The 127,160-nt window shown below is 43.2% G+C and overlaps 1 long non-coding RNA gene across 1 annotated transcript; it reads right to left on the bottom strand.

Moving 5' to 3' along the window:
- Window positions 1–27,122: 27,122 nt before the first annotated feature.
- On the bottom strand, window positions 27,123–125,265 carry LOC113928723. Its single transcript, XR_003521943.1, has 4 exons — window positions 125,128–125,265; window positions 28,542–28,710; window positions 27,352–27,544; window positions 27,123–27,255 (listed from the first exon to the last, which is right to left on the bottom strand). It is a non-coding gene; the product is annotated as an uncharacterized LOC113928723 (long non-coding RNA).
- Between the last annotated feature and the right edge of the window lie 1,895 nt (window positions 125,266–127,160).

The raw sequence follows: 127,160 nt of genomic DNA, 5'->3' as shown, positions 1-127,160 counted from the left end.
AGTAAGGGCCTTGTCCCCCAGTAGACTAACATTTAGTTAACTCCCTAGATCTTAAGACTTGTCATCTTCAAGAATCATGTGAAATTTCTTATGCTTCTGAGAGGTTAAGTACCTCAAGCTGTTAAGGCTAACTCCCAGAGTCAGAGCCTATGGTTGAAGAGGGGCGAGTCCCAGGAATGGAGAGAGCCCTTGCCAGGAGAAGGGGGCACCACTGGCCAAACCTTCTTTTCTGAAATAAACCCTACCTGCCCCCTCCACTCTGTGCCCTTCTCCATACCTCCCATTTGACCCCAAAGAACTGCTGATTGATTAGAATCCTCTTTTCTAATCTTCGTACTTCCTCTCAGCAAGCTCATCCCCCTTCCTGCCTCTCTGATCTTCCCTTTCCGTGTCTACATTCACGCCTCACATCTTATCTTACGGTCCTCCATCCCTTCACCTTTTCTCTCTTCTTTCTGCCTTACCAAACCCTCTCCTCTGGCCCTGTTTTTCTCTTTCCTCTCTGTATTCTTTATCTGTTGTCTCGAGTCATTGTGGGGCAAAGCAAGACATTAAAATTGATGCTACCTTATTCCATATAGTCCATCATCGTCCCAGAATCCTGTGCTAATAATTCTCAGTTGAGCTAATGGATCCCACAAAAGAGCAATTTACTCCATTCTCAGTGGTGATATTAAGCCCATTATTTAATTTCTTCCTACAGCTACTGCACTCAGTGTGTTGCCAGAGGCCTCTAGCACAGATGGAGAAAGAAGCCAAAAGATTAAGGAATTGAGCTGAGGTCAAGCCCGAGGTAGCGGAGTGGTTCGAAATTGGACCCAAATTCCTTAAATCCTTGAATATATTATTCTAACTAATGCACTTAATCCACAGACTTCAATGGTCTGTGCAAGACCAAAAATGTAAAACCAACAGAAAGTTTTTGTTTCCAGTTTCTGACTATGAAGAATTTTCAATGGTTACACATTTGCCAACAGACTTAATTCAGGGTCTCTAACACATTGGAAAATAATGAGTCAGTTAAATAATTAATTTCAGCAACATCCCTGGGGTTTCCTTCAGACACCTAATCCGGTCCACTGCCTGGGTCTCATATCAGAAAACAAAAATGGCCATCACTATGGCAGTTCTGGTCAACAGGGACATTTCTGTTGATGATTTGCCTACTCGAATTTGAGGTAAATGAGGACACCACTCTCAAAGGAAAAGTCAGCAACTCTGAGATTCTTTTCCGTGGCATGCCCAGGAAATCTGGGGTTTCTGGCTAGTCTGTTTGATCACATGGAATCTTATGCTCAAAGAGCAGACAAACTTTACCACCACCCAAATCCAGCTCAAAGTCATGTGCTCATGGAATTTCATCCTACCCACCTAGGTAGGCCAATCCTGGACTACACCAATTAGTCTAAGCTTGCTAGATGTTTTTCTTAACTCTAGGAAGGAGAAACAGTTGTACGTATGACCCTCAGATTGAGAGATTATTATTAATTGGTTATTAACCAGTTAATAACTATAAACAGTCTCAGTGTCGGGCACTTTCTCTGTGTTCTAAGTATTAGTCCCCCTTTACAGATGAACAAAGTTCAAAGAAGTAAAATAACAAAGATTTGAACATACCCATCTAATTCTGAAGTTATTTTAATGATTTTGAAGATATTGACTAAAAGGAGGGTTCAGAATATTTAGTTGGTAGATAATGGCAATGAACGTTTATTGAGCACTTACAGTGTGCCAGGCACTGTGTACCAAGTCATACATCCTTTGCAATCCTGTGAGTTGCAACCCTTTTACAAAGGAGGCCACACAGATATTGGCACCAGTGCACTTCAAACCACTGAGGACCGGCTCTAAAATCCATACTCCTAATTCCCGGACTCCGTTCCACCATCATCGCTGCCCAGTAAACCTTTGCCACTTCTAGCTTCAAGGGCTACACTGGGATCTCACCTCCCTGGTCAGGATATAACAGTGAAGAACAGAAAGTTCTTGCCTAATTCTAGAGAGAAAAAAACAGACAATGAACACAACAAATAGGTGAGTAATATAATGTCAGTATCAACTTGAAATACATACTTTGGAAAAAAATAAAGTAGGTTTAAGCGATAGAAAATGACAGGGGTTGCTTTTCTTTTTTTGGAGGGGTGGGGAGGAGAGGCAAAGGAATAAGGAGAGAGGGAATACCAAGCAGGCTCCATGCCCCGCGCAGAGCCTGATACGATGCTTCATGTGGGGCTCGAAGAGGGGCTCAATCTCACGACCCTGAAATTATGACCTGAATCCAGGTCATATGGACCCCAAAATCAAGAGTTGGATGCTTAACTGACCGAGCCACCCAGGCACCCCCAGGGGCTGCTCTTCTAAATGGAGGTAACTGGGAAGGCATCCCTGAGAAGGAGTTCTTGAGCAGAGAGACCTAAATGAAATGAGAGATGGAGCCTTGTTAATATCTGGAGAGCAACAGGTGCATGACTAACATGGCCCAGAACTGCAAGGAGGCCAGGGTGGCTTGAGCATAGAGCATCGAGAGACCAGAGAAGTATGATCAGGACTTTTGATTTTTTTTTCCTATGTGATCCCTCTAGCCTATAGGTGAAGAGCAGATTTTAGCGGTCAGGAAGAGAAACAGGGCTATTCTCAAGGGGCCTATGACAGTTGTCCTGGGGAGAGACCACGCCAGCTTAGACCATCATCCTTCTAGCTATTTAGGTCAGCCACCTCTTTGACTGGTCCCTCGCTTTCATTTGCTACATTCCTGCACAGATGCCCAACTGTGGGTTTTGTTTCTACAATGCACTCTGCAGCCACTGGAGGCCGGTTGAGGTTCCCAAGGTACAGACCTTAAGAGATGAGCATGGAGAAGGTTTATTGGGAAGTGCTCTTAGGGTAACAGCCTGTTGAAGAGAAGGGAAGGAAGCCAGTGGACTGGGCAGAGAAAGAAGTTCAACTGCAGTGCGGGGGCTTCTGAAGCCAGGATGACCGTTCAGAGCTGTCTGAGCTGTGGTGAGAGGTGCTGCCTTTACGCTCCTGCAGGAATCAGTCACTGGACACCAACCTTCCTGGGAAGAGGGTATGACTGTGAGTAATGGGGCTTGACAGCTGAGGGCTCTCTGTTGGCAGCGTTCTCAGTGACTTGGGTAATAAGGTCTTTATTCTTTCAGAGGGTCTGAGAACCGCTTCCCAACACCCACCACACCATCCTTCTTTACATTTGTCACTGAAACAGCCCTGATTTAATTCGTCATTCCTCCTGCTTAGACTACTTCGACTATCTCCAGAATTCCAGTAAAAGCCAAATTGCTCCTGTTGCCTATAGAATTACATTTAGACTCCTTAGCACAGCACGGAAACTTCTAAGAGCCAAACATCCTCTCCCCACCATATGTCTCACAATCTGTGCAGACAAGTCTCTTTGGCACACCCTAAAATCCATGCTGTTGCTTGGATCAGAAATGCCCTTCACTTTATCCATCAAAATCCTATTCCTCAAGGCTAGCTGAGTTCTACCTTCCTCTTTCCCCAGAACCTCTATTCTAAAACTCCTTTCATTCTGCCTGGAGTGAGTTGCTTCTTTGTTAGCTGAGTAGAGGCAGGAATGAGGCCGTCCCCATTTCACCCCCACTGAGTCCCTACCGACATTTAGCATCGTGGGCTCCCAATAATGGTGGGGGACTTGGTCTATGTCAGCTTCCACCGGTGGCCAGACCATATGCAGGATGGTTAAGGGCTTCTGGGTCCATACTACCAGGGTCCAAATTTGGCCCGACCACTTACTAGGTCCTTAGTCCCCGGCAAATTTCATGTTTTATGCTTCAGTTTGTCCATCTCTAAAACGAGGATGATAATAATGCCTACTTTATGAGGTCGTTTTCAAGATTAAATGAATTAGTGCTCGCTTCGGCAGCACATATACTAAGATTAAATGAATTAGTGTAAGTAGAGCCTTTAGAACAGTGGCTGCCCCTTCATGAGCACATGTAAATGTTGGCTCATAATCGCGCCTAGAGGTTATTGGGTACCTGCCTGAGTCACCAGTCCCCATGCTGACCCGTGCTCACTCGCGCCCATCAAGACTGCCCCCGGGGGAACTGCTTCTTACTAAGATTCATCCACTCAAATGAAGGGGCCTTCGTACAGCTCTTCTGTAGGGATATCTGTTAATAGAGCTCTTGTTTTCCTCTTAATAGCATTCCTTTACTGAGTGAGGATATTCTTGCAAAACATTCTGGAATTCTGTGCTTTCCTGGGGCTCTTTCAATCTGGATGCAGACCTGGTTTTATAATCAAGATTATGCACTTTTCCAATGTTGCAGGAAAAAAACAAGCACAAAACATCGCATTTATGAGTGAGTAGACTCACAGACACTTTTGAACTGAAAAGGGACCTTAGAGATTACCTAGTCCAGAAGACAAAAAAACAAAAAACAAAAAACAAAATAAAAACAAGGAGATTATGTGACTTGTCTAATTCACACAAACTTATTCAAGTTATTAAAAGACAAAGTTATTCAATAGCATTATCCAGTTTTTGCCCAAAGACATTATTTTCTTCAGTATGTACAATTCAACAAAGGTAGATCTAACTGGCTAAATCTCCAGAGAACAAGAAAAAGAAATCTTGTTTATTTCTTAGGCTTATTGTGTTGTTATTTAAAATTTCTCCTAGATTTGGCACAATACCTACTGGTCTCATAATTACCTTTTCTTGTGAGGACAAGAAGTGACCATGATTATTCATTCAGTTATGTATTCATTCATCGACTCAAAAGATATTTGTGACGTTTCTTTTATGTACCAAACACTGAGCTAAAAGTTGGAAACTTTTTAAAATGAATGAGCCCTAGTGTTCTGTGACTGACCCACTTCTGGGGAATCTGTGTTCTGTGGGGTAGTCCAAACTCAAACAACTTCAGAACGTGGGCTCTGGCTACCAGTTGATCTTCATCAGACAAAGGTTAAATGCTGTCAGTCACAAAGTCAGGGATTAGAGTTGCAGCAAACTTGCCATATATAAAACCAATTACCATTAAGTGAGAATGATTCTCTGAGAACAAACAAGTACTGTGTACTGGTGTCCTTTGCCCTCCCTCCCACTGACTGAGCTCTATAAAAGCCAGGACCAAAAGAGAGGGTGTTACAAATTTTGGAGCACAGCATCATGTTATGATAACAATCTTAATGCAGATATTATCATGTTTCTATGAGATGCTAATAAGTGTTAAGTGAAAAAATAAATTCCACAGTCAAATCAATTTAGAAAATTCTGGGTGCAACACCATAAAAGAGATTTCTTTTTGTGTGCTTCCTTTTCTGAACCTTTAACATGTTGACATGCATCAGGGATCTCCACAGAGGGGCTAAATTATTTGACCTAAGTCAAACTACCTTGCCTGCGGAAATCTTGGTTTGCTGTGCATTGTCCATGAATATTTCCAAATGCAAGGTCAACCCAGTCAGTTTCTGTAATGCACCATCCATCAGGTATCGCTTTTATCTAATTCAAAATCCTTTTATAGTTTAAGCCTAACTTTTTGTATCATACAAGATTTCATATTATATTTAATAGTATTTTTATATTGAGAAAAATGACTAAAAATCATCTGTATAAGAATCTTGTCTCTACTTGCAAATCATTATTAAAGCAACTGTCAGCATGCATGCTACCAGCTGCTTACCCAGAACTCATGGCAGACACTGCTAATCTACTGCGGCCCTCCTTCCATGTAGGTCTGAAAGACATTCAGTACCTTTCTCACCGCCATGCTTTAGGCAGCAGATTCCAAGCCATGAAATTTGCCCTGCGAGGTTGAAATGAACATGCGTTCACTGTTGACAGTAGCTACTTGACAGTTGTTGCTACTTTTTGACAGTTGCCAAGCATTTTGCAAGGCCTTTTACTTAGATTCTCTCATTTCACCTCCATTTTAACTGCCATCACACTTGTCTAAACCACAGGCAACCCTCACCCAGACTATTGTGATCACCTCCTAACCATTCATATCCCTTCCCTCTGCACTAAGAGAACGATCCGAAACACTTCCATGGGCCACAGGCCTGAAGGATTTGGACCCTGCCTCCCTCCCACATCTCTACACTTATCACTGTCCTGAGGTCCAGTCATTGATCAACAGCTGGATTTGCAGGTTTGGAAACTCAGCCTTCTGAGTTCGCTATTAAGGGATGGAGCCCTTGAGAATTGAATCATGCTAATCAACTCACAAGAGATTCATGTGTAATGCACACTGCTAATGTGTTGATTTAAAATGAGAAATGGAGCAATCAAACCAACCAGATGTTGGTGTTGGCTTGTTTGTGACCTCTTTCTGGAGGCTATAAAGAGTAGTCACTGAGAGCTTGGGGGCTGGGATCAGACTGCCTGAGAGGGTTCTGATTCTGTGTTTATTAACTGGGTGATCTTGGGCAAGTGGATCAGTGCACTTTTCAGTGACTACTTCCCCATCAGTAAAACAAGAATAATAATAAAATGTACCTCCCTGAGTTGTTGTGATGAGGATTAAAAGAGAGAATACACCTCTTAGGCACTGCTTAGAATGGAAGTCGGTGCATAGTAACACAATAAATCTGAGCTACTATCTCAGAATTGAAATCTACTACAGAACTAAGTTAATATCAGAGCAAGGGGAATGAAATTATCTTAAACACATTTTTGTAGATTATGTTAATTGCATAAACTATTATTTATATATTCATCCAGTCACTAGTTATTGATACCCAGATAGTTTCACCCATGACCAGATTCACTTGGTGGTTCCTCATCCCACAAAGGGTGGATGAATACTGAGCTGCAAATTCATGAATGAACCTATATCTTTGCATTTATGTGATTCTGCCACCACTCCTGCGCCTTCCCCCAGCCCATTCCTTACTTTCAGTTTTAAGTGCTTAACAATTCATGTAAAGCTCATCCCTTAAAGGCTCTGCCTGCCCTTCCCATCAAATCTGCCCCTGATCTTCCAATTGCATTCTGTTTGCACACTCACTGTCTCTTCTCCTCACACATCCTATGCTCCTTCCCTCCTTAGATTTCCCTCATACTGCTGGGAATGTCTCACCCCCAACCCTTGGCCAGACTCATGTCTATTTGGCCCCCGAGAAGCCTCCCTGAGGCCTAGATTTAGGTTAGATTCCTTCATCGTACTTACCATAATTGTAATTAAATAATCATTGTTTACTGTGTTCCTTCCCGGTAAAATCAACAAGGTCAAGGACTCTTTTTTGTTGTTGTTCACCACTGAATCCCCAGGACCCTGCACACAAGTAGATTATCATTCAATAGTTGTGGAATGAATGGATTTCATCTTTCCACAACCTCTGTTTCCTGCAATGGAAAAGCCAAAGCTTTGAGTTGTCAAGTGACACACAGCCACATCTGGAAGAATGAGGTTCTAACTCAGTCCTGTTTGCCTCCTACCCAAGCCCTACAAACTGCCCCACATGGCTGCCACTGGATTTCCACAAGCTACCTGCTGCTCCGCACACACCATCAGCTTAAACCACACCCTATCTCACATCACTGACTTTTCTTTCCTGAGCTCTGGATTTCTTCTTTCATTCTTGAACCTAGCCATATCTCCCCCATCATATCTGTATCTCTGTTTTTATTGCCCTCCCTACAATATGCTACATTTCATCTCCTTAAGACTTCTTTTCTCTCCGTTAACCCTGCAATTCCACTCTTACATGTTCACCCAACAGAAATGTGTACATGTTTACCAAAAGCACACACTAGAATTTTCACAGCAGCACAACTCATAATAACCCCCAACCGGAAACTATCCAAATGCCCATCCAAGTAGAATAGATCAACTATTTTCTTTCACACAGTGGCATATTATAGAGCAATAAGAATGAATGGTCTAGAAGATAACATGACAACATGGATGAATCTCACAAAATCTTGTTAAGGGAAAGAAGTCAAGTATATGCTCTATGGTTCCATTTATTAAAAGTTCCAAAACTAGCAAACACACTTATGGTATTAAAAGTCAGAAGAGTGGCTACTCTTGGAAGAGTGGTGAATTGGAGGGTTAAGGTGGGTGGGGGGAGGGATTTTCAGGGCACGGATCATTTTCCATTTCTTGATCTGGATTCTAGTTATGTATTGGTGTTTTGCTTGTGAAAATTAATCCATATGTACATTTGTGATATGTATACTGTTCTTTTTGCATATTATGCATCAGTAATAGTTTTTACAAAGGAACTTCCTATCTGTTTCCGATGACTTCAATTTACAGAGATCGGTTTGAAATCGAATGCCACTGTCCAATGTACTGGCCACCCACTGTTTGGCCAGATGGGAGCTTCCTATGCGTGTAAAGATGCCACTTTGGATTGTTTAAAGTCTTAATCAGGACAAGCAGCCTCCAGTTGTGACAAGGAAAAATGTCTCCAGATGTTGCCCAATGTCCCCTCAAAAACAAACTGATACCAGTTGGGAACCACTGCCCCAAAAGTGCTTAGAAATTTTCCTCACCTCCATTCCCCACTGCTTGCTCCCTCATCTCCTTCTGTTGTGCCTCTTCCTTGCACAAATCCAGCTGTCTGGCCTCCTTGCTGTTCTTTGAATACACCGGGCACCTCACTTCTGCACCTGCTCTTTCTTCTGCCTGTAAAGTTCTTTCTCAGATATCTACATGGCTCACACCCTCTCCTCCAAGGATTCACCCAAAGGTCACCTTCTCTGCAAGGCTTTCCCTGGCCTCCTTACTGAAAATTTTAATCCCCCTTACTTCCTATCTCTATCTTGCTTTATTTTTCTTCAGAGCATTCATTACCCTCTAATGTAGTATTGAGTTTTTATATTTTGTTTGTTGTCTGTCTTCCCTGTGAAAAGGTAAGATCCAAGGAAGCAAGGATTTTGTTTTCTTCCCTGCTCTATCCGCTGTGCAGAGAACAGTGTCTGGCACATAGTCGATGCTCAATTACCACTTGTTGAATAAATGAATGACTAAAATCTATAGCCCTGTTCAACGTCTGATACTCAATGAATATCTGTTCACTTTTCCTCACTCTTTTGTGACCAAGCCACTGTTATAACAGGATTTTTCAGGATTTACTCATTGTGCTTTTTCTGTCTTACTGCTTTCCTTGTAACCTCTGCCCCTCCCCCGCCCCCAAGATCAGGGTCTATCCTTTAACCCCAGATGGTGCCATGATTTTGGTTGACTAGTGCTCTTGATCCTGACTACCTCATTCCCACCGCTCCTAGGCAGGCTTAGCCCACCTGCCAGGATGTTCACCTGCTTATACCTCACCTAACCTTTCTAGTGCAGATTACCTATCTGGATTGCCACCTTTCTGTCCCTAGATTCTGCAGGTTCTGGGACCCTCTGCTATCTCTCCTTCCTCCACCCTGGGCCTGCATACTGACCTTATCCCTCTGCTCCTACCCTACCAGCAACATTCTCACACACAACCTTCTCAGAGACGGAGGTAGGTCTGATCTCCAGTTGTAACGTGACCTACCCACATCCTCAACCCCACAACTTCCTTCTGTCAAAATCTGGGAAAAGTCAAGAGGGATTGCATCTCCCTTTTCTCTGTTCATTTACCAAGAAACCTGACATTCTGGCAGGCCTATCTTTCCATGAAAGGCTTGTCTGAATTTTCCTCCTTCCACTTGACTTCAATGCGAGCCAGCACTCGGAGCCATAGAAACCTGACACTGTTCAATAAGCAAACAACTGTAAATGCCAAGAGTCAACAAGCTGCTAGAGCCTCCAGTGAAGGAGGACCTGCAGTTGGGTTGGTTGTCATTTTCACTGCATCAACATGACATTAGACAGTTTCTTTGGCAGACATCACAATCATGTTAGCAGGGACTTCTCTGGATACAGTAGTTAGTTGCCTGTGATAAGAGAGAATCGAGTAACCAAACACATGACATTTCTACCTCACCTGTTTTCCCATGCCTGTTGTGGGGAGGCATTTCAGGCAAAATCCAGGTCCATCCAAAGCAAAAACTTGTGAAAATTGGTAAAGCAGCATTCTGAAACTTAATTTTTAACTGGAAACAGATCTATGGACATAATCCCGAAGTGCTCACCTAAGCAGAATAATTGATTGAACCAGAATGTATTTGTCCATGATAAAATTGAAGATTGTCTACCAAACTGTTTGTGGAGTCCATGACTTGAACTGACAGTGATGATATAAACAGATATTTGAGGTTATAAGAATTTCATGAATAGCTCAAGGAATTCAAGGACACCAGTTGAAAAGACTATTATGATTTGGTTTCTGGACATCTGGCCATGGTATGCAGCCAACTCTCTCTCCTCCCTCCTCTCTTTTCCCACTCTGACTTCTAACAGCTTTCCTACAAGCTATGAAAGGAAGGGGCTGACACAGATAAGCCCTCCATGCCCTTGAACTTTTCAGTTCCTGCATGCCATGTGGGATAGCAGCCATTTTTCATCTTCATGATGGCCCGTGGGCTACAGGGGCAGGACAGGAGTCTGACTTCTTGGCTGGTTCTACGTTTTTTACAATGGTCTGAAAATGGTAAATACACCTGTTACTGTATCAGCTCTGCAGAGGAGGAACTGTGAAGTGAGAAATGGCAGAAATTGCTTGATCTGCATGACTGCGCAAGTTATATATGGATTATATGCCTCAGAGATATTTCTCTGCAGTCAGATGTTGAATTCTCTACTGCCAAAGCTGTCAACAACTAGATAGAATTTAATAGTTTTCCCAAATAAACCTCACTTTATCAATGTGCTTCACTTTATATTTTTTTATTCTACATATGTAGAACTATACATAGACATATAATACTGTTTATTTTTTCTTTTTTAAATTTTATTTTATTATGTTATGTTAATTACCATACATTATAACATTAGTTTTTGATATAGTGTTCCATGATTCATTGCTTGCATATAACACCCAGTGCTCCATGCAGTACATGCCCTCTTTAATACCCATCACCAGGCTAACCCATCCCCCCACCCCCCTCCCCTCTAGAACCCTCAGTTTGTTTCTCAGAGTCCATAGTCTCTCACAGTTCGTCTCCCCCTCCGATTTCCCCCCTTCATTTTTCCTTTCCTGCTATCTTCACTTTATATTTCGAGCATTAACAAATAAAAGTAGCTATTGTGTTTTGATTTTTTTTAAAAAGAAGCCACACTTTAAAAAAAAAAAGCCTCATTTTGGAATTTTCCAAGTCTCTGGTAAAATGTCCAAATATCTAGATCTTGGCAGAGCTCTGAGTTGTCTCAGAAAATGACTCCACAGTGCTCCAGTGAATGGTGGCATAATGCAAAACATGTTGATCTTGGGCTGAGTCATTAATTAGTGACATTTATTGAACACCCGTTATATAAAAGGCATCATACTAACCGACTATACAAACAAAAATACAAGAATGGGAATCTAATTATACCAGGGAGACAAGCAGAGGAAGTTTTCTTTAGGTAAAAGAATAGGTCGATAGAGAAATAACTTCACTTATAAACTTCCTTACACTAAAGTTGTTCCATAATACTAAACAAGTGAAAATACAAGCTATAAAGACAAAGGCACAGCAGAGTCTAAAACCTTTTTCTGGAAAGAAACTTGATACAGATCATCTTGGTTAAAAATCATGAGTGAGTTAATAGAAGTCATAATGAAGACCGAACTGCTCTTCTCCATGGTACTTTAGAAAATGGCTCTGATTCCCGCCTGTAGTAATTGACTTAATAGGACCAAGAGGTTGTCAGCATTTTCCCCCTTAAACTTGATGTATGTGTAGAAAATCTGGCTTCCATGAAAACTACACAATTGTGAATTTAAAGCAAGGACAATAAACATGCAGGTTCAACACATCTATTTTAAAAATTTTATTAACAGGCAATGTTGGAGTAGAAAACACAGGTTCTTATGACTACAATTAGACCTAACAGTGGTATATGACACTGAGTTCTTCTCTGATATTTTCCCAGAAAGGAATAGATATGGTTTGCTTACTTCAAACATTTTGCTTGCTTGCTTGCTTTGAAATTGCTTGCTTTATTCACTCATTCCCCTTTGAGGGAAAAAAAATCCAGTGTGTGAATTCCCTTCCCTGTCAGATTGCAAATCCAGAGGAGGAAAAGTATCAATAAGTCTACAGTGGGCAGACTGAATTTTCCCTGCACAGTCTTCATTATCCCCTTGCTGCTGGGAATAGTGGCCCAATATCCTTTTGGGAAACCTTGGTGATTTAGATAACTGTAACTTCATCCCTGTCTGCAGAGATGGGCACATGGCCCAGTCCTGGCCAAACAGGGCATCTATGACCACAATGATTGAGCCAAAGATTGGCCTTGACCCAAGCCAGACCAATGAGACCCAGCCTGGGGATTACTAAATTGATGGTCCCCATTTTGCTCCTCATGGGAGAGTCTGCCTGAGAGTGAAGTAACAGGGAGGAAAGCAGAACAGAGAGATGGAAAAAACCAGATACTTGAAGCCATCTTTTGAGCATCCAGATCCAAATATAAGTAAAGCCTTGATTCCTACTGATTGGCACTCTTTATTCTGTCTACCTCCCTAGTTTCTTAACCAGCTGCCAAGACTTCTGCCTGGTCACACCTTGCCAAACTTCCCTGGGTGCAAATCACCTACACGGACTGTCTCTTCACCTGTCCCCACACTCTCTAGGTGGTGCCTTGCTTGCCAGGTCTTCCTCCCACCAGAATCTGCGCACCATCCTCACGTGGCCCTCTTATTAATGACATCTTCCACTCCCAACACCTTCCCAAAGGCAGGTCTGGTCTCCAGTTCTAATGTCTCCTGCCTGCTTAACCAACAACAAACTTTATTCTCTCAAAACCATGGACATTTTAGTTCTGTAACCAATATATTTGTTTTGCTTAAGGTCGTTTGAATTAGGTTTCAGTCACTTGCTCTTCATCGATAATAAAACTTAATCTTTTTAGAGCAGATTGATTTTTTTGAAAGAGCCAAGGGTCACCTAGAGTCAGGCTTTCTGAATAAGAAGGTATTCAAACATGAGTTTGTGCGTAAAATATTTTCCAGTAAAATACAATGAAATATAATGAATATAAACTAAAATGTGATGTAACTAATATCATACATGCCCCTAGTCATTCAGATGAGGAGTCACTATGGTGCCTCAAATGGAAATGGCATTTATTTAAATGCATGGTACCTATAACTGATAATCAGATGAGTGGCTTTAAAGCAATACACTCCCCAAAGTGTGGCTGGTAGACCGTTTGTATTGGGATGCTGGTATAAAATTCAGATTTCTTGGATCTACTCCAAGCCCCTGAATCAGTTTCTGAGAATTGGGCCTGGGAATGTCCACTGTGGTAATTCCAGGTAATTTTCTAGGCATACAAGAGTTTGAGCACTATATATATTTTAGTTCACCTTCAAGTGTTACTGGCTGAACCTAGAGAGAAATTCTAAGAATATCTCATCATCTATAAAACCGAAACTATAAAAAGCAGTAAGGTCCATGTAATCTAGCAATGCTTAAAGGAAGGATGGAGTCAGTTTAGGCTAAGTTAGCTATGGTAACAAATGACCTAAAATATTAATGGTCCCATAACTGCTCCTGTATTCAGTGGAGTAGGGAAGGATGGTCTTATGGAAAAAAGATACCATAAGAAGGAGCAGCAAACATTCTGAACAGAAATATAATCTACCAATAGGACATTCAATAAGATAGGTCATGTGTTCTTGGGAAAAAATGGGGACTTTATGGTCAGCTAAGTTTGGGGGCTGCTGTATACTACATCCATCTCTAGAACTACACAGCATAAACCAACACATTCAAGGCTCTCGGAGCCTTCCAATGGGAAAAAAATTAAGGCCGTTTAACCCCGTGTCTCTAAGCTTTGTTTCCATGGAACCCTTTTCAAACACCATCTCAATAGACCTTAACAATTTTGGGTGCCCTGGACATCATTTATGTTGTAGACGAAATAATATTCTCTTCTTCCCCTACTACAAAGCATGCATGTGTGCCATTCCTAGTAGACTATTGCATAACAAATTCTGTGTGGCTTCAAGCTATTCTTAAGGTAAAAAATTATGATATTGTACTAAGTCATCCAAAAACCTGGAGAATTCTATGCAAATATCTTTCATATTATTCTATTAGAAGCTGCTGAAATTTAATAATACTTGGGATCACAAAAGATGTGAATCTAATAAGCCAGTTCTTCCAGGTTTGAGAGTGTTCCAGAAAAAGATTTTACTTTTAAATCTTTCTCATTACCATGTTTGGAGTTAGGCAATTCCTGTAAATTGAAGCAATGTACTGTTTCTTTCCTCTTATGGGAACCTGGTATTTCAAAAGTTCATTAGCAGCTCTGAAGTTAGAATATGTATAAATGTAGTCAAGTCTATGAGAGTCATGACTGGGAAGCTATTTTCTACTTCTCTGCCTCCACCCAATGCATCCTTGTACCTGCACTGGGATATGCCAGTGATAACACGATGTCTGTGCCGCTGTGTAAGCGGACACTCTTGTTTCTCAAAGTTGCTATGTGGCCAGAGCATGATACCACAGAAGTGGCCATAGTTGTCTCCCAATTTTTCCAGTTTTAAGTCATTTTAATCCTCTGTTCTCTGATACTTTTCTCTCCCTTATCACTGCCTCTCAATCTCTCCTTGGCTCTTCCTCCTTGATCTACTCCTTAAATAATGGGATTCTTCCTATTCTGCCCTTGGTCCTCTTCTCAACTCACTCTCTGCATCTGCCCTCTGGCCTTCTGCCCAGCCTGGATCTGTCTCCACCCCACACCTTCCTGAGCTTCGGGATCATATTTAATGCTAACGGGTCATCTCTACCTGCTGCTGCATATTGATCAAAATTAGTGTATCTCAAGCAAAACTCTTCATTTTCCTCCCCAAACATGTTCTTATATTCTGTTTCTGTTCATTGTTTCACCACCTATTTGGTCTCCTAGATAAATAAAAAATAAAAAATAAAAAATGGGGCATTAGCTCTGGCCCCTTCATGTCTCTCACCCTTGAGCTCCAACTCATTCCCACATTCTGGACAATCTCAGAAATGTGAGACTTGATACCTTTCTCTCTATCTGCACGCACTGCCTTAGTTCAGATGCTGATGATTATTTGCCTGGGTTCTGAGAGTATGGTGTGGTGGAAGAGTGTGGATTCTGGCACCCAGATGGCTTGGGATGGAATTCCAATTCTACCGCTTCTTACGGAGTGACCAAGCCAAGTTAGTTAACCTCTCTGTGCCTCAGTTTCCTCATTTATACATAAAAAAAAGAATCATTATAATACCTACCAAATAGGGTTATTGTGAGGATTACTTTGGTAAGTATCTACAAAACGCCTGGCACATAGGAAATGCACCATAAGTGTCAGTTATTCGTATCACCACAACTTTTTTGCTGATTCTGCCGGGACTAGTTAGTCCCTTTTCACTCCCATTAGAATCATCTTCCCAAAAAACAAATCTTATCATGTCTCTCCTTAGCTTTACTGGCTTCCTACTCTTTAAAGATGCCAGTTCAGCTTTCTCAGAAGACCATTCAAAAATCTGTTCCCAACTCCCTTTCTGGGTTCTATTTTGGCCACACAGGCTCTAAACACTGAGTTTACACTCCGGGCTGTGCTAAGCTCACCATCATTCCTCAGACACTCCATACTCATTCTTAGTTCCACATCTTTGCATCTCATGCTTCTGTGTTGGTCAGCTTTCCTAAGCTACGCTCCTATAACTACCATCCCCAGGTCTCAGTGCTTTTCAACAACACAGCTTTCTTTCTTGCTTATATTACTCATTTGGAGGTCCATTCTACTCCAAGAGTGTTCTTTGCTCTGAGACCCACACTGAATGAGTAGCCCCTTTCTGGAAATGGTTTTCTCATGTGGTAGAGGGAAAAGAGTAACTGCAATGTCATGATGGCTCTTTAAGGTTTTGCTCAGAAGGGGTACAAAACATTTCTCTTCACATTTTCTTGGCCACGCCTGACCTTAACTGGGGCAGAGAAATAAAAACCTCTCCCAGGGACATGGAACAAATGATTAGAAACAGTAACATGGTTTTCCACGGTTCCCTGTATTTGAAAGGCCATCCCATGTCCCTCCTTTTCTCCATTCTTCAAAACTTTCAAAGCTTTATTGTCACCTCGTTTGTAAAGTTTCTCTGTTGGCACCAGGCTGTCAGGTCACGTCTCTTCATTCCCTCAGGACTCTGGCTCCACTTCTAATAAAGTGTTTGTCATACTTACTGAGAGTATCTGTCTACATCCCCCTTTCTCTCAGGGGCAATGACCACAACTTCTGGATTTCTCTATTCCAGGTTCCAAGCATCCTAGCGCTCAGAACGTGTCAACAGCATGGATGAATGGGGCAGTTTGTTGCCCGGCCATTTATAGGCCAGGTTGGGAAAACTTTTCCGCTAATATGCAGTGGTAGGTGACCACGTAACTCCTTCATGCAGGCAGAAAGGAGACCAGTGAGAAAGCCAGTTTGGTGTTTTCTCTGTGCCCACCAAATATTATGTCATTTTCTTATTTTGCCCTTAGTCCATTGCTATGTACCAGGAATAAATGCCTTGAAAAGATCCTATGGATGCATATAGCCTTGGGCATTTAGATACATGTAATATTCAAATGAGAACAGATTGTGCCCATGTAATGTTTGTCAAAACTTTGCTTTAAGTCAGGTCATCTATTGAAAAGACAATACCAGCAAAATCATCCTGATGAACCACCAAAAATTCTCACCTTTGGTAGCATTTTGGGAGGATACTAAACGAAACAAAAGGCTGAGGTGTTCAATTTTACCTCCAAAGTATTGCAAATGCATTCCCTGTCATCCCCTCATCGGCACTTAGTTCAGGCTCTCAAGATCACTCCTAACCTGCACTTCAACCACACATCTACACCCCTCCTTGCTTTCCCTCTGCCCAGAATGTTCTTCTGCCGCTCCCTCAGCCCCCCTCCAATCAAGGAAAGCTTTCCATCAGGTGTCGCTTTCCTTTTGAACTCTCTCCAATGCTTTCTCTTCACCATCCTCCAACAGAGTTAAATCCTATCCCTGTGTATCTTTTTATCATTGTGTTTTATCACATAGCATTGTAATTATTTGTTTACATGCCTGTTTCCTCTTAATGGAATAAGAGTCCTGTGAGAGCAGGTATTGGGTTGACCAATTTCTCTTAGAGCAGACGGCCTTTGCGCGTACCTAAGGAGCTCAACGAATGTTTGTTACGTTGAGCTGCTGTTGAACAGAAGGCAAAAATTGTGACTCACACATTTTGTGGTAAGCAATGTGGTACGATTGAAAATACTTTCCAAATCTGGTATTTTAATGTATCCTACTCTTTTCATGATTCATGAAGAATGTAGTATTTCTAGTATTAGCCAATATATTCTGAGTTAATTAATGTGAATTTTAACTTTCATATATAAGCTCCATGCAAAAACCTTTTGGAAATGAGCCAATTCTCATGAGAACCATTTAGCATACTAAGAAAAAGGCTTTAGAGGAAATATTCTTCACAGGGTATTATTTGGTTAAAGAAAATTTAAAAGATACCATAAGTCTTTTTATTGTCTTTGCCATGGAAAACAAAAATGAAAGTTTCACTGAGACATAGAAACTAAAGAATTAAAGAGAATTGAAGTTTCGTGTGCCTTAGGAAAACAGTACAACATGCTAATTTGGTCAGATCTTCTAAACGAAAAGAAGGCCAAGCGCACATTACATCCATTTAATTTGCCCAAGAATAAAATTTTCAGTTTTGCTAACTCTAACGCATGTTATATAAGAAATTATGAGTGTAAGAGGGAGAAAAAGAAGGCAAAAAAGGTTGTAATTAAAGTAAATCTTCCCAGAACCCTGGATTGCACCAGGAACATGGCCAGAATAAGCAAGGCTACTGAGTTTTGCCAGGGTCATGTTTGGAGGTTACTTTATCATAGCCCTCGCTTGAAAAACATAATTTGAGCATAGAAGGGCTCCCAACGTTCAATGATCTCCATGTGCTTCCCATTAGGGTCAGAAGAAGAAATGCTGTGGTGGCTTCTGCAAATGCAATGGAATGGGACTTTTCTAATCTCTTTCCGACTTGGCAAGAAGGATGGTGTGCCAGCCCGGACGTCGGGAAGGGCCAGCTATTTCCAGTAGGCAGGGACACACCATCATACAGAGTCACCTACGAACCATTGCAAATGGTTACTTAGTCACTCGTCTTGTGGAGGACAGCACCCAGCCCAGCTCAGAATGGCTAGATCCCTTATTCTAACTAATAACATCATAGTTGTTAAAGTATAAGTTAACAGCAAAATATTATTAATGAATTCCCTTGCTAGCTGAGCTATGATGGAATTGGAAACTGCCAGAAATGGTCTGTCAAAGCTTCACTTATTTACCTGCTTCCTACCAAGGGAGCGTGACCAATCACGTACAGCAGTTGATCCCTTTCCCCACTTCCCAATGGCAACCAGGATAGCATGAAGACTAAGCCAAGTGTAGCATCACTATTAGCTGCTTATCCAAGACCCATTTCCCTCTTTTTCATCACTAAACACTTGTCCAGCTAAACATTCACTTTCCCAAGCAATGAGACATAAGTAGATGTTTGCCTGGGAGTTTTGGTAAAGCCTTTGAATTTCCTGTTAAAAGGAGACAGATACACCACTCTCTTCCTCTTTTCAAAGCAGATGTGATGTCCAAACTACGGCAAATATCTTGGAACATCTTGGACCATGAGGCACTAGGGATAGCTGATCAGAAAGATAAAATGACCTGGGCCCCTCATGGCATTATGAGCTACAAACAATGTGAGCATCAGCATCGGGCTCTCTGCTTCTCCCTCTGCCCGCCGCTCCCCCTGCTTGTGCTCTCTCTCTCTCTCTGACAAGTAAATAAAATCTTAAAAGAGAGAGAGACCTCATCAGTTGAAAATAAGTCTCACGCTTATTTATAATCTTTTAATAAAAGAAGATGCAACTTTATCACACCAAATTTTACATAATCTTGTCTTGTCTCCGTCACGAAAATCCTACCTTAAAATTCCAGCTGTAGCTACAGTATTTACATTTTATTACTCAAGTATAAGACTTTCATGTGGATTCCATAATTATCTTTTGCAAATTTTATTTTTACAATATTTGCTGCAGTCATTTTGTAAGGGCTAACATGTAGGTTTCTATAGACATAGATCATATTTCTATTAAAAAAAAAACAACCTCCTCAAACTGGTAATATATGGTTGATGGACTGGGTTATAGATGTTTGCACCTGGAGCGTAGCCAGACCTGAAGCCCATGCAAACATAAAATCACCGCAGATCCATCACATCAGAGCCATTTCTGTCCTGGCTCCAATTTTGGGTTTGGCACGTTGTTTCATCGTGTTCTACCCTAAAACTCTCAAATAATAATCCGAAGAATGGGTGCAAAAGGGCAGCTTGCTTATCTTCCTTTAACTCTCCTAATGGAGAAGTGCCCACCAAAGAATTTAGAAATGAAACAAATTCATCACTTACACGTTCTTTTTAGTGATGATAGCTACCATTGACTGAGACATTTGCCAAACTCTATGCAGACATGCTCTCCTTTAGCACTCACAGCCTGTAGCAGATACTAGTGTCCTGAGGTCATCGTCTTTCATGCATCCAGGGGTCCTAACCTAAACATGGAAAAGGGAGGGAAAGGCTCACTGGGAAAATGATGTTTACGGCCAGACATTCAGGGTTATTTAGGTAATGGGAGAGGTGGTACTGGTGCTGGGGGTACAAGTCATTCCGGGCAGATGAAACAAGATGTTGTTGGAGAGCCCGGGGCCGCTATTGCCGGAGCTGAGTTAGCCGGGAGGGGACGACGAAAGAACCTGGTGGCCAGGACTTCATCCTGGATGCAGTGTGAAGCCATTCAGAGTGGTATTGTTGTCATTTCTGTGTGTGTGTGTGTGTCTACGTTGTGTGCCTGTGTGTGTGTGTGCACACGCACGTGCGCCTGGGAGCATGGAATAGGAAGAATGATCAGATTTAAACCCAGATTCAGGGCACCTGGGTGGCTCAGTCGGCTAAGCATCTGTCTTGGGCTCAGGTCATGATTCCAGGGTCCTGGGATCGAGTCCCACATCGGGCTCCCCGCTCAGCAAGGAGCCTGTTTCTCCCTCTCTCTCTGCTCCTGCTCTCTCTCTCTCAAATAAATAAATAAAATCTTAAAAACAACAACCCAGATTCAGAAAAATTAAGCACCTTTGTCCAAAGTCACTCCTAAGCTAGAATTTGAACCCCATGTGCTTGACTCCCATCCTTTGTTCTTAACCCATCATTCTCTACTATCTTCTAGTTTTACCAGCTTCATTCTAGTCCGGGTACCTTATCTCTATCAAATCCACTCAAAAACATTCAAAACACATGTGTCTAGTGCTTACTATGTACCAGGGCCCACATTAGGGGATTCAAAAGCTCTGGCCAGGAGCTATAACTTGTTCTCTGTTCCTTCTCAGAGGCTAGAATTTGGAATCTATTTTTGACCTCATCCATTAAAACATGTCCCAGAGGCCACTTGATTTTTGACCTATTGCAATATTATGTCAAAGTGAAAGTTCATGGCAACTGGGGGCCCTGGGGAAACCGCTGTCAGCTAGCAAAGTCCCCACTGTCTGATTTGGTTCTAACAACAATCTTGCGGAGTGAGTCCCCTGTTGCAGGTGGGTAGACCGAGGTTCAAACGGTTAAGCCACTAGCTGAAGGTCACATAGGTAAAAAGCTCCAGAAGTGGGAGACCAGCATCTGTCCTGGGAACCAGACTCTCGGGGCCACGCAGCCAAGCAGTTTCTCTCTGAGCGGGGAGATGCTCCTGGCAAAGGGAGAACGAGAAGCAGGGAAGGGGAAGGGGCTTGAGGGAAATGATTTGGAAACTAAGAATACGCTATATGACATGATATGAGACTGTCCAATCGTTCCCCACAGTTTTAACTATTTTTTAACCAGCCTCATTGTTGAAAAGCCCCACAGAAGTCATTGCTACTTAGAAAGGAAATGGATTTTCAATTCTAACTAAATCCCAAAGCATGTTTTTTCTTTCCTCCCCCCCCCCCCCTTTTGGCCCTTTAGGTCAAAAGTTGTATGTAGTTAGAGTTATCCGCAGGGCATCTGATTTCGCTCAGACAGATAAGTAAAAAAATAAAATATTTATAAAATTCAGAGGCTGTTTTTTTGAGTATCTTTTTAAAAAGCGCTTAAATCCCTACGAATGAATCAAGCACCTGCTAGACTGAGTCCTTTCAATGCTCAGGGAAGTCTTCGCATAGGTTAAAAGCTACATTAAGACTTGAACTTGGGGTTTGCCTGAAAATTTTTCTCTGGAAGTCACTTTGCTCTAGTAAGGTTTATGAAATGCTCTGGGCTTTGTATTTTTTTTTCTAAATCATCTACCCAATCATCTCTCTAAACCATGAATCTATAGCTTAGCAAAGTTTTTATACATCCTACCCATCAGAATAAAATGGATCAGATCATGCACCATTTTTTAGTATTAATTTTACTTTAGCACAGAGGAGCTCTAGGATACTGTTCTCATTTTTTATGATTATGTTCTTTGGGATACTGCCTTCATTAAGTGTCATACTAACCCCTTCCCCCCATTTATTTATTTATTTTACAAGTTAACTACTGATCTTGCTAGATCATGTTCAAATGAGAAATAGTAATGCATAGTTCAAAGAAATATGAATATTAAAGTGACTGTTCCTTAATTGTAAAAAAAATAAAAAAGGATCAAAGTGGATTTGCTTATTAAAGATAATCCAATTTTAATAACAGTTCTCAAATAAATGAAATTGAATCCCAAATTACATGGGCCAAACTTGCTCATTAAAATGCCATAGGGGCGCCTGGGTGGCTCAGTCTTTAAGCGTCTGCCTTTGGCTCAGGTCATGGTCCCAGGGTCCTGGGATCGAGCCCCGCATCTGGCTCCCTGCTCGGCGGGAAGCCTGCTTCTCCCTCTCCCACTCCCCCTGCTTGTGTTCCTGCTTTCGCTGTGTCTCTCTCTGTCAAATAAATAAAATCTTTAAAGTAAAATAAATAAAATGCCATAATATTCAAATCTAGTGTCATTAAATCCAGAAAATTGGATAGGGAGTAAGGATAAGATTTTGATGACCTTATTCCATTAAAGAATAGTATATGGGAAATATTGAAATGAAATTATAGCATTATTCAAATTTTATTTATAAATTAGAAAAGGAGTCAGAAGGCAAAGAAGAAAGTGTGTGTGTGTGTGTGTGTGTGTGTGTGTGTGTGTGCCCCTTGTTCTTTGTCCTCCAACAGGAAGTAGCCACACCCTTTAAAAAGGGAGTCAGGGGGAAAAAAAAAAAAAAAGGGAGTCAGGGAGAAAGGAAAAAGCCCTTAGCTAAATCTCCCAGATGAGTTTGGAAACTCAGAATAGCTAGAGTTGCAGGGTTGTAGGGCGGGGGGAGGAGGGGGTGGCAAATTTTCTATGTTTCACAATTTAGAAACTCTCTTATTTTAATTGGAACTAGGCCCTTTACATATTCATTTAATGTTCATAAGCCCAGGAGGTAGATCATATATTGATTATTCCCACCTGATACGATTCTTTTTTTTTTTTTAATTCTCTCATTCTTTATTTTGGAATATACTTCAAATTAATTTTTGAGGGATAGAGTTTGATGGGTTTAGAATTTTTGGTTGTCAACCCTCCACCCCCAGGACTTTGAATATATCTTTCCACTTCCTTAGGGCCACCACTGTTTTTTTTTCTTCCTCTTTAAATTTTTTATTGTTATGTTAATCACCATACATTACATCATTAGTTTTTGACGTAGTGTTCCATGATTCATTGTTTGTGCATAACACCCAGTGCTCCACGCAGAACGTGCCCTCTTCAATACCCATCACCAGGCTAACCCATCCCCCCAACCCCCTTCCCCTCCAGAACCCCCAGTCTGTTTCTCAGAGTCCATCATCTCTCATGGTTCATCTCCCCCTCCGATTACCCCCCCTCATTCTTCCCCTCCTGCTATCTTCTTCTTCTTTTTTTAAAACATATAATGTATATTTATTTCAGAGGTACAGATCTGTGATTCAACAGTCTTGCACTATCCACAGCGCTCACCATAGCACATACCCTCCCCAATGTCTATCACCCAGCCACCCCATCCCTCCCACCCCCCACCACTCCAGCAACCCTCAGTTTGTTTCCTGAGATCAAGAATTCCTCATATCAGTGAGGTCATACGATACATGTCTTTCTCTGATTGACTTATTTCACTCAGCATAACACCTTCCAGTTCCATCCACGTCGTTGCAAATGGCGAGATCTCATTCCTTTTGATGGCTGCATAATATTCCATTGTGTATATATACCACCTCTTCTCTATCCATTCATCTGTCGACGGACATCTTGGCTCTTTCCACAGTTTGGCTATGGTGGACATTGCTGCTGTAAACATCGGGGTGCATGTACCCCTTCGGATCCCTCCATTTGTATCTTTGGGGTCCCACCTGATACTATTCTGAGACACAGTTAATCTAGTAACTTACCAGAGGTGACTCAGTTAGTAAATGTAGGATCTAGAATTAGCCTCAAGCCTTTTCTCTTAACTTCCCTTCCTTTCCTGAATACAGGAATATAGGTTTCTATTGTTTACTTTCTGGCAATAAATTATTTCCACAAGAGAAGAGATTGCTGAAAAGCATCTTTTAACTGTGATGGGAAGCGAGATCCTGTAAGGGAGGCTGATTTGTAAGCTGGGGGCTTTCGGGGACAATTGGCCAAATCGAGATGAGTGGAGGGTGGAGGGGACAAGGTGGTAAGAGAAGGATGAATGTAGGGAAAACGTTCAGTAACTTCCCTTGGGCCCTAGACACCCATGTCCTGTTGTGGACATCAGGTTGGTATCTCCTTTGACACACTGTCTCTCCCCTCGGGCCTGGCATAGAGTTTAAAAGGAAAGCAGCGGTCCCGCTATCGTATATGTAACTGAGGGCCTCCAGATAACTGGTATTTCAATGAGCAAATACTCTTTCAAGAACAGTAGTAATAAGAAGAAGAAGGACTATCATTTATGAAGCGCTTGTTACACGTCAACTATCATCATCACCATCATCATTAAAAATCATGAACACTTACCACTATGTATCAGACACCGTTCTGAGCTCTTTGTAGGTACTATCTCACTTAATTCTCACAATTATTCAATCAAGTCGATGCCACTATTATGCTCCTTTACAGAAGAGGAATCTAAGGCATAGACAGGAAAGCTTCTTGTCCAAGAACACCAGATCCAGGCCCAGGATTTGCTTGCAGAGACTGCAAAGGGCTTACCTGCTTTATTCAAAAGATTTTTGTTGACTCCCTACTACATGCCAGGCTCTGAGCAGAAACGGACATGACCCCTGTCTTTCTGGAACGTGCAGTCTAGTCAAGAGAGACAGCAGACGAGCGAGGATATAAACAAATGTCTAATGGCAATGGTGGCAAAGACTCTGGAGGAAGGGTTAGCAGGGCTCTGTCCTCCTGTCACTGGTCACCACACTGTCCTACTGTACACATGGGGCAATGGACGTGTGGTGTTGCAACACAAAGGGAAGACAGTGAGGCATTAAGCTGAGGACAATCTACTCAAACCCTCCCAAGTTAAGAATCAATTATTTCACTCTGGGGCATGTCACATTTTAGTTGCCATTAGCAAAATAATTTCGCTTGGAAGCCTAAGTGGTAATTATGTGCACATTCAGAGTTCCAGAACACAGATTTCACTTCAGCACAACTCACCCTAGTTTTAAACGCAGAGATTTGCTGCTGCTTATGTAACAGAGACCAGGCATTTAACTGACCACTCACATGGGCACGTAGGTAAGAGCTACTCAGCCAGGGCATCCACGTTTCTACTTCCACTTTTCATCTGGGGAATGTAGAAATTGGATTAAAGACTGTGTTTATTTCTGTTCAAAGCACTGGAAATAAAAGGTTTGTGCAGATATTTTAAGGACACCATATAGACTATGCACAACTTTTGTGGTCAGTTTTGCTACTAGAGTCAGGACCAGTGACTCACTCTGACCTGGGTTTTGTTGGCTCTTGAAATATTGTTTTGGTCTTGTCCTTAGCAAAGTTGATGGGCTCATCCCAAACATTGCTAGTTGGGGAAGGGGGTGGTGGGGGTGGGATTGTGTGAAATATTCTGCGCGACAAAAGTGGTTTCAACTTTCCTAGTTATTCTCAGACGACTTTTGACCCGCGGAGCACTTTCGTCTGGGAGAGACCTTAAATTGGAGCATCTGGTGAAAAGCCTGCATGCCATGCAGGAGAAAGCTGAGTCCCTGAGAGATGAAGCGATGTGACTAACGTCGAGGGCCTGCTGGTGGCACAGATATCCTGAGAACTCCAGCCTCCCCAGAGCCGCGGCCCAGAGCTCCTTACTCACCTCATGCTGACTCCGGAACTGAAAGTCTTAGTGTCTTTTGTTGTTATTGTAACTTCTCTTCTTCTTTCGTGCCTTAAATATTGTGCCACAATCAACTAAAATGACATGGATCAACACTAACAATGGCTTGTAGTTATTGCCAACTAAAACAGGAGTTGTGTAATTCTACTCTGGCTCCTAGGAGTAGAGGGTTTTGAACAGAGAACATTTAACAGTGGGAGATGTAAAAATGTATGGACAAGGAATACGGAAGAGCCTAATAAATTAAAGAAATTTGGTAAGCTCTCTTAATATGATGTTTTAAGAGAAGAATATGAGCATATTTGATGGTGATGAACATGGGAGCTCTGTATTCCAGCAAGGGTTTAGGCAGGATTCTGTTTCTTTCCTAACTAGGGAAGATTCCAGGGGGTGGGGAGGACTTCAAGTATAAGGTAAGGGGAAAGTTTATGAATGCTATCACGGAGGGTGATCTGGCAGAGGCCAAAACTTAGACCTGGGCTGTCCGATACAATAGCCCATTGCCACACAGGGCTAGTTCTGTTGAAATTATTAAAATTAAATAGAATTTTAAAAACCCAGGTCCTCCATCACACTAGCCACATCTCAAGTACTCGATAGCCACATGAATCTACGGTTACTGTATTGATGTGTACAGATGTAGAACATTTTCATCACTGCAGAAAGTTACTTTGGACAGCACTGAAGGGGAGGGAGGAATGAATGGGGAAAAGGGTAGCACAAGGTAATGCTGATCAGAAAAAGGAGGCACTAGAGTAGGAGACACGAGGGAGATGAGATACACTGAAACGACCCAGGGAAAGATCTTGAAAGGGGTTTGATCTTAGATGCAAGGCTGTGGCTAAGTTTTAAATATGATGCAACTCTGGGCAGAAGCATCCCTGTGGTTTTGGCTGGTAGATAGATATTCCTCTGTACAAAGATAAAAGTGTACCTTATGCAAAACTATGAAAAAAAAAAAAAAAAGCTCAGTGGTTTCCCAGGACTGGGGAAGGGAAGTGAGCGAGGGAGGAGGGGTGTTTGGGGAATTTTTTTGGTGAAAAGATTCTATAGGATACAAAAATGGTGAATACATGTTACTTTACATTTCTCAAAACCAGGAGGATCTACAACACAGAATGAACACTAATATAAACAATGGACTTTAGTTCGTAATAATCTATCAGTATAGTTCATCAGTTATGACACAGGGGCCACGTGATTGCAAGATATTATAATAGGGGAAACTGGTTGGGACATGGGAGGGAGTGGGTAGGGGTACTTGGAAACTCTCTATACTTTCTGCTCAGTTTTTCTGTAAACCTAAAACTGCTCTAAGAAATAAAATTTTATGAGTTAACTAGTTCCCATAAAATATTTTCAAGCACTCAGAAAGTCTTCATTTTCACATAAACAATGAGATGACAGCAAAACACATTAATCTAGTCTCAGCTGGTAATTTTATGTAATTATGTATTTATATAAATATTTGTCATTAAAAAAACAACAACAGTACACTCACTGTCTTCCAGATGTCCACAGCACAGTGTCAGGCATTCATCTTGGTGAACAGAATGTCAGCTGGATTTTAGTCTATACTTGCCCCCTGTCTTTGTGCAGTGCACAAACTGCACAACTGTACACAGTGGCTCTACAGGAACCCCATCCATTAAGACGTGGGGCTCCAAATAGAGGCAAGTGAGGTTGTAGTGAGTGGGGACAAAGGATGACCATCTCCGTAGGGTGCCAAAGACTGACTGAAAAAAGAGTCTGTTGAGAACGGATCACATTAAGCCATATGAGAGATACCGTTTTTCATTAGTGGAGAGCCAAGAGTCCTGAGATACCCTGAGAAGTGGCAGAAAAGTGGGGTGGTAAGAAATCTAAAGGGACGTGGGAGACCAAAGCCGGGAAGGCAGGAGACAAATCACAGCAATACTTTACCTGGACGCTGATGTCTGAGACCCAGCAGCTGCCTCTCTGAGCTGGGATTCAGTTGAGAGTAGTCTTGGCAAATGCGGTTTTGCTGAGAGAAGAGCCGGGCACTGGTGGGAGGCCCAGCTTCTGGGAGAGAGGTTAGGATTCGAGGATGTTCATCCTAGGAGCCTGTATATGCACATATGGCGTAGTCCAGGGGCTGGAAGGAAAGAGGAGAAGGAAATGCATCCCAACAATGACTGGAATGCATCAGCTGTGCAAAATGAAACTCCTGGGAAAACCTAGCCATGTCTTGGATTGTGGTTCAAGGAACTAGTAATGGGATAAAAAGCTTTTGCTTCCAGGCCAGCGGTGTGAGCCCAACCCAGGTTAGGAGTTAGCCCAGTGCTTCAGATGTCAGCGTGAAAGGAACTGATGGGGCCAGTCTACCTTCTAGTATTGGAGTAATCCTGAAAAGGACCACCTGCTACAATAGGTAATCCTAGCAGACAGCTTCACAGAACGACTTGCGTGGGGGGGCGGGGCAGATGAATTGTGATATCTGCTCATTCTTAGCTCTGAAGGGAGTCCCTTCAGAATAGGACTGGAGCACTCTGGAAAATTTCTACTGCTCCTGAGTATATAGGTCAGTGCTTCCTTAAGCGTGGGCCTTGGACCCCTGTCTCCAAATCATGCTGGGGATGCTCATTAACAAGGCCCACTTCCAAGGCCCACCCTAGACCAAGGAAATCAGGGATGGGGTCTGGGAATTGGCATTTCAGTCAGTTTCCTGAGTCATTCTTACGCACCCTGCAGTTTGAGGGTAATTCAGGTAAATGGGTAGTTCTCAAGCTCAGCCATGCTTCGGAATTACCGGGAGGACTTAGCGCACACATTGCTGGCCCCGCCTCCAGAGCTGTCAGTCAATTCAGCATCGGGGGGTGGGGCCTCAGAATTGACATTTCTAAAAAGTTCCCCTGCGATGTTGCTGGATTTAGGGACCCCACTTTGAGAACCACTGGTGTAGATGGAGAATCTGTCTTCACCTGGCGGCTTCTTAAAAGCTAAGAAAGTTGTAAAATTCCACTTATTATTCATCTGCATAATTGAACTAGCTTCTACCATCCTGTTATTCAGGCGACTAACACCACCCATGACCTCTTTTTCACCTTGTTAGATAACTTAAATTTTAAATTAATAACACAAAGGGACCTCACCTGGTCAGCCCTAATCTTGTACGTTGTCCTAATTCCAAATGTTTACATTGTCATCAGTCCTGTCTCTCCTGTCCGGTGGTGACTTGCAGAAAACCATTCAGCTTTGTGTTGCCTTGGGCTCCAAAAACTAAAATCAGCCCCTTTCTTCACTTGCCATAAAGAGATAACCCTGGGGGAAAAAAAGAGAGAGAGAGAGAGAGAGAGAGAGAGAGACCTGGAAATATTCTGAAATTCAGAAAGTGTTATTTCGGGGCGTTTTCTGGGACAGGATGTCCCCACCATCAGCTAGAGGAAGCCCAGCTTCTGCAAAGCACTATGTTGCCTTACAGATCAAAGGGAGTCATTTACTGAAGGGAGGGGTGGGAGTATGTGCTCAGGCCCCCCTGCAACAACCCCCCCCCCCATAAACAGGATAAGCCCTATCAGTGAAAGCTTATACACAGCCAGGCCACAGTCCCCGGTAACAATGGAGCAGCAAGAACAGTGGGTGGCAAGGAAAGGTCCGGACAGGGCTGTTCTGCCAAAGAGTGGCCGTAAACAGGATTAGTTGTAATGGGATTATCAACTCAGGACCTGAAGGTCGGAGCTGGAAAGTTCAGTGCTGCCTGAAGGAAAGACACCGAGGTGGCTGGTAGGTGAGAGGGTTACCAAGCCAAGATGAGGGCTGTACCCCCCTGGCTCCCTCTGGCCCAGGGATGCCGTCTCTCCTGGGCTGAAAAATTGTTGTAATTGCAGACTGGCTTTGTAGGAGCAGAAGAACCAGGAGTGGTGGTTCTCAACCAGGGGACATCGGCCAGGTCTGGAGGCATTCCTGATTGTCACATCTGGGGAGAGAGATGCTCCTAGCATCTAGGGGCAAAGGCCAGGGGTACCGCTGGACATCCTGCTGTGCACAGGACAGCCCCCCCCCATGGTACCCCTTCTGGGTCCTCAACCTCCCCCAGGCCCATGGCCAGGAAAGACAGGATGAACAGGCTTCCCCCAGGAGCGGTGCTTCCAGCAAGAGCATAACTTAGAAACAGGTCACAGAAAAAACAAAGAGTGGAAACAGAAAGTGAATCAGGGGTATGGGTGTTATATATACAAGGCCTCTCCATGCTCTTCTCTAGAGCTAAGCCAGGGGTCATGTCTAGGTCTCCAGGAAGCACAGTTTATTTAAGCCACTGCCCTCAAGTCCGAAAGCTAAGGTGAGCGTTTTCAGTAGAGTGGTCCCAAATTTGACTTCAGATGTTCTGGCACCAATACTAAATGGGTCACAAGCCCAGCTCTAGAATCCGTGGGGTAAAATCATGGGTGTGGAGAGGGGAGAACGACAGATCTGGAGACTGGGGGGGGAGGCAGATCAGGAGTTAGGGCACATCTTGGAGTCATCATTAGTACACGGGGTTTATGTCACAGGTTCTCGGAAGCTGTGGGACTGGAGGAAATTAGAGATGGACGGAAGTGTGGCACGAGAACAGGACTTGGCGTCGCAAATGGCAAATAAATCGTGCAGTGTCTTGTTTTTTTTTTTTTTCAAGAATTTATTTATTTATTCATGAGAGACCGGGGGGGGCGGGGGGGGCAGAGGGAGAAGCAGGCTCCCCAAGGAGCAGGGAGCCCGATGTGGGACTCGATCCCTGGACCCCGGGATCATGACCTGAGCCGAAGGCAGACGCTTAACCATCTGAGCCACCCAGGTGCCCCGTGCAATGTCTTGTATTTTCAGTTCTTTGTAGCTCACCTTCTCGATTAGACTTGGTGTTGGGGCAGCTTTTGACACTTATTTTTTTAATTTTGATTATCTTAGTGCCTTGCTTGGACAGAGCAGATGCTTAAGGAGTCAATGAATTACATTGACTAGTTAAACTTGTTTCCTCTGGAAAGAGCTTTCTTTTTGCCTCCATTTCCTTTACCTGGCTGTGCCCTGCCCCCACCACATGATGGAAATGTCTCTTTAGCGGGTGGTCCGATTTCTGCGTTGCCAAGTCCACTGGCCTGTTCTCGAATCACCTTCTGTAATCTCCTAAGTATTCAGCCCCATGAACACCCCTCCTTCATTTACCAGTCACCAACTATGGTTTCCATATCACTGTGTTTGTTCGCTTGGTGCTTTTTCAATCTTCTTGAATATTACTTTATAGCCTCCCTTGTTGGCCCGGCCTCTCTCTTAGTCCCCTGAAAGCTGAGGATTGCTCAAATTTCTTTTTGTCCCTCTCCTCTCCTTTTTCAAATTCTACCGTGATAATCTCATCCATGGTCTCAGCTTCGGCTTCTGTGAAGATGACTTCTAGATCTCAGACTCAAGCCCTGATGTCTTTCCTGAGCATCCTGGGTCTGGTCCTCTGGAACTGCAGGGAGGAGCAGGTGTAGGCACCTTTAACAAAGAGACCAGCCGCTCTGTGTTGATACCGGAAGCCATGTTGGTGTGGTAGAGTAGACAAAGACACAGGCAGAGCAGGGAAGGCAGCAGGAAGGTTGACCTTAGCAGGAAGGTTGACCTTGGTGGGCCAGCCCACCAGCGCACAAACTTGAAGGACTGGAGCAAAGACGGGAAGAGGGAGAGATGCAAGGTGCAGGCAGATGGTCTGGGTGAGTTCATGATTTCTCTCATGGACCCTGAGTTCTGACCATAGCACGGCTCTGACATGGGTTTCTGTACTTCCTGTAGGAGCAGGAACAACACACAGGTACTGATTTGCAGGCCAAATTCCCATGAGGCTTTGCCGCATCCCTCCACTGGGACCTCCTGGCTCCCTCCTCCATGCCTACTTGGCATTTGTTCTCCAAGATTCTGCATTTGTCTGGCTCCTTTTCACTTTGCTGGGTGATTGCGCCCACTCCTGTGGCTCGAGATACTATTTTTAGGTTGACAGCTCCCAAATACACATTTCCAGTCTAAACTCCAGACCTGTAATTCTACCTAAAGATTCCATAAAAAACTAAAAATAAACATGCCCCAAACTGAATCTGTTCTCTCTCCCTCCACACAGGACTCTGTTCCCCTGCCCAGTTCTCTCTCCGGACAGTGATACAACCAGCCACCTGGTCACCCAAGCCAGAAAATGGGGAGTCATCTTTGACTCATCTGTCTTTCTCCACCTGTAAGTCAATTTTGCCTCTTCATTAGTTGTTCATTGGTTCATACTTTTCCTTCCCCATTGTCAATTTCTTGCTTATCCCTTAGCATCTCTCACCTGGACATTCCAGCAGTTTCCACCAGTCACTTGTATCCAGGTTTACAACTTCTCAGTCAGTCCTCCATGGCACTCTATAATTGTCCTTACACTGTGGGAAGCTGCTGTTGACCTTACTCCATGGTTCAATGACTTCTCATTACCTACCACCAGATAATATTTAAACACAATGTCTGACATGCAGCCCTCTTCCTGATTTGCCCTTTTTTCCTAGGCTCATTTCCAGCCATTTTCCTAGTAAAACCTCATGCTTCTCCTACAAATAGTGGCCACCTTCTAAAGAGTGGTGTTATTCCTAATCCTATGCCTTTATGCCCGAACGCCCTCTTCCTGGAGTGCGCTTTCCCTTTATCCCAGTGGAAGCCAACTCACCCTTGAAAACTCCGCTCTGTATCAGCGGCTCTTCGAAGCCTTCTCTGAGCCTTTTTCTCCCTGAGCCCTTCCGTTCCCACATCCCTGCACACACTCGCAATCTAGCGCTGAGCAGACTATACTGTAATTCCTTGTTTAGGCTTTTGTCTTCCCCACTAAAATCTGAGACCTCCAGGGTAGAGCCTTGTCCCGGGATTTCTCTCTCCTCTGCAGCTAGCCCGACACTTCTAAATGGTGCTTCCTGGACTTCTAGTTAACAGGTATTTCTCAAATGAGAATCTACAGCCAAATGCGTTTGAGGAAAGCTGCCTGCTGACAACACAGGAGCTCAAGGAAGTCTTCAGCCGAAACCTGTCCGATCTGGTTGAAGTAGATCCTTGTGACACTTGTGCAAGGGCCAAGCTGGGGACACACCCAGGGTGACCTGGGAGGACAGAGAAGGGGCTAACTCAGGTTCAAGGGGCTCTGGAAGCCTTTCTGGAGGAAGTGATCTCCATCATTCACAATAGGATAGCCACCAATTTAACCTCCAGGAGGCAAACTTTCGGGTATCCTAACACTTCCAGAGACTGAACTTCAGGACTGGATGTGGCCGTTGGACGAGTTTTATGATGCAAAGAAAGTCCAGGCTTTGGGATATCCTCTTCTCATAGCCATTCCCATGGGCACGCCCCACGTTAAACTGGCCTGCCCCAGGCTGAATCACATCCCGCACCTCTACTCACTCAACACCTTCCATCTGTTATCCTATTGTGGGTGATATTTTCCTGTGCATTTCTGAGAGCCCTCTCATCGCACTCCTTAGGCTTCCTGAGGGCAGGCGCTGGTCATTTAGCCTGCTTTCCCGTAGACTCTGAAAGTCCCACGCACATACCGGGCACCCAGTACATGCTCATTGAAGGCAGTAAGCACCGCGCAATTCAATAGTGTGTGTTTGCCTGGAGGCAGCAGAGACACAGGTATGATAACACAGAGCCCGAGCTTGGGTACAGGGAGGCCTAGGAGGCCTTTTTGGCAGCTGCTGAGGCTGAGGGGCGCACATAGTTTGTCTTCTGCTTCTACCTGGAAGCCAGTGAATCCACGAGTTCCTATTTAACTCTCAGACCTGAGGACGGGAAGAAGGGGCAGGGGGGCATCCCTGACTCGGATATCTAGCACATTCCCCTGAGAAGGCCACTTGTTTTGAAAGCATCAGGCTATCCCTTTCGGGTTTGCCCAGAGGCAGCGGCACATGGGGGTTTCGGGCAGGCCCTCAGCTCAGTGCATGGACTGGAATCCTGGCCTCACCCTTGCTGCCTCTGTGAAACTGGGCAAATTCCCTGACTTCGCTGTGCCTCCATTTTCTCACCTATGAGATGGGGGTGCTAATCACAGTACCCACCTCCTGGGGTTCCTCCAAGGACAAAGTGAGTTACAACCTATGTGGTATTGAGAGGAGCGCCTGGCTGGTAGCAAGCGCTATGCAAGTGTTCGCAAAATTAATCCGTCTGGATTAGATTCTATGTTGGGGCAGATCCAGGCTGAGACGATGAATAATGCTCAGATGGTGCGAATTACCTATAGTGCCTTCACCTACTGCTTCAAAATAGTAATAAAAGCTAGCACTTCCATTGTCTGATTCCATCCCACTCTACAAAGCAGGTGTTCTTTTCATGTTTTATAGAGGAAACAGGCTCAGAGGTAAGCAGGCTCAGAGCTGTCCAGCCCCACATCAGGTGATGGAACCAGGCTTCTGGCTCTGAAGCCCAAATTTTCTCATCAAGTGACATTCTCTTCTGGGGCATGTTTGGGCTCGAGGCAACCCAGGACTTCCCATGACTTGTGGCTTGGGAAGCGGCTCACAAACCTCCCACATCGCACAATTCATGTTGTACCTCACCTACACGTTTAGAATGAATTGGTACTTTTATTAGAAAATTTAAACTTGCATGTGACACTTTTTTTTCCCTCTAACATACTACAATAAAAAGCAAGCCTCTTTCCACCCTCACCTTCTCCATCCCAACCAGTTCCACGCCCTAAAGTCTTGGGCTAACATTTCCAAAACAATCTGTGCTTTTGTAAATATCTCCTTTATCATACGTAGAAATGAGGTCATACCTCATACACAGGTGTCTTCCTTTGGTTATTTAACATTTTATTTTATTTAAAGATTTTATTTATTTGAGCGCGAGAGAGACACATAGTGACAGAGATAGCGAGAGAGAGCACAAGCTGGGAGGAGAGGGAGAAGCAGGCTCCGGCTGAGCAGGGAGCCCGACATGGTGCTCGATCCCAGGACCCTGAGATGATGACCTGAGCCAAAGCCAGATGCTTAACGACTGAGCCACCCAGGAGCCCCGGTTATTCAACATTTTAAATCCAAATACTCTTATTTGTAGAATCTTCTTGCACTTGTTGGGATGTTTTTGCTGTGAATCTACTGATGGCTTAGGGTTCCAGCCGGGGACACAGATCCCACAGTCTCCCTGGGCCTCAGGGCACATCTAAGAACGGGCCTTCCAATGTTCTTTGCGCACCTCACCCCTCTGCAGATCACAGCAGGGGCCTGTGCTGGAACTGTGTCTTGTTTTCACCCAACAAGGCTTTCTCTCCAGCATGGGAACCTGAGCATTCAAGCTTCAGTGTTCAGTCTTTCCCAAGTCCTCCCGTCCCTCTTCTCTGTCACCTGGATACACCTCCCCCCCACACACACCACAGCTCAGAGCCTCTCCCTTCTCCCAATTGTATGGAAAATTCCTGTAAGTTCTTGCTTCTAGCTGGATAGAGACTCTTACAAGAGAGTGAGTGGAGCAGGCCATCAGCACACGACAGCCAACTCATCTTGAATGGGAGAGCTGGAGGCCCCAGAGATTAGCCTACTTCTCCTTCTCCATTTGACAGACAAGGAAAGCCATGCTCAGAGAGGGTAAGTAACTTCCCCTAAATCCCACAGCAAGCCAGTGACGGAACCAGGACTATCTGAAGATAGGTGAAGTCAGGTGCATGGGGTTACATGCAGTAGTATAGATAATAAACGTCATGAACTTGGAATTAATTTGGAGGTGATCATGATAATACCATACCACATCTTTCAATGCATCATTCAGAATATGGGACTGTGCATTAACTCTACCCCTATCTCTCAGGAGAATGTGTCTTTCACAAATGATCTATGCATTTTTAAACATTTTTTTTTCAAAATATACCAATGAGATCATACTTTCATAGTGATACAAGCTTCATTGCTTATGTCCCCAATGTACAGATGAGGCAGAGAGGCCCGGGGAATGACTCAGCAGCTCAGCACAAGAATCTCTTGGATGTCTGCCTGGACTTCTGTCAGATCTACTTGGTTGACTTTCTATTCAGTATTATTACTGAGGTCTTATTGTTACAAACATGTTCTTTGGGTTTCCTGCTTATCTCTGAGCTGAAGAAAATGTGTTTTTTTTCCTGTTTGCTTTTCAACCTTCAGCTTCCATGACCTTAAAAAAAAAAAAAAAATGTAAGCACAAGCTGAGCTGGTCTAAAAGCAGCCTGTTTGCAACGTGATATGGAACCTGGACCGCGACCAGCTAAACCTTGGTGTAGTGTTCTTCAAACACATTTCAACAATTTTTCCAAGTGGCAAGTAGTTTATTTCCAATGAAACACTTGAAGATGCTGAATTAACAGTACATTTCCTAAACTATTGAATAAGTGGCGGTAAAATGGCAATTTCTAAGTCCGAAGGGGAAATTGCAAATATATACATATATATATATATATATACATATATATATATTTTTTACTTTGAAGCTTAGACACTATTTAACATTCCTAGCATTCAGCTAAATGCATTTTCAAAGTTAGAATCAGTTCGTACAACATTTTCATAGTCCATAGTTTTTATTAAGATTGATATTTGATGAACTGTAACCTCTAACATCACTTTCTGCTTTAAAATTTATGATTCTCTATAAAAAGAAAGTCAAATGCTCCCTAAACCCAGAAATACCTGATGAATTATGTGAACTAACTCTGGAAAATGTTTCTGAATTGTCTTCTGTTTGTTTCAAGAATTTACTGTACATATATAAAATATATATATAGTGTACATACATATGATACATACATATAATATATATAACAGCATACATAAAATATATAGAGAGTGTTATCCATTGTTTTACCAAAAGCTACAACTGCCTTTGTCAGTGTAGACGTAAGGAGGGATCTTTTGTATGAGAATATCCTAGAAAAGCAATGATGAAATGATGTTCCCTTCTGAGCTTAAACGGTAGAACTACATGACTTAAATTACGGCGTCAGGACTAATTGCAGGCTTTGGATGTTGCTCCCTTTTGTCCTCTCTAACCTCCCTTTCCTCTTTTATCAAAGGAGGGAGAGCGAGTAGATAAATCTGACTGAATTTATGAGAGTAGAAGGAAATGTGGTATAACTTTTCAGGTCCTACTTCAATACCTATGACTAATGAAACATTAATTATAGTGTCAAATAAATCTTGAGAAGATTTCAAAGCCAAGTCTTCTCTTCTTTTCATTCCATTGACTTGCCATCTGGGAGGCTTGCCTTATCAAGAACAGCTGCTTCTCATTGGCGGTTCTCAAGAGTCCGACCCAAATATGACATGCTCGTCCTTCAAAGGTGGCATTCAAGTCCCCTCCCAACACTTCTATACACCTTTCATGTTTCCCTCCACCAGCCCCAAAGTTCAACCAACACTTTACCTCTTTTTGAAGAGTCTGCAACTGCTCCCCCACTTCCTGGCTCCCTTTGTCTGGAGCCTAGCTTGACCAGCCGAAGTCTCTCTTGCCACCCACTGCTGGCCTACAGTCATGGGCACTATGATCACCTTCAGGATTTTCCTTGCTGCCTTGGCCAAAATCACCATCTCCACCAGTGTCTTCATCAACAAGCCATACTTGCCTTCCTCTGCCAATAGTTACAAAAGCCATGCCTACACGGTCACCACCAAATTCTCCACCAGAGCTTCTGCTGCTAGGTAGGTCAAGGCTACATCACCAGGGGCAATTCCCCGCGCTCCCGGAGGGCATTTGGAGACATTTTTTTAGTTGTCACAGTGCAGGGCCGGGAGTGGTATTGACATCTGATGGGCGGAGGGCAGCGGTGCTGCTAAACATCCTATCATGCACAGGGCAGCCCTTCACAACAAAGAAGTTTCCAGCCCCAAATGCTAATAGAGCCGAGGGTAAAAAAAAAAAAAAAAAAAAAAAAAAAAAAAAACCTGCTCTCAGAGATAGTGGAAGCCTTTGTTTCTCTTTTTTTCTTCACCTTTGGCAGAAAGACTAAAATGAAACAAAACAAAATCTATCCTCCAGGCACACACCTGGAGATGCCATCCTCTTTCCCACTCCTCAGCTCGGGACTGCAAAACACAAGCGGGATCTGGTAGAACCAGCCTTGTCATTCCCCACGTGGGGCTGGGATAGAGCGGGTCCATCTGGGCAGAAGAACCCATTCAGACCCATGGTTTTCCACCTTGGCTACACATCAGGTTCATGTCATTCCAAATATTTTAAATATTTAGAATGCCTAGACTACAGATACTCAGAATTCAAACTGGATTGGTCTGGGATGAGGTCTGGGTGATAGGTTTTTGAAAGTCTCAGCTAATACCAATGTGCAGCAGGAGCTAATCACCCCCTGTACTAGCAGCCTGATTGGTGCCAGGAGGACAGATCTCGCCAAAGAGCTGTAGGATATCACTTTTGGAGACCCGTTAGCACTGTAAGACATGCAACTTTACAGTAGGAGAGAAGTCTTTTAACTGTGTGGCCAGTCTGGGTCATCTGGGAAAATTCAAATTATTTGAGGGTCTTTGTTCAATCTTTCTATACCTTAATCTGGGGCTCACACTAATTTTTAATATTTGTCAAAATCAAGCAAAAAGGGTAAATGAAAGGTTAAAAGCTATCCTTATAATTAAGCACTTTCTGCTAGCTATTTATTTGTCTTGGGGGAAAAATGCCTTTTTCCTATTGTAGAAAGATAAAATAATTGTAAATTAAAGCTTTGAGATGAATTATGTCTTATGAAAAATAATGGGACAGTATCATAAATCACAAGCATTGTCTCTATGAAATATTACCAGTCTAATTCTGTACATTTCCTCCCTGTTTCAATACAATAGAGTCTTTATGAGGCAAATTAATTTAGCATTAACCTTGGAACTGTCACTGTGCTTTCACTGATGAAAATGATAAAATAAAAATACTTCTCAATGCTCAAGAATCTCATTAAATAATCTGTAACTTAAGTAAATCATATCTAATTTCTATTTCTTTTTTTAAGATTTGATTTATTTATTTGAGAAAGAGAATGAAAGAGAGCACGAGATGGGGGAGGGTCAGAGGGAGAAGCAGACTCCCCGCTGAGCAGGGAGCCCGATGTGGGACTCGATCCCGGGACTCCAGGATCATGACCTGAGCCGAAGGCAGTCGCTTAACCAACTGAGCCACCCAGGTGTCCCTCTCTTTCTTTTCTTATCCTTCTGTAGCCACACCCTCAGCATCATACAGTAGAATAAATATGGGACCCCAAGTTGGGAAGCCCAGAGTCTAGTTCCTGCCCTGGTATCACTTTAGCAAGACACTTATCTTCTCTAGACTGCTTCCTTGCCTGGAAAGTGAAGGTGTCACCAGGTGATATGTAAGATCTCTTTCAGGTTTGGGAATTAGCAAGAAGGCAGATTACCACTTTGACACTCCTAAATAGCAGTGAGGTAACTGGTTTTGTGCCTTGGCATATAAGGTGGAAATATGGTACGTATCAGTCAACAAACATTTACTGAGCATTCTCTCTGCAAAAAATATGGGGCATTGTTATGGAAGACTCAAAGAAATAGCAATTATATCTTCAAGGTTTTACTTTCAATAAGATTATAATTTAGTTGGGGAGATAAACAGTTTCATCACATCGAAAAATTCAAAAGTGACAATTGATATTTCATTAAATACACAAATATTTTTTGGACAACTATTGGATGAGTTAGACCTTAATCTGATAATGACTATCACAGAAAATCATGCTGATATGCTCAGGGAAAAGTTGTCTCTTTTCTTCCTTTATATAAACTACAGTAATACAGCTACATTAACACTTCAGTTAGGGACATGGTGTTATCTACTATCTCAAGTATCTCTCACACTTACTACTATGAAATTAACATTTATTTATATGATTCCTGGGTAATTCTAAAAATTCTCTCCCCATGATCTGCTCCTCCAGCTGAGATGATCATCTCTCATGTCCCATTGAATGTTTTAAGTGGAGAGCTGGTGGTCATCAATAATTTGGTAGCTAATTTATCAAATATGCATTAATTGAGCACTTAGTAGGATATGTGCATCTTAAGCGCTGTGTTAAATGTCGGCAATACATACAGAAAGTAAATATTATTTATAGCCTTCCTATATAGTCCATAGTCAAGCAGGGAAAAATACACAGAAATAGTTACATTTACTGTGACAAATATAATAACGTCTGTTCCATGTTTGGAGGTAGCTCATTCATTCATTCATTTAACAGATGCATATTTAGTGCCAGTTTCTCTGGTCACTATCCAAGGCATGTCATAGACATCAGGAAAAAAAAAAAAAAAAACAAAGCAGACACAGTCCTTACCCTTCTATGAGCTTACAGCTTAATAGAAGAATAGACATTGAACAAGTGAACAAACAAACAACAAAACTGTATGTTATTTCCTAAAATACTAGGTTCTGACTGTAAAGGAAGCAAATTGAGCACAGTGATAATGGGAGGGGTGGACCTCCACTCCTGAAGTGGACTGGAAAGCTTTCTCAGTGTCTTAGTGGAGAGATGAACTGAAGGGCCCATCATGCAAAGAGCAGAGGTGAGAGTCCCCAGGTCAGGGGACACAGAATGGGCTAAGGCTTGGAGACAGGAGGGACTTGGAGGACTTGCAATGGGCATTGTTGTTAAAAGAGGAGAGTGGTGGAGATGAGGCTGGAGGCAGATTACGTTGGCCTGTGTGGACCACAATCAGGAATTTTATTTAAAACTCAATGAGAAGCCACTAAGGGATATGAAATTGGGGATGGCAGTAACCCAGGTTACAGGTGGTTTTTCTGTGTATCTGATTTAGGTTTTAGAACATTACTTTGGGTGCTGAACAGAGACTGTATTGGAGTGGAATATTTGTGGTTATGGGGAGACCATATAGAAGGCTGAGGTGACCTGGATTGGGCTGGTGGCCGTGAAATGCAAAAAAAAAAAGGAGCGGGGGCTGGATTTGAGGTTTACTTTGGAGAAAGAAGCAATAGGGCTACGACCGATGGGGGAGAGGGAAGGACGAGAAGCGCCACAGGACAGGGTCACTGCACACACAGGCCTGAAGCTCAGGGAAGATCTCAGGGCTGGGAACAGAAGTCAACAAGCCTCTGGCAACCGCACGGTGTCAAAGGACGGGAACAGATGAAGACACTCACAGAATTAAACAGAGAGGGGCCCCATCCTGAGTAAGTCCAACATTCAGAGGAGCAAAACAATGTTAAGCTCAAGGTCCCTTACACAGTTTCTTATCACTCATGTACAGAAAGCAACAGGTGCGAAGGAATGGGCCAGGGTATTGGAGGGATCATTTTCTGTTTTCATAAGCAGAGGAGTAGAAAACTGAAAGCTCCTTGCTCTACAGGGGGAAGAAGTGGCAGGTCTGCTGGGAAATTAAGAAAGCACAGGCTTCGGTCTCCTTCACTAGCAGGGGCCCCTGGCAAGGCCCTGAGTGTAATGATGTATTTCTAATTTTGTACTTCTCTTTCAAAACAGGGCCCCAAATGACATGAGCTCAGGCCTCATAAAATCTGGGTCTGCCCCTGGTGGGGAAAATTAAGGAACAGATCATGAAATAGAAAACCACCAATGACCTGGCACTTTGGATGCTGATGGGCCTATTTCGAGGACTTCTTTGCTGGGTCAACTAGAAGTTGTGGGCAGACACATTCTCATAAGGAAAGCTTTATCGTTCACAGCTATGTCCTGATCTATTTGCACACCCCTTAACCAGAAGCATGGTGGCAACACCCTGCAGGAGAAGGGTAAGGCCTAGGTCAAGACTGAGAAACTGGAGTTCAGTCATGGGCATCACTCTGGCCCCCAGAACACCTTGTGGGCAACCGATGGAATGAACCACTTGGGTGACCAAGAAAACATCTAGTTCTTCAAACCCAAAACGTTTGAGTAAGAGGCAAAAGAGTAAAAATGGATAGGCACATTGGCTGCATAATACAAGGGGCCCCATGCAAATTGGAAATGTGGATGGGTCCTTCATGCAAAAAGTATTAACAATTTCAAGATGGTGCCTGCAGAGCATGAGACCAGAAGTAGGGACTCTTCTAAGCATGGGGCCCTGTCTGGTTCCACCAGTTGCAGGCCCATAAAGTCAGCTCTGGGGATAGGAGAAAACTTAGGGCCAGGATTCTTGACATCCATTAGGCATACTATATTCCAGACACAGGGCATACTATATTCCAGACACAGGGCATACTATATTCCAGACACAGGGCAAGATACATTCACCATTCATTTTATCTTCAAAACAACTCTGTGAGAGAAATAGCATTATCGACATTTCACAGGTGCAAAAAAATCTCAAAAAGGTTAGTTTGTTTGCACAAAGATTCACAGGTAGTATGTTTGTGTGTGCTACAGAGGGGAAGAGAAGAGACCAAAGGTCATTGTGCAAGTATTGGTCAGAGGCAGGAACACTTGGGCTTCCATCATTAAGTTCATCTAATAAAGCCAAAACGTCAAAATGGCTTGATTACAGTTGCTGTGAAGCACAGCTGAGAAGTGAATAAGAAACTGAAAACACTTCTGTTCCTTACCATTTCCTTGAACTATTTAGCTTTGTGCTGCTGCAGGGAGGCTGTCATTCCAACCAAAGCAGACACCTCTGGAAGCTTCTAGACTTTCGGTTTTTGTATTTAGCTACTCTGGTTGACGCAGGGTTAAATGACTACTGCTTTATTTGCAATTTATTTATATTAAAAGTGAAATGTCAAGTTCACACAGGGTGAAATAAAGGACTCTTTATAAACATGCAAACAAACGCAAGTGTTCACTGCCAAAAATATCCAAACAAACCAAACCAGAGACAAGAAATATCTCCTCAGCTGAAAGAGTACAGTTCTTTCACATGGCATCTTCAACAGGAGAAAGGAAATCCTGTAATTTAAGACCAGACTCAGTCAAATACTAATTTCATGAAACATGAAAGGAAGTGTCTAACTTGGGAGACACCAAGTTAAGGGAGGTTTGCTACTTATCTGACTAATTGGAGCACTGTGGCCACCCATATCACAAACAAGGCCAAAAAAAAAAAAATCCAATAAGGGATAGGAATTTGCTGGTGTTTCGCCAATAGTCTTCAGAGTCCCTTTAACACTGTCTTATCATTCACGCTGGTCTATTTACACATTTTTATAATGCACAATTAAGAATCCTTTTATTAAAAGGCAAATTATTATTTGACTACAAGCATATACACACGAGCTGATACAGGAGTTTCAAACACAGAGGTGTTCTTAGCCTTTATGATGTTTAAGTAAGGACAGTAACCGTAGGACCGGCATACTCCCAAGTCCCAGAGATAACAGATGTATGACTTCTAAAGTACATGTGGATCTGGCATGATTATCACCAAGGAGACATGGCACCATATCAATACCAGGAACTGGAGTTGAGCCCTGTAATGCGCCTGTGCCAACTCCGTGGCCCTTGAAACTGGTGAAACGGGTTTGCTACTTACTTTGATCTACACACATGAAACTCAGGGCTTCCACTGACAGGAGAGTTTAGGGCATCATGGTTCTGGTACCTTTTTTGAGAAGGGAGGAGATGGAAACTGGCATCTTCTCTTTCACGCATCACCCTGTATCAAAGCAGCAAGCATGCCTACAAGGTCGGTCACTCGAGGTAAAGAAATGGTCTGCCGTCAGTAGAGAAAGAGTGGGCACGACACATTTGGTGAACACGAAGGCATTTAGGTTATTCTTCCAGCCTGGTGATGTGTTCTGGCCCACTCCATGAGTAAGACACAACTGAGATCTTGCTCCTAATTTCAGAGGTGAGGGAAACCCTGCATTTCTTAAGCAAATAGTAGTGCACGTAAACAAAGCTCAATATTTATTCCAGTGAATCTTAATTTCTTAGAGTATATATATATATATATATAGAGAGAGAGAGAGAGAGAGAGAGAGAGAGTGTGTGTGTGTATATATATATATATATATATATATATATATATATAGTATGAAGATCAGTTTGCGGATTTACCTACAGGAAGGAACTCACTGGAAGAAAGTCTTTATTGATCTTGCAAAAAAGCAGGCCAGACTAGCCTTCTCACATCTGTTTATGGGGAATGTCACTACCCATGATGTGATGCAGGGGCGCGACCCTCGGAGCAGGTGGCTTCTGCTCTGGCGAGAAAGTGCACAGGGGCTGGAGCCGGGCAACCGCTTCAGATCTCATCTCTCTTAGTTTCTAGTTTTGCTAAAGCCTCAGCATCAATCTCCTCATCTGTAAGCTATGGTTATTAATATTATCCTCGAAAAGGGCTGCTCGTTTCCTACTCAGTATGTCTGCTTCCTTTCTTCCTTTTCACACAACCATGACTTTCTTCCGTTTTGTGATATTTCCAGTTGGAAACACTCATTTCCCAGACATTGGTAGACCTGGGGTGGCCATGGGACCCGGTTCTGGTAAAGGAACGATAAGCAGATTTCATTGGGTGGGGCTTTCCCAGTGGAGATTGATTCTATAGGCACGTGACTTTGTTCTTCACATCCTCCCCTGTTCCCACCCAGAATGTGCTCCCGGACCCAGAGATGGAGCAGCTACTGCAGAATGAACCACACACCCAAGAGTGAAGGAGAGAGTAGGATTGAGAAGCATTCCTCCTTAGGGGCGCCTGGCTGGCTCAGTTGGTAGAGCATGTGACTCTTGATCTTGGGGTTGTAAATTCGAGTCCCACATTAGGTGTAGAGATTACTTAAAAAATAAAAATTTTTTTAAAGATTTTATTTATTTATTTGACAGAGAGAGACACAGCGAGAGAGGGAACACAGGCAGGGGGAGTGGGAGAGGGAGAAGCTGGCTTCCCGCCGAGCAGGGAGCCCGATGCGGGGCTCGATCCCAGGACCCCGGGATCATGACCTGAGCCGAAGGCAGATGCTTAACGACTGAGCCATCCAGGCGCCCCAAAAAGTAAAATCTTAAAAAAAAAAAGCATTCCTCCTTGAATGGTCACACATACCCCGACTGTCCGTCCCTGGATTCCGTGTGATAGGAGAACAGGTAAGAGGGACAGGAAGCAGAAGCCTGTGAAGTTAAGCCACATGAAGCCACATGCAACCCTAACTAAGCTATGACAAGGTTGGCGTGAAGAATATGATGTAGAGTGCCTAGTCCAGAGCCCGGCACAAAGCGTTCAGGAATAGTGATGGATATGTAGATATCTATAGGAAGGAAATATTAGCAGAGGCCCAGCACAGAGGAGTAATTCTCTGCTGAGGTGGGTGCCTTCTCCCACCCAACTGCTGTGAACCAGCTGACCCAGGTTTGGGCTGCATTTCTCCTCTCATGACGTTTTTCTACCTCAGGGAAACCTGTCATTTATCTCCCCCTCTTTCTGCCGTCAGGAGTGGTGCCACATCCGATGTCATTCCAAGACTGGTGGACCCAGTATGATTCTGTATCTCATTAAAATTCTTATCTGTTTCCTTAAATTGCCCCTCATAGGGAATGCTGAAGAAAGAAAAGAACCAGATGTGGTACCTAGCACAGGTTCATGGCCCAGGAATTGGCCTACAACTTGACTTTAATGACTAATATTCTCCCTAATAACGTCCACACCCAAAGAGTCAAGAAAGGTAGTGAAATGGAGAGATTCCAAAGAATAGAGAGATTCTTCTAACACTAGCAGTACTGGCACATGTGATAACAGTGCCTCAAGGACCCCACAAATGCAGCATCTGGGCTGAGCATAGTATGGCCTTGACCTTCCTGATGTTCCCCACAGTTTCAAGATGACAAAGAAAACAATTACAACTTGAAGTAAACTTGTATTGCTCTTCAGGTATAATGTCAGTTAGTCACCATACCATCTCACCTCTTTACAGATAGAAACCGGTTTGTCTACATCTGAGTTTGATCTCCTGTTCTTTTATTAACAGCTTCTTTGAAGTATAATTTTACAAAATTTGTTAATAGCTTCATTGAGACATAAGCTTTATTGAGGTGATATATATGATGAATGACATGGGTTTAAGGTGTACAGTTTGATAAGCTGTGGCATATATATATATACACCCAAGGAACCCTCACCACAATCAAGATAATGGACATAAAACCATCACACCCAAAAGTTTTCTTGTGTCCCTTTGTAACCCTTCCCTCCTGCCCCACTTGTCTACTTTCTATCACTATAGATTGGTTTGCATTTTCTATAATTTTAGATGAATGGAATCACAGACCGTGTACTCATTTTTTTGGGGGGGAGGTCTGGGTTCTTTCACTCAGCAAAACTATTTTGAAGTTCATTCATACTTTGCCAGTATAAACACTCCATTTCTTTTTATAGCTGAATAGTATTTCATTGTATGGATGTACCATAGTTTGTTTATCCATTCAACTGTTAATAGACATTTGAATTGTTTCTAGCTTTTGCCTATTACAGATAAAGCTGCTATGAACATTCGCATACAAGTTTTTATACGGACATATGCTTTCATTTCTCTTCAGTAAATACCTTTGTGCACTGTTGGTGGGAACGTAAACTGGTACAGCCACTATAGAAAACAGCATAGCGGCTACTCAAAAAATTAAAAATAGAACTACCATATGATCTAGCAATTCCTCTTCTGGGTGTATATCGAAAGGAAATGAAAAGAATCTCAAAGAGATATTTGCACTCCCTTGTTGACTGCAGCATTAGTCACACTAGCCTAGATAGGAAACAACCTCAGTGTCCACCGATGGATGAATGGATAAAGAAGATGTAGAATATGGAATGGAATATTATTCAACCATGAGAAAGAAGGAAATCCAGCCATTTGTGACAACATGGATGGGCCTTGAAGGCATTATGCTAGGCGAAGTAAGTCAGAGAAGGATAAATACTGTATAGTATCATTTATGGGTGGGATCTAAGAAAGCTAAACTCATGGATACGGAGGAATAGAATGGTAGTTACACCAGAGGCTGAGAGGTAAGGAAAATGGGGAGATGTTAGTCAAAAACAAACTTCCAGTTATAAGACAAATACATTCTGGGAATCTAATGTATAGCACAGTGATTTTAGTTAACAATAATATATTATATACTTGAAAGTTGTGAAAAGAGTAGATCGTACATGTTCCTACATCCAGATGGCCATCAGACACATGAAAAGATGCCCAACATCACTCATCATCAGGGAAATGCAAATCAAAACCACGATGAGATACCACCTCATAACAACACAGGAAACAAGAGATATTGGTGAGCATACCAAATCAACTTATTAAGTGCACCCAAATCAGTGCCTTAAACTTACACAACATTATATGTCAATTATATCTCCGTAAGTTGAAAAAAATACACATTAAAAAAAAAGAGAGATGGGCGTCTGTGGTTCAGTTGGTTAAGCGACTGCCTTCGGCTCAGGTCATGATCCCAGAGTCCCGGGATCGAGTCCTACATTGGGCTCCCTGCTCTTGTGCTCTCTCTCTCTCTCTCTCATTCTCGCTCTCTCAAATAAATAAATAAATAAATTTAAAAAAAAGAGAGAGAGAGAGAGGGAGAAACTGCCAGACCATTTTCCCAAGTGGCTGTATTGTTTTGCATCCCTAAGAGCAGCGCATGGGAGTTCCAAATTCTCCACATCCTGGTCAATGGTTGGTTTAGTCCGTCTTTTTCACCTCTGCCTTTTAAATCTGAGTGCTGGGGTAGCTCATCGTGGTTTTAATCTGCATTTCCCTGAAGACAAATGAAGTTGAGCATCATTTCATGTTCTTCCAAGCCACACATGTACTTCCTTTGGTGAGGTGTCACCAGAATCTTTTGCTCACTTTTTTTTTAATTGGGTCAATTGTGTTCTTTTTATTGAGTCCTAAGAGTTCTTTATGTATTCTGGATACAAGTCCGATGGATGCCTTGTAAATATTTCCTTCCAAAGCATGGATTTATCTTTTTATCCTCTTAACAGTGTCTCTCAAAGAGCAGAAGTTCTTAATTTTGATGAAGTCCAATTTATTAATCTTTTCTTTTATAGATAATGATTTTGGTGTTGTATCTAGGAAATTTTTGCCTAAGCCAAGGCTATGAAGATTTTTTCCTATGTTTTGTTCTAGAAGTGTTATCATTTAGGTCTCTGATCCATTTTGAGGTAATTTTGGTATGTGGTTTATGAGATATGGATCATACTAGTTTAATTTTTTTTGCTTTTGCATATGAATATCCTGTTGTTCCCGCACTATTTGTTGAAAAGATTAGCCTTTCTTCAGCGACTTGCCTTCGCATCTTTGTCAAAAGTCAGTTGTCCATATATGTAAGGATCTATTTTGTACTTTCTAGTCTAGTCCATTGACCTGTTTTGTCTATCTTTGAACCAACACCATACCATCTTAATTACTATAGCTCTAAGTCTTGAAATCAGTTGATAATTCTTCAACTTTGTTTTCAAACTTATTTGGATTTTGGTTTTAATTTTAGTTTGCTCTCCTGTTTTTCAGTTTCTCAAGGTAGAAGTAGAGATCATTGATTTGAGACCTCTCTTCTTTTCTAATACAGGTATTTTTGTGCTGTAAAAATATCCCTAAGTACTGCTTCAGATATGTCCCACATATTTTGATATGCTGTTTTTATATTTTGATTCATTTCAAAACATACTTCCTAATGCTTTTGATTTCTTCTTGTCCCATGTGTTACTTATATGTGTGTTATATAATTTCCAAATACTTAGGAGGATTTTCCAAAGGTGTTCTGTTACTACTGAACTAAAATTTAAATGAATTTAATTTAATTTAATTTAATTTAATTAATTCCACTATGGTCATAGAATATACAACTTGTGGATACTTGCTTTATGGCCCAGAATATAATCTGTCTTGGGTAAATGATCTGTATGCCCTTGAAAAAAAAATTGCATCTTCCATTGTCACGTGGAGTATTTTTCAAATGTCAGTTAGGTAAAGTTGGTTGATAGTGTTATTCATGTCTTGAAGTCTCCTGTCTACTTGTATCAATAATTGAGAGAGGGATACTAAGATATTTAGCTAATATTCTCCTTGGGCCTCAATCAGTTTTTGCTTCATAAATTTTGATGCATAAAAGTTTAGGATTGTTATGTCTTCTTGGTGAGTTGACTTATGTTTATGAAATAAGTCTCCTTGTCCCAGGAGTTATTCTTTGCTCCAAATCTACTTTGTCTGATATTAATATACCCCAGGCTTCTTTTGATTAGTGTTAGCATGGTATATCTTTTCCTATTCTTTTACTTTTAACCAATTTGTGTCTTTCTATTTAAAGTGGGTTTCTTGTAGGCAACATAGAGTTGAATCTTACTTTTTAATACAATCTCTGCCTTTTTATTGGGACACAATAGATCATTTATATTTTATAGAATTACTGAGATAGCTAGGTTTAAACCATTAGTCTTATTATTTCTTTTACATTTTGTCCTACCTGTTCTTTGAGCCCCTCACCCCCATTCTGCCTTCTTTTGGATTATTTTTTGTAATTACATTTTATCTTCTTGGTTGGCTGAATAACTAAAACTCTTTCTTTTGTTATTTTAGTGGTTGCTTCAGGGTTTATAGTATACATCTTTAACTTATCACAATCTATCTTAAAGATAGGACACAAATTCATGAATAGTATAAGAATCTTTATATTAGTCCATATATTAGTCCTTTTATATTAATATTAATTGATCTTTTCTCCCTTACCATCCCTCCTGGAATTGTGCTATTGTTGCCATACATTTTACCTTCACATATGCTATAAACCCCACACTACATTGTTAGTCTTTTTGTTTAGTCAATTATCTTTTTAAATGATTTAAATATTTTTTTAAAGTCTTAAAAATTTACCCAGGTAGTTACCATTTCCAGTTCTCTTTATTCCTTTGTGTAGATGCATAATTCCACCTGGTGTCACCTTCCTTCTGCCTGAAGGACTTCTGTTAGCACTTCTTGTAGTGAAGTTCTAGTCTGCTGGTGATGTATTCTTTCAACTTTTCTATGTCTGAAAAAGTCTTTATTTCACCTTTGTTTGGGAAAGACAATTTTGTTATTGACAGCTTTTGTTTTTCTAAACTTTAAGGTATTGTTCCACTGTCTTCTTGCTTACATTTTTTCCAAGAAGAAATTTGCTCTCATCCTTAGCTTTTGTTACTGTATTTTTTTTTTTTTTTACTGACTGCTTTTAAGATTTTCTCATTGTCACTGGTTTATAGTAACTTTATTATGTGTCTAAGTGTGATTTTCATTGTTCTTGTGCTTGGAATTCATTGAGTTTCTTGTGGGTTTATGGTTTTCATCAAAGTTGGAAACTTTCTGGCATTATTTCTACAAATATTTTTTCCAAATTAGTTATTTATTGCTGTGTAACAAATTACTCCAAAATTTAGCAGCTGAAGACAATATACACTTATTATCTCAGAAATCTAAGCAGAGCTTAGCTGGGGGCCTCTAGCTCTGAAGCTCTCATGAGGTTGCAGTGTAGGTGTTGTTCCATAGCTACTGGCAGATCTCAGAAGATCCAGTTCCAAGCTCATTCACGTGCTTGTTGGAAGCCTTGGTTCCTTGCCAGATAGACCTCTCTACAGGATTGCATCATGACATGGCATCTCTTCCCCAGAGAAAAGAGATCCAAGAGAGAGTGAGAGAGAAAGCACCCAAGATAGAAACCAGAATCTTTTTGTAATCTAATTTTGGAAGTTATATTTCGTCACTTCTGCCATACTATCCTCATTAGAAATGAGTCAATAAATTAATCCCACACTCCAGAGGCAGAGATTAAAGAAGATCATGAATACCAGCAGGCAAGGACCATTGGGAGACCATCTTCGAGGCTGCCTGCTATTTCCACCCCTCTTTTGGGAACAACAGTTACACATTTATTAGGCTGCTTGAAGTTGTCACAGCTCAGTCATGCTCTGGTTGTTGTTGTTGATGCTGTTTAAATTCAGTTTTCCCTCTGTACTTCATTGTGGATCATTTTTCTTGTGATGTCTTCAAGTTTATTAATCTTCTAAAAGGTCTCATCAGCTGTTAATCCAGTCTGGTGCATTTTTCATCTCAGACATCGTACTTTTTCATCTGTAAAACTTTAATTTGGGTCTTTATTGTCTCTTCCAAATCTCTGCTTAACTTTTCAAGCATATGGAATAGGTTATAACTGTTTTAGTGTTCTTTGCTGCTGATTCTAACACCTGTGTCAATTCTGGGTCAGTTACAATCGATTGTTTTTTCTCCCCATATTTTCCTGCTTTTTAGTGCTAAATTGGATGCTGCACACTGAGTTTTACCTTGTTGGATGATGGATATTTTTGTATTCTTATAAGCAGCCGCCACATCTGTTGTTTTGGAATACAGCTAAGTTACTTGGAAAGAGTTCAATCTTTTTGGGTATGCTTTAAGATTTGTCAGGTGGAAATGGAAAAATTGCTCAGTGTTCAATAATTAGGGCTAATTATTCCCCAGTACTGAGGCAAGAGCCAACTCTGTACCCTACCCAGTTCTCCATGAATCCTGATGGTATTCAGCCTATAATGTAAAAATAGGCATTATTTTTGGCCCTACAATGGGAGCTGAACATTGTCACTTCATATCCTTTCGGGTGCTTCTTATTCTGGCCTCCAGAGAGATCATTATTCTTTTTTGCTTGATATTCAGTGTCTTCAACACCACTGTTTCGTATACTTTTTAGGTTCCTGGTTGTTTCTTCTTGTCCTTGTTACTCCATCTTGGCTGGAAGCAAAAATCTGGTCTCCAGGTAAAACATTGGTTTACCAATGAGTGGACATCAGCAACCTTGCTGAAATAGCACGCCAATGTTTATTCTTTCTTTATAGTGGATAAGGATACAGGAGAAACCCTAGTGTGGCTGGAGAAAGGTTAGATGAGAAGGAAAGGATCCGGTTTTCTTTCCAAGTTTAGAAGCTGCTTCTCACAACCCCACCCACATATTATTTTTCTAAACTTTCCTATCTCACATTCTGTCACTGGATTTCTGTCATAGGCTATCCACCCATGGTTTTGAGGCCCACAGATGTTCAAATCTTTTGCTTAGAACCTGGCACTAAGTTCAGGCCACACTCTGGCTGCAAGTATCTTAGAAGATCATCCTTATAGGTTGATGTCTTTGAGTTAAATTAAGGAGCTGATTCATATCTAGCAGTTACACCAAACCATTTGGTGCTTCTCACCAATGACCACTAATATGTCAGTGGCACCTCTGTATAAATCCTTTCTTCTGCCTGTGAAAAGGACCCTGATCAGTTTGACTAGACCAGAATCCAATTAGCTTTCCTTCTTCTCATCTAATTTCTTAAATGTAATTTTGTTAATGTGAATTTTAATAGTGATTTATGGTAACAGCAACCCTTTACCTTCTCATAGAACTAGGTAACTTCTTGAGGTCAAAGAGCCATAAGAGCTGCCTTGCTCATAATTCTCATTCTTTTCCATTTCCTGTTGGAATATTTTTATAATATTTTTAATCTTCTGCTTTTAATCATATTTAACTGCACCCTGTTCTCAGGCTGTCTCAGTGCACTGTTAATGTCAGACTTCACAAAGCCCATGTTTCCTGGAAAGGCTGTTCTTCATTAGCCAGGAAGGACAGGAAATGTTCGTGTCAGTGCTCTAAGAACCATTGTCTCCTACGGCCAGAGGGAGAGAGTTCACACCAAGTTATGTAATCCACAGGGTTCATCGAATGCTTTAGTCAGGACAGGGGGACAGTATCAGCTGAAAAGCAGCTTGGACATTTCTGAAGGGGGGACAAGAGCTGATAAGCACATTTGATTAAATATTTTCTGCTTTGGAATATGTTATGAATGCTGACATTTGTCTTAGGGGTATCCTGACTGCCACAATCCCCACAGATAAGTACCAGAAAAATAATGCTGCAGGGTGGGAAATGGCCACTCCCAGACCCTCCCGGTCTGAGGGAGCCAGTGTGCATCCCCCTAGCCTCAACTGCAGAATCACTAAGAGCATGAGGGAAAAACAGATGTGACAGCCTTGAGGTGAGAGGAGGCTTCTTGGAGCTCCTGGAATTTGAGGCAGTCAAGATTGTTGGGGTTAAGAGCACAAGTTTTAGGGCATGACTCTCAGTTCATACTTCAGTTCTGCTCCTTTCAGCAAATAACTCAACTTCTCTGTGCTCCCATTTTGTCTTCTGTAAGATGGAGACATAATGGTATCTACTTCACAGGATTATTGTCTCGTGACAACTCAATTAAAATAAGTTAATATATGGAAACACTTAGAACAGTGCCTGAAATACACCAGTGTTGGCTACTATTATTCTTTCTTTATTAATTGAAATATATTTGACATACAACATTGTGTAAATTTAAGGTGTACAATATGTTGATATGATAGCTTTTTTATATTATAATAGGACTGCCATTGTAGCCATAGTTAACACCCCATCATGTTGCATAATTATCATTTATTTTTTGTGGTGGGATAATTAAGATGTAGTCTCCTAGCAAGTTTGATGACTATACAATATGGTGTCTATAATCACTATAGTGTGCCTTAGATCCCCAAGACCTATTTGTCTACTAGTTGCAGGTTTGTGCCCTTAAACAACCTTTCTCCTATTCCCCCACTCCCTAGCCCCTGGTAGCCCACATTTTGCTCTCTGTTTTTACAAGTTTGACTTTTTAAAATTCCACATATGAGTGAAATCATACAGTATTTGTCTTTCTCTGTCTGACTTATCTCACTGAACATAATATCCTCAAGGTCTTATTGAGAGACTGAACCAGAGGTTGGATCTGTGCCGTTCAGTATGGTAGCTACCAGGCACGTGCAGCCATAAAGTGCTTCAAGTGGGCTTAATGTGACAGAATAATTGGATTTTAAGTTTAAATTTTAAATGTTTAATTTTAATTAATTTAAATTTAAACCAACACTCGACCTAGTTATTGGAATAATTTTAAGTATGTTTGGAATATTTGGATATGTGAATTTACTCTTTAAAGGGTAAATTTTATGAAATCTGAATCCCGGTAAGTATTTCAGAAAAAAATTTGGTGTCTACTCTGGAAAAGAGTATGGCGATTCCTCAAAAAGTTGAAAATAGAGCTACCTACGACCCTGCAATTGCAATACTGGGTATTTACCTCAAAGATACAAATGTAGTGATCTGAAGGGGTACGTGCACCCCAATGTTTATAGCAGCAATGTCCACAATAGCCAAACTATGGAAAGAGCCAAGATGTCCATCGACAGATGAATGGATAAAGAAGCTGTGGTGTGTGTGTGTATGTATATATCTCTATCTACCTATATCTATCTATCTATATATATACATACATACAATGGACCATTATGCAGCCATCGAAAATGAAATCTTGCCATTTGCAACAACATGGACGGAACCAGAGGGTATTATGCTAAGCGAAATAAGTCAATCAGAGAAAGACAAGTATCATATGATCTCACTGATACGAGGAATTCTTAATCTCATGAAACAAACTGAGGGTTGCTGGAGTGGTGGGGGGTGGGAGGGATGGGGTGGCTGGGTGACAGACACTGGGGAGGGTATGTGCTATGGTGAGTGCTGTGAATTGTGTCAGACTGATGAATCACAGACCTGTACCTCTGAAACAAATAATACATTATACGTTAAAAAAAAAAAAAGAGGATAGTAGGAAGGGAAAAATGAAGGGGGGAAAATCAGAGGGGGAGATGAACCATGAGAGACTATGGACTCTGAGAAACAAACTGAGGGTTTTAGAGGGGTGGGCAGTGGGGGGATGGGTTAGCCCGGTGATGGCTATTAAGGAGGGCACTTAACGAATGGAGCACTGGGTGTTATACACGAACAATGAATCACGGAACACTACATCAAAAACTAATGATGTAATGTATGATGACTAACATAACATAATAAAATTAAATTAAAAAAAGAAAGGAAAAATTTGGTATCTAGATTTTGCAGATAAAGCATAAGAAAAAAGAGTGCAAAATAGTTCATCGAAATTTTTAAAATATTGACTGCATATCAAAATGATAAGATTTTGGACATATTACGTTAAATTAAATGTATTAAAATTGTTTTCCTTTATTTCTTTTTACTTTTTAAATATGGATACCAGAACACTTTAAATTTGGTATGTGGCTCATATCACAGTGAACAGTGCTGGGCTAGATTATGGGGGAGTTTATTCACCCTGCCAAAATGTTTGGACTTTATCCTAAGAGCAACGGGAAGAAACAGGATTAAATTTACATATTAGAGGTTTCCATGTCAGAAAAGTTACCCTGGCAGCTGTGTGGGAAATGGATTTGAGGGAAATAAGACCAGAGCTTGGGAGATCAGTCAGCTGAAGAAACGTAGGCAAGACAAAATTGTGACCTGGATGGTGAATGACAGTGTGGGTGGAGGAGGTGGGCATATTGAAGAGGTAGACTCCCTTAGTAAGACTGAGTCGGGGGAGGCCACATTGACTATAGTGGCTTGGAGACCTGGCTAGAATCTCTGAGGCAGAGCCTAGAGGAACGAGGAGTGGAATGAAATTTAAGTGTCAGTCCCTCTAAAAAAACCATCCCTGATTCCTTCCACTTAGTTAATTAGATTGCAGAAGCTCCCACAGCCAAAATACTGCTTTTAGGAGCTACTGGCTCTCATATTCTTTCCCTAATCTACTTCTAAATTAGGAAGCACAAAATTAGTCCCCAAACTGTCTTTGTCTACCTCTCCTTTTAAAAAACAACAACAAATAAAGCAGACATATTCCAATATCATCACTACCATTTGGTGAACATAGTTAATAGTCCTCACTTTGCACTCAAAGAGCTTCCAGAAAGCAAAGGGAATATTTTAAAAATGAATGTAAAAGAGAAGACCCTTTGGAGACATTCCTCCCTAAAGAGAAGCAGCACAGTTCCATGGACAGAACACAGGCTTGGAATCTAGATATATTCACCCGTGGGTCCAAGTTCTGCCACTTTTAGTTTCTAAGTCCTGGCACATGAAAGACTCACAATCAATATTTGTTGAACAGATGAAGTTTACTTAACTTCTTTGAGCCTCAGTTTCCTGATCTGTATAAATGAGGCGATTATTTTCACCATGAAGAGTTGTTTTACTGACGAGATCATCTTGTGCATGAAGTGTAGGGCATTTAATCCATACTCATTCAATGATAGCATTAATGATCACATCTTGGAATAAAATTAAAACAGAAGGCAAAACTATGATAGCACATTCCAAATACTGAACATGGCCCACTTTGCCTTGACACAAGGGCATATTTCCAGGGCAATAGGGACATGGCTGGCACATATCTCCAAAGTCTCGGGGTGATCCAAAACCTCAAACTTTTGTTTTGAGCATCAGCCTTCAGCCCTCTTTCCAGCCAGTCTCCAAGCAGGGTTTGTGTGACCACTAACAACATTGCCTTTGTTAATTGTCTTCCTTGTTCTTCTTCCCTATCCTCCATGCCCCTGGGGAAGAAATCTTAGAAACTCAAAATTTTAAAAAGAGGTCAGGAGGGATTGGAGCCAGAGCAAAGGTCTTGGATTACCCACATACTGATTAACTAAGGTTGGATATTCTTGACATGGCAACTGACGCTTGAGTATTGGCTGAAAAAGATCACCATCTGAACTGCCCTCCTTCCCAAGATGAGTGTGTAGTGGCAGTCCTCAAGTTCAGCTTTTTATCACAGCTTAAACAAATATTTCTGTATTAAGTACAAAAAGCAGGCAATTGCTCTTCTCTGTCTTTTAGGAACAATGCAACTCTTCTCGAACATTTTACAGGGAACCAGTGTGCTCCCACCCCTGGGCTGGAAAGGGAAACGGAAGAGCTATTAAGAAGTCTGAGGCAGGCTGTGTGTGTGGTGGTGCCGATGACATGGCCAAGAAATGGAAGACTTGTCCAGATGGGGACACTTGGCATGATAATGTTCCCAGAGAGACAAAGGTTCTGAGCCTTTCATCCATCAAACCATTGTTTGTGATGTGGTCCTACTGTTTCCTCCTATGTCTCATGCCACTGGGAGACATGACTCTGGCCCTCGAGGACTTTACCATTTATCAAATTAACCATTAACAAAACACACACTTGAAGGAAATAGAAACTGAGTAACTTGGGCGATACTAGCCAGTAAATGGAAGATGAGTTTCTAGAAAGGTTGGTGATGCTGAAAAGGTCTATGTAAAGAAGATAGAGGGTAAGCTAGCTTATGAAGGATGAGTAAGATTTCAGGAAAAGAAGGAACAAAGGAAGAACATTGGAAAGGTGTGTGTGTGTGCATATCTCGGGGGAGGGAGATTCAAGGGCAAGGAGGTGCTGATAAGTAAGGTACATGCTCTTCACTCAAAATCTTCAACTTCACACTCTATTTCTTTCAATCCTCTGCCTAACGTCCCTCCTCTCTCAAGCCTCACCTCACAGTTGTCTTTTGTTAACTTTAAATTCCCTCTCTATCTTGTATCCACCAACCTTACTAATATATGGACTTAGAGTCATGTCTAATGTTTCAAATATGGAAGTTTTAACTTCCAAACAAAAGCAGAAGGCCTTTGTGAGTTCCCAGCACCATGCTCAGTAAATGTTACCCAGTGGCTGAACTTGAATTTCTTTCCCTCCACAGCAAGTCTCTGAGAGGACCAAAGAATTTCATGACTGCCATCTTGGTATTCTGGAAAAAAGATGTGGGGGACCAAAATGTTGCTAAAAAACTGCAAAAGAATACTCAGGGGAGATTAAAGCTCTGAAATTGTAGGGTATCTTCAATAGCCAGCATTGAGAACACTCATTTTGTCTGTCTTTCCTTCTCTCCCCCTCCCTCTCCTCCTCCCTCCTCCCCTGCTGCTGCTTCTTTTTTCAGAATATTTCACAAATGGGTTCATTCACAAAGAGAAAGCCATGTTTTGGTTACAGCACCTTCACAAAATGGAGACCTTTGGAAAAACATTGCCCTGGGAGAAGGTGCCTTCCTCGCCCCCACCCCCCACCCCATCCCTAAATTACTCCCTATAATTTGTTTAGCTTGATTCTACCCTGAGTGTCTAGGCGGTTGGGACCCACAGTCCCTCTGGGCCATGAAGGGAAGGCGTCCTTCCTCTCCCTCAGAGGCTCTGAGGCGGCTGGCTCTCTGCCTGGCTATGCCAGAAAGTGGCATGACCACCAGGGCGACTGTGGTCAGCACAGGAAGAAAATCTCGGGTATTCACAGCTAAACTATGGTTTGAGAAATGCTGGTGACTGAGGGTTGGCTGGGTAAAGGAGCAAGAATAGCAGCAGAAATGCACTCTTTGACTTGCTTCTCCCCAAAACAGGCTCTAAAAGAACCACAGAAAGGATCTCAATGTTCAAGGCTGGGCTTAGCAGAGCCTAGCCCTACAGAGGGCCAGGGCAAGCCCAGCAGGAGTCTCCCTTGGGGCCTTTCTGAGGATAATATAGGGATTCTCAAGGACCCTCCCATCTCAGAGTAGCATTCCTTCGACCTTAAGAAAGACCCTGTATAGCCCAGGATTTTTCAATCCAGCTCAAAATTCCACATGCCTCTTCCATTGGAGACAGTGTGGAAACACTGTTCCTATGATTTCAGCGGCATCGCTTGTGCTGGTAAGACCCCAGGATCTGCGCTGCCACATCGAGTAAGGAATCTACCCACAGTGGTTGGGCTTTTTTCTTTCAATTGCTCCTCTCACAGTGAAATAGACGTGGGGCACGCTTCTGTCATGGTACATGTGTCTGGCCTCTGCATAACTAAACTCCTTCCATCCTAACTTACCACCTCATGGAGGCCCCCCACACTGAGGAAACAGAGACAGGACATACCCCCTTTCTGTTCCATTTTTTCCTTAGAACAAATGGGCCTGGACATGGGCAAGCATATTTGTAGCAAAAGATTGCACACTGGGGGCGCCTGGGTGGCTCAGTTGGTTAAGCAACTGCCTTCAGCTCAGGTCATGATCCTAGAGTCCCCAGATGGAGTCCCCATTGGGCTCCCTGCTCAGCGGGGAGTCTGCTTCTCCCTCTGACCCTCCCCCCCATGCGCCTGATGCTTGACTCGATCTCACCACCCTGAGATCATGACCTGAACCGAAATCGAGAGTTGGAAGCTTAACTGACCGCTCCACCCGGGCGCCCTGCTATTTAGTTATTTTATTCACTGAAGAGAATCAGAAAAAGCACAAGAGGCCCTCAGGACATGCAAATGAAATATGGCAGCATATTTCAGATTCAGATTTCAAATGAAACATTAGCATCTTTGGGAGTAGCTCAAGCAGGCTGGCATCCAGTAGGCAAAGCATCTAGAACGAGTTGAGACTGCTCTATCCCAAGTGAAGAACACCTGGGGAGGGCACAGGCATCCTCCCTACTCCGCAGTTTGGCTTTTCTGCACTTGCAGCTATACCCACAGTCGGCTGCGGTCGGGAAACAGATGATCCTCCTTCTGACCTACGGTCGGGTCAGTCGGAGCCTACTGCTGTATCACCACCCGTGCCTATGTCAGTCCCCTCACCGCACCTCCTCGCGTAGGCATTTTCTCATGCCACATCATCAGAGAAGAAGGGAGAACATGGTACAATAAGATATTTTAAGAGGAAGACCACATTCGCGTAACTTTTGTTACAGGATATTGCTATTACAATTACTAGGGTATAGTAACACTATACACACTAGTAATTGTTAATCTCTTAGTCTGCCTAGTTTAAAAATTAAATTTACCATAAGTATGTACGTATAGGAAAAAAACATGGAGGGTTCCGTACTGTCCGTGATTTCATGCATCTACTGGGGGGCCTTGGAATGTATCCCTGCAGACGACAAGCGGGGACCACTGCAGTTTAAAGGAAGCAAGTCGCCTTTGCTTAGGACCAAGCTCGCACGCTGTCTTCCAGCTAAAGAGATGGAGGGGGGTTTGCTTTTTAAAGGGGCATTCAATGTGGCTGACTAATTTTTCTTCCATAAGGACTGATGTTTAAAGAAAATCCTTTGGCAGGCTGATTGCAATCTTGTTTGTACCAGAGCAATAGAACTCCTGGTTATAAATATGCAAAGCATAATGAAAAGATTACAGCTCAGTGGCTGGGGTGCAAATTGGTCTGGGTTGTTTACTGCATGAGGAATGCCTTCCCTCCACCCTGCTCTCCCAGCGCAATCCCACACACAGAGGAGAATCCATGAACACAAATACTTTTCTATGTCTCATTTCCCTGCCTTCCCAGAGCTTGGACCTGGCCCTGTGGAAGTGAGGAGCCACACCTGAGCAGGAAGGGCGAGGTAGAAGGAAGAACAGTGAAGGAAATAGGCTCCCTGACCCAGGACCAACCACCCTGGGCCTCTTCTGGTTCTGCAGAACTTTTGGCTCCCACAGAGTGGATTGGTACCAGGTTCACCATGAATTTGAGTCTGCTTCAACGATCTCTAAGAGGTAAAAGGAGGTGTGCTGAACCTCCCCAGTCTCTACTCTGGCTTGATGTGCATCTTTAAACCCAGGCCAAATCTGTTCTAGAAGAGGGTGATTGAACAGGTGATTAAATTTTAGGGTTGGAATCCTGGCTCTCTCATGTGCAAGCCCGGGGTCCTTAGGCAAGTCTCTCAGCCTATTTTCCCACACCCGCTTTGTCCAGCCTGTGAAGTCCAAATGAGCCTAAAGCATCATGCCTGGAACACGGGAGGTGTTTCATGGGTGAGGCTGTCACTGGAGCGCTGGACACAGACATGGCATACAATGGTAGAAATGGCCGTTTGGGGCCCGTCTGCCATGGCTTCCCCGGAACCCGAGTTTACATACAAATGTTCTCCTGGCGTTGCTCTGCTGAAGCCTCTGGTTTCAATCTCCTCTCAGCCTGGGCCTGCTACTACCTGCTGCCATTCTGGTGCCAAGTGTTAGTGTTCACCACCCTCTCCTCATGGCAGCTTAGTATTTTTAATCCTTCTCTGCTCCAGTCCCTTGCCTTGCCACTTTCTTCAAGAAAATAACACCACTATACTGAAATGAGGTGGGAGTTTCCTCATTCCACTTAGAGTTATGTTGTGAATCTTTGAACGCCAGTTCCCAGGGATTTCCTAGCCTAGACTGATGAAGCATTTGGCACTTGGGTGCTTAGCTTGTTTCTGTGAGAACCAGATCGAGCTTTTGTCTCCTAACCAGGAAAGAAACAGAAGGAGAATCCTTCTATCAGGGGCTGGGCAGTGAGCGATGGCACGCTTGAAATGGATGTGAGGGCTTGAGGAGAGGACTATTGGCAAAGATGTGGGCAGGGTGTAGGGAAACCAGAGGGGATGATGCGGAAGACTGCAGCAAGGAGTGGTGGGGGAATGGCTCGCACCCCTTAGCCTACAGGGGCCAGGTGAGGGGGCTGTTCCTAGAACATGGATTCCTAGAACCTTGCAGAGGGGCTCTCTGACGGGAGCTAACAGTGCATCCATCCAGCTTGTGGCAACCTCGCAAGAAGATGCCCTAGCATCACTCTCCTCCCTCCCTCATATCTCCTGCCCAGGCTGTGCTCCCCAGGGGCTGAATCTACCCAGAAGCTGGAGGGCATGAGACCCCTGTGGTAATCCCTACTGCTCAGCCTTCCCTCCCAGGGCAGAGAGTAGGACAAAGAAGGGGGAAGAGAACTTCAGGCAAACGGAAGACAAGACATTTGGGGAGAAAAATCAGCAATACACAATAGGATTGCACTGATGTTGGCCAGTGTAAACTCTAGATACCCAGGTAGGTGAGCCCTCACCCTCACAACCTACAACCTACTAATTGTTATTACTAATTTCTCACCCACCCACCCCCACTCTCTCTCTCTCTGTCTAGAGCAAAACAGCAAATTTCCATAGAATTATTTCTTCTTTTAAAGAGGCTACCAGTTGTTTAGTAATACATTATGAAAATTACAAATAAATAATTAAACCAGAGCAATCACAACCAACAAAACACTGCATGGCAGTAATATCAAAGCTGCAGGAAGCAAAGATTGCTCATCCCCCTCAGAAAACTGAGATACATAAAATGTACCTACCTTCAACACCTTATTCCATTTAGTGTCCCATCCACAAAGAAGGTAGACACCATCTCCCAGCTTCTTAATGCTTTCCCCACACATTCAGTTTCTCTTTGTGGCCCCTAGCAAGTCAGTGAGACTCGCTGACACCAGGATTTTTCTTCTTTTTGCCTTCATCAAAACTTACTTGTCCTGTGTCCCATTGCCCAGAGATCATGTTCTTCTGGGAAACTACTAAACTATTTTGTAAACAAGATTTTAGAGCCAATAATACTTTCTGTAATATCTTTTTTACTCAAGGTTTTTTCTTAACTTCCTACCTCAAAGTTTATGATTTTTAGCTTTTCTATCAGTGGGGTTAACAATAAAGAGCATAGACTCCCCTCTGGCCTTTTTTTTTTTTTCTGTGTTGATTAAAGATTAAAATCCCTATATGGAACTTTTTGTTAGGTTAGCTTTCCTGGAGACAGACTTTGAGACAGAGAATTGCATGCAGAAGGTTATCGGGAGAGTGTCTTGGGAGATACAAGGACCTGAGGAAGGCAGGATTGGGGAAAAGCAGGAACCAATCCACAAAGCAGTTGCAACAGAGGCCTCAGCCATTCCTATGGGAAGCTCAGGAGCTGAGAAGTCCCTTCAGAGAGGTCCTAATTGAGGCAAATGTGCTTGCATCCTCGCATCAGCCAGTTACTGGCTGTCCCTGAAAGCGTAACCCTAGGTGAAGCAGTTCTCTGTAGCCAAGGGTAATTCCCAGTGAGCCATGTAGCTATGACCTGGCGTCGGCAGATAGTCCCAGCAGCTGAGGTATGAGTACGTTGGTCCTGAAGGCAGGACCTCCACAGAGCTCTGCAGCATCCACGATGAGCTGCTCACATCCACTTGCATCTAATGGTAATTTTGCCCTATCTGGAAATGGCTTCTCCAGGGCCCTGGCTAGTCTTGTTTCTTGTGAAAACCTGGAAGTGCTAGTGAGATGAATGGTAGCCCTACTGCTGCACTTGACCTTGCATTTATAATTGGTGCTCAGGATAGGGAGGTCCTTATCCTCTGCTACTCAACCTAGGTTTCTCTCAGCCTCAACCCGCAAATCTGTTGATCTAGGCAGGTAGCTTGGTGGGGTGAGCTAGACCCTCTTTCCTGAATTACCAAGTCCTTCTCGGGCTGGGCTTGCTGTGCCTGGGCACAAACCACTAAGCCCAGGGATAGGAGCACCAAAAGACGTCCAAGGCTCTGCAGGCAGGAAAGGCAAACCCATAGGCCTGGAATGTGTATTAATCCTAGTCAAGGTAAATTGCTCCTCCTTCTAGGACTGAAAAGATTCAAAACAATTGATTTGCTACCAAATTACTGGTAAGGATGCCATGTTGGAGACACAGCATTACTCTTTGTTACTGGCAGGGTGCATCATTAGCCTTTGTGTCATGTTGTTGACCAATCAGCCTTTGTGAGCCTGTTGTTGGCCAATACATAAGGCTTCATCTTTATCATCATGGCTGCTCTGTTTATGAATCCACTGTCCAAGCACTAGGGTTGAAGAGGACAGAGACTGGCTGACACCTACCAGCTGTCAGTTACTAAGTCTCCTGTAGTGTAGGCTATCTGGTCATGCCCACCCACAGAGGCCCATCCATGTGCCTCTTCCCCAGATATACTTGTCCCTAGTCTTTTAATTGTTCTCTTTGCAGGCCCCGGCAAACCAACTAGGCCACCTGCCATATGCTCTGCTTCCAAGGACTATCCCAGTTGCCAACTATTTCAGGTTTGGTGCCGTGGAAACCAGATTCTAAGATACAGAGGTGCATGTGGAAGATTTATTTTTGAGTGCATTCAGGAGATACATCCTTAAGGAATTGAAGGAAGCAAGACTGGGGAGAAAGACAGCCTGAAGCAAGAGGGCTAGTAGAACTTTTCACCCCCACATCGTTTAGTCATTGGCAACAACTATCCCAGGCAGGGGATCATAATCTTGGATGAGACATACTTTCAGTGGCAGGCAGTTTCTAGTGAGGGACATAACTCTGTGTTGTCAAGATACAGTGTTTCTAGGAGTTGGGATATAGTTACGTCAGGCCTGAGGAAGCAATCTCGGGAGTGTACCACAGTGTCCACTACAGTGTTAGGCCATCAGTTTGTTCTAATTCAGGTTCAAGTTTTATTTATTGCTATGTAAGAAATCCCCCAAAACTTAGTTTCTGTGGGTCAGGAATTTAGGAGCAGTTTAACTGGTTGGCCCTGGCACAAGGTGTCTCACAAAGTTGTAGTGAAGATGTTGGCTGAGCCCGCAGTCATCTGGAGGCTTAACTGGGGTGGGGCAATCCACTTTCAAGATGGCTCACTCATACTGCTAGCAAGTTGGTGGTGGCTGTTGCCAAGAAGCCTCAATTGCTGGCCACATGAACATTGCCATAAGGCTGTTATAAGAGTCCCCATAACAGAGCAGCTGGTTGATCCTTGAGCAAGTGATCCGAGAGAGAGCAAGGCAGAAGCTACAATGTTTTAATGACTCAACGTCAGAAGTTACACACTGTTCTTTCTATACATGCATGGCAGCCCTGTTCATTGTGGGAAGACACTACACAAGGGCATGAATACTAGAAGGCAAGACCATCGGGGTCATCTTAAAGACTAGCTACTATGAAGAGATTCCACAAATATAGATGTCTTGAACCCAAAGTTCTTCTATCAAATGCTCATGTCATTTTAATATTTAATTCAGTGTCTGGGGTGGGTTAAAGGGCTGTAAGCACCCAGAACTTGAAGCTGGTTGGAAGTCACCCTATTTGAGAATCATCACTTCTCTCTCTGCCACATTTTTTAATGAAGTACATAGAAATATTCTTTCAGAAAGCAATTCATCACTGCGATATTAGTCTACTGCAGCAGATTATGCCACAACTTAAAAACATATAACTTATTGCCCCAGAAATAGATTGAAAAGAATCATGTCATTGTGCTCTAAAAGCTTATGCCATGAGATTGCATCCATTCTGATTCAAGTCTTCTCATATTTTCCAGGATTCCATAGAGAAGTTTATATGTCATCATCTTGGAAATCTAAATGCGAAATGGTGGTTTTATGATTTTACACTTCTTTTCAAGACAAGGTATTTACCTTATGAGTGGTAATTATACTCATAAACAATTATTTTTTTTTAAAGATTTTATTTATTTGAGAGAGAGAATGAGATAGAGAGAGAGAGCATGAGAGGGGGGAGGGTCCGAGGGAGAAGCAGACTCACTGCTGAGCAGGGAGCCCGATGCGGGACTCGATCCCGGGACTCTGGGATCATGACCTGAGCTGAAGGCAGTCGCTTAACCAACTGAGCCACCCAGGCGCCCCTCTCATAAACAATTATTAAGGTCTGTTAGCCAACACTCAAAAGTAGACAGCTAAACTTGGTTTGAGACAATACAAAGAAAGAAAAACACATGGTTTGTACTCTTTTGTTTTTGTTTTTTTAAGTAGGTTCCATGTGTGGAGTCCAGCATGGGGCTTGAACTCGTGACCCTGAGAATCAAGACCTGAGCTGAGCTAAGAGGTGGACACTTAACTGACTGAGCTATCCAGATGCCCTGTATAGTTTCTACTCTTAAAGACATTGGTATCTTTTGAGGGTAACAGCAAAAACCCATAATGAGCCCAAAGAACTACAGAGATGCAGCAACCAAGCCAGAAACTTCCACGGGAATACAATCCTAGCAAAGACCTCACTGGCCTCCATCTCTCAGCAAATGCTTTTTTAACCTAGAAACAAACCTGGTTTGAAAATAGAAGAGCAAATCCCTTCTTCTGCTAGCTTCATGTCAAGGAGGGACTGTAAGAGAGGAGAGCAGAGGTCAGTCCTTACTGCCCATTACCTTAGTGGCCAGGAGGCGTCAACACCAGGTATAAATAGAATACTGCCTCTCACATGCACTCTCTACCCACCGGATCACACCACATCCCCTTGACTGAGGGATGCCCTTTTACCCAAGGCTTAATTCATTTCCATGACTACCAGAAAGGCCAAAACAAACACATTTCTCCCAACAGGAGCTACATTTATTTTGCAGATAGAACATCAATATCCTTTATTTTGTGGAGACATGTGCAATTGGTTTAGAAGCATTGTACTCAGGTCTGATAGGAAAAGTCCATGTGACCCGAACTTAATTTACACACTGGACTTGGAATCAAGAGGAATGAGCTTTTACTTACCCATTCATTCATTCAACAAATTCATTGCTCATGCAGGTATTGTGTTGGACAAGGAGAATACAGAGCTTAAGAGAATAGATAAATAAAATAGAGTCCTTCTCCTAAGACACTCAAACTCTAGTGGGAAAAACAGGTAAACACAATAGAAATTAATAAACCCTCTGAGAAAAATGTGTACTGAACTTTGGGAGAAAATCTTGGACATTTTTAGGTAAAGATGGGGGAAAAAACTGTGCTCTAAGCAAAGGAAACAGCATTTTCTAAACATGGAAACCAGAAAGAACAGGATTTGATCAGTTAACTGCTAAACATAGCTGAAGTTTAGAGAGTTTGTTGGAAAGAGTAAGAGACAACACTGGCACAATTCTGGTCAGGAGAGCTTTGGTGAGCCCTGCCCAGGAGAAGGGTATCGAAACCTTTGGAAGGACCTTATGGGGAGTGAAATGATTAGATTTGCCTAAAAAAAAAAAAAATCACTCTGGGAACAGCAAAGAAGAAGGATAAGAACGGATCAGAATGGATCCCCGGGGAACTCCCACATTTACAAGAGAAGCAGAGCCAAGGAGTAGCCAAACAATTAAGAGGAAATCCAACAGAGTGGTTTTGTGGACTAGAGGGAGAGCGTCTGGGGGGAGACAAGAGTGCCCAATGCCACAGACAGGTCAAGGAAGGCAAGGACTGAACCCCATCTATTAGATTAGCAACCCAGAAGGAACTGGAGGCCTTGGTGAGAGGAATGGCCGTCAAGAGGGAGAGGTAGATTGCAGCAGGTAAGGAGAAAATGGGAGTCAGGAAGAAGAGACAGTGAGTGCCACCTTCTCTAACATCCTGGCTCTGCTGGCATGAAGGTCCCTCATTAGAGGAGTCATGCAGTCGAAGGATTTTATTTTATTTTCTTAAGATGAGAGAGATTGGAGCACATTCCTCTATGAGCGGAAGGTACAGGAAAAAGCGTGGGCAATTAAAAGAGCAAATTCCTGAGGATGTGGGAAGGTATGGGATCTAGAGCATGGGTTGGAGGGCTTTGCCTGGGTCTGGAGGAAAGACTCCTCTTCTGGGGTCTAATGAGAACATGGAGAGATGGGTGGTATTGAAATGGAGGCTTTCCCTCTCCTGCCTCCTCCACTGTCTGGGAAGTACAGGGTAGAGTCTCTGCCGGGTGCAGAGGGGAAAGTGTTGGTGGGCTGAAGACATACAGACAGGCTAGGGAAGTCTGAAATACGCGCAGGGGAGAATGGGAGAGAGAGGCCATCCAGGTATATTTGGAAGAATTCCTGTGTCACCATGGGGCTCCTGTTCTCTGGTTTGGGAAGGAAAGAGAAAGTCAGGTGCTGCTAGATTCTGTGAGGCTGGCCAACACTGGTCCCTTCCCTGGGTTGCTTCCTCCTTGTGTGAATTCTCTCTGAGGTTTCTGCCATTTTAGCTGTCACTTCTGTTTCTTTCCTTGCTCCTTTAAAAAAAAGAAGTAACTATGCATCCACAGGCAGTGTGTCATAACTGAGGAGATATGGCACTTCCTCTCTATGTGCCTGAAAAAACAGAGTGATTCAGCTTCTGGTGTAGTAATGAGAGTGCAGCCTACTTCCATGAAAATAGAATCTATTGTATGATCTTTATATATTTAAACCTTTAGTGACAACAACTCTTGGAATGTGTCCAGAGCAAAGTGCCCAATCTACTACAATATTTGTTTTCAGAACACATTAGATAGTTCCATTCAGTTCAGTATTTATGAAGAACTATCTGTGCAACTATAACCATTTTTACAAAATCGACATAAAATGCCGCAATTTTGTTTGGGGGCACAGATAACAACTCTAGATCATTCTGTAGCTTATCTGTGGAAAATTTTACGACCACAGTCATGGTATAATTCTTAAAAGTTTATTTTTGATCATTCTTCCTTCCAAAATTCCTCCACAATCTCAAAACAAAACAAAATCAAAAACAAAACCCAAGCCCTCCTCCAGCTAACACTGCACACTCTGACTGGCCCCCCAAGGACCGAAATGGGTCAGAGGGGGGAGGCTTGAAGATGAAATCAGTGCATGAGAACAGAGACGATAATAAGCTCAAACCCCCAAACCTATTATTTCTCAGAAGCAAAGCTCGTGTCTCTTTGGCCTTGCTTTTATTTTGGGAAACATGGAATCCCTGGGCAGGAATGGGACTTTCCTTTGACTTGGAGCATGGGCCACTTCTACTGACAGCCCAAGGAACCACTACAGCCAGTCCTCTTGCATTTGGGGAGCTGGACTCCCTAGCATGGCAGGAAGTAGTGACAATCCTTTGGTTTGTGTAACCAGCACTTACTCGTCTTATTTATATTTAAGGGAAGAAGCATGCATCTTGCAACCCTTCAGGGCAGGCACGGTGCTGCCTTCAATCTAAGGGCAGGATTGAAGAATGGGCTCTTCTGCTCTTCTTTTTCTGGGGACCTTATTCAAGACCCACATTCTTTCACAATTTTTTAACAGTATGTTAGAAGCTACATCATTGATCTGTGCACTTGTAGGGTTTGCTGTCTGCCTCCCTGTGAAACTAATTACCGAGAAGATGGGGTTGGGGGGGGCGCCTGGGTGGCTCAGTTGGTTAAGCGACTGCCTTCGGCTCAGGTCATGATCCTGGAGTCCCGGGATCGAGTCCCACATCGGGCTCCCTGCTCAGCGGGGAGTCTGCTTCTCCCTCTGACACTCTTCCCTCTCGTGCTCTCTATCTCTCATTCTCTCTCTCTCAAATAAATAAATAAAATCTTAAAAAAAAAAAAAGAAGATGGGGTTAGGTCTCTTTCCTTCAGTCCTGTTTCCCCAGTACTTAGAACAGTGCCTGGCACAAGTAGGTGCTCAATAAGTATTAGCTGAATGGATGAAATGAACATTCAATTTAGAGATCTTATTCCTTCCCTATAATCAGACATTCCCAGATGTATAGGACAGAATATGAGGACGAGTGAGGACCTTGAATCCTGAGCCTCTGAAAACTGTGAAGTTTGATGGTGGAATGAGGTTTTCTCTCTCTTAAGACTCATAACTCAAAGTATGGGATTTGTTATAACTCCTGTCAGTTCCAAATGAGGCTGAAGAGACGTGTCCGTGCCACTCTCAGAGGATGAATAATTGGTGTTTGGGATAACGTCAGTTGAGTCACACAATTATACATTTTCAGGCAAAAAGATCACCAGCCTAGGCCAATTTTCCCCACAGCGGAGTCTTTTGAGCTACTTTTTAAGAGTTTATGGAACTGCATAAATAATTCCCAAATCAAACCATGCTGGCTCTTACTAGGACAACCATATACCTTACAATTCAAATGGAATACTTAGACATGGAATGGGGAAGCTATTAAGACTTATACTAAACAAAAAGCATAATTGGAGACTATCATAGAAAAACCAGGGTGCATATGTGATTATTCGGTAAGTGGAAGTGAGTCACAGGATTTTTAGAAACAGGAATTCTGTGAAGTGAAAAACAATATGAACTGGGGAGAAGAAGCCTTTCAAGGGTCTTTTTGCTGCGCTATCAGGCAAAATTTTTCGCAAACTACCCCAGGTCAGAAAGACCAATCCTCAGTCATGTTGGAAATTTCTCCCATTTCAACAACCTCCCTGACATTCACACGTTCTTTCCATCTGAACTGCACATTTCATGTGAAGACAGATACGCCAGCTACCATCAATTCAAGACAACTTCTGTCTTTCCCTGAGCAAAGTAATCCAAGGCCTTTATATCAGCTTCTTTCTTATTTTCCAATCTCTTAATCAGATTTGTTGGTCTCTTCCAACAAGTTCTTGTTAGAACCTCTTTTCCAAAGTTCTCTATGGGTCCCACTAACATTTGATACCCAGAGTCCAGCCTAGTGTCATGGGAAGGAGCAGGTTGACATTATTTCTCTTGCACTATAGCTGCGAGAATGATCTTGCAAAGAGAATGCAGCCCTTGATTCCAGCCTGTTACAGGTCAACATCTATCCATGAACATTCCTTTAAGAATTTAAAACACATCAGGGCCACCTACGAAGCCGCTACTATGCCACAGTTTTCCAGACAACAGCCTGGTCTTAATCTTTTAGAAATGAGCTACCACAGAGATCCCCAACTTATCTCATCTGAACATGAGATATGAAGGACTTTTCTAATTTTGTGATTGTAGAGTACTCCTTTCACAGATGTTTTGATGTTTGAGGGAGCAGGCAATGTTGAGAATGTGGGAGATGACATGTGCAGGGACAAGTCAGAGCTCAGGGGGCACACTTGGCAAGAAGGACACACCAGTTGAATGCAAGTATTGTGTCATCCTTCATTTTTGCCTCACCGACCCAAGCACACAGACTCCAAGACTGACAGGGCTTGAAGACCAACAAACATAAGCCCTCACCTCATGAACTCCAGTACTAGAGCTTCTTCCTGTCAAGACAGGTCTTGGAGAAGATGGAACACTGTGTCGCCAAATATCATTTTTTGGTTTTAGTAAAGTCTGTGCCTCTTTCATCTGATGTAATTCTTTCCAAAAAGCAAGAACTCTTCCTATCTTCCAGATCTCTTTCAACGCAGTAATTTGCACAAGACACTAAAGAAAACTGTGCTTAAGATCTCTTTAAGCTGAAGTCCTCTACTAGGGCAGATGAAGCAAGCACTCCACATTTTTATTCAAGCTTCAACAAGCACCTGAACCTTTGAATCTCACCTCTACCTCTGTTTACAAAGTAGATGGGTCCACAAAGGTTTGGGGAGAAGTGAACTACCTTACAAGGCCAAGGAGTGTTTGTTATTTAAATGACCCCTGCAGAAATCTTTCTGTAAGAGAGAAGATTGCTTATTCCACCCCCATTCCTTTCTTTCTTTGATGTTTGCTAAATTATATTTTTAGATATTAAGGTTGTGCAAAGTGAAGACTATTTGTACTGTTTCAAAGTCTGGAGTTCATACTCAGAAATTATTGTTGTTATGCCAGAGGATGTGGAGGCATTTCTTTCTTCCACACAGACTCTCCTGAACAGATTTATCTTCTTCCCTGCCTGCTACCCCCTCCCACCTGATTCAAAACAAAGATAGACTTTTTCAGATAGCAAGATGAGTTTTCCAAAATCAGCACAGTACTCAACATTTTCATTGTGTGCCTCCCTTCCCATTCTTAGCTTCTGGGGGAAGATGTCTGAAAACCAGTGTTTGCTTAATTGATCACACAAACTGAAAGTACACTTCGGTCCGGTCACCAATCAGTGGCTTCTTCCTGAGAGCAAGAGTAACCCCAGGTCTTGTCAGAACAGTAGAAACATAGGCGTTGAAATCATGTGATCTCTCTCTGTACAGTTTTTATAAAGGGCAGCCAAGAAGGAACAGGCTTCATACTGGAGGGGAGCATCACCTCTAGGAACCCAATCTCTCACTCACAAATACCTGGTATTCATCTGGCTCAACTAGCAATTGCAAGTCAGTGCAGTAAATGATGATGGTTCTTCATTTTACATTCTTATTCCTGTAGTGTGAATGACCTGGTATGGGAATCCCCCAGCTCGATGGAACCTGAGCCCCGGGGAGGGTTTCTGTGTTTGCCTATAAAGTGTGTTTTTCCTTTCCCTCCCTCTCATTTTCCTCCCCTCCCTTCCTTCTTCCTCTCTCTCTCTCTTCTTCCCTTCTTTCTTCTTTTCCCCCTTTCCCTTTTTTGGAGAGAAAAGTGTGGTGATGGGCAGTGAATAAAAGGGAACCACAGTCCCTGGAAAACCTTATTACTGATGAGTCAACCTAAGAATTTGTCAAATTCTATGGAGGCCAGATAATGACAAAGTTATTGATTGGCTCCTTTTATTTTCTCTAGAATAAAAATACCTGAAAGGCAGAGAACAGATCCCTTTTATGTGAGATGCGATATTAGCAGATTGTGGGAGGTTGATAAATAAAGTTGGTTGATGTTTTATAGCAATTGTTAGTTGCCTCCCAAGCTCCTATCTCCCAGTCTGACTTTCCCAGTTTGGGTTTGGGGATCTACATCGTCCCAGGGAAGCGAGGCTAAGCTAATCTGTATATCAATACTTATTTCTATGGGCATCCCTGGGAGTGAACATATGATTTAAGCTAGATGCTCTCTTTCTTCTGAAAGTGAACAAGATGCACATATTGTCCCAGGCGTTGTGAGCAGCCATCCTTCCATCAAAAGAATCATAAGATAAAGCCAACCACAAAAAAGCAGAGAGACAGCAAATCGGGTCCATTTTGACATTCTTGGGCCACTTGATTGAATCTCACTTGAAACCAGATCTACAACTAGGGTTTTTAGTTATACTGAGCCAATAAATTATTTTTATAATTTAAGCTGAGTGGAGTTGAAGTTTCTGGTATACACGACCCAAATATTACTAATTTTGATAAATCACATCTTTGACTAAAGGAATCGGGGGGGGGGGTCGAAATACACACACACACATACACACAAAAAGAACACTTGATGTCTGCATAATGAATTAACAACTTTCTTTGGAGGATACACAATGTGTAAGATGTAACTTAGGTTGCAAGTCTAACTGCCAAATAAAATCAGTGAGTATGTAACTTAAAAATAACACATAGATGGCATTCAGTGGTACAAAATGTAGTGTTTTCAGAGAGGAGGTGATCCAGTGAAAGAGGTTGGAGGGCTTTATGGAGGAGGTGAGATTTAGGCAAGAATATGTACAGTGGATGCAGAAGACATAAGCAAAGGGACCAATATGAGCCAAGAGGCCCCGGCTCTAAAGCATGTTGAGAGTACTGTGACTGTCAAAGGCACAACCCCCATCAGTTTTGTTTTATATAGTATTCCCCCTATTTTCTGGTGATGTGATAGTAATGAGCTGAAACTGGCCCCCTTTACTAAGAAAGCCAATACGAGTTCTCTCTGGGTGCACTCCATCACTTTCCCATATGCAAAAGTCTGGGTGACATTCAGCTGTCTAGTCTCTTCCCTGTGTTCCCTGCATAATTTCTGCCTCTGAGTTACAGGAAATTTCTTCTGAAAAGCCATTTGGAGACAGATTGTAATATAATGCTCTTGAACATTCCACTCTAGCAATCGATAAAGGCAGCACTCAGTGCAGAGATAATCAAACACAGGATGGAATCTAATATGCACAAAGCTGATATTTTAACTAGACCCAAGAAGCTCAGTGATTCTTTGCTCCAAGCTGTGGCCTGGTTCATTTTCCTGCCTTTGTCTTATATTTTTATATACTTTTAAGGTCAAGCTTTTTGAAGTAGCGTATAGTTATTTTATTCTATTTTAGTTGTTCAAGGTTACATCCAAGGTCAAATCTACATAAAAATAAGCATGTTGGCAACCAGCAAAGAATATGTTATTTTAGGAAGAAATAAAATGGCAATTGTGACCCTGGATCCCCTACCACACCCTCCTCACAGTCTCCTTTGACTCTTTAAGGAAGAAGGCTGAATGCTCACACCAGTATGTGCCAAGCAAATCAGAAATGCTTTCTTGAGAAAGATAAGCTTTTCTAGTAAAAAGACATCCTGTGCTCCCTGAATCACCATCAGGTGGGGGATGGGAGATAGTGTGGGGACATCATTTGCATTCTATAATCTGGACTGAGAGCAAGATGGAAAACAGTGTTTCTTCTCATTTCTTCTCTTCTCACCATGATTGTGTTCGCCTTCCCTTTCTGGAACTGTTCTCTGTGGACATGTCCCATGGTAATCAGATCAACATTCTGAACCTGTGCTTTAAAACCGCCCCGGGAAGATGCTAAACACATCTTCAATAATAATGAGTATAAGCAACAACAACATCCTCTGCCAAAGACTTAAAAAAAATCATTCTCGCCGTGATCATTGTTTTAATCCTTAGAAAAGATGAAGGGATTTATAGAACAGTAGCTAAAGAAATAGTATCCTTCAAATATTCCATAGCTCAAGATAGCATTCATAAGATTTGTGGATGAAGGGATTTTGGTGTTACCTTTTTCTTTTTTTTTTTTTATTATTATGTTATGATAACCACCATACAATACATCATTAATTTCTGATGTAGTGTTCCATGATTCATTGTTTGCGTATAACACCCAGTGCTCCACGCAGAACGTGCCCTCCTTAATACCCATCACCAGGCTAACCCATCCCCCCACCCCCTCCCCTCTAGAACCCTCAGTTTGTTTCTCGGAGTCCATAGTCTCTCATGGTTCATCTCTCCCTCCGATTCCCCCCCTTCATTTTTCCCTTCCTTCTCCTAATGTCCTCCGTGCTATTCCTCATGTTCCACAAAGAAGTGAAACCATATGATAATTGTCTTTCTCTGCTTGACTTATTTCACTTCGTATAATCTCCTCCAGTCCCATTCACGTTGATGTAAAAGTTGGGCATTCATCCTTCCTGATGGCTGAGTAATACTCCATTGTATATATGGACCACATCTTCTTTATCCATTCATCTGTTGAAGGGCATCTCTGCTCTTTCCACAGTTTGGCTATTGTGGACATTGCTGCTATGAACATTGGGGTGCATATGGCCCTTCTTTTACTACATCTGTGTCTTTGGGGTAAATACCCAGGAGTGTAATTACCGGGACATAGGGTAGCTCTATTTTTAATTTGTTGAGGCACCTCCACACTGTTTTCCAAAGTGGCTGTACCAACTTGCATTCCCACCAACAGTGTAAGAGGGTTCCCCTTTCTCCACAACCTTTCCAATATGTGTTGTTTCTTGCCCTGTCAATTTTTGCCATTCTAACTGGTGTAAGGTGGTATCTCAATGCAGTTTTAATTTGAATTTCTCTGATAGCTAATGATGATGGACATTTTTTACCTTTCAATGAACATTGGTGTCAGTATGACTTATTAAATCGGTGTTACTCTTCCCCCAACCCCACCCATACCAACCGCCACCACCTGCAGACTCATGTAACTGTAGAACTGGAAGAGAACAGGGACAGTTCAGATCCCTACACAACTGAACTGGGGGATCAGGGAAGTTCAAAAATGTAATGACAATGCAAGGATTTACTCTCTGGCCAGGCTTGAAAAGCCAGTGTGTCATTAGAAGTACTGAAGCCATTAAGGACTCAGGAGTGATCCAGTTAAGGGGACTCCTTCAAAATCCTTACCGTGGTTAATCAGGAATAACATACAATGGATTACTACTCAGCAATAAAACAGAATACTCTGGGCAGCATTGATGAATTGCAAAATAATTATGCTCAATGCAAAGAGCCAGACAAGAAAGAGTACATACCATATGGTAAGATTTATACACATTTCTGGAAAATGCAAACTAATCTATAGTGACAGAAAGCAGATCAGTGGTTGTCTGGGGCCGGATGTGTGAGTAGGGGCAGGAGGGAGGAATTACAATGGGGCACAGGGAAACTTAGAGTTGAATTATATGATCCTTATATTAACTGTGGTGATGGTTTCATGGGTATATTTATACTTCAAAAAGTATCAAATTGTATACCTTTAATATATGCAGTTTATCATGTATTGTATATTACCCCAATAAAGCTGGTTTTAAAACTCAGTGATACAAAAAAATAGGGGATGAAGGATTTCCCCGGGGAAGAGCAAAAGGCAACTATGGACTGTGTCTCCCAGCGCAGCCCAGACCCTTTTATTGGTGTTTACTCCCTTCCGGTTTCAACCTCGCGCCTCAAAAATGAGTTCTTGTCCTGCTATTTTACTTTGTATATCTAGAAAAGAATTATACCTAAACCACAGCAACTGGTTTATATGATAACTCTTCTTGCTAAGCTAAGATGACATCTAAGGAAATTCTTATTTGGGCGGTGGGGGGGGGGGGGTTATATCATCATCACCTACATATGATCTATCCATGAATAATATTTTCAACCCAGAAACTTAATGCTCTTTATTGGTTGCCATAAGAGTTTTGGTGGGAGAGGTTCCCTAACTCTCAGTCCTCAAGTAATCCATGTAATTGTGGGAAAATAATGAACCTCTAGACTATTGACTTGGTTCCTCCAAAAAGTTTGTGGTGGGGAAGTAAAAGATAAAGACAGACGGAAGATGTATAATGCAATGAGAGGCACTCGGTAGGACCTTTGTTCAGTCGAATCAGCTGTAAATAGACTCCTTTGGGACAACTGGGAACCGTGAGATGTATGTGTGTGGGGTATGATAGAAGGGACTTCATGAGAGGGACAATGGCATGGCTGCTCATGAAAACATCTGCAGTGCTTGGAGCTGTGTAAGAAGTATGAGAGGAGATACCACTGAATGCTGGGATTTACTCTAAAATACTTCAGTAGAGAAAGATAGGGGAGGTAAAACTCTTGATAATCACTGAATCTGGGTGGTGCCACATGAAGTTCAGTATATTATTCTTTTTACCTTTGTATATATTGGAATTTTTCATAGTAAAAAATGTTAAAAGACTTCATCAAAGTACTTAGCACATTTTAAAAACAGGAAGGGGTGTAAATCACAGTGATGACCTAAGAGAAAAGGATAGACTTGATCTGCCAATAAGAAGATGGGGTTAGGGGGTGGGTGGTAGGTATGGAGTTGCCTCAGATCCCTTTCTAGAATTGACTGAACCTCACTCACTAAGTGACCTTGGAGAAAGTCCCTTACTCAAGGAAAACTGGGGAAAGTGCCTGGCCAGCCAGGTGTGTGTGAGGCAGTTGCCTTTTCTGCAGCCCCAGTTGGATGGGTAAGAGTTATTCCAGGGCCTCATAGTCTCCTAAGAGTCTTTATGCGCTATGATGTTTCTGCCCTATCCAAACTGCTCCTGGATCAGATGACAGGTGGACAGCCCCCTCGTTCTGCCCCTGCCCCCAGTGAGGTTGACTTTCCAGGAGTCACTTAATCTCAGAAACCCTGCAGTTTTCTCTGATGTTTTTGAAGTTGGAAATCCATCTCTCTGTGTTGAGGTTCTGTATTACTTGTGGCCCCCTCCCTATAGCACCGCAGACAAGAACCAAAGTGAGATGACCCCAAACAAGCTCTCCCTCTACATTTACAGGGCAAACCATGACTTTTCTCAAGGCCCACAGATTATAGGGAGGCAAAGGGTGGAAAAATCCAGAAAACAAAACAAAACAAAACAAAACACAGCACAACCATACCACCCATAAAAACATGCCAGATGGAAGGGGAAGATGCCTATAATTCTACTGGTTTCAAATGTATTTATTTAGTTCAATCATTTATGAAACAAAACCCAGAAATTCCAGGCATCTCTCCTAAACAAAAGAACCACTAATGTTTGCTTCTGGTCAGCATGTGAAACTTGGTTAAAACCCAAATGTTAGACATAGGTTCCTAAGGAAGGTTCTCTGCAGGCCAGAGCTCAGATATGGAGTGCCTGCCACATGCATTCTTATCTAGCCGTCAAACTAAGAGTCCAACCCAGGGTTGCCAACAACTGGGAACATGTTCGGGAGACACTCGTCCTACTCATGTCAAGGGGAAAACTTCCTCCAGAGCAATCACCGAGAAAGAGGTAGAGATAATTATTCAAACCATGGCACTCCTAAGATTTTCTAACTGCCCTGAGCCCCCCAAAGAAGTCTTGATTGAGATGGTCTAGATTCCACAATGTTATCAGTCATCAACAGATTTCAACCTTCCTTGAAAGTGCTTCCAATTGTTCCAGTGGCTAAAGCGACTTGAATCAACACTGGATATAGCAAAGAAAACAAACCACTTATAAACTTTCCCATACCTGCCAAAACTGGAAAGCTATAAATAGGGGTAGCAAACACTGTTCAAAAATATTTCTCTGGGAGAAAACAGGCGGAAAAGAATGAATAATTTTCAAAGAAGTGAGGATTTTTTTTTTTTAAGTTAGTTCATTTTGCGACTTGGAATTTCTATGGCCGTGAGGAAGTGAGGAAAACACAACTCAGCCACGATGATAGGTTTCTTACATCCATGAGAAAGCAGAAGTGGTATCGGCTTGAAACAATTACATGGTATGCCATATTGATAGAGTTATCTCATTTTCTTTGTTATTCCTCCTACTGCTTTTGGGAGAAGGAAGTGCTTTTTCCATATCAGCGTCCTTTTGTACTTTTAAGAAGATAAGCTCTTTTCTCCCCAGCGAAAGCTGTTCGTCAAGGTCACTGGACAACTGGACTAGAACTCAGGTTAAAAACCCACAGTAATTTCTGGTATTGAATTATCCCAAGTATTTCTTTAATCATAGAGTTTGTTGTTGTTTCTAAAGCAGTAAACTCTGTTGTTAAGTGCTCACTATTATTGTTCCAAGGAACAGAAATCTTTGGAGTTTAACAATTTTCAGTCCGGAATCTTGCTTCCGCCATTACTAGCTGGGTAATGCAGGGCAACTTGTTAAACTCTACCTGCCTTGGTTATTCCAGAAATGTCCCATGTGTTTTGCTTCTTGGAGCCCTTGATTAGTTGATCTGGTTATTGAGTCAATGATTGAAAATAATCTAGTTAGAAAACAATCTGAGGGGATAAAGTTATGTCTTTAGTGTGCAGAACCCTGCCTCACCACTAAATTCCTCTTCTGTAAGTTGAAAATTAAATGACAGCGGATGTGAAGTCCTTAACGTAATGTGTGGCAATGTAAGGATTCAATAAATGCTGTAGTCACTTTTAATAATAAACACTTTCTGATTAGAATCACAGATCAATCGTTTCCCTGATTAAAGGAACTTCATTTATATGTACATGTATGAATATAAAATGACAGCAAATATCATACACATGTCAATGACACCATTCTTCCAATGGTTGGTGGAGCCGTTAACTTTACCCTCCTCATCCACAGCACACAGCCTTGGCAACTCCCCTTCAGAATAGATGCTTTGTTCACTCTCACTAGTTTCCTCCCCTCCATTTGTAATATGAAATATTCCCTTTTGGTGTCTGTCCTTATGAAGGAGAAGACCCACAAGACCAAGAGTATTCAGAACCTGGAATTAAATGCTGACGTGGCCCTGGACTCCATGTGCAAAACTTTGACCTTGCTGTGGTCACTGATGAGCTCATCACTATAGAAAATGTTTCTCAGGGATGCCTGGGTGGCTTAGTCGGTTAAGCGTCTGCCTTTGGCTCAGGTCATGATCCCAGGGTCTTGGGATCAAGGCCCTCGTCAGGCTCCCTGCTCAGTGGGGAGCCTGCTTCTCACTCTGCCTGCCGCTCCCCCTGCTTGTTCTCTCTTGCTCTCTCTCTCTCTGACAAATAAATAAATAAAATCTTTAAAATAAAATAAAATGCTTCTCAAAGTCAAGAAGAAAGTCAGTGGGACTAAAGACTGCTTATGGACCTCAGCACATTATGCTGTTTCATTCCTTTCCAAGAGAATTTTTAGAACCATGCCATTGTCTAGCTGACATAAAAAAAATACACTGTGTGGGGTCCACCTATATGTCTATGCACTATATATAAGTAGTTTTTAATATTTTTTCATCCTTTCTTATCTCAAGGTCTAAACAGCACAGAAAAATACGGTTGGAAGACTGTGGTAACTCAATGGGCTGCTCTTCCAGAGGAGACAGGTAGGAGGATGTGTTACTCTGGGTTCTCCAAGAAGCAGATACTAAAATGGGATGAAACATGCCAGGATGGAAAAAGGGAATGCCTGTGAGAGACCGCATGTAGGGAGCTGGTGTGGCTCGGAGAGGCAATGAAAGTCCGTCCCGGATAGAGCAAAGAGGGAAGGAAGGTTGGATGGACACATCCTCCATTGTCCTGCAGGCTATAAAGGTTCAGCCAGGTGGGCAGGGGGTCCTTGAGTGACACTCAGCGGTCAGAGGAGCCCTATGTCACCCAGGCACAGACCTGCCTTGGTATCCCTACTGTGTGCAGTTGTTGGCTGGGACAAGCCCGAAGAAAGGGTGACCTTGGTACAAACAGGGGATGCACCTCAGATCACAGCAGTGGGGGTCAATTTTGCTCCCTGAGGTTGGATGTCCACAAGGTACATTCTCATGGCCGCCCCAGGAAAGATGGTCCCTAACTAGCCCAGGATCTCTTTCAGAGACCTTGGACAGCTGGAGAAGTGAGAAAGGCTGCTTGTGGAAGACAGGCGCCGACCCCTCCTCAGGTCCCCAACACACACACGCGCGCGCGCACACACACACACACACACGCAAACACGTGCTATGAATACGCAAGCACTAGGGGAGACCTATGTACTCTGAAAGGCACAAAGATACTTTTCTACAAAATCGTGTGTGTCGGACCAAGTCCCCTCAGTTCTGTGGGGACCTCAGTTCAGTGAACCACCCCGTCGTGCTGACCTGGTTCCTCACAGCCAGCTCCTCAGCAGGAGCTTTGGTTTGTATGTCCCCTGACACGAAGAATGTCTTAACAGTGGGGTTGTTGAAGAGTTAAAAAAAGAAAGGAAGGAAGGAAGGAAGGAAGGAGAGAGAAAGAGAGAAGCGCAGAGATAGAGTGAGAGAAAGCCAAGAGTTTCTGAATCACATGGCAGGCCTCATTCTGCATTTGGCCTGGAGCAGAGAAAGAACCAGGAAAGCTCTAGTTAACTCCATCAAATTCCCCAAAAGGGAGGTGGCCTTGTCAGCTGGGGGGCAGGAAAGTTCTTAAAGTCATTAAAGTAGTTAAGTCAATGAAATGTTTGTGGGGAAGTCAGCGGGGTGTTAGTGGAGCAATTTCAGAGATAAGTCCTTTGGGCACTGGAGCCCTCCCTGGAGGCATCCCCCTTCAGTGGGAGACACAGCTGAGCAGAGTGGATGGACAGGGCTTGCACGGAAGGAGAAACTGGACAAGCCGGGCAGCCAGGCTGAGCTGGAGGAAGACAGCCCAGAGTGGGAGCCACAATGCGTGGACAATGCCCTGCTCCAGCGGATGTTGGAGGAGAACCTTGCCATTCACTCAACAGTTTTGGACAACCTCCTAATCTTTATGCCGGGCGCTGTGAATGCAATTCACTATCAGCGTAAAGAGAGGTGGTCCTTGCCCACACGAGGATACACTTTAGTTGAGGAGACAGGCATTAATAAAATAACCCACAAGTAAGGGTCAAAATGAGACTATGGCAACTGCTTTAAATGGGCCATGTGCATTCATGCTGAGAAAAGATGTAATGGGGAGATTCAGTTTATTCCAGAAAGTTGGAAAGAGTTCCCCGAGAAAGTGCCTGCTAGGTGAAGTCAGAAGAGCCAGACAGCCTCAGAGTTGCCCAGAGGAGCAGGGAGAGTGTGGCCGCAGAGAAAGCACACATAAAGAGGCCCTTTGGTGGGAAGAGAAATGGCACCTGGGAGACTGGGCCACAGAGGGAGGCCAAGGGCACTGCAGCCTCACAAGAGGCTGGAGATGCATCAAGGGCAAGATTAAAGTCCAGTGAGCCCTTCTAGAGTCTTCTTTCCTGTCCCAGGAAGCAGAGGAGACTATTGAAAGTTTAAAGAAGAGATGTGAAATGGGCTCAAGAGATCATTAGGGGACCAACGTTGACATGAGTCGGCAGTGACTCAGACGTAGGCTGAGATAGCAGGACTGACTCCTGGGGTTCTGGCTTGCACAGCTGGCTGAGCAGAGGTGCCTTCGCAGAGACGGGGAAGAGGCTTGGGATGGAGGTGGGACGTGTGCCTTTGAGATATCCAGGAAGAAATATCAAGCAGGCAATCGCATACAGGGCTCTAGTCTCTGACAATGGGGTGAGAAGGTAGCCTACATTGCATTTTGTTCCAGGGTCCTAGCATGGGGGAGGGAAGATACACTGGAGAAGAGAGACGGTGGGGGCAGGGCTCCTGGAGGCTCTTCGCAACTCCTTGATTCTCTCTCCAGAGCCAACCAGAGCAGCTCTCGACACTGAGCACTTGAGTTAGGATACTCAAGAACTTCTGCACTGAGTAAACAGGGCTTGAAAGTACCTGATTAGCAAAGGATCAGAGGGGACCTAAGAGGGGGCTCTTGAGCCCTTGATGGAAGGATGTCCTGGGGACTCATATTTGTTCTTCATACCCCAAATATGAGCTATCCACGGTCTAACAACAGTTTTGACCTTCCCTGTGATTCGGTTTCCTGGGAACCCAGAAAAGCACAGTGTGTTCCTGCTCATGGACACAATGTTATCTTTGGCTTGGCCTGAGGCTGCCCCAGGCGCAAAACAGTCCAGATGCTGCTCCTGCCACCTGGAGGACAGAGCGGGGATGGAGCCTGGTCCTCCTGCTTCTCTCCCCCAACAGTGCAGGGGTACAGAGGCTCTGGGGTGAGCAGGGAGACACAGACCTGGTTTCCACCAAGAAGTTGTGCAAATCAGTGTCAATAGCTCCAACAAGGGTTCCCAGAAGCTGGGTATGGGCACCAATATATTCCTTGGGAGACAACAGGACCCCTTTCTACCAGATCACCCATGGGTCCCTGCTATCCAAAAGGAGGTAACGGATGGATGAACCACAGGCAAGTCTGTTTTGTCTGTTTTTATATGTTTTAAATGTTGTTGGAAATCTTCCCAGCAGGGGGTTAAGGACAGATGTGCCCTCTGAATTGGGGAGAAGAAACTAAGGAAGGCACCTCAGCCCTCATCTCTTCTCATCTGGGGTCTGTCCGTTTGCATGAAGCGTGTATTTTCACCTGCTCAAGAGTTCAGCAGTAAAGACCCCACCTCTGTGGGCAAGACCTGCAGTTTTCCTGCTTTGCCTACAAGTGGGTGGGTGAATTGTATTCCGCAGCAGTCTTTGGAAACCCATTTGGCCTTCCTACTAAACTCTGTCTCCTACTTATCAGCCTTGACAATACTACAGGTGACTTAAATAATCTTTATCTGCCCAATTCCTATGTCTACACTGAGCAAGGAACAGGAGTGTCACTTACTGGGCCCCTTACAAATCCAGCATATACAGAAGACTATCGAATACATCAACCTTTAGGGATCTTGCTTTGGCTTAAAAGTGAAACATCCTCCCATTTGAGAGAATTCAGCTCTTTGGGAGAATTGAGCTTAACTTTCCAACTGCCGTATCGATTATGATCTGAGACAAGGATATAATAGATACTTTTTTCATCAATAGGGTGAATTAATCATAGAACTATTACAATGCAGGCAAGACAGAGAAAAAATGTTTTTATGTTTTTCCCTGCACTCACAGACTGGCTGTGCAGAGTTCTCTTCCATCGGCACCTCCAAATCCATTTCTACCTGTCTTCGCTCTCCCCTGCCCCTGCCCCCTGGGCTTGGCCTGTAAGGATCCCATCAGTGGGCTTCTGTTGGGTTCAGTCATGGCGGGGGAGGGGGGGGCACTGGCAGGAGATCAGAGGGTGGGGGAGAGTGAGGTCAGGGTATTTTTGATCCCCCTCTCTACTGGGCTGTTGTGGTCCTGTCCATTTACTGAGGGTCAAACTCCTATCAGAGGGTTCCTCTTCCACATTACAGCTCTTACTAGGTCCTGGTAACTCCGCCTTCTCTCCTTGCCCCTTCGAGCCTAGGGGTGGCAATGCCACTCACTGTTTCAGCCCCATGGTGCCTCACTGCCCCTTCTGACTCCCGGTCCATACCTCTGCAAAGAGCTCCCTTTTAAACACTCTCTAAATACTGCCTTGAATGTACTCTGTTTTCTGTTGAGACCCCAGTACTACATACACTGCACTACAAAAAGTGGATTAAAAGACATCTGCATTTCAGTCAAGATTTCTGGCTATGTTCACCCATTCCCTGCCATGTACAGCAACCAGTCACCTTCGAGAGAGATGTCTCTTTGGGACATTCTGCCCCTCAAAAGCTTATGTCCCCGCATAGACACTGTTTACAAGCTAAGCCCATCAGTGGGCAGGGAGAGCAGTGCAGCATATGAGCATCAGCGTTCTAAATGTCTCCTGTTCCACGTGACTTCGGACCTTTGATGCCCCAGAAATCTGCGACCTCCATTAAATTTAGAGATTAAAATATGTGATGAGATTAAACATTTCACAATGCCTTCTGCATGCCTCTCAATATCAATTGAAAAGACCAAATAACACTACTATCGTTAACCCATGTGTATTTGAAAAACAGAAATTCTTATTACCCCACCTTCCCTCCTCCCAGAGAAGGAATTGAGGAAAAATGACATGGTTTTAAATGTTCATGGCTGAACATTTCTTAGTGAGAAAAAGAAAGAATGTAATGTTCTTATGCCCTCCTGAACTTAGCACTATATGTGTGTGCTATGGAGCAAAACTCATGATTCTTTATTTAATTAGAAACCCTTATTCTTTGCTCTGTGCAATACTGAATGAATGGTTGCGATCAGATTTGGAGTTCATTAGTCTTGGTCCATTTGCTCTCAGAGTGCTTGCTGAGTATCCTGGAGTTAGTTGGGAGGGACTGCGAAAGGTACTTGTCTGTACTGGACATTTTCCATCTGGTCCCCAATGTGGAGAAATTTGGCCTTGCTGACTCTGGATAATAGAATAATGTGGGGTGCCTGTGTGGCTCAGTCGGTTAAGCGTCCAACTCTTGATTTTTGGCTCAGGTCATGATCTCAGGGTCGTGACATGGATGACTGCGTTGGCCTCCCTTCTGAGTACAGAGCCCACTTAGGACTCTCTCCCACTCTCTCCCTCTGCCCCTACTCCCATGCTCTCTCTCTAAAATAAATAAATAAATAAATAAATAAATAAATAAATAAATAAATAAATAAATAAATAAAATCTTAAAAATCGAAAATAATGCACTTAACCTTTTGCTGAGCATATATTGCGAGACAGGTATTGTACTAGGCATTTTACATGTAATATCTCCCAATATTCACCACAACAGGGCAATAAGTTATTATCATTCCCATTTTACAAACTGAGAAACTAGTGAAATGATTTCTCTAAGGAAAGAGAACTAGCGAGTGTTGGTCACGATTGGGACTTGGGTTAAAAACCTCAAAACTCTAAAACACTTCTTTCAGTCTGCCGTTTGGTCCCTTGTTTCTGGGCAAAGACAGGGCTTTAACTTTGTCACTAACTAGCTATGTGATATTAAATAATTCTCTTTATCTCTCTGGGCTTCAGTTTCCTCATCAGGAAAACAAAGAAGCAAGGCTAAAAGAAGTTTAAGCTCTAAAATAATTTGATACTAATATTTATATAAAAAATAATCCCCTGATAACAGGTTGTATCCGTCAGGATTCAGAAGTCACTCTAGTTATATAAGCCAAAAGAAATTTAATTCAGGGATTTAGGTATTTATACAAGTGATTGGAGGGCTAGCGGAGCAGGTAGTGGGGTGGTGGGCCAGGAACGATCCCCAGAACAACCCTGCTGATTAATAGGTTGGGATGTGGGACCCCTGTGCTAGAAGCAGGTGTTAAAGCAAAATGATTATGGGCTCAAAGTCAAACAGCCCTTGGTAACTTACTCCAGCTTTTCTATTTCTGAGTTGGGCAATGTATACAACCTCTCTGAGCCTTAATTTCTTCAGCTATAAAATCAAATAACAAATATGAAAATACTCAGGACAGTTATTAGCACATAGTAGGTAATCAATCAAGTTTTGCCCTTTCCCCATCCAATGGGGGTAGAAATATGCTTATTTGAGAATAGTGGGGGAAAAGAGTGCAAGCTGGAACAATGGGAAATAATGACAGAGGTACGATGGGGCCAGAGAATAAAGATTTTCCTTAAAAACAAAAAGTTCGTAAACAAGCTTGAGTTCTACAGGTGATAGGGCTGACAGCAGTTTGGGGATAGAAAAGTAATATGAGAATTTGGTGCTTTGGGCAAAAATATGGCAGCCATATTCAAGAAGCAAGTTGTTCTCACAATGGTTAATAAGAGATGCATGCCTTTGCCAACCTCTAAAAGAAGGTTCCTTTCAATTTCATGGAAAATGCTCCTTTGGAAGCCATAGAAGTAGACTTGAGTCCTTATTATTGGGAAATATTTAATTGAAACAAGGCCTCCCACTGTTAAGCTTAGAAATAGATTGTATCCTCCCAACAGGTGCAGTCTGGTGGGTCTGCGCCATACACTCTGGGAGCCACAGGTAAAAAGGCTGAGAAATAGAGTGATCATGGTCAGACACAACTGATCTAACTTCAAGAAGACTGTCCCCCAGAAGGTACAACTATGTGGTAATTGCATTATGAGAAAACAGTAGAGATCTTCCAATATGCCAAGGCATGAGTTTGGGCTGAGAAATCATGTGACCTCTCAGTAATACAGCATCTGTAAAATCATTCAGGATTGCAAGTGATTAAAACTCAAGTGAACTTGGACATAGAAAAAAATAATTTCTTCCAATGTCAAGAAATTTTAGAACTAAAATGTACCTCAGACTGTATCTAGGAGTTTTGTAGAAGTAGATTTACCCTCCCAACAGGTGCTTAAAAATTTTGAGTGCTTGGTGAAATTTGATAAAAATCATAGACCATCTACTTCCAAACCCACATGTTTTATATAAGGTAACTAAGCCCAAAGGGTTAAGTAATTGGCCCAAGGTCACCAACTAGCTAGTAGCAGAGTCAGAACTAGAACTCACATCTCCTGACTTTCAACTGAACATTTTATTCTTCACTCCATCTTGCCTTTGGCTCTTGTTTCTGAAGGAACTGGGTGTCCATGCATCATGGTGTTGATATGAGAAATGTTCAACTAATATCTGTTTCTGGGATCAAAAATAGGCCATTATAGCCATCTTCCTGTGTCTCTGTGAGGTTCTTGGGACCCTGAGGTCTCCATGATGACATCCCAAAGGGGAAGCATCAATCGTACAATGCACTCAAGAGAGTCATAAAGAACAGGCTCATACACTCAAGCCAAAGGACAAGTTCCAGGGTAGGGGCTGTCTCGGTACGCACAGATTTCTTCCAAACCCTTGACTGGTACTGAAAGTATTAAACATTTCCTCTGTTTTCCTCTAGTGTCAAAACATGAACACCACAGAGGCAAATCAGGGTCTTGAAATACTACCAGCAAATCTTACACATATACTAGGGACCAAGAAAGTGAGAAAGAGAGAAAGAGGGGGAAGAAGAGCGAGAATACAAAAAATGAAGGACTAGAGGAGGGAGAAAGTAGACAGATGCACGTGCCAACAAAGCCATTTTTCCCTGGGCCACACCCTCCATCAGAAATCTGAAAGCTGGGCTCTAATTCAGGAGCTCAGACGATGTTTTGATTCTCTTTCCATAGTTTCTAGGGGTCTGATTCTTACCAAGGATTCCCACAGGAAAATTGTTATTCTCCCAGTTTAGTGAGGATCATTGACAGAGACCAATTCTCTCTAAGTGACTCACTAAAGGCGGAGGGAGAAAGTCCAACATCTCTAAGCACTAGGACCCACCCCCCCAGCCTAACAATTTGTCATAGCAGCCACTCCTGCCAATGGGCGCCTCCTGCCCCAGGTCTGTCAGTGGTAACAGATGCTTCACAGAGGGTGGCCCTCCGTGATGGCGTCCAAGAGCAGTGACTCCTCTCACAGACTGAAGAAACTCCTCTGTGAACCATGGAGACAGCTGTCAGCACTTACTTAAGTCAGTGTCTTCTTTAGGTCTCAGGGTCTCTCAGCTCTTCCAGTGGTTTCTATGCCATTCGACCAGAGGAAGACTGCACGTGACTCTCCCAGCCCCACTTCAGAGGCCCACTCCCAGCAAGTCCCTAGTCCTCTTTGATCAACACGAATGCATTTTCATATATACCCTAAAGAAAAATCTCATACGTGTTCACAGGGAGACCTGGCGAGACTCTTCACTGAAGCACGTCTGTAATGGAAACAACCTGGAAGCAACTTAAACATCCATCCCCCAGAGATGAGACGAATAAACAAACGTTGCTGCATTTACAAAATGGAATAAACACAGCAGATAAAAATGAATGATACATAGATAAATGCAGCAATCGGGATGAATTTCAAAAATATAATAATGAAGAAGAAAAGCAATAGGTACCATTTATATATCAAGTTTGAAAGCATGCAAAATCATGCTTCTTTAGTCTACACTGAGAAAGTGAGGAGAGACCCAAAGAAAGAGAGAAAAGAAGTTGTGGATACTTTTGGGAGAAGAGGATTCAAGCAGAGGAAAAAGCAAGAGCCTAGGGCCTGAGGTGAAAACACGTTTGACGGGTTTGAGTAAGAACTAGCTTGTCCGTGTGGCTGGAATAACGTATATGCAGGAAGGGAAAGTGTAGGAAAGAAGGCCAGAGATGTGGCCAGTTGTCAGACGCTGAAGGACCATGTCATAGCTAATGTAAAGTTTAGAAAAGGAAGCGTGTGGTGAAAGGTCTAAAAATAAGGCCCGATACTATGTCCTTAGTTGACATCTGGGGGATAGTAGGAAGACCTCAAATGGTCTACCTACAAGTCCCCCTCCCCATTCTGCTCCCCCAGAAAAGATCCCCTAGCCAAACAACCAGCTTATTATCCAATGGACAAGGTGCAGCTCCTGCTGATCTTTAAATTATTCAACCAATTACATCCTTCTGGGGAATCAGGGGGCACCCCAGCCTTGACACCAAAAAGCCTGCCTCCCCCTGGTTGTTCACTCTGTTTCTGAGTGCAACCCCCTGCCATGCATGGCATGCAGTGTACCCCTCCCCCAGACTGTGACTCAGTCTCGTCTGTCCAGTGCTGGGCGTCCTGTGTCTGACCATTAGCCATGTCCGGAAGCCCAAGGTGGGAATTCCTCCCTCACCAACGGGGTGGACAGGAGACGATTCTAACAGGGTCACCCAACCTGACTTATGCTTTAAACGGAAGCTGGCTACTACTGAAACGAACTAAAAAGACACAAAAACAAGAATACCAAACACAAGGTTGTGCATCGTCCAGATGCAATCATTATCTCACATAGACGAGAGCAGATGTTGTAGAGGGGAGACATGGCTGGATTTGAGATAGACTGAGAAGGTGCAGCCAGTAGGATTTGCTCTGAAATTGAATATGGGTGTGAAAGAGAGAGAGCAGTCAGGGCTTTTGTTCTGATGACTGGTTACCATTTATTCATGTAGGGAAAACTGGGAGAAGGGCTGTTTAAAGGCAAAGAAAGGATCCAGCTCATTTTGTGAGGCTTGTATTGTCTTGATACCAAATCGAATTCAAGAAGACAAATTGCATATAGATCAGTTTCACTTATGAACATGAATGTGAAAATCCTAAATAAAATACCAACTAGAAGGGGGCACCTGGGTGGCTCAGTCAGTTAAGCATCTGCCTTCGGCTCAGGTCATGATCCCAAGGTCCTGGAACGGAGCCCCACATCAGGCTCCCTGCTCACTGGGGGGCCTGCTTTTTTTTCTCTATCCCTTTGCCCCTTACCCTTACCCCTTCCCCTGCTCATGCTCTCTCTCTCAAATAAATAAATAAAATCTTTAAAAAATATATATCAACTATCAGAACTGAATAATTTATTTAAAACATAAAGCATGGTCAAATAGGGCCGATTGAAGAAAAATGGTTTAGGAAGAGAAAACATAAAACTATTAAAATAATTGATCACAGTGACAGAGTAAAGGAGAAAAATCACATGATTATCTTAACAAATGCAGAAAAAGGACTGAATAGGGGCACCTGGCTGTCTCAGTCTGTAGAGCATGTGACTCAATCTTGGGGTTTTAAATTCAAGCCCCATGTTGGGTATAGAGATTACTTAAAAAAATAAAATCTTAAAAAAAAAGGAAAAGTATTGCATAAAATTCAACATGTAAGTTTTTAAAATAAACTCTTAGAAAACTAGGAATAGAGGGGAACTTCTTTACCCTGATAAAGACTTTCTACTAATGATCTACTGCAATCATCAAATTTAATTAGAAAATTTTAGATGCAATTTCCTTTCAAGTTAGGAACAAGACATGAATGCCTTGGTGTCACTGCCACACTTAAACAGAGTTCAGGAAGTCCTGGTCAATGCATTAAGACCAGGAAGGAAGGAGACCAAATTGTTACTATTTGCAGTTACAACACCATGATCAAATGCATGGAAAACCTAAGAAAAGCTGTAAACAATTATAATTAAAAGGGAGTTCAGCAAGTTTATTTTATACACACACACACACACACACACACACACAATCACACACACAAAAAAAACTTAATAATGTTTCTATAAACAAGCAATAACCAATAGAAAATACAATAGAATATAAATACAACTCATACTAGCAACAAAAACTATAAAGCATATAGACATCAACTAAAGAAAACACAAGAACTTTATAGAGAATATAGCTTAAACTATTAAAGCACATACATATCAGAAAACTTAAATAAATGGAACATTAAATATTATATATATTAACCACTTGCTTTAACATCACATAGAGCTAATTCTTCCTTGGTCAATCTCTAAATTCAACATAATTACAATAAAAATTCCAGAAATAATTTTTGATATAAAAATGGATTCTAGAATTTATGTGGAAAAATAAGAATTCTCAAAGGGTTAAAGCAAAACCAAAAAGATGATAAATCAGGTACTAGGACATACTGAAGGAAATGAAGAAAACCTTTTTTAATAAAGCTAACACAGGTGGTGGACTGAGAGATACCACCAGCTAAAACCCACAAATGACTAAATGTCAAGATGTGGAAAGAAATTCTTGTAATTCGGTTAAGTCAATATTGAAAATGAAGTTCAAAGCAGAGAAAATGGGGAGAATAACCCATCCTATGAGAAAATAAGACAAATTAGAAAGTCATAATCATAAAAACCAGCAAAGTCAGGAAACACAGTAAGAAAAAAAAAAAAAAACATGGGCAAACATATAAGTAGGCAAATCACAGGAGGAAAACCCAAGTGGCTAATAATTATATGAAGAATATACTACCTCATTAATTTAAATTAAAACTAAAGTGATATACCACTCAATACACAGAGATTGGCAAAAGTTAGAAAGCCAGAGAATAGCAGGTACTGGTAAGGATGTAGAAAACCAGTAATCCTCGTACACCACTGAAGAAGTACAAAGGATTGCAGACTTCCTAGAAATCAACTAGCGATGCTTAGTGAAATTAAGATGCATACCCACAACCACCCCTAAATCCTACTCCTGTGTATGTAATTCAAACAAATTCTCATTTAAGTGTGTACAAAGACATATTAGAGGATGTTCATGCCAGACTGTGTGTGGTAGCAAGGATTTGGAGCCACCCTAAATGTCCATTGATGGGGGAAATCGATAAAGAAAATGTGTGATAGGGTACAATGGGATCCTATGTAACCGTCAGACGTAGTGAACCAGATTTTCACATAGCAACGCAGATGAATCTCAAAGTGTTGAGTAAAAAAAGAATAACAAAAAGATGAGATTCAAATCTTGACAGCAATTATGTAAATCAAAAATAATAACTGATGCATAATAACATTATTTTTCGAGGATATATATGTCCACATAAAGAGTGGGAGGATGGATTTCAAAGGTAGAGTACAGTATAGCAAGTGTGCGTAGCAGGAAGGGAGTGATACTGCAGATGAACAGGGAGAACACAAAAATAAGAAGAGGGGCCTTACATGGATGGATGTTGATAATGAGTCATGAAGAGAAGAGTTTTCCTAACTCAATTCTGCCCACTGGAGGCCTATGAAAGACAAAGCAAAGAAAGGAAAAGAACCAAAAGGGGTGTTGAAAAATCCTTCCAGACGATCTGTTACTTGATGCTCTGAAATGTCTGTCTCACTTCTTCAGAAAAGAATGAACCCATTCTCTAAAAAAATTCATGGAAACCAATGAAAATGAAAACACAACTGTTCAAAATCTTTGGGATACAGCAAAGGCAGTCCTGAGAGGAAAGTATATAGCAACACAAGCCTTTCTCAAGAAACAAGAAAGGTCTCAAATACACAACCTAACCCTACACCTAAAGGAGCTGGAGAAAGAACAGCAAATAAAGCCTAAACCCAGCAGGAGAAGAGAAATAATAAAGGTCAGAGCAGAAATCAATGAAATAGAAACCAAAAGAACAGTAGAACAGATCAACGAAACTAGGAGCTGGTTCTTTGAAAGAATTAACAAGATTGATAAACCCCTGGCCAGACTTATCAAAAAGAAAAGAGAAATGACCCAAATCAACAAAATCATGAATGAAAGAGGAGAGATCACAACCAACACCAAAGACATACAAACAATTATAAGAACATATTATGAGCAACTCTATGCCAGCAAATTAGATAACCTGGAAGAAATGGGTGCATTCCTAGAGATGTATCAACTACCAAAATTGAACCAGGAAGAAATAGAAAACCTGAACAGACCTATAACCACTAAGGAAATTGAAGCAGTCATCAAAAATCTCCCAACAAACAAAAGCCCAGGGCCAGATGGCTTCCCAGGGGAATTCTATCAGACATTTAAAGAAGAATTAATACCTATTCTCCTGAAACTGTTCCAAAAAATAGAAATGGAAGGAAAACTTCCAAACTCATTTTATGAGGCCACCATTACCTTGATCCCAAAACCAGACAAAGACCCCATCAAAAAGGAGAATTACAGACCAATATCCTTGATAAACATGGATGCAAAAATTCTCACCAAAATACTAGCCAATAGGATCCAACAGTACATTAAAAGGATTATTCACCATGACCAAGTGGGATTTATCCCTGGGCTGCAAGGCTGGTTCAACATCCGCAAATCAATCAACGTGATGCAATACATTAACAAAAGAAAGAACAAGAATCATATGATCCTCTCAACAGATGCAGAAAAAGCATGTGACAAAGTACAGCATCCTTTCTTGATCAAAACTCTTCAGAATATAGGGATAGAGGGTACATACCTCAACATCATAAAAGCCATCTATGAAAAACCTACAGCGAATATCATTCTCAATGGGGAAAAGCTGAGAGCTTTTCCCCTAAGGTCAGGAACGCGGCAGGGATGTCCACTCTCACCACTGCTATTCAACATAGTATTAGAAGTCCTAGCCACAGCAATCAGACAACAAAAAGAAATCAAAGGCATCCAAATCGGCAAAGAGGAAGTCAAACTCTCACTCTTTGCAGATGATCTGATACTGTATGTGGAAAACCCAAAAGACTCCACCCCAAAACTGCTAGAACTCATACAGGAATTCAGTAAAGTAGCAGGATATAAGATCAATGCACAGAAATCAGTGGCATTCCTATACACCAACAACAAGACAGAAGAGAGACAAATCAAGGAGTCGATCCCATTTACAATTGCACCCAAAACCATAAGATACCTAGGAATAAATTTAACCAAAGAGGCAAAGGATCTGTACTCAGAAAACTATAAAATACTCATGAAAGAAATTGAAGAAGACACAAAGAAATGGAAAAACGTCCCATGCTCATGGATTGGAAGAACAAACATTGTGAAGATGTCAATGCTACCTAGAGCAATCTACACATTCAATGCAATCCCCATCAAAATACCATCCACTTTTTTCAAAGAAATGGAACAAATAATCCTAAAATTTGTATGGAACCAGAAGAGACCCCGAATAGCCAGAGGAATATTGAAAAAGAAAAGCAAAACTGGTGGCATCACAATTCTGGACTTCCAGCTCTATCACAAAGCTGTCATCATCAAGACAGTATGGTACTGGCACAAAAAGAGACACATAGATCAATGGCACAGAATCGAGAGCCCAGAAATGGACCCTCAACTCTATGGTCAACTAATCTTTGACAAAGCAGGAAAGAATGTCCAATGGAAAAAAGACAGTCTCTTCAACAAATGGTGTTGGGAAAATTGGACAGCCACATGCAGAAGAATGAAACCGGACCATTTCCTTACACCACACACAAAAATAGACTCCACATGGTTGAAAGACCTAAACGTGAGACAGGAGTCCATCAAAATCCTAAAGGAGAACACAGGTAGCAACCTCTTCGACCTCAGCCGCAGCAACTTCTTCCTAGAAACATCGCCAAAGGCAAGGGAAGCAAGGGCAAAAATGAACTATCGGGATTTCATCAAGATAAAAAGCTTTTGCACAGCAAAAGAAACAGTCCACAAAACCAAAAGACAACCGACAGAATGGGAGAAAATATTTGCAAATGACATATCAGATAAAGGGCTAGTATCCAAGATCTATAAAGAACTTATCAAACTCAACACCCAAAGAACAAATAATCCAATCAAGAAATGGGCAGAAGACATGAACAGACATTTTTCCAAAGAAGACATCCAAATGGCCAACAGACCATGAAAAAGTGCTCAACATCGCTGGGCATCAGGGAAATCCAAATCAAAACCTCAATGAGATACCACCTCACACCAGTCAGAATGGCTAGAATTAACAAGTCAGGAAACGACAGATGTTGGCGGGGATGTGGAGAAAGGGGAACCCTCCTACACTGTTGGTGGGAATGCAAGCTGGTGCAACCCCTCTGGAAAACAGTATGGAGGTTCCTCAAACAGTTGAAAATAGAGCTACCATATAATCCAGCAATTGAACTACTGGGTATTTACCGCAAAGATACAAATGTAGGGATCCGAAGGGGCACGTGCACCCCAATGTTTATAGCAGCAATGTCCACAATAGCCAAACTGTGGAAAGAGCCAAGATGTCCATCGACAGATGAATGGATAAAGAAGTTGTGGTATATATATATATATATATATATATATATATATAAATATATATAATGGAATATTATGCAGCCATCAAAAGGAATGAGATCTTGCCATTTGCAATGACGTGGATGGAACTGGAGGGTGTTATGCTGAGTGAAATAAGTCAATCAGAGAAAGACATGTATCATATGACCTCACTGATATGAGGAATTCTTAATCTCAGGAAACAAACTGAGGGTTGTGGAGTGGTGGGGGGGTGGGAGGGATGGGGTGGCTGGGTGATAGACATTGGGGAGGGTATGTGCTATGGTGAGCACTGTGAATTTTGCAAGACTGTTGAATCACAGATCTGTACTTCTGAAACAAATAATGCAACATATGTTAAGAAAAAAGAAAAAGAAGAAGACAGCAGGAGGGGAAGAATGAAGGGGAGTAAATCGGAGGGGGAGACGAACCATGAGAGACAATGGACTCTGAAAAACAAACTGAGGGTTCTAGAGGGGAGGAGGGTGGGGGGATGGGTTAGCCTGGTGATGGGTATTAAAGAGGGCACATTCTGCGTGGAGCACTGGGTGTTATGCACAAACAATGAATCATGGAACACTACATCAAGAACTAATGATGTAATGTATGGTGATTAACATAACAATAAAAAATTAAAAAAAAAAAAGAATGAACCCATTCTCTAGGCCCGGGTCAAAGAAAGGGCATCTTCCCCAGGACAGTCACTTAACTCCGGAAGCCTCAGTTTCTTGAACTATAAATAACATCCCCGATCTGCTCTGCGAGGTCGAAGAGGTAGATTAAAAGAGCTACCCCATGCACCTCTCTGCAGGGTGTCCACTTCCAAGTGGACACCCTGTACCTGGCAGCCACTATTATTTAGAACTACAGACGAGCAGACCTTGACAACATCTGAGAGGTGAATGAGTCAACTCTCGTTTCATAATGATGGGACCAGATGACCAGAAGGATGTGATTTGCCCATGGTCCAGAGAAAAGGGAGAGAAGAGAAATGAGATGGCAGCTTGAGGACTCAGTCTGCATCCAGTTTTGTCCACTAACCTCATTGCTTCCTCGGGCTTCCTCCAGAAGATATACATAAACTTGTTTTTCTGGGCCCAAGGGGAGTTTGTATTCATGACATGATTAAATCTATATGGCTGTCAATATTTCTGGCCACTGGGACATCACGGAGGGAACAACAAATACAGAAAAGAGAAAAGACTATTTATCCACATCAGCTCTTTCAGAGTATATTACGCAATTTCCAAATCATGCCAGTGATTGTCCAAAATGAGGAGCCTAGGTGCCTATAAGATTAGTAAGAGGAAGTTACAAAGCAGATTATTATGGACCAGGGTGTCCTAAGCCAGGTCAGCAAGCTGGGCACTGCACCTTGAAGGCCATCATTTTGAGACCCTGCAAAGTAGAAAAGGAAGAGAAATTTAAAGCCAGGGCTCTCCGCCCATCCTCCAGAAGAATGTCTTAATTTCTTTGTCTCCAAAATCAAACGTGAACACTAGCAAGCTGTTGCCAACAGTGGGAAGCCTGTCATTTTGATGGACTGCTGTTGCCAACACCGTGAGCCATTCTGAACACATGAGACAGCCACCCAGGCCATGCATAATCTGAGGGCCCAGCCGGGAGGAGGACATCAGCTTCAGCCGTAATGTCAGATAGAGTGAGAGTTTACATGGGGCTTTGCATCCAAACAGGACGGTTTACAGGAACCCAAGGCTCGAAAGCCCAAAGCCAGAGTCTCAAGGATGCCTTGGTATGAGCAGCAGTATTATTCAACTAAACAAACTCTTGTACTTCTTCTTTACTTTCTCCTCCCTCTCTCCTTCAGCTATTTTCTGTTATTTTTTCATATGAAAAAATGGAGAGCTTCTTGGTATCTGCTTTGTAATCCGGTGCATAGTTCCCATCTCTAGGGGCCAAAAATTCCACTGTCTTTCCCCCCTACTGTATGTCAAAAAAAAAAAAAAATCAGACATATTCTGTCCGCAGTCTGTTACACTGCCATTCTATCAAATGTCCTCCGAACTCTGACTTCTGCTGGTAATCCGTTTCACCCTGTCAGTAGAAATGGCAACTCAGAGAGATGGTCAATCTTTGTGGGTAACAGAGAACAAATCATTAACTCTGTGCACACTCGAATACTAGGCAGGGTGTTCCCCAAAATCACTCCCTGGAAAAAGAGGGAATCATTTTATTTTATTTTATTATAAGATTTATTTATTTTTGAGAGAGAGAGAAAGAGCGAGCATGCTGGGGGAGGAGCAAAGGGAGAGAAAGAATCCTCAAGCAGATTCCCTGCTGAACACGGAGCCCGATGACGCAGGGCTCAATACCAGGACCGAGAGATCATGACCCGAGCCGAAATCAAGAGCTGGTTGCTTCACCGACCAAGCCACCCAGGCGCTTCAAGGAAAACATTTTATATTCAGAGTCTCCTACTATAGGCTGTTCTTATCCTTATTTTATTTTTTTTTAAGATTTTATTTATTTATTTGACAGAGAGAGACACAGCGAGAGAGGGAACACAAGCAGGGGGAGTGGGAGAGGGAGAAGCAGGCTTCCCGCCGAGCAGGGAGCCCGATGCGGGGCTCGATCCCAGGACCCTGGGACCATGACCTGAGCCGAAGGCAGACGCTTAACGACTGAGCCACCCAGGCACCCCTCCTTATTTTATTTTGAATAACACAGTTCTTTTCGGGGAAGATACATTATCCTGAAACACCCTCAATCAATGCAAGATTCAGATGTTTGTAAGTGAAATCGGTGAACTTTAATACATATTTAATTATTCTTTCACTTAGGTGAAAGGCCTCACATTTGCAAGAGTGAGTGTTAATGTGACCACGCCTTTTAAATATCACTTTTTACAGTATTACAGTAAGTAGTTGCATAGTGGATGTTGAGAATACGCAACAGCAGGACGAATGAAAGAAAACAGCTCTCCTAATGCTATGATGTTGCTTGGGAAAAACCGAAATATGACAGTGGAAAAAATATGATTTTAGAAATATTTCTTTATATGAAATGTAACATATATACAAAATGCTATTAGTATATCAATTTTATAAGCATATAAAATGATTTTAAAGTCTATGCAACTAAATTAATAAATTATTTATAAGTAGATGTTTGGTGTTTTTTGCTATATCTTTAAAACTCGAGGGGGAAGGGAAAGGGAGGACTTACTTGGAAAATGGAAGAGGGTCTCATATTTGACATTGCCTTCTATTAGGACATAGATGGTAAACACATAGACCAGGACTGAATCCTAACTGAGGTTCAAGGGGAAGAAGAGTCAACGCATTCACAAAGAATTCTTTTCTTTCCTCAGTGTTATGGAGAAAGTATGCTTGCCTTTATCTTTATCTTGATTCCAGATCCTTAGTAAATGATGGCTCTTCTCTATACATGACCATGCTAGTTTGTGAAACAAGCTCTCCTCATTTGACACCACAAAATGGGTGAAGCACTCTTGCAAAAGGAGCCACTCTAAGGAGACCCAATACATTTATTCCAAGAATGCCAGTCATGGGCCAAAACCGCGTGGAAACACCTCTTTGAGGGTTGCCTTCAGAGTCCATTCACAGGACAAATGACAGAGCCAGGCTCTGCAATTTATAGACAGCATTTTTTTTAACCCCAAATGGTTATACTCACGCCATTTACCAGATTGGCCTCTGGATGACTTTCTGCTCTTTCCAGAAATCATTAAATCCACTCCCTTGCACTGGCTCCCATCCCCCACCCCACCCCAAAGGATGAAGACTTGGCACAGAGTGGGACTCTCAGAAAAATGCTTTGCAGTCTCTGAAGACAATTCCACAAGAGAAGTTCCAAATGTTTAGAGGAAAACAACACAATCAGAAGAAGTATATGACCTCCCAATGAGAATGTGCTGAAAAGAGGCAACATTCCATTGGGTTCCAAGTTCTGGGAGATTTCGTTTTAAGAATCATTTTATGTTCTTACTTTGTGTTTCAAATTTACAAGCCTTGCATTACACATCAGGTAGCCAGGTTTAGTCTGCCTACTACTTAGTTAAAATAGAAAGTTTAAGCTCCTTCTTCTTTTCTTCTTTTAACATTAAGCCTATAAACACAAGCTCGATTGACCTGCTTTGCCCATTAGCTTTTTTAGCAAAACAGTGAGACCCTCGTCCAAGTCACAACACTAACCCTAGAGCTGTAGAGGCAAACGTGTGATACAACGTAAGAGTCATGAACCCTGTCTTCGTTCTTCATTTAAGGAGGGTCTGAAAGCTACGGTTATATGGACTTGTCTCATTTGCAGGTCTGGTTAATACATCTCCCCTCTTACATTTTGGTCCTGGCATGCTACGGTCTGTCCATATATCATACTCTGGTCTTAGTCTTTGCTGGGCAGTGATTTTGTTGTGAATTCATTACTACTCATTTTTCAACACAGACTCTCAGAGCACATAAGTTACTCTTGTTGGGAAATCATGCTGCTTTAGAAACTTACTTTAACTCTTTCAAGCTACGAGGCTATTATTTAGTAAATATATAAATAATACTAAATAATACTAAATGAGGAAATAATAAATATTTAGTAATTTCTCATGTAGGAGTAGCTGACCCTTTAAAGGTTGTCAAGGAGCCAACTTGTGAACTGATAGGAGGATCCAATAAATGCAGACCTAATGTAACCAATCCCAGTTAAGAAATAAGTTACTCTAGGGATTTAAAAAGAGAGAATGGGTCCAGGGAAATTTGCTAATGCTTTTGGACAGAACTCTAAAATTAGGAAATGAAGGAAAACAAATTAGACTTTTACATATTTGGATTTCAGAAGAGCATTTGATTCAGAAAAGTAATTTTCCAGTTAGATTAATTCAAGCTAGGTTGACTATTTGCAGTGTAAAATACACGATTCTAGTATGATACTCATTAGAGTCACATTTCCCATTACCTCTAGAGAGTGCCTATTGCCAAATGCAGACAAGTAAGATAAGTCCTTTCACTGTGCAAAAGCTTTAGGAAATTTTTCCAGGAATTTAACCCAGAGGAAAACCCAACAGAAACAAAAACAATTTATATTTGTCCACACTAGAGCATGTCTCTGGGTTCTGCCAGACATTTTTTAGATATTCTCCAATCAATTCCTCTGGCATCTCAGAACTCCAACAATACCAGACATTGATAGGGTGTTTGCAGCGGTCAAATGCTTTCTTGGTACCTCGTGAGGTCAGATCTGCACAACCATTTGGTGGGTTTAGACATGCCGCTCCAGCTGAATGTCGGCTCTTAGAGGGAGGGATTTTGTCTACCTTGTGTACTGTCATATCCTCAGAACCCAGAAGAGTGCCTGGTCCATGGAAGGCATCGGCAACCATTCGTTGGCTTGTATAGATGAGGAAGCTCAGGGGCCTCCAGGGGAATAATAATGACACATTTGTTAAGCTTCCTAAAGTCTTCAGACAGCTGGTCCATTTATTCTGTTTTTGCAGACTCCAATATTTTATGAGGACACTACCTTCCTTTTTTGTCATAATTATACATAATTGGCACCCACCCTCCCACCCACCCCCACCACCACCCACTCGCACAGATATACTCGCTATTGTCTCTTGTTTTTCACTCAAGCCTCTTCCTGAGAAATGTTATCTATGAAACCGAGTGTGGTATGCTAGTTATAGAATTTTTATAATACACCTAAAAGTAAGGACAAAGCTGTAAATTAAAAAAGTAATAAAAACTTTAGCCGCGCACCGTCAGAAACCATCGTTCACATGGCACAAATTTGCTATGCCTACCACATTTGGGGCAACACTATTATACTGGTTCCTTTTAATAGCCCCAGGGGAGAAACCCTGTGAGCTAAGCAAAGCAGGCATTGTTAGCTCCAATTTACCAATGAATCAACTGAGGGGAATGGACTCAGAGTCATACAACCACCAAGTGGTAGATTTTGGACTCTTGACGAAGTCTCCTCATTGCCAGTTCAAGGTCTTCCACTATTTTACCCCCTCCCCCAGCATCCCTGGGGAAATCTACAGCTGAGCCGCTACTTGCTCCTTGTTAGGGAGGCTGCTTGTAGTGAAGGTCTAGGTTACAGCTGTTTGGAAGCAATCATGAGACCATGAGGCAGACACAGAGAGGTCACCTTGGGCAGGCCTTAATTTGTAGTAGTTGTAATCCAAGGGAGGAAGCACATGCTAGAAAATTGTTGGGGAAAACTCTAATTGGTAATAATGAGCACAGGATGGAAAAGGGTAGGGAGGTGGAGGGTGAAGGGGAAAAAAATAGCAATTAGCTTAGAAGAGACATACTCCCTGGAAGCTTATTTTCATGTACTGTAGAACCAAGGGAGGTCTGTTTTACACAATGAGGCCAAAAGCAGTTACAGTAGATGAGCATAACAACTATGGGCCAGTATGTCCCCTGCATTGTCTCAAGTATTCCTCAGGGCAGGTAGGCTTCCCCACTCAAAGGGACCTTCTCAGGAGCACACATCTGGGAGGAAGCAGAACTAGACTTTGGACAGGGTCTCTTTCTCTCTCTCTCCCAGAGTGTAAATTCTTTCCTTTCGCTCTCCATCGGCTCTGTGTTGTTAACTCAGTGGTGATGAAGGATTCACATTCACCTTCAGCATAGGACTACATTTTGGTCAGATGATGAGATCAAATAATGCTAATGTCTACTGGTAGGTAAAGGCTTACCTGGCCTGCAGGCCAGTTGAGATGGGCAGCTCTGGGATGTGGCCATGGCCTTGTGGTCCATATTCACCTGTAATCTGGCCGAAATATGTGGATGACTATGGAGCAACTACAGGATCTCTGTCTTGCACCACCCTGCCCTGAGTGGACCGATACACACTAAATTGTGCAATGAAGTCTCGAAGCTGCCAAAAGTGCTGACAAAATCTTTAGGACTAGTCTGGATGAACAGAGTGATCCAAGGTCAAGTGGCTAAAGCCCAAAATAAGGCCTTCCCACGCTGCCATAATCTTGGCCCATATTTTTTTATAGTGACTTGGAATAATCTTGCCTCTGGGCTCAAGAAAGGATGACAAAGAGAAGCGTGAAAATCTATCGTTGTCCTCCCAGCTGTTATTCTGTTGAGGGATAGCTTCTCCTATCATTTGCTGCTCTTGGCTCTCCCGTGCCCTCTAGCATTGTATTCTGATGAACTGTAGAAGTTGGAGAAAAGATAGTCTAGGGAGCAAAGGAGAGAGATTGTCCTAATCCATCTCCTGTCTTTAACCTTTAAGCAGGCAGTGTATGAAAAGACCTTATAAATCTACATATTTTTAACCACTCAGTGTTTTAAAGCAAAGAGAGCGATAAGAGCAGACAAAAGAACAAAATGAAAATGAAAAGGACTTCTTTGGCAAATACATCACACTTCACATACCTTAGCAAGGCTAACAAAATCCCCACCAAGATTCCAGCCCATGGCCCTCCCCTCAAGGGAAACTGAAGAGAAAGCCCTCACGAGGGGCACTCTCCCACGTGTTGAAGGAGCAGGGCAGGAAGTTGCAGTTGGCTACGTGCGGAGGAAGTAGAAGAAAGTTAAGACTTCCGGGACTCACAAAAGTCTGGTGGCTTCATATGACAAGGAGGGAAGGTCACAGAACAGTTTGATATCAAGGCTGGAGATCCTCAAGTTCCATATGGAGAGGGGGTGGAGACGGTGTCTACAGAAGGAGGACAAGGTCTGCCTGTGTCTCTTCAGGCGACGTCTCCCCAGAAAAGCGAAACTTGTAATTAGGTGCATCATTTCTTAAACTCTCTTGCAATGGTGCAATGGACACTTCAGAGTGTCCCTTAATAGTTATTCAGCTATGTTTTTAAAACTTCCTTTCTCTAGTTTTTTTCTTTTTTATTGAATTCAAACAAAACTGTTCCCATGAGAAGTCTAGCGGTTCTAACTCAGAGGTGCCCAAAACACCATTGTTCATCTGACTTTAGACGAAGTACCTCGAAGGGCCTAGGAACACCTCCTTCTTCCGATTTCTGCCGTAAGGCTGATTTTATAACCTCACCAACATTATAAAACATCATAATCCCGTATCAAAGAACTAGGCCCTGGAATTTACCCCAAGACCCCCTGGCCAGCCAGCCCAGGAGAGGAGATTCAAGGAGAAAAGGTCACGGTCAGTATCAGTAGCTGTTCTCGTCTGCTCTCCCACGGATCCTAAGAATCAGCTCCCCCCAAGTCTTTCCCTTCCTTTAGAATACCAAGGTGGTTCTCGAATTCTCTTTGGTAGGGTTTGGCCTCCTCTGCGGTAAACCACCTATCCCCACTCCACCTTCTGATGGCCTCACTTAGTTGCCGCCGCTGCTGCCACTTCTGTGTGGCGCGGGAGTTAGACCCGTACCCATTTCTGTGGGGTCCTTTTCCACTCTCACTCTCTCATGGTGGCTTGGTATGGCTCCCTCTTTGCCATACTGCTGCTGCCTCATGAGATGGGAAAGGAGGAAGGAAACGAGAGGAGGGAAGAGTAAGGAGGCATCGGCTGTTATGCATCGGTGTTACAGCTCTCCCTAGGCTCTTCAAATGGCGGGTTTACCCGCCTGGTTTCTCACTGTGTCTATAATGGACCACTAGGCTGTCCAGTCTTTTACAAACCACTATCTTCTTGGGGGATTTGGAATAAGTTCTATTGGACATTTGAGACTCTCCACATAATATCACACTCCTAAGCTTTCCTCCCCACAATCAATCAGCTTTGACGCCTTGGCCCCTTTCCTCTCTTCGGCTCCAGGAGAGGTTGTCAGTCCCATTTGGGAGCTGTCCAAGAGAACAGTATGTCCGTTGCCCACATGCCCCGTTGTGTCGGACTGGCAGTATAAGCATCCAGCCCTTCCTGCTTCTTCTCAAGTCCCTGTGACTCCATGACTGCTTCTCCCAGGGATCAGTAAGATTCTCCAGCAAATGGAACACTCAGAAGCATACCCTAGGCCACAATGGTTTCTAAGATGGGTGTGTGGATTAATTTCTCACCTTACCCCAGGACTCTTAAACCATAATGGAAATAATATTATAACTCAAAGTAAAAGCCACTAATTGGCATATTTTATACATTAGGTAAAAGATATTATATAAAGCATGCCCAGCCTTCTGCCATGACTATCAGCTTCCTTTGGCAGGTGAACCAGTCTTCTTCCTGGTCACCTGTCGTACCCGGGGACCTTATATAGAAGGAGGTAAGACCAAGGGCAACTGGCAAGACTCTGTCCTTGAGCTATTGGTGACAAACTTGTTGTGTCACCTGTGGGCACCTGCTCTCTCAGCTTGGGGTCGTTCTTCTTTGTTGTGATATAGGTCTAGCCTCTTGACCTTCCTTTCTGAAATCACGTTGCCTTCAGCATTTTCTGAGTCTCTAGCAGGGAACTGCTATCTGCTGACAGAGAAATGGCTTCCTGTCCTTAAATTCTCCGATTCTGAGCTCATCTTTGCCCTCCAGGGCCAAGAGCAGACCCCTCTTTACAGCTACTGTCTTTTTGATTGAGACCCCCTTGAAATGCAGCCAGCCCAAATCTACCTTTCTTGAACGAGTCAGTCTGTCCTCCCTGGCTTCCCTCGTGTTGTCCCTCTCTGCCGCTGCCCAGAAGCCTTGGGTGCTGACAAACTGGAGAAAAGCAATGTCCAAAACAACCACATTAAACTGTGTGTGCTTGCACACCCCCACCTCCCAGCCCCCCTCCCCCGTCTTGCACGTTTCATTGTGTGACAGTGGTCAGCAGCAATCTTTAACTTTTAAGAATTGGTGGAAGCTCTTTAATTAGGAACATTAAAAACTAGAAGAGATTCAACATCAAAAGGAAATCATGACAATTTTGAAATAACACTTTAAGTTGGAGTCCTTTTACAGTTCCGAAAGGTTATGGGTATGTTCACATTTATTCTTTGATTTTTTAAAAACCTTTCATGATGGTAATTCTAGAGCATACACAAAATAGAGAGAGTAGTATACTGAATCTTTATGAACCCAACATCCAGGTTCACCGCTCAGGGTCAATCCTGTCTCATCTGTAACATACACACCTTTCGGTCTGACCCTCCCTGGATTATTCTGAAGCAAATCCCAGACGCTATATCATTTCATCCATAAATATTTTAGAATATATCCCCAAACGATAAGATTTCTAAAAAATTACATCTAAAAACACTTGAAATAATTCCTTAAACGTCATAAAGTATCCAATTAGTATTCAAATTTCCCTCAACAGTGTTATAACACTGTTTTTATAGCTGCTCTTTTGAAACCAGGGTCTAACTAAAAATTTCCACCCATTGCATTTGGGTGACATGTTTCCAGGCTCATAATCTACAGCCCCCTCCCCTCTTTTCTTTTCTTTTTGTAATTTCTTCGTTGAAGACACCAGGTTATTTATCCTGCAGAGTTTCCCACTGTCTGGGTTTTGCTAACTTTATTTCCATGCTGTTGTGTAAGATGTTCCTCTGCCCTCTCTTCCCTGTAGACTGAAGGTTGAATCTAGAGGTGTGAGCTGATTCAGGCTCCATTTTTTTTTGTTGTTGTTGCAAATATGTGATAGATGGTGTTGCGTGCTCTCATCAGGAGGTAAACCATTACCATCTTTTTGTCATGTTGGCAGCCATCATTTATTCTTAAAAACGAAATCTACCCGATTCTTTTCTGGGGTGATAATATACCTATTTTCAAATATTTATTAAACACACCTCCAAGTTTTATTGTGGTCTCAGCCCATTTTCATTTCCATTAGTTAGGCTACATTCTTTGAGCATCAGCTTCCAGAATTCCCATTAATCACACAACTGCGCCACTTATTCTGCAACAAGGAGATGATTAATCTTGCTCCAATTCTTCCTTCCTCCGCCTCCTGCCCCCCCACCACTTCCTCTAGGAAGGGGATAGGAATATCTTGATGGGGCATTTGGTATTTAAAAAAAAAAACAAAAAGCATATTCATTTATTTGAGAGAGAGAGGGAGGGTGAGAGAGAGAGAGAGAGAGAGAGAGAGAGAGAGAGAGAGAGAGAGACTGCTGGGGGGGAGGGGCAGAGGGAAAGAATCTCAAGCTGACTCCCTGCTGAGATCATGACCCCAGCTGAGATCAAGAGTCTGTGCTCAGCCAACGAGACGCCACCCAGGCGCCCTGCATTTGGTATTTTATTGCCATTCTTTTGGAGTATTGTCTTGTTTTAACAACACTTTTCTCTGCCTGTCCCACAGTGCCTTATCTTAACCTGCCTTCCTTTTCTTTCTCATTCTTACTTTTTGCCCACACATGGTATTCCCAGTACATGAATGTATTTCATTTCTTTGCCGCTGATAGCTAATGTTCCACAAATTGGAGGTCTTGACTCAGCCTTCCCCTTGGTTTGTCTCTTGCTTCTTACCTAATCCAGGTGACGCTGAGCACTCCCTCCTTCTTGAAACACCCTTTATCTTCCAGGTACCTCTCCCTCCTGGTTTACCAGCTGCCTCTCATCTTCCTCCTCCTTAACCTCCTTCGAAGTCACTTCTTCCTCCACTCGTTCGTTCCTGAAATGGGAGTGCTGCCCAGGTTTTTGCCTTTGGCCCTCTTCTTTCACATGACGCTGAGCGATCTGATCCAGCCCCTTGGCTTCAACCACCAACACAGGAGGATGTCTCCCAATTCCAGAACTTCAGCTAAGGCCTCTCTTCTTAGCTCTAGGATTGCATTTCCAACACTTACCTAGAAACCACTCTCAGATAATTCCTCAGTAGGTACAGAGCAGAACCCATTACCTTTCATTTCTAGCTAGCCATCCCCCCGCCAACTCCAAACCTGCCTTACCTCCCTCTCCAACCCTGTGAATTGCACCACAATCAGCCACAATCATGAGATCAGAAACCTGGCCTCTTCCTAGGCACTTTGTTCCATCAGATCTGACCCGTCACCATTCGTGCTGACTGCTCGTCTTCTTGCTTTCTCATTCTCGTCCCCCTTAGCCATTGCTGTCACCTCATCATTGCCCACTTTGTTGCCTCCTTCCTGCTTTGTGCCCCTTCCATCCATCTTTCACACAGCTACCAAAATAATCTTTCTGAAACACAAATCTGAGTTACATCACTTTCCCATTTGAAGTTCAAACTCTTTGACAAGACAGTTTTTCTTCCAGCTTTGGCCACTGTATCTCTAGCTGCCATGATGCACATCCCAATGACCATGTGCAGTAACACACGCAGTTTCCTCATAGAGTGCCCTACTTCGTATACAGCAACTGTTTTCAATTTTTGCACAGATATTTGCTACCTCTCTTATGTCATATGCCATTTCATGCTGTTATGTCTTTGTGCGTGCTCTCTCATCCTCCCCAGCCCTGTGTGGCTCCTCTTCCACCTAGGTGGCTCTTACTTATATTTTAAGCCTTAGCTCAGGACTATTTACTTCAAGAAACCTTTTTTTGAAAGCACACGTAAGTAAACGCCTTTCCTCTGTGCTCCTAAATGTCCCTCCATGGCTTCTGTCCTGACCCCCACATGGTTTAGTGTTGGTTTACTTGCCTCACAGATTGTTAAGCAATGTGTGGTAGGTCTTGGGGTTTAATATTTGTATTCCCCAATAACAGACACACAGTGCCTGGCCTGTTGTGGGTGTCCAATGAGGGCAAAAATGAATGAGGCCTGGTCATTTCTACCTCTACACACTCCTGCTCATGGTGAGTTTAGACCCTCATCATCTCTACCTGGATAACCATTACTTCCAAGCTGATTTTCCCGATTTCAGTCTCTATCCTCGTTACTTCATCTCCCAGCTCTGATCCTACCACTTCCCTCCCTAAAGGTCCACCATCCTACAATTCCAGTATGACTCTTAAGTAGGGCGGGTGCCTGTTGAACTCTGGGATTGTCATACCATGGATATAAATGGTATGGAGGCAGAAAAATGGTTGAGGAACACTAGCCTATAAAATATAACCCAGAGTCCTCAGCATGGTTCCAAAGGGCCATGTGATTTGGTTTCTGTTCTAACCTCCAAATAGCCTCGGATCCAGGCATCCAGACTTTCACACTTTTACCTGAACCAAAATGCCCCGGGCTTTCCGGCATTCATGTCTTTGCCAAGAAGGCACACAAGGAAGCCTGGAATTCCTTTCAATCGCACAATCTTCATCCTTCAAGATCCACCGGAAATGCCACCTCTTCTGCAAAACCTTTCCTGACTCTCTGTGTCCCCCAGCATGCTATGGGTCCCATCACTCCTTCACTTAAGGTCCAGACTCCAATTTTAGTGACTGCATTTTATATTCATGCCACTCTGCATTATGTCATAGAGCGAGGTGTTGCTATCACTCTCCCACCGTAGTGTATAACATCCTTAATGCAGATGCAAGGTATTTATCTTACTCATTTTTGTAGCATTATTCTTGCCTACTCCCTCCTCTGGCCCCATGTACCCAGAACAGTTCTTGACTGTCAGCATTCCGCAGATCCAATTTGCATTTTTCTCAGTAAAAATGGCTCTTCTCCTACAGCCCAAAGTTACTAGAACTCACCACGCCCTCCATGGGTGAATGCTAATTCCCCAAATCTCTTGCTTCTCCTTTTCTATCCACGGTTGCCTTTTCTATCCCTCAGTTGCCTTGGCCTCATCTCACCTTGATTCCCCACATTCTTCACATTTCCTTCCGCCAGAACTTTCCTTTGCTGGGAAAGAAACATTCTACCCTAATCTTTCTGGGAAATATATCTTAGCATGCTCAAGATTTCTTCCACCTCATTCCCCTATATGCATCAGATGCCATGTCTGTTTCCTTGAGGAGGCCAAGTAGACCCTGCATAGCCTGCTGTCGTAGTTTGAGCCATTAATGGCTCCTCATTTCTGCCTCCCACCCCTCCAGAACACCATCATCTCTTTTTTTAGATCTTGACTTTTTAAAAATTCTTATCTTCCATCCATTCTCATGTTTTCCCAACACAACAATGGGAAACAGACTCCTCTTCTCGCATTAAAGAACCTTGAGCAGAAAAAGCCCTGGCTCCGGTATTCCAGCCTCCTTCACCAGAACTCAAGTGTCATTGCCACCCTTAATCGCATTTATTTTATTGCATCTATAAAGCAATAAAATATTTCAATCCACACACTGTGCAAATGGTTGGCTGCAGCCAGCTATAACTTATGAAGATTAAAAACGGGTTCCCAGGCTATTGGATGAGGTGGTGTTTGGGTTGCAAAGGGCATTTCTCCTGCACTTTTCCTATCCTCTCACCTTGTTGAGGGGCCCTCGGTTGCCTGGGCTTTTTCCAATTTGCTTTTGCATGGTGCTTCCTATCCATTTGGATTTGAATTGGACCATCTTTTCCCTTTCATTCTTTTTTTTTTTAAGATTTATTTATTTATTTATTTGAAAGAGAGAGAAAGAGAGAGAGAGAGCACATGAGAGAGGGGAGGGTCAGAGGGAGAAGCAGACTTCCTGCTGAGCAGGGAGCCCCATGCGGGACTCGATCCCGGGACTCCAGGATCATGACCTGAGCCGAAGGCAGTCACTTAACCAACTGAGCCACCCAGGCGCCCCACCTTTCATTCTCTTTAAACTGCTTCTGTCTTGCACGTGTCAGTCTGCGCTGATGTGAATAGTCTCCAGTCTCTTCTCTGCATGTTCACTGGAGATTTTGAGTGGTCCATTTACTGCCATACGTCTGCAGAGGAGTGCAGCATGGGGATCAAGTGTCCTGTCTGGGGCATCAGGCTGCGCTGGAATGTTCTGCTCTGCTACTTTCTAGTTGTGGGTGAGTTGTTTAACATCTCTGAGCCCCAATTTCCTCATCTGGAGAGCAGGGCTAATAGGACTACTTAGCTTATAATGAACATTAACACTAGCAGTCATTATCATGGGCTCTTTGGCTCCAAGTAGATGATGAAACATGGGTTTTTCCTGCAGTGCTTGTGTGCTGTATAGGATCTTAATACACTGCCCCCCATCACCATTTTTAAAATGTGTATGTGCGCGTGCGTGTGTTTGGCAGAGGGTGTCTCTGGCAAAGAAAAAAATAGTAGGTTGGACATTCATCTCTATCTTGAACCATTTGACCCCAGGACTCAGGGGTCTCTGAGGTTTCTGGGTCTATCCGTAGGCTTTGGAACCACCAAGGATGCCTTTGGAATTTTTGCTTGGTTTGCTAGACTCCCCTGAGAGTAGAATAGGCCTTAGTACCCATCAGCAGCAGGATTCGAGGTGTGGTGGAAAGATCCATTACTCTTCTCCCTCTGTGAGGTGTCACCAGTTCTCCAGGAATACACAAGAGCTCTAACTTCCAGGGGAATCCTATAATCCATTAAAGCTTTTAGAACTGGGTCCAAAATAAGCACAAAACCAGGACAACAAGTTCTCTCAGCCAATATTCCAAGGACCAAGAGGCTAGATCTTCAGTTTGGACAGGAAAAAAAAAAAAATTCAGAAGGTTGGGTGACCTGGGCATATTTGCCGTGTGACTCTAGGCAAATCAGTTGCTCTCTCTGAACCTTGGTTTCCTGACCTAAGGAGAGCGCTGGATCTATGAGGAGGCTGAGGTTCATTGATCATTAAGATCTATACCATCATGACCATTTTGTGACTCTATAGAGCAGTTCTTCATCAGCCAGGCCAGTCAGCAGCCCATCCTCATAGGCATCAAAACCCATCCTGGATTTTGCAGTAGAGCAATGGCTTTACATATTTTCTCTAATTCTCAAAGCACATTAAAAAAATACTGCTAATTTGAGAGTGGCTCTTGCCCATTGACAATAATGCTGCCTGATGTGCTTGAGGGGTTCTGTTGCAGCCCTCCAGGTTAGTGCCTGATAGAATGCTGTGATGCTACTCATACCCTCATCCCCAGCAGCTGGCCAAGCCCAGCTTAGGAGCAAAGCTTTTTACTTATTTAACCAGGACTTACGTGGCACTATTCTAAGACTATGCAAATACCAATTCATTTAATGGTCATAACCATATGAATGGAGGATTTTTGTTATTCCCCTTATATAAATGGGAAACTGAGGCACAGAGAGGTTAAGTGGCCCAAGTCATACAGCCAGTGAGTAGACGATCTAGCTCTTACCTCTACATGAAGCTGCTGCTGTCAGCTCCAGGCACATGGGGAGCGGGGTGCAATAAGCTTTGCGGGACACTCAGCTCTGGCTCATGGTCTATATTTCTTCCCAACTTTACTGTCTTCAGTTTTTAAGGGCCCATCACAGTGAATCTCTTAGCAGACCTTCAGGCTTCCACCTCTAAGTGGCTATGGTATAATGGAAGATGCTCATTCTTACAGTCCAAACACGTGGGTCACATCCCCACTCTACCTTTTACTGGTTCTGTGACTTCAGATACCCATCACCTGCCTCCACTAGTTCATTTTAAAATGAGGCTATTAGTACCTGCTCAGCAACAGAGGGAAAATCAACAGACCACAAATGGTGAAGTATCTTAAAAATTATAAAAAGCGAACTAGAACTAAAGGGATAATTGGGACCATCTGGCCCCTTGCCTGTTATGGTCACTTATTACACATTTGTTGAATTGATCACAGACAAGAAGCAAGACAATAATCAGGAGGGTATCCTGGGGCATGAATGTACCCTGTAGACAGTGGTAGCCCTAGCTAGGTTTGCATTAGGGAAACCGAAACCATTGTTTTCCTAAGCCCGTGTACCTTTAAAATGATCTGCTCTAAAAGGGCACATTTTCCTCAGAGACGGTCAGAAGCTGGGTGTTTGGGAACCCACGTGTGTGTGTGCATGTCCAGTGGAGCCAAGTGATGGGTTGAGCCCAAACCACAGGCCTGGGCTCTGGGGATGGATGGTGGAGGAAGCTGCTGGATGTGGTTAGGACGGAGGCCTGTGTCTACTGAGGGCAACCATTCTTCCAAGCTGTCCTGCGACCTCGGTGACAAGGACCCAAATGGGTGCCAGCCAGAGCCGAGTTTTAGCTAAATCTAAATAAGAGACTTAAAATGCTTACTTTTTTAAATCTCTAAAAACGGAAGCTTGAAATCAGTAGCCCCTGATTCCACCCCAGTCTGCAGGGAAGGCCTTCCCGGGGGTCCCCGCTGGGGACAAGCGTAAGCTCTCCCGCCATTGCCGGCCCCCGGCTCTGCTGTGGCTCTGGGTTCAAGCGCGGCTTGATTCCATTGACTTGAAAGAATTAGTGAGCCGCTGAATGTGAGCAGTGTCCCCTTTTCAGTGAAAAATAAATTTTTTTTAAATAATAAAATAAACAGGTCCTGCTGGCTTAGAGGAAACCCTGTGGGCTTCCAGGAACCAACATTCCCCAGCTCCAGTGCGTTTTCAGGAGCAGAGCACGGCCTGCGTGCAATAGTGGTGACTTGTTTAGACGCCATCTGGTCTGTGTAAAGTTAGCTGGAAGGGGACCACTGGGGCAGCGAGGGCTACGAGAGACTGCCTGTGGCTGATGAGGGAAAAAACGCGGCCACACATACATTCAAGGAAGAGAAAGTGCAGGCTTGAGGTGAGAAATGCGGAGTCAGCATCCTTGAATCCCCAGATATTTTTATAGGGGGCTTGAAAGGAAAAAAATTACCAAAAACTCCCTACAGGCCCAGACAAAGCCACAGTGTGTTCCCATTTACCGCCAGCCTGATAGTCACACCCTTCGTGTCTTTTACAGTTAGGCTGGAGCTCAGTGAGTGGAAGGCTCTTCCTATAAACAAGAACCAGCAGAGATCCCATGGCCTTCCTCCTCCTCCCCGGCAGGCAGCCGGGAGGTCAAACAACGGCTTAACCTCTCGTGTTAATTAACATTCTGGCTCCCTTTTTGCAAACGAAGAGCCAGAGATCAGCGATAAATAAATCAGTCATTGGAACTGGTGGAGGAAAGCTCGCAGGCAGGCTGGGGGCGGCCCTGTGTCCTAGCCACCCAGCCCCACGGCCGGATCCGTGGACACTGAGGCTGGGGCCGCTCTCACCTCCCAGGCGGCAAGGTTTGGCTCTCCAGGGAACACGGCGTCGCTCTGCCCGCCCGCGCCCCAAGCAAGGGCTGCAGTTCTTGAAAGATGGTGTTCAGGGTGTGAGATGGTGGAGACTCAGATTCTAACCCACAGCCCAACTGTGGGAAGAGGACCGCTTGCGGGGTTTAGAGCCTCGCTTCTTCTGCTAGCCTTCGCTCCCCAGGAAGGAGCCCTCTCGCGCCTCCCTCCTTCCTGTTTATTTTCAATACCTTCCTCCAATCCCCCAAAGTTTAGCTCCGACGCCCCTGGCCTTCCCCCAGGGTCTCACCATTCCCGGGGGGGCCCCCCTCGTTTTCACCTGGAACTCTGAAGGAGGCAGCTCTTGGGTGGGCCCTACAGACCACCTCTAGCTGTCCCCTCTGTTAGTCCCTTCTGACGGGGGTGGGGGGGGAAGATGCCTGCCATCCTCATGCCTCGTTCTCCTTCGCCGCCCACAACTACTGTGGAAGGTTCAGGAAGGCAGCTACCGAGCAGGACAGCTTTGGTGTATCGGCCGCCGCCTACGAGACAGCAAACGTTTTCTTAAGTCGAACACCTCTTCAGTCAAATGTCAGCTGACCATATTCTCCCCCTCTCTCCAGGCCAGGCTTGGCGGCTGCCCCCTGCGTGTCACCCTGCTTCCATCCAAACAGCACCCCTGTCTTTCACCCTGTGAGCAGTCCTACTCTTTGCTGCTTCTTCCTTTGTCACAGGTCCTCCCCGGGGGAGGGGTCCTTGGAAGTCTTCTCTCCCCATCTCCAGCGACCCGTGGACGCCCCAGGAGCTGGTCACCCAGCTGCTGCACGGGTAAGTGTCACTTGGACGCTCAGTAAAGCAGAGGCTGCCTGCACTCCCCACCCCACCCCACCCCCCCACATAGATTTTAGGAGATTGCTGGTGGGGAGTTGGGTCTGGGAACCTAGCTTGGAGGACTGCACTCTGAGTCCGTCACTCTCATGCTACTCAGCATAGACCAGGTCTTAAACCGCTTTTGTGTCACCCACGGGGTCAGACAGAACTGACGCTGGGGAAGGTGGTTGCTCAGAGCCACCAGCTGGTTGATTAAAACGAGGTGGGATTCCCATCCCAAACTGGCCTCCTGAGCCAGCCTATCTTCCACTGTAGGGTTAAGAATTTTTCACCTGGGCCCCTCTGAATTAAATGACCTCCACACAACACGTCAGGAAAATCCCTTAAATTCCAAGCTAATTGAGAGATTCCGGGGATAGTTAGTAAATACTTCTCCCTTCTCTATTGAGAACCAGCAAGAACAATAGTTGGCTCTCAGCCCACACAGCAAATATCATTCCACCAGAGTTCTCTGCAGCTTTTCAGGCTTCTACTACATACAACATCTATGAAAATAGAAGTTTTCTGAAATAGAATTCCAAGTCGAAAAGAGAAAGTTTTATGATACCTGGAGGCAAACCATTCAGATGTTTTGAGTTAATTTGGCATGGCTGAAAGAATTTTTACATTTGCAAAAAATATCAGAGTTCATTTTCTGCCTCCAAAGAGCTTTCAAGCTGTAATGAATTTGGCATGAATGTATTTCTCAATACGAGATTTTTTGTGAAGACTAAAAAAATCCCCCAAAACAAAAAACAAACAAAAAAAGAAATGGAGTGTGAACTAATAAAGTAACAGATTTCAGAATCACAGAAGGCTGAACGTAAAGCAATGCTAGACGTTTCCTAGTCCAGACCCAACATTTAAAGTCGAGAAAACTAAGGCTTTGTCTTAGACTCCTAAGTAGTAACAAAACAACAATAGAAATCACAGTTCTTGAAGACTATTTATCCCAGGTAGGCGATTGAAGTGAAATATAAATGAAGTATATATAGGACGACAGAAAAAATACTCTTAGTGGGGTAAGATGTCCTGTGAATGCAACGTGTCTGCAGAGCTGCGGTGGAGGGGGGTGCAGAAAGGCAGACTGAGGGACAGGGGATAAGGGTTCAGCGTCGCCTATTCAAAACCTGAGCAGGTCATGACCGAACTTTAGTGTTTTCATCTGTAAAGTCAAGGTAATAAGTTGGCTTGTTTTTTTTTTTAATATTTTATTTATTTGAGAGAGAGAGAATGAGCTAGAGAGAGCATGAGAGAGGGGAGGGTCAGAGGGAGAAGCAGACTCCCTGCTGAGCAGGGAGCCCGATGCGGGACTCGATCCCGGGACTCCAGGATCGTGACCTGAGCCGAAGGCAGTCGCCCTACCAACTGAGCCACCCCAGGTGCACATAAGTCGGCTTGTTTTAAGGATGAAGTGAGGCAGTGTATGTGAAAGCACTCTCCAGTCCTATTGTCTCTGTGATAGGACAACACACATGGAGTGCATCCAGATGGTCTGCTTGGAGGGGAGTCTTCCCTTAGCTTAGTTCCTTCTGCCTCACCACCAAAGTAGAAGCCAATTTTAAATCTTGGTTCTTTCTGGCCTTTTTGTCTTCTCTGACCCCACCCTGCCCCCCAAAGACTGCCCTTTTGGCCTTTTAATGGAAAAGGGATGCCCATTTCCATTCTGGATCCGAAAGAACAGAAATATAAGCCCATGTCTTGCATTTCTGTCTCCCAGGACCTACACAGGCTGCTGACCTACAGCAGTTCCTCAGTGTTTATCAAATCCTACTGGAGGGAATAGAATCAGATGGAAAGGAACTGAATTCTGTAAAAATGAATTCTATTCCTTCCCTCTCCAGACCGGTGTGCCTTCAAGAGGAGACCTAACTAAGAGGTTCTTACCTGATGAGACACAGATAAAACAAAACAAAACAAAACAAAATAGTGAGCTCTACCTATTGCCAAAAAGTGGCAACGGTTTTTTTCTATTTATTTTTATTTTAACTGGGCTCTTCCCAGATCTACTGTCTACTTTTCCCGGGGAAAAACCGTCTTCTTTATTCCAGGAGGCAGTACATAGGTTTAGGTGGGAGGATGGTGTGGTTTTGCCACAAGATTTTGTTTGCAAGCTCTCATTATGGGCAAAATGATCATTATCTCTCTTTGGTGGCTCTGAAGTTTTTCTAAGAGCCGTCATGAGGAGACTCCTAGAAAAGGCAGACAGCAGCTCCAAGTAATCATTTTTCCGGTTTGCTTTTATCATCTAGTCTAGAAAACTGTGGCTCTTGCCATGTTCCTATCTGTGAGTTTGGGTTGGCTCTCCCCAAAAGGAGGGTCTCACTTGAACAGCACCTTGATACAATCCTAACTCAGCAAAACCTCCAACAGCAGGTACAAGACACTAAATATCCCTGAGATGTTACGAAATTTTTAAAGACCGCAAGGGTTCATCCGCTTTGCCTGTTAGACTGTTTACCACGGCAAGGGCCAGGAATAAGGGGCTGGTCTCTCCTTGGAGATCTCAAGTCTTTGCCTGTGGGATGGACTCCCCTCACCCCTTATCGGAGTACACGGAATGTTCTGGAATGTCATGGAATGCCCTGCACACTGGCCATCCTCCTCACCTCCGTGGGATGAAGTCTTCACTCTGTCCCTAAGGAGCAGCCTCAACACTTGCACCTGCTCTCTCCCCTTCTCCACCCACAAGAGAATGAGGCCTCATTAGGAAAGGCGGACTATACCACTATCTGAAAACACATGAACACACGTTTTTATTTTACCCAAGAGCAGCTAGAAGGGAGGAGAGTGGTGTCTGAGTGGTATCAGCTACTCCGGGTCATGACCGGAGCTATATATGTCTTCTTAATAGCACTGGATATTTGTACAGGATGTTAGAGTTTACAAAATTGTTTTCACCGGCATTGTCTCATTTGACTGTGGCACCCCGTGACTTAAGGGGAGTGCGGCCCTCATTTTAGAGATGAAGAAACAAAAACTCAGAGAAGGTCTCCAGATCCAGTGCTTTTCTCCCCACCCCACCCCCCACCCCAGGCATCTAGCCGTGATGGAGAGCAGGCCGCTGGAGAAAAGTCAGGTCAGCTGACCGCCATGTTCGGCAACACCGTGAAGGAAGGAAACAAATTCTGAGCCCCTCTGTGTCAGGCAGGGGCTGGATATTCTACATTTTCTCACTGCATTCCCCCAGCTCCAGCTTCCTGGGTGCAAATCCCAGCTCCAGCACTTCTTAGCAGGATGGCCTTGTAGGCAGGTCATATGCTCGGTCTGTGCCTCAGTCTCTCCACGTGTGAAAGGAAGATACCGACATGCCCTCCTTAGAGCGTTATCGTGAGATTTAAATCAGGCAGCCCACTAGAACACACAGCCCTGTGGGAAGTTAAGAACTCACTGCATATTACAAATTATCACTACTGTTATTTCCCCTTGTTTCAACAGGAAGGAAGAATGCTCATAAAGATTAACATTGCAGAGATTAGAGCGAAGTTTGACCCCAAAGACCTGATTTTTTGCTGCCTTCAGGTATCTGTTTACTTCCTACGTTCTGCTCTTTTTCTTCCTCCTGGACCCTTCCCCCTTGGCAGTTAGCCTGTTGCCCTTCGAAGTGTTCCTGACCCCGGGCTGCCTGCAGGAGAATAATCTTGAGACCCTCCCATATGGACAGAATCAAAACTTCTGGAGCCGGGGGCCCAGAAATCTGCATTTCTTCACAAGCAGAGCAGATGACTCTTTTGCACTCCGAGGAGGTCAAGAGCCACTGACCCAGATGGACCACTTCGGCAGCTGTCACTGCCCAGTCCTCCCCACCTCCCCCTTCCCCCAGGAAGAGCTCCAAATCTGTGTTGCTGTAAACACTCCCTCCCCTGCACAGTCCCCATCTGCTCCTTCACGATTAGCCATGATTAGCAATACAAAGCTGATGCCAGCTCACTCCGTGGTGACTGGTCATTCAATCCACGCTGAATAATGGCTTATTGCAATGATGGTGTATTTCGCCTCCAAATCAGGCAGGCTCCTGAGAGCAGGTAGGGCATAGAGAAGGGGAGGAGAAGCAAGGGTCAGGCAACCTCCATTTCATGCACAAAGACCCACCAGGCACAAAGATGCAACAACTACCCACCTCGAAAATCTCCAACTGTACCGAGGTCAAGCCTACAAAAATGAGATAACACAACAGGCAGGTCAGCACAAAAAGGAGAAACTAAATCAGTATTTGCATTAGAGTTTTATCTTATCTCGAAAGCACAGCAGATCCCTTGCAGAGAGGAGGCCAGGTGTCAGTAACCACATGCTTCCACTGATGCCTGCTTTGCAAATAATAGCCAACTGCCCCCATTCCCATCCATGTGTCCACCATAAAGCTTTTACCAAATGACCCTCTGAGGGTAAGACTGAGCCTCAAATTGCAACCCCAAGGCAAACCATATTTCTGTTTTTTTTATGGTAATTTTCCCCCCAAACCTCTTCTTAACTAGACTTAACCTCTGGTTCTGTAAACAGCTAAAGATATCCTAATTCCTGAGAGGGTATCAAAGATCCATACTTGAGTGGGGGAAGATGTTGAGGGTGTGGGGCAGAATGGAAGGAAAACAAGCATTAATTATTAAACACCTACATGATTTTAAAAATTACATACCATTTGGCACTTTTCCAGTCCAAAGTACTCTGGCCCCATTAAAGGCAAGGAAAGGCAGCCTTCTCACCATGGTGAATTTGCCTGATTATGTTTTCTCTCTCCTAAAGTGGGAAGGATTCGCCTTCACTGGTTTAAAAACACGCTTCCTCTGGGTGGGATGCTCTGGATGGGAACGCAGTTGCCCTATCTGCATTGATTCGAGGCAGTCTCTTATTTTACAAACTGGACTTGGAACCACTTAACAAAAGCCACTCTGCAAATGCATGTGGCAAATATGCAAGTCAGCTCTACAGCCCAGAATCCCGGGCATGTTCTTAGGCCAGAACAGAAACCCTGTTCTCAGCTTTATTTTGCTGGCTGGAGCTTGGAGCAAGGCAGCAGTTCAGGGTCTGCCTTAGGAAGGCAAGGTTGGACCTAAAGAAGTTCGTGAGGGGACTCACCCTCCACAAATGGGTAGGCTTGGGTTCACCCACCATGTTTTCCGTATCACTGATTTTCTGCTACAGGTTTTATGTTACTGTTGCAATTATTGTCACCTAATAATTCGGATAATGGGTGTTGGGGTCTGGGCTGGGAGGTCCAGTCACTGTCATCAGGGGCGCTGTCCTCCTGTGGCACTCAGATCTCAGGTGGGGATGGTCCAGGTGAGTCATGGCCGACAGCCCCTTAGACCCTGGTGAGGCACCCAAAATCAGAGGCCAAATCATGCTCAGATACCATCTAGTCCAACTCCCTCATTTTACAGATGGGTAAACTGAGGCACAATGGTCAGGTGTCACTATGACACAGTGAGTTGGTAGCTGCACAAAGGTAAGAATTTGGGCCCTGTGAGTCTTAGTCCAGAAACCGCCATGTTGCTCTTTAAGCTTACAAAGAATAGAAACAATATGAACACATTTTCTGAAGTCTTCATCATCTTAAAAAGGAGAGAGAGAAAAAGGGTAAAGATCAAGAAGCAAGTAATGTGTAATAGTGGAGTGGGGTGGGGCAGAGTGGTCGGAGCTCAGGCTCTGAGATGGCACACAACTTGGATCAGCCACTTAGCTGATGGGTGGACTTGGGATTTACCTAATCTTGTTGAGCCTTAGCCCTCATGTTTAACACAGAGATAACAGTGCCTACTTCACAGGGTTGTGTTAGGCTTGAAGGAGATAATACTCAGGTTCTGGCACACACAAAATACTTAATAAATGTTGGCTCTTGTTACAACCCCAGTGCAGACATCCAAGGACTTAAATAGACTGCCAAGGCATCAGTCCTGGGGGGCCTGTCCTTAAGCCAGACTTCTTCCTTGCCAGTTCCTCTTTCCGGCCCAGGACCCTGGCTGCCCACGCCCTCCCCTCCGTCCCTCCAAACAAGACAGTCATGATGATGTTAGTACTCAGCTCCATGGATCCTTCCAGAGGGGAGGCAATGTACTGAATGCAATGTCCTCCGGCAACTAGAAATTAAGTTGCAGGAGAACATGGGATAAAAGGGTACTGGTAAGGAAATGACAGTGGGAATGTTAGGAGAGCTACTTACGGGGTTCCTTTTATCTGTTATCACATGCTAGGTCATGTAATAAAGCCTTTATAGTATAGGGAATATGAAATATAATCAGCAGCATGCCAGTCTCCATGGCAGTTATGCTGGTAACAAAATGAATGCCCATTACTTTTCTCTTCCCTTGCCCAAGTCATTAGACACCCTGGCTTCATGCATAAGGTTGGTTTTCTCTCCTCCAAGACCATTAAAACTGTCCCTGAAAAGGTGACTTACATGGCATTCTAATCTCTAGGCTTCTGCTCAGTTACTGTACAGTGATAATTACTATTTATAAAGAAGACCCTGGTTCAACACAGAAGGATCAAATTAAGATTCACTCAATATAGGGCGTCTGGGTGGCTCAGTCGTTAAGTGTCTGCCTTCAGCTCAGGTCATGATCCCGGGGTCCTGGGATCGAGTCCTGCATCGGGCTCCCTGCTCCGCGGGAAGCCTGCTTCTCCCTCTCCCACTCCCCCTGCTTGTGCTCCCTCTCTCGCTGTCTCTCTCTCTCTCTGTTGAAAAATAAATAAAATCTTAAAAAAAATAAATAAAAGATTCACTCAATATAAATAATATGCTAATACACATAATATTAATCGGATAGAGTTTTTGTGAGAAATGCATTTGATCATGTTCTGAGTCTCTGAAAGCCGTACATCTGAGATGCGGATAAAGCCGTACATCGGCGGCGCGGATAAAGCCGTACATCGGCGGTGCAATAGCCACACCCTATTTTCTGGCTCTATCAGAAAATACAATTCACTCTTTTTCTTAACTCCAGATCTGTAGTTTTCCTTTCGAGTCCCCACTTATCTTCTTGCGAAATATGTGCCCAAAAGGACAACAGGATAACATTTTCTCAAGACCGTGTTTGTTTTGCCGAGCGCATCTCTGCTTCTGGCCGCCGCCCAGCTGCTGGGGACCCTGGGGGCTGAGAGGCTGAGGTTCCAGTCGCAATTCAAACCCCAAAGCACAGCGGATTTTCATCTGGGTTTCAGAGGAGTCATTCTCTTCATTTTGTTTCTGGACCCGGGCGCTGACTCCCCCAGAGATAAGAACAAACAGAATGTGTTCTGTCTTCCCAAAGATGCTACATCAGTATGTATTTCCCACTTAAAGCTTTTAAGCGTTTGACTTACACATTTATGAACACCCCCAGTGGACCGTTAGGGTTTGGTTTAATCCCCAAGAAAACTGGCATTAAAATAGACCTTTTCCCGGCAATAATCATCTCATTTACGATAAATTATTCTATTCTCAGTACCTTTGAGACACATGAGAGCTTTTATGTAATAAAGAAGCCATTTATTTCTGAATATTTTAATGCATGTTTCCATATTTTTCTCATTTTTAATGCAAGGGCCATTGACAGTCCTGTAAGAGAATGTCTTTTAAAAGCAAATTTATAGCAAATCTTCCAGTGAAATGGGTGGCAACATGCATCATCGTGGTGCTACACCACCAAGGGGAACAGGGCAGAGATGTTCTAATTCTCATTTATGTGCATAAAAGTGTAACCTCTACAGAGAAAGACAATGTTATTGGGTAAATTGATAAGAAATGGAAGACCTCTGGTCAATTTGTGCCCCATCCTTTGACAAGCTGTATGTACTTAGCTAGTGCTCGGTGTCGTAGGCCACATTCTGAAGTACAGGAAGGAGGCGCAGGAGCAGACGCTGGGGAAGATCATGAAGGTTCCTGAGGAAAAGAAAGTCAGGTCGGAGCCTTTACGTGTCAACTGGAAAGAGAAGCTGTTTTGAAAGAGCTGAGAATCAAGGAGCAGAGAGAAGGGCCTTCATTAGATGTTGGATTATTTTTTCTAAACCTTCATGTCAGAGCTACTCATTTGGATGCCACCAAGATGGTGGTTCTTGACTGGGAAGGTAGTAGCGGGGTCTGGAAGCAGAGACAGCATCTAAATGTACACGTATCTCTGGCTCTGGGATGTGCGTTTACGCTAGACTCTTGAGCAGAAAAATATTTTGAGAAATCTCACATATGTCATTCTGATACACTTCCTAAGAACCACCACACTAGTATAGATATGAGATTTATTTTAACCACCGTTGTAGGTATTTCTAAGAGACAAGAAAGTGGATCCCCGACCTGAGCAGTACAGCATTTCTAGGATAGGAAGCCAACTCTCATGGTTAGCTTTCCGGTGTTCTTCTGATAGAAAGCTCTGTGCCTTTTCTGGACAAGAGTACTGTCCATCAGTTATACTAAGCCTTTGTCTTTAGTCTAGCTGGTCCAAAGTCACCCTCTGGATAAACCACAAATGGGCTTGGTAAAGACTCTATAGAGCAGGGATCTAGTTTTAGTTCTGGCCAGATGAGCCATTTTGGGGATGTCACCCAACACTGCACTAAATTTTGCCTCCAGGCCTCCCAGCACCCTTCCCAGCACCTAGAAAAGGTAAACAGTGTGACAAGACAAGAGGGACAGGGTAAGTCAGTATGAGGATGATTCAGTGACAGCAAAAGCTAGAAGGAAAGAGCAACCCAAGCTTCGCCCTCCTCTGTGTGCCAGGCACCATGCTATGTGCTGCCTCTGGTAGGACAGAGACCTCTAGTAGGAAATGTCGAAGGAGGCTGGGATCATGCAGACTGTCTACTACAGTAGTGAGTAGCACGTATGCTGCGAGCCCTAGAAATGAGCAGTGCAAATTATAATGTGTTGTAAGTATAAACTACATAGCAGTTTTAAAGATTTAGTACAAATTTAAAAAATTTAAGTTACCTCATTAATAATCTTTATATTAAATATATGTTGATCTGATATTTTAGACATTGGGTTCAATAAAATGTATTGGTAAGATTAATTCACCTCTTTCTTTTTTCCTTGTTTAAATGGGTGACCACTAGGATGCCTGGGTGGCTCAGTAGGTCAAGCATCTGCCTTTGGCTTGGGTCATGATCCCAGGGTCCTGCAATCGAGCCCTGCATCAGGCTCCCTGCTCAACGGGGAGCCTGCTTCTCCCTCTACCCCTCCTCCCTGCTTGTGATCTCTCTCTCTCTCTCTCGTACTCTCTCGCTCTCTATCAAATAAATGAATAAAATCTTTAAAAACAACACATACACAAATGGGAAACCACTAGAAAACTCAAAGTTCCAAAGGTGAGGCTTGACCTTGGGGCTTTCATTATACTGCTGGTGGGTGCACGGGCCTCAGACTGTTAGTCAGAGTCAGCTCTGAAGTGTGGGAGGGGAAGTGAAGACCTCTGATTGAAGGTGATAATCTGCTGTTACCCAGGACCTTGCAAACGTTCCAATGCTCTTCATATGGAATAAGCCTCTGAGTTGCTGAATGTCAGTGGAGGCACTGTGCATCCACCAGGGCTACACCAAAGGCACAGGCTTTGACCAAGGGCCACCTGGAAGAGCTCAACATCCTCTCTAAATGGAGGGAGGAGCTGAGTCCCTGTGCAACCAGGAAAGTGGTGATAAGAAAGTGTGCAGTGCTCCAAAGCCACGTGAAATGGCTGCAGCAGTCAGTGGCGCTAAAATGTGGGCAAGGGGCGAAGGACCTGGAGAGACCAGGAACCAAAAGGAATCTGTGTTTGCACTTTCCAATCTTGAGATTTCAAAAACTGAACAGGAATTCTGTTAGTAGTAAAGCAGATATTCACTGTACCCTTCAGAGTGCCCAGTCCTTTGTGAAATGCTGCCATGCATCAGCCCCTCAAATCCTATGAAAAGCCCTACTAGGCAGGCATTAGGATTATCCCATGGTACGAATGTAGAAACCAAGCCTTGGGGCTTGCTGTTTTCACATCTGCTAAGTAGCAGAGCAAGAGCTTGAAGCTCAGAGTCTAGTCTACCCCTGCAGACCATGGTCTGCACCAAAGCACAGCTCAAAACACAGGGGCTCTAATCTCAGGAGGCTTAGGGGGACTTGGGGAGAAGACAAGGAAGGGGGGGATACATCCCAACCATATTCCCTGGAATCATTTTCAGGACAATCCTGGGAGCTGGGACCACAAGGAAAGGAGATGGAAGTAAGTAGCTGGGAGTTGACAGTCCCTGTTTGGGGGACTGAGCCAGAAATGCAGGTACAACGTCGCCACTGAGCGTGTGGGCTCTGGAGGCCACTACCTGCGTTTGTATCCCACTGTGACCACTTCCTAACTGGGTAGCCAAAGGCAGTCCCCCAAGCTATAAAGTTGGTTAATTCTAGCAGCTGCCTTGAAGAGCTGCAAGAATTAAATGAGATAGATGCCTAGAAAGTGCTCAGTAAGGCATGTAGCGAGTCCAACAGTGAACACTGGCTGTTCCTACAGGAGGGCGGGTTTGGGAGAAAGCTCTCAAGTCTGGCTGCCCATCACCCTGTTCGCCACCTGCCCCCCACAGGTATGGGGAGTCAGCATGTTTAGAGTCATGAAATGTTGAAGTACTCAAGAGCAAGCCAGCTTTGCCCTGTGGCAGAGAGAAGAGGTGCAAAAGAAAAATGCTGTAGGCTTGGGCCCTCCTCCTCAGGAGATGACGGAGTGTTGAGATGCTTGAGGACACCTCCTAGATGCTTCTCAGTGCAAAAGTTGGGGTCAATTTGATCTTCCTTTGCCCACAGTAAGGAAAGAGCACTTTGCCCTGAGCGGGTGAAGCATCTTTCGAGGGAAGAGGACTCACCAGGTGCTGTCGGCACAGCTCCGTGGCCTGGCATAGCAAGGTGGGCCAGCAGTGTGCCCAGGAACGGCCTGTATTGGAGGCTGGGTGGGCTGGGCCAGCACACAGGGCAGAGGCGGGACTGAGGAGCCTCTGCTCTTAGTAGTCAGGGAGTAAAATAGTCACAGCAGGCCACAGAGAAAGAGGACCTTGGGGGGCTTCTGGAGGCTTCTTAAGTAGAAATTCTTTCCACTTATAATTCATGTAACCCACTTCCTTATCTTTGGAAGGGCTATTTAGAAGCTAGAGATACCGGGCGCCTGGGTGGCTCAGTTGGTTAAGCAACTGCCTTCGGCTCAGGTCATGATCCTGGAGTCCTGGAATTGAGTCCTGCATCGGGCTCCCTGCTGAGCAGGGAGCCTGCTTCTCCCTCTGACCCTCTTCCCTCTCGTGCTCTCTATCTCTCATTCTCTCTCTCTCAAATAAATAAATAAAATCTTAAAAAAAAAAAAAAAGAAGCTAGAGATACCTAAGTGTGGTTTTCCAAGACTTGGTGCATCACCTAGGAGGAGTTACTCTGAAGCTTAGGCCAAGATGGCCGCACAGAAGGAAATTTGATTGTGGTCAGTGGAAGTGAAGGCAGCACTGGCTGTTGCATTACAGAGGGGTCACATGCTGGCTCACCTTGGAACAAAGGAGACAGGGAATCTGGGGCCAGACCTTGAAGGTTGGTCTCTCCTTCCTTCCTGTTTCTCTATTAAAGACTACATGTGGGGCGCCTGGGTGATGCAGTCAGTTCAGTGTCCGACTCTGGATTTTGGCTCAGGTCATGATCCCAGAGTCAGGTCGTGATCTCAGGGTCGTGAGCATGTTGGGCTCTATTCTCAGCAAGGGTTCTGCTTGAGTTTCTCTCTCCCTCCGCCCCCCCCCCACTCACTTGTGCTCTCTCTCTCTCAAATAAATAAATAAATATTTTTTAAAAAGAGTACGTAACAGACAGCCTAAACTCTGAGCTGAGAAAAGCAGGCCCCTGGCTACTACTGGAAACAATTATAACATCTCATCAAGGAAGAGATTCCCTATCACAATAGGGAGTCTTAAATTAGTCAAAGACTTGGAATGGTTTCCTGATAAATGAAATGTAATCAATTATGGTGACTTCTTTTGGGGATGTTAAATGTCTTGTTCCTTTCTCTTTGTTTTCTCTGGATTGCCACTGAGGTCAAGTGCAAAGTTGTTGATCTCACCACAATAGCCCAGAATACATGAGCACATCTGCGGCCCAGGACACAGCACTCAAATGACCAGATGTAAAATGTGGTGCTAAGTGAATGAGCAGCTAAGGAGACACAGTCTGGCAACAATCATTAGCTATTAGAAAGCTATATATATAATATTAGAAAAAAATATGTATATATCTTTTAAGTGATATTTTAAAAAGATATGACAACACAAAATGTTGGAGCAACTTCAACTCTCATACATCGCTGGTGGGAACGGAAATAAACGTTACCACTTTAGAAAACTGTTTGGCAATATCTCCTGAGCTTAAACATGTGAATATCTATGTTCCAACAATTCCAATCCTATGAATATACCTAACAGAAATATGTACAGATGTGCACCAAGACACATGTATAAGAATGTCCACAAATTCAAAAAAGCCAATACATGGACATCTCTTTTGCACAACTTCAAAATCCATTTGACCTTACCTTCGTTGTCACAGCTGATTCCAGGCAGACTTTGGTGAAATCAGTAATGTCTTGTCTAGGACCTGCAGCACATACATTGGACTTCCTGCAACGTAGCCTTTCTGACTTGGGATTCCCTTGGAAAACTCATGCATGCACAACCTGGAAAAACAGAAATTATGCTTGTGGGATCATCTTTGGCCAATGGGAGGCAGGAGCCAATGGGCAATGGGTAAATGTTTCCACTTCTGTTCTCCCTGGTGAACAGTTCTGAAATGCATTTCACAGGATTGAGCACCAGCTGACGATAGTAGTGGTTAACTTAGTGACACATCCATAAATTGGGCTCCCTTCTTCCATGTCACTCTCTGGGGCCTGCATACCAACTCCCAGGAAACACATTCTTGAACGAAGTGTTCACAGGTAAACCTCTGTCTTACCAGGCTAAAATAGTTCAATTTGGAAAACCTCCAATAGTAGAATGAATGAATAAATTGTGGAATATTTATAGGAAGAACTGTGGAGAAGAACTCCATTCCCAAAAATGACTGGAACTCACAAATAGAATGTCGAATCAAAGCGCCTAGACATAAAAGAATATATATATACTCTAGACCCCATTTATATAAAGTTCAAAAGCAGGCAAAACGAAATTACAGTGTCAGAAGTTGGGAGAATGATTACCTTTGGGAAGGAGGAAGGGGGCTGTAAGGGAGAAAGTTACAATGGGTCCCTGGTTATACTGCCAATATTCTCTGTCTTGAATTGGATATTGTTAAGTGAAGCTCACTTTATGATAATTCCTTGAGCTGGAATTTTAGGTTTTGCACATTTGTGTTATACCTGAATAAGAAAAGTTGTTAAAAGGGCTTAAAGTCAAGATTGTGATGACCGACCTTCTTCCCTTACTCGACAATGCACAAGCTTGCATTAGGATCACCATTTATAGCCATAGTCTATTATAGGGGATGAAAATTCCAGTGCCTTCCCTAGCCAGGGGGTAACATAGATAGGTGATGATGGCCCAATGGGACTGTGTTTTTCTAAACAGGGTGAATTCTCTTTAGTTCCAGCCATTTAAGTTATGGTGATAAACTGGCACGCCAAAAAAAAGGAGAAAAACAGAAAGTAAGCAAGTGAGTGAGAGGAGAGAGAGAGAAAGAGAAGGAAAGATGGAGGGAGGAGGGAAGAAATAAGGAAGGAAAGAAAAAAGGAAGAAGGATGGAAGGGAGGGAGGGCAGAGGAAATAAAACTCTCAGTTGTCATCCGGCCAGTATCTGTGGTGTAGACAATCCCATATGGCTGGCTTCAGGCTACCAAGTGTTTCACAGTTGGCCCAGAGCATTTCTGAACACTCTACATCCAGTTCTTAGGGGCCAGTCTGAGTGGGCTCCGACACACCACCAGCCCTGGCCAATAGCTGCCATCTCTGAAAATGGTTCCAGTGTGTCCCCATCTTGGAGTTTTTCAAAAGAAGCCAGAAATCTGGATTTGTAGGTGAAAACCCTTGCTTTTTAAAATATCAGCTCGTTCAAATTTTTCAAAAACACTTTACAAACTAAGAAAAAAAAAGCACATCTACAAACTAGATTTGGCCCAGAAAATGCCAGTGTTTGACCTCTGGCCGCAAGCTAAACCTTTTAAGGAGAGTTTCCAGACTCACTGATGCAGCATAACCCTCTGGGTACATAGGGTGAGGACTGACTCCGAGCGGCTCAATGGTGTGGTGGAGTCCTACCTGGGTTCTGGCCCCAGCTTTCACTATTGCAATTGTTTTACTGACCCACGCCTCAGTTTCCCCAATCGGGTTAGGATGCCTTCTGAACTTCTTGTGGCAGAACTTCGTCTCACAAATGAACTTCTAGGATATCTTCTCATATCAGAACTTCTAGGATAATGTAATAAGCATAAGAATCCATGAGGCTATCCTTTGGGACTGTACAGATTTCACAACATGGCAGAGATAATCCAATGGTGCCCAGTCATTGGACAGAGATTGCAGGTCACTCATCAAAGAGAAGGTGAGGCTTTCCTCAGGCCATCAGTAGAACGAT

The sequence above is a fragment of the Zalophus californianus genome, chromosome 5 (genome assembly GCF_009762305.2).
Source record: "Zalophus californianus isolate mZalCal1 chromosome 5, mZalCal1.pri.v2, whole genome shotgun sequence".
Classification (NCBI taxonomy): domain Eukaryota; kingdom Metazoa; phylum Chordata; class Mammalia; order Carnivora; family Otariidae; genus Zalophus; species Zalophus californianus.
Note: the sequence above shows the minus strand (reverse complement) of the source record. Positions and strands in the feature narration are given on the sequence as shown.